General features: G+C 33.2%; 5 protein-coding genes and 3 pseudogenes across 7 annotated transcripts; 3 read left to right on the top strand and 5 right to left on the bottom strand.

The window, feature by feature from the left end:
- Nucleotides 1-5489: 5489 nt before the first annotated feature.
- Nucleotides 5490-9123, top strand: LOC130962100 (uncharacterized). Its single transcript, XM_057888194.1, has 3 exons — nt 5490-6081; nt 7560-7668; nt 8652-9123. The coding sequence occupies exons 2-3, from the start codon at nt 7575-7577 to the stop codon at nt 8870-8872; spliced, it is 315 nt and encodes a 104-aa protein (XP_057744177.1). The 5' UTR covers nt 5490-6081; nt 7560-7574; the 3' UTR covers nt 8873-9123.
- Nucleotides 9124-33843: 24720 nt separating this feature from the next.
- On the top strand, nt 33844-66770 carry LOC130960509 (uncharacterized). 2 transcript variants are annotated; one of them, XM_057885923.1, is made up of 13 exons: nt 33844-34060; nt 35871-35939; nt 41743-41807; nt 49346-50106; nt 50515-52754; nt 53170-53418; nt 54109-54837; nt 56122-56943; nt 57676-58410; nt 60360-61214; nt 64170-65111; nt 65433-66193; nt 66314-66770. In XM_057885923.1, coding segments are annotated over exons 4-13 (8052 nt in total). In that variant the 5' UTR covers nt 33844-34060; nt 35871-35939; nt 41743-41807; nt 49346-49388; the 3' UTR covers nt 66315-66770. The 2 variants fall into 2 exon arrangements, with proteins under 2 accessions (XP_057741906.1, XP_057741905.1); XM_057885922.1 differs by lacking the exon at nt 41743-41807.
- Nucleotides 66771-70992: 4222 nt separating this feature from the next.
- On the bottom strand, nt 70993-75654 carry LOC130960851 (zinc finger CCCH domain-containing protein 48-like; annotated as a pseudogene).
- A 1052-nt stretch (nt 75655-76706) lies between these two features.
- LOC130962529 (uncharacterized) lies at nt 76707-83172 on the top strand. Its single transcript, XM_057888734.1, has 8 exons — nt 76707-76799; nt 76932-77845; nt 78035-78116; nt 78266-78454; nt 78764-79579; nt 80749-81468; nt 82433-83030; nt 83120-83172. The coding sequence occupies exons 1-8, from the start codon at nt 76707-76709 to the stop codon at nt 83170-83172; spliced, it is 3465 nt and encodes a 1154-aa protein (XP_057744717.1).
- A 9460-nt stretch (nt 83173-92632) lies between these two features.
- LOC130962530 (zinc finger CCCH domain-containing protein 48-like) lies at nt 92633-95704 on the bottom strand (annotated as a pseudogene).
- Nucleotides 95705-114149: 18445 nt separating this feature from the next.
- Nucleotides 114150-117247, bottom strand: LOC130960811 (zinc finger CCCH domain-containing protein 48-like). Of its 2 annotated transcripts, none has more exons than XM_057886285.1 (8): nt 117113-117247; nt 116180-116900; nt 115771-115956; nt 115570-115671; nt 115260-115418; nt 114885-115064; nt 114678-114775; nt 114150-114560 (listed from the first exon to the last, which is right to left on the bottom strand). In XM_057886285.1, exons 2-8 carry the CDS (start codon nt 116708-116710, stop codon nt 114416-114418), a joined length of 1401 nt encoding a protein of 466 aa, XP_057742268.1. In that variant the 5' UTR covers nt 116711-116900; nt 117113-117247; the 3' UTR covers nt 114150-114415. The 2 variants fall into 2 exon arrangements, with proteins under 2 accessions (XP_057742268.1, XP_057742269.1); XM_057886286.1 differs by having other exon boundaries at nt 116180-116714; nt 117113-117220.
- LOC130962532 (uncharacterized) lies at nt 116802-127221 on the bottom strand (annotated as a pseudogene).
- A 2693-nt stretch (nt 127222-129914) lies between these two features.
- LOC130960225 (uncharacterized) lies at nt 129915-135964 on the bottom strand. Its single transcript, XM_057885564.1, has 10 exons — nt 135849-135964; nt 135598-135675; nt 134784-135156; nt 133752-133811; nt 133343-133591; nt 133170-133246; nt 132466-132542; nt 131039-131171; nt 130733-130943; nt 129915-130630 (listed from the first exon to the last, which is right to left on the bottom strand). Exons 2-9 carry the CDS (start codon nt 135607-135609, stop codon nt 130788-130790), a joined length of 1137 nt encoding a protein of 378 aa, XP_057741547.1. The 5' UTR covers nt 135610-135675; nt 135849-135964; the 3' UTR covers nt 129915-130630; nt 130733-130787.
- Between the last annotated feature and the right edge of the window lie 8215 nt (nt 135965-144179).

Raw genomic sequence — 144179 nt, forward strand, 5'->3', positions numbered from 1 at the left:
TCCCTTGAGATTGTCGCGCGGAAAGATGATACAATTGACAGGACAGATAAAGAAATCGAAGAGAACAAATTTTCGAACAAACAGGATTTAAAATTGCAGGATTCAAGTCTTTGGTTCGTAAATGATAGTCAAAAGGGATAGAAGAAATCAGAAGGGGACAATACGAATCTTGGATGCTTACTACAACTTAGGATCAGTTTAGGAAGGTTTAAAAGTAATTTTTTTTTCTTATAAAAAATAATAGTATTAATGTTTGGTACACTTTTTAAAATTAAATTGCAATTTTTTAAAAAATTATTTATTTAAAAACTTATAAAAAAATAAAAAAATTGACTTCTTTTATAATATTATTACTTTTTATTATATTTCTATAAAATAAGAATTTTTAAATTTAAATATAAAATAATTTATTTTTAATATAATAATTTATTATTTAAACTATTTTTTCAAAAGGAACCGAACTAGCCCTAATTCTAGTCCAATAGCAACAAATCGCAGAGAACTCTAGCCAAGGCTTCATGAGCTTTAGCATTAATCTGGATGAGCATTGGTGTGTTAGTGGAGATTTCAATTTTACTTTCTTCTTGTGATACTAGGGGACATTGGGAGATTCTATGGTGTTGAAGGGTTGAAAATTTCTTTACATGGTGAACATATGTGTCGATCTTGAGGTGCTCCGCATAGAAGACTGATTGGTTATCGTGACTGTCTGTATGTCAGAATTTCATAGACGACGCAGAGTGAGGATCCAAAAGTTTCAATGTTTGTCTATTGTTAACTTAGAATTAATGATGCCTTTAATATCATGTAGTAAGTAAATATTAAATTTTTTTATTCGTTTTTTTTTAAGATATGTAATACTTGAAACGGACAATGGGGTGTTCGGTCTGGATTGAGGTAACTGTGGCCAAGAACATGCAAGTATATGCTGAGGCGAAAAAAAAAAGTTGCAAAGATTGGGCTGATAAGCACGGATGGTTTGAAATAATCAAAGAAAATGGTATCTTCAAAAACTTTGAACAAATCTTGCATTGAGAAATCCTTATCAGTAGCGCGAATCAAAGTCGTCGAAGAAGATGGATTAGAACTGTTTGTGTTCTCCAACAAAGAAAAGGAATCAACGGTGGAGTTTCTTGGCTTGCTATTTTGGTGCGTCGCAGTCGCCGCCGTCTATATACAGATTTCAATGCTGGCTAGGAGGAGCTTTCAACGGCTGAAGATGGTGTGTGAGAGACAAATGTACGGAGGGATTAAATTGTTTTTAGTATGTTAAAGTTAAGAATTTTTTTATATTTAAATTTCGTTAGAAATGTATTTATCAAAAATTTAAAAATGTCAAGGATTTATATATTTACTTTTTAGTTAAAATATGTTACTGTATGACCGAAAGATATTAGAAATCCAAATTGGTAATTGAACAATTTCAGCTTAAGCATTTATGGATAGAGGAGTATTACGGGGTAAATAAGTTTTATAATGGTTTAATTATAGTTTCACGAAATTTTCAATTAGGTTTTTATATTTTTTATTTTAATTGAGTTTTTGTGTCAATTTTTTTTAAATGGTCCCTACACTTTTTTTTCTTTTTATTTAGATCCCTATACCAATTTTTTTTTTTTTTAGTTTGTTCCCTATAAAATTAAGCCAATTACTATTAAGACGGACTTAATTGAAAAAAAAAATTAGTGTAGGGACCCAATTAAAAAGAAAAAAAGTATAAAGACCTAATTGAAAATTTTACGAAACTATAGGGACTAATTGAGTAATTAAACCTTTTGTAATTTATAGGAGTAAATCTCCAAAATGGTCCCCCAGATTGGGCCCGTGCACCAAAGTTGCCCCTCAGTTTCGAAATGCTCTAAATGTACCATCCAATTTGAGCTCCGTGCGAAATCCTGGTCCTTCCACCCAATTCCGGCATGACTCAGCAGCTGGAGCACTGAGCTGGCAATTTAGGGTACACGTAGGCTTCATCACCCTCCACCATCACCATCGTTCCTCTTCTTCTCCCAACATGTAGCCCTTCTTGTCCTCCTTTTCCTTTCTCCCTTCCTCATGTAGCCCTTTCCTTCTCTGAGTTCACCAGCCTTCAAAAACCTAAACTAATTAACTAAATACTAGTTATAACTGAAACACAGATGAAATTTCAAAGGAGAAGTTGAACTAAAATCTGCTTGAAGAACAGGAAAGGAGAATGCAAAAATAGGAAAAGTTGGGGTGGTCAGACAGGGAAAGAAGACAAACCAAAATGTGAGGAAGGAGAGGAGGGTTAGTCATCGTGGGTGATGAAAATGACAAGGAGAAGCAGACGAGGGGAGGACACCGACAGAGTAGTGGTTGCAGTGGCTATTGCGGTAGCAGTAGTTCGGTGATGAGGAACAAAGATGAAGGTGCCCGACTCTTTAGCTGAGAAGAGGAAATGGGGGAGGAAGATGTGGTAGCGCTGGGAAAAGGCTGGAGGTAATGGTGGTGGCGATGGAGATGCTGGAAGCTACGACAGGGCTAGGGTTCGATGCGTGGAAGAGGGTGATGAAGATGGCAGATTGGCGGTGACAGTAAGCTCGGGCTCGGCGGAGGTGGTTCGCCAAGAAGAAAACTCGACGTCTCTGGACCTGACGAGGAAGGAGAGGGTAGAGGAAGGAGGTTGGACACGATGGTTGCAGATGGTGGAGGCTATAGTGGCTCGCGGTGGTGGTTTAGCCTTAGGCCAATGGATAAAGGAGAAGAGAAAAGAAAAAGGGTTCCGACGGTGGTTCTGAGGTAGTAATCTGAAGGCTGGTGAACTGATAAAAGGAAAGGGCTACAATGCTTGAGGAATGGAGAAAGGGAAAGGAGGATAGGAAGAAGAGAGAAGGGTGATGAAGCCTACGTGGAGGGTGATGAAGCTTGTGGAACCGCCAGCTCAGCGCTCCGACTGCTGAGCCATGTCGGAATTGGGTGGAAGGACCAAGATTTCGCACGGAGCTCAAATTGGAGGGTGCATTTAGAGCATTTAAAAATTGAAAGGTAATATTGGTACACGGCCCAATCTGAGAGACTATTTTGGGGATTTTAACTAATTTATAGCATCAATTAGCAATTATTATTGGTGTTTTTAATAGTGTGAAATTTCATACAATGGTGCAAAATTATTCACTTTTCTTTTGATGGTTAAATACGAACCATATTTTAATAAAAGTGTTGACCCACTAAACTTTCTCTTACGAAAAATTAAAAAAAAGAGGTAACTCTACAATTTGTTTTATGAAAAATATTTATAGAAATTCTAGTTGACTGTAGTTAACTGTTCTCTTAGTTGATTTCTTTACAAAACTCAAAAAAAAAATATATATGTCAAGAAAAATGACAAATTGACATCGAAAGTTAATTTTAGCTAATTTTAGAGCTAGTTATCACTAATTTTAGCTAATTTTTAGCTCCTAGAAGTACTTAATGTTAGTATATATTGGTGTTTAGAATTGAGATTCAATCAAGTATATTCATGCGACTATATTAATATGTTAGTGTGTTAGTTTAATCACAAGTTATTTTTTTTTGCTCTCTCTTTCTCTCCCTCACAGTTTCGATATTGATGTACTTTTCTTTTTCTTCTTACTAGTACTAATTAGTATAATTGTTAAAAATTTTTATTCTAAATTTTTATTATTGATGTGATAAATATTGTTATTGATTATTATATTAGAATTTAAAAATTAATTAAAAATCTATTATTTTTACAAATTATTTTTTAATAATAAAATATAAATAAATTATTATGTGAAATAACAAATTTTTAAATTTTTTAATTTAAAAAAATTAAACTTAAACATTTAAAATTGTATATTAAATTTTTAATAATTTTATTATATATTTAATTAAATTAATTTAACAATCATTTCAATTGAACCATTGAATTAGTTATTTGACCGATTCGATGACATGTCAGTTCTCGCAATCTTGGTTAAAGAGTAAATTACCATTTCTACCCATAAAAGTTGAAAACGTTGACATATCTACCTATAGAAAACGAAAATTATCATTTGTACCCATAAAAAATGGTTTTTACAAGCAAAATTATTCAAATTCTAAAAAATTAAATAAAATTTCTAAACTACTATTCTCTCTACTACTACCACTATCATCTCCTCTCCCCTCCCCTCCTCTCTCTCTCAATGTTCTCCGCAACCCAATCCCAACATCAATCACATTATCGCTCAGTACCACCGTCTTACCCTCCTCCTCAGCCATCACCCTAACCCTTTCGGCTGCACACTCCCCATCGATGTCATCGCGACTCAACAGCACCACCACCACCATCACCATCAGCCATCAGCCATCACTGCCGTTAACTTCACCACTTAAATGGATTGGATTTTCTTTGCACACACATTCAAAGGCTGCGACGTTTTTAAGGGTTAATAAAAAACACTCATCAACAAAGTTAAGATCTATGACTCTAACCCTGAATCTTTCAAGCTTTCTCCAACACCGCCATTGATTTCATTGTCTCCCTCGAGAACTTCTGTGTTGCCAACATCAGCTCCGACATCTCCACTGCACACTCCTGACTCTCCATCCGCATCCTCCCCTTCCTGCCTGCCATCTCCGTCGGCAACGAGTACCTCATCACCACCATTGACATGGTATGGCGGCGTCGGCGCTAACGGAGCGTTTAAGTGGCTGTGCGAAGTGAGGATCGTCGATGGAGTCCATGGAGGCACACTTGCGTTTGAGGGTGGAGTTCCAGTGATTCTTAATGGCATTGTCGGTTCTGTCGAAAAGAAGTCAGGCTATGGTGGCCCACTTGTTGTTGAACCGAGCGTGAACTCTGATTATAGTATCGTCCTCTTCGGGGGTAAAATTCCAATGCTCCACCTGTGGGGAGAGCTGGTTGCACCATCGGAACCTGCAAGACTTGCCTTAGCGAAACATTGAGAGAGAGAGAGAAAGAGAAAGAAGAGGAGAGAGGAGATGATAATGGTAATAATAGAGTGAAGAATAGTTTAAAAATTTTATTTAATTTTTTAGGATTTGGATAATTTTACTTATAAAAAACATTATTTATGAATACAAATAGTAATTTTCGTTTTTTATGAGTAGATATGGTAACGTTTTCAATTTTTATGAATATTAAACCCTAGAGTTCTTTGCAGTTCGATATTTTCCCTCTCACTTCACAAAATCAGACTCCCCCTAACCTGCCACTAGGGGTGTTCAAATCCAAACCGATCCAAATTAAACCGCTCATCCAATCCAATCCAAACCGAAACCGATTAAAACCGCACTAATTTGGATCTGATTGGATTTTATTTTTTACAAACCGCTGGATCGGATCGGATTTTGGATCTACTTTTCAAAACCGATCCAATCCAATCCAAACCGCACAATGTACTATAATATTATTATTTTATTATTATATTTATAATTATACTTATAACATGTTTAATTTATTATATATTTTTATATTATTCATGTATTATTATTATTTAATAAATAGTTTATGTTCAAAATGTTATTTATTATTTATTTTAACTAACCTATAATTTTATTTCTATGTTATGTTATCGTTAGTTTTTTAAGATATTGTTGAGACTTATTATGTCATTGTTAATTATTTAAAATTTGATGTTAAGACTTGTTATATGTATTTAATTTTTTTAATTTACAAAACCGCAAATCCAATCCAATCCAAACCGCTTGAAATTGGATCGGATTTTTTTTAAAACATCATCCAATCCAAACCGCACCGCAAGTAAAATTAGTGTTCGGATCGGATGAGTTTTTGACTCAAAACCGATCCAAACCGCACCGCGAACACCCCTACCTGCCACCGTCCACTCCGACCTTCGTCGACGCACGTCCCTTAACACGCACCCTTTAGCAGCCCAAACCATGCGAACCCTAACCCCCTTTCCCTGAGCCTCCCTCTACTCTTCTGCTGCTGCCTCTGACGCCGACGACTTGCTCTCTGCTTCCTCTTTTCCGCCATTTCTGCTCGCCAGCTCCTCCTGCGTTGTGCGTGGTTCGAATCTGTTGCTGCAGCAGCACGAGCGTCCTGCCTCCATCACCCGTCAGCGCCGTCGCTGCCACCATTAATAGCAGGTTTTCCTCCTCCCCTCTTTCCTTTATTTGGATTTGCGTTTTCTTATTCCATTTTTTTCTTTTTTTTTTCCAGCTAGATTTTCATTTAATTATATGGTTGTACCATAGTTTTCATTACAAAAATTTTAATTATATCTTAATTAATAAGAAGTATAATGTAGAATTACTGTTTTTTGGCTGGAGTGTGGGTGCTGTTCCGGCTCTGTAATGTGTGCTTTGGAGGCTATGCTCTTTTTAAAAATTTTTTGTTCTGTCCTTTGGATGTTATGCTGTGAGATAGGTCTAATGCTTCTGCCATGGATTTGGGTGTCTCTGCCCATTGCAATTATCTGGTCTTATGAATTTTGATTAGTGTTCTAGATGTACACTTGGTTAGGATGGAGCTCTGTTGTTCTTGTAATTTAGCAGTCAAAGGTTATGTGATTCACGTTGTGTATTATCAATGGCTATGTATTCTTATTGAGAAAGTATAGGAACAAACTTTTAAGTTAGCTAACATTAGCGTATTTAGGTTTGTAATTAGGATTTAGGGTTGAAAGCTTTTGATTTAGGGTCTAGAATTGAGATAGACAAAATAATTTTAAAAAATTGGCTGATGTTGATTGAAAAAAGTTGATTATGGGTCGGGTCGAGGCACGGGTTGGCTCGCGGGTCAGGGGGAGGTGCTGCTTTTGTGACACGTGGCACACTCCGGACCATTGATTATTGCTGAAGATCAAACGGTGCTGGAGACGTCTGGAGGAGGAAAACAATGGAAGCAGGCAGCGATCTTGTGGCGGCGCGTCCGGCTGTTGCCGGCAACGGGGCTGGGCTCGTTGAACTCGCGATGACGAGACGAATACGGTAGTAACAGTGGTGAAGAACCAAAGCGTTGGAAAAGGATCAAAAAACTAGGCCAAAGAACACTGCCAGAAGAGAAAAACAACGGGGCTATGAACAAATTTTCATGGAAAAAAAAAAAAGAACTTATGCTCTGATATCATGTTAGGAACAAGAGAGTAATCTGAAAAGTATATTATTGAGTATGTCAAAAGGTATAATACATAGGGGTATATATAGGTGCTAGAAGAATCAAAGTAATAAAAGCATACATCTTACAATTAATATATAGATATTCTATATAAATATAAATGATACTAATTAATCTAAATTAATTCTAATTAGTATTACTCGTTTCCTTTAAAAGAAAAATGATGGAAAAGAGGATAAAACTTAAAAGGAAGAAAGAAAGAAGTAAATCTTCAACAAACCTTATAGTGGCTTCTTTCCGGAATTAGTGCTACTAATGTTAGTGAAGAAAAGTCAGCACATGGTAACTCTGTAAAAAACATGGAATGTATCTTAGATAAAAAATATCGTATATTGGATATGTCCTTTCTGATTCAAAATTTGCATCTTGATTTAATATTTTCTTTTCCTTCTTTTTTATTTTATTTTATTTGTATTTTACTTAATTTTTTCTTTTTCTGCTTCGTTAGGGACCAAAAGCAACAATGAGTGTGATTCAGAAGTTTTTCATTGCTTCAATGTTCATGTGTGCTGTCCCTGTTGCAATTCTATATGGTTTTAACAATAATCTGTTTCCTGGTAAGTTTTCATAGTTTTAAGTATTTTTAGTTGTTTATTTACTGATTTCTCTTTTTTTCCAAGTGGTTGTTGGTTTTACTAGATAGTTTCGTTATCTTACATTTGTTTAAGAGGATGGAGTATATCAATTTTTCAAGTATTGTAAAACCCATCTTTTTACTTATTTTATGCTTTTTTGTCGAAGAGATTTTTCTTTTTAATGTCAGCAAATGTTATTGCATCTTAAACAATGCATTAAGTTGGAATTCGCCTTTATAAAGGCATTCAAAATTTCTAGTCAGTGGCAGTTGATTTTTCACATTGGCTTCAATTTTTAGTGGTATCTGCAAATTGGAAATATGTAATAGTCACGGCAGTCTTAAACTGCAAGTCAGATGCTTTCTTGTTTCTTATTTATGTTTGACATATAGACCAACGATCATACAAGAAACAACTAATCCATTTAATGTGTTATTTCATACGGTGCTGAGTAATCAAGAAAGCCATTTATAATAACCAAAAGATGAGAGAATTGAATTATCAGAGGGCTTATTCCCCCCTTTTTTTTTCCAGGTGGCATTATAGCATCCTTTGTTCTAGCCAACCCCACCTATTGGGATAATGGATAAGGCTTTGTTGTTGCTATTGACCTATTGTTGTATTGTTAAGCACATTTGGAATTGTATTTTGTCAACATCTTTCAGTGCTTCAAATGCTGACCATATCAACTTAGTTCTCAAAACAGAACCCTTGACTCTCTTGGTACATATTTACTTGTTTATCTGAACTGTTATCTAAATGTTTCCATACTAAGACTATTCAAATATAAAGTTCCCGTTTGTGTTATTTATTGAGGGTTACATTTCCCTTGCCTTGTTGGAATGGATCTCATCAGTTTTCTTGTTTATTTCCTTTAATGTTTCTTGAATGCAATGTAGAGTAATGTCCCATAAACAAATGTGTAAGATGTAAAACTAGATTACTTTGTTCCCTTTGTGTAACAGGAACAGACAATTTGTCCCCTTACTCTGTGACACTAGTGAGTGGATTTCTTGCGGTTATATCAGTTAATGTAGTCATAGCATTTTACATATACTTGGCGATGAGAGAACCTGCCGAAAAACACAAGCCAGATCCCAAATTTCTTGCTGAGGCCAAGGCTAGTATGAAGCAGCCTACAACCAATGCTCCGCAATCTTCTGACTCTCAGAAGAAAGAACAATAGGCTGTGGGTTTAGGCAGTTAGCCCTCTTTGTTGTACTGTTCTTCTTAGGAAGGATAGGGGAGAAGGGGATGAAGGGTGAAGGTCTTGAATTGTCCATTCTTGATCGTATCTTAGTTATGAAGTTTGCATATGATCCATGTTGTGCACAATCTCTGTTGACAGTATTTTATGTATCTACTAATCAATTTGTCGCTCCGTTGCATAGGATATTGACAATTGTGATTTCTTGGTTATAACAATTTTTATAATTTAAATTGTGTTTTGTTGTTAATAATTGATATTGATGTATATAGTTAAAAGTGAAGAACTATTTTAATATTACAAAGTTCGTTAAATCTTCATATTGCCATTTTTCCAAAGATGAAGTATTTTTGTAAATGAAAACTATGTAGTGTTTCATCTGAAATAAGTATTATTTTTAAAAGTTTTTGGCTTATAATCTCAGTTACCCTCTGTTTCTATCCATTAATCCTAAGGAAGAAGTTGAAGCCAAAGAATCTTGGCTCTGTGCAGTAACAAAAGTCACGACTTTTCCTTCACCGTACTAGCAAGGAAGAAGACGTCGTCATGGGAACATTGTTAGCAGAGACATTCTTCAGGCAGGCAAAAAATGTTGATGCTTTTGCCAGTTAGTGTACCTTTTTGTTAGTTCCTTTCGTTGTGGTCCCAATGTTAAATCCAAGGCTCTAGCCATCTCCCTATACAAGGCCAATGCTTCCTCATAAATGCCATTTTGAGCATTTCCGGCAATGACAGTGGTCCAACATACAACATCCCTCACAGGTATTCTATCAAATACCTTTCTGACACAATCTATGTTCATGGCCATGGTGCTGCAGTTGGTTCTGCATCTCTCAAACAATCCATCAAGCACCTTACCGGCCAGGCACCCAAGCCATGAGACTTAGAGTACATATTTATCAAGGCATTGGCTGTGTACAAATCAAAATTGAAGCCGAGATGAAGGATGCAGGCATGAAGAGATTGGCCGAGGTAGAAGTCCTTCAGAAGGGGCGCAAGCTTTAAGGAGAGAAGGGAATATGTGGCGGTTAGGGCGAATGCCAAGTGCCCTCATTTGACTAAAGGAGGAGAATGAATGGTTGAAGAAGCCGTGGAAAGTGTAGCACTTGATGATGGAGGTCCAAGTAAGAGGAGGAGGGTTTTGCAGCAGAGTTTCAGGGTTAATAATTGGCGATTTTGCACAGTTCGGGTTTAGAAGATGTTAAAATCAAATAATATTGAAGGACCAATTTGTCCTCATCATTTGGAGTATTTCCACTGTGGTATTAACTTTAAGGAAAAGTATAGAGTACTAACATATTACCTGTCAATTTATTGTCAATAATAATTAATTATTATATTTTAAACACATATATAAAGAGACACATCTAAAAAATATATTTATAAAAACACTTCTATTAAACACAGCTATAAAAAAGACATTTTTATTAGACATATTCACAAAGACATTTTTATTAAACACTCTTATAAATAAGAGTTGGTAAAAATTGGCAAAAATGTTATTAGTAACTTAGCAGGATTGTAACTTTAACAATACACATGAGAAGCAACGTTAGTTAGTTTTTACATTAGGAACTAACATGTAACATGTCCACGTTTTTTTTAGGGATGTAATTGTTACAGTTTTTAGGGACTAAATTGTCTTAACAAAAATTATAAGTGATCTAGTGGCAACTTTACTCGTATATATATATATAAGTATAAAAAAATATTTTATGCAAGAAGTTATGAATAGATCACTTGTACAGAAAAAATGTCGCCATCTAATAAATAATCTTGGACGACTTGAGTGGCTATTGTTTTAGTTATGAATTTGGAGAGCTTGTGTTTTTGAAGAATATGGAGTTGATTTTTTTTTAAATTGAAAAATACAAATTAGAGCCTTAGTTTTACAAGGGTTCGAAAATTGAGGGTCAAATTTGAAGAATGTAAGATTTAAATTAAGGAGTGTATATATCAGTGTCTTCCATTTGGGTGGATTCAGATTTTTTTTTTTTTTTTATACGGAACAAATGGGAGGATAAATTTTGGACATAAAAAAAATTATAATGTGCAAAATTGAAATCTATGGGTCAGTTTTTTTAATTAAGAAAAATTTTAATTCATTGAAATTAAAAACTGAGGGTCAGATTTATAATTTACATATATTATGCATTCTGTTTGCATAAATTTCGTCTTCTTTAATTCATCTTTTTTTTTGTTCTCTCACCGTATTCACTTTGTTTTCTTTGTACGTTTGCAACTTTGAACTAATGCTGAGGGAAGAGACATTGTTTTAAAAAAAATGAAGGATAGAGTTATGTTAAAATTATATTATCATGGTTAGATATTATTATAAACACTTGAGAGAGTAAGTTTTGTATGCGAGAATTCATGTGATATTATTGTTCCTTTTACAATATCATTTGAAGAACTAAAAGGTGTTATTTGTGAAAGAATAGATCTGCATATACCAAAGATAATATCGAATATTTTGTACTGGTATACTGTATTAGTGTTTGGTGGGTTCGTTCATTTCCAAACGAAATATGTCACGGATAAAGAGAGCATGCAAGAGATGTGGATAGAAAAAAAAAATAGCCTCGTGTAATTGCTTATCAACCCCACCCTCCCATGTGCATGTGGTACACGTGATTATTGATCACAAAACTGAGAGAATTGTGGAGTCCTCCCTCAATGTCGATCATCGTTAATATACTCCTCTCCGTTGGATTGATAAGCAGTGAAATCTGAGACTTAGATTTTGGACATTAAGCATTTACCGTTCGATCTTCACTCATTCGCTTTTGGCCATCTGATTGCTACAAAAGCGTGTCTCAGTTACAATCAAATCTAAGAATTCGATTTGAGTAATTTTGATCTTTCGATTTGCGAAACTGTAAATCTGAACCTCAGATTTGTCTTTCCCTGTAGTCCACATTCAAGAATTACACACAATACTAATAACGGTAAAAAATACTATTTCAGTCCCAATATACAAATTAAAAAGCAGACTTGAGTTAATCATGTGAAAAAAAAAATTAAATAATATAAGACGACTTGAGCAAGTCATGTGAAGAAGAATAAAAAAAAAAGTGACAGCACATGATAATGCCAAATGATTATAAAACAATAATAAAGACAATGTCGTCTAATCTTATTATTATTTTAAGACAACTGCGAACGAAGTCATTTCCGGGTCCATTAGAGCTAGGCCAATTAAGAAAAAATATGATCCATTATTGTAAAAGAACATTATTAAAAATATTGCTAATAAAATACCCCAAAAAAATTATGTTTAAATATGAAAAAGATAAAATATTATATTAGTCTCTAACATTTGGTCAAAATTCTAAATTGGTCTCTGTTTTGGACAAAAATAGTATATCAAAAATATGAATAAATGATAAAATTATGTTATTAGCTAATGACTAAGTCATTAAGACTAATAAAGTCATTAACACATGAAACTGTCAAATCATGGTATTAAAAGCATACATTAAAGGTCGTAAATGTCTAATAACAATTACATCGGAGAGATATAATAAAAGAAAAAAAGGTAACACATAATTCATTGTATCATCTAAAATACTATTGACTTAAGTATCAGAGTATTTTGTAGGTTACTCTCCCGACGTGGTTCTAACGTTGTCAGATTAGGATCTCCAAATCTCATTAATTCGTCATATTTGCAAAAGGTATTAACATTTGGCACAATTTGTAGAGATCTTACGCTATTGGTTCCGTGACTGACCACAAAATACAATCAGTATTTAACCCAAACACTCCTTTCAAGAAACAACAAAATCAAGATGATAGACATGAGACTGATGTTACTCCATCCGCTTATCAGAAACATCATCAAGTTCTCCCGAGGTTCGAATGTCTGGAAGTTCAAAACCCTAGAGTTCTCCATTTTGCTGGCTTGGGTGAGAACTATGTCCATGCCATGCAAGAAATGTGCCATCGAGTGTAACAGTTAGAGCGACAACTCGCAGAGCGATCGCAATTAAGGTAATCCTGTTTCCAAAGTTGTACAATTAGAGGACGGGAGCACAGTCGTGAAAGGAGAACCCCAGAAAAAGCTCATGTTCAACGTCAAGAGGATGATCGTCACTGTTCTCGCTCACTTCAAAAAGTTATCTTAGTTCAACACTTTGCCTTCCATATCCATATCCTCTTTTGCTAACATCAAGACAAAGTTCTTAGCACATGTCACTACCAGAAGAACTTAGGCCAAGCACTTGATTTCCTTACTTGGTATAGAACAAAGAGTGGGTGATAGTATCCGAGATTATTTGGATAGCTTTAACAAGGCCTTGCTGGAGGTTAACATACAAACTCCTAAAGTCGTGTGCTTGTGCCTCATTGTTATTTTGTTGGAAGGTGATTCCAGGAGACACTTGACTTCCAAGGATGTGAAGTCTATGGATGAAATTCATTGGTTGCCTTGGAATATATGCGAGATGAAGATGACTCAAAGATGGTTTCGACTAAAAGAAGAAACCTAACTCTGCCACCTAATAGGGCCGAAAGTTTGGAAAAATCCTTAACCCTAAGGTCGTCAACACCACAAGTTAGGAAGAAAAATAATAAATGTGATCCTAAAGGATTCAACAGCCTACAATGCAATCCTGGAAAGAAAGACAATAAATCACCTATGAGCATTTATACAAACAAAGTTTTGGGATGAAGTTCTGACCTCTGAAGGTCGTGTAACCACTGTCCAAGGAGATTTGATAGCTGATATAAAGTGCAATAAACAAAAAGTTCCAAAGAGATATAATACCAAAGTCAAACCTAAGAGCTTCCAAGTAGGAAATCTACTACTGAAACAAGATGATGCTAGTACCTTGGTATCTCAAGAAAAGTTAACCCCCACTTGGAAAAGACCCTTTAAGATTAAAGAAAATCTAGGTAAAGTGGCGTACAAGTTAGAAAACTTAAATGGTTCTGAGGTTTCGAGAACATAGAATGCTATCCACCTCAAAAGGTATTATTCTTAGAAAGTTACTATAGTAAAGTTACTATTTTCCTATTATCTTAGATTTTTAATGAGGCCTACGTTCTATATTTATGTCAATTGCTTCGTACATCAATGTCATTATTGTCTATTTAATATACATAAATACTAATATCGGTATAACGACATCACAAATATATAAAATACAATCAATATCACTATCGATATAACAGTAATAAAGTGCAATTAATACTAATATCGAAAAAATGGTAAAAGATAAAAGCACAATCATGAAACTTAAAGGCAATAAATTTTCAAGTAAACTTAGCCTATTTGTCTAAAAAAAAGTTCAAAACAGCTAAAAGCTTTTCGAAAAAATGAAAAAAAAAACTTGTCCACAAAGACAAATAAAAAAAAACTTGTCTACAAAGGCAAATAAAAGTATTAAGTGTAGAAACTTAAAGCACAAATAACTTAGAAAAATTCACAAAGATCTTTATAATATCTCCACTACTTTCCCATCAACAACCTTCTTAAAAACACTAACATTGGAGACGTCCAAGTTGGGAGCTAAGAGTTTTACTTACTCAAGCATGTTATGCTCAACATCAAACAACCCATCCACAGCAACACGTTCAACCTTTGTGAATGACTAGTTGAGGGTTTCGACCTCCTTCATGAGCTCGACAACCTGTTCTCGATTTTGGTATAAGAAGAAGTCTTCTCTTCTTCCAAGATTTTTACTTTGCCCCGAAGAGTGGTATTTTTTCTTCGAAAAGAGGCCAAAAATGCATTTAAACTCTAAATATGAGTGTGGGCATTGTCAATGTCTTTATCCTTTATCACAAATTTAGAACGGAAATTTGAAATTCTCCTCAATATCCCTAATAAAGGTAGCTGAGCGAAGAAGCATCCTCAGAACTTGGGACAAGGTGTCTTTAACGACATCTTGGATAGCCCCAATTTGGTGGTCTCACTCATAAGATATGAGTCTATGAACTCAGGTGAATGAAAGTCTTTCTCCAGAATGTAACCAAAGGAGGTCGAGAAAATGACCCAGATGATTCAACGTGGTTTTTTACTTTGTTCTTTGACTTCTTCTTTGGTGAATTGGTAAGAGATTCTTCCTCTAGATCATGGATTTCAAGTCCTTGATCAAACTTTAGAGGAGGGGGACATTGCTCATTGTGGCTAATGAAGACACTTTATTACTTTCGTTAGGGTTAGTCGGAAGATTGGATCCAGAAGCCAATCTTCTCTTCATGGTGATGATAGCTCCAAGTCCTCCAGCCATGTTAACTACCAAATGAAGGGAAAAAGAAAAGAGAAGTGAGAAGTCGTTAAATAAAAAACAAGGAAAGAACAAGTGAAAAAGTAATAAAGTCGGAAGCTAAGCAATTAAAAAGTACCAATAGCATTTTGAGTAGTATATTCATCAATTATGATGTCCCTTAAGCTTAAAGGATGTTCTTTCCATAACCCCAAAATCATGTGAATGCTAACAAGCTCAGAAGCATTAACGTTCTGAAGTCAGATTTTCAGGGAAAAAACATTAAAGTTCCAGTAAAGGTTGAACCTTTTTTGCCATCTTCTAAAGTCTCGAAAAAAGGTGTCATACCTTCTATTATCTCAATTTTAAAAATCTTTCTTTAAATCTAGGATAATATTCCTCGAAAAGGTTAAAAATTCTTCTCTTAGAGTTACCTCAAAAAGAGATCAACCCACGACCTTGGAAACTAAAAGGCATGGTGAAAGGAAAGAAATAGAAAAAGACTCTAATGGAGATGTTAAGACCTAAGAAAGAACATAGAAGTTTGAAACCACGTATAATAGCACAGCTATTAGGATGGATTTGTGAAGGAGCAGTATGCTTTAAAATAATTTTCTGGAATTTTGTAAAAGAAAGATGGATACCACGTCATGTGAACAAAGATTCATTCATCCATAACCACTCTGGTATATTTCTAACATGCTCGTTTATGTGGCACAAGTTATCATCAAGACTTGGAGCCAGCAATACATATAAATTACCTAGATCCGAGTAAAGATAATCCCGGATCCTAAAAAATTGTCCAACTTCTCTTGAGTGATGTTGGAAGGAGTGGACCTCACTTCCTTAGAAACCGAGAAATAGATATCCACTTCATTAGCTTGTTAAACGTGGGGAGCTGGGACAAGTTAGGCTCTCAGTTATCTCGAGGAACCAATGCATTCGCGAGTGGCAATAGCCTTCCTCCTGGGCATCTCGAAAAAACCTACAGGGGTACCATCGCTACATTATAAGGGAAAACTTCGAAAATCACTAAGAAAAATTGAAGAAAACTTACCAATTTCTGAAAACCCAGGAAGGGGCAAGAAAAACCTAAATCAATACAAGTCAAATTTGGGGAAACTAAAATAGTGCTATCCCTACTACATTTACCTAATCAAAACTACGAAGGAAAATCAAGATTGTCCAAGAAATACATGCTGTAGTAACCGAAAAGCTTGGCATTCCAGAGAAAAAAAATCATAAAAAAGCAGAAACATGAAAATGAACTCCAAAGTGTCAAAGAAAATGCTTCAAAGGGAGTGCAGTAAGAAAATTCTTAATAAACAGAGATTACTGTAAGTATTTGAGGAAGAACGATTGGTAAAGTTGTTCAAACATCCAAAAGGTCTCTTCGAAGAAAGAAAGGAGAAGGGAGTTTTGAAATATTTTCATTAGTAAAAGTGAGTTTGAAGAAAAAAGTGGAGTTTTATTGATGGAAAGTTACATTGATTGATAAGATAAGTTATCATTAATATGACTGACCCTTCACTTTTTTTACAGTTCGAAAACTGAGAGAAGCAACTATTTGAAGGAAACTAAAAAGTTTTCTATGGATTTTTTTGTGCTCAAAATAAGAAGGGCAAAATTTTTTTTGGGCTCGGTCCATTAAACTTGGGTATTCTTGACAAAGTCATTAAATCAACAAACCCGAGTTGGGGCACTATTCTGGACAAGAATTGCATATCGAGAATTCAAATAAATGAAAAGTATACATTAAAGGCAGTAAATGCCTAATAATGGTTACATCAGAAAGATGTAATAAAAGAGTAAATAAAAACTCAGTAGGGTAACACGCTATTCTCTCTATCACGTAAAACACTATTGACTTAATGGAGAACCCCTATACTATGTGTGTGGTGAGGTGAGCATTGTTGATTACTATGATGAAGATAGATGGAGCAAGTTTGAGGTCGTTGAGATTCTATAAAAGAGCAAGGTTTTATGGGAGAAAACATTGCAGCGATGTGGTACAAGTCTCCAACAGAGAGCACAAAGGAAGCACTGAATATGCTTTGAATAGACAAAGATACAATGGAGATGGCCAAAATTGGAATGAAGGAGGATTACATGGAGCTGTATGTTGTCCACAAGACTGAAAATTGTAGCAAGTCCTATACCATTGAGGAATTAGAAATGCAAGAGAGTATTGGGCCAGTTGAAGAAAGTGTGAGGGTTGCTAACAATAAGGCAATTGTGGTGCATAAAACCCAAGATTCAGATTAGCAAAGCATGGTTAAAGAGGCCCAATAGGTTGGCAAGGCCCAAAGTGATGGAAAAGTCAAAAAGGTACATATAGAAACATCTCCTCTTCACGATGAAGATGTGGAATCAGAGAAGTCAGACTCAGGGAATGAGGATAACTCAAAAGATGGTGATTTTGAGCTTAAGAGTGATGGAGAGGATAATGATGATTCATAGACTGATTATCAATATAAAGATAGTGTTGCTGATATACACTTTGATGATAGTGATGATGATTGGAATAAGGATAAGGATTTGTTTGATGTAGATATAACTACATTGAATGAATCTCAAGGTTCAAAGGATAGGGAGACTGCCAACGAAGAAAATGTTGACAATGTTTAACAAGCTGCCAGTGCCAGTAAGGGTAAGAAGAAGATAGTGGTTGAGTTTAGGGATGAGGATGATGAGTATGATAGTGATGACCAGCTGGATGCTCTATTAAGTGATGAAGAAGGAGTTTCTCTATTGAAAAAAAATACCCACTACACAAACAGTTGAAGGACATGCAGGAGTACAAGTGGGAAGTGGGCACTTTGTCTGTATCCATATATGAATTTAAAGATTGTGGAACACCACAGTAATAGAGGCTTGAGTTTCTCAAAGTGTGATGGTAGAAGGTGTAAGGTTGTATATCAAGGATAGTGCAAATGATGTGTATATTGTGGAAAAATAAAAAGGAAAGACACATGGCAGCTAAAGAGTTGTTACAAGAAGCATACATACAACAAAACCACAAGGATTGGAATCATGAATTGCAAATGGTTGAATAAAGTTTTTATGAAAAAGATTGCTGAGAATTGACAAACCCCGTTTTGACGGTTTATCTTGTATTGATTTTAAGAGATTTTATCACCTTTTACCCACATTTATTCAATGAAATAGCATGGTTTTATGATTGTCTCCTTATTTGTGCTTAGATGTGAAAACATGCTTTTAGACCCTTAATTTGATGGTTTTAATCTCCCTCTGATTCCACTAGATGCCTTGATATGTTTGCTAGTGATTTCAGATTGAAAAGGGCTAGGAATGGATCAAAGGAGTAAAAAGGAAAGCATGCAAAGTGGAGAAATCATGAAAAGTCAAAGAAGTTGAACTCGCCCATGGACGCGCGCGCGCACCTGCGAATCACTCCATGGACGCGTACGCGTGCTGTGCGCGTACGCGTCGGTGTTGGTTTATGATTTTTAATGAAAACGTGGCCAACGAATTCTGAAGGGTTGTGGGGCCCAATCCCAACCAACTTTGGCGCCAAAGATGCTATTTAAAGCCAAGGATTGAAGAGAAAAGGGGATTCGAACTCATTAGTTCATACACACTCATTAGGATTAGTTTAGAGGTAGTTTCTAGAGAGAGAAGCTCTCTCTTCTCTCTAGAATTAGGATTAGGATTAGGTTTAGTTCTTAGATCTAGGTTTTAATCTTTGCTTTCTCCTACTTCTACATTTCAATTCTATGTTGCTACATTCAATCTTCTTCTATTCTTTTGTTATAATTTCCTTTATGTTGTTCTTAGATTTTGTTGTAGATCTAGAATTGCTCCTTCTACATTCTTTCAATTCAATAAAAGGTAATTCTTAATAAATGTGTTTCCTTTGATTTGTTGTTGTTAATTCCTTGTAATTGAGTAGTGTAGATTTCCTTTTCTTGCAATTTACTATGCTTTTCTTTTATGCCTTCCAAGTGTTTGATGAAATGCTTGGTTGGATTTTAGAGTAGAATTTTATACTATTGGCTTGGAAAGGTAACTTAGGAACTCTTGAGTTACTAATGTCCAAGTGATTGATGATTGGGAGCCATTGACTCTAGTTCTCACTAATTGAATTGGTGGAGAGTTAGGACTTATGGACTAGGATTGATATAGCTCATTTCACTTTCCTTTACTACTAGTTAGAGGATGATTTAATGGGATTAATCCTTGCCAATTCTCATATTGTGGTTAGTGATTAGGATAGAGATCCTTGACTACCAACCCTTGCCAAGACCTTTTTAGCCATTAGTTTACTTTCTTGCCATTTATCTTTCATGCCTCTTATCAAAACCCCAAAAATAAATCACAACCAATAACAAGACACTTTATTGTAATTCCTAGGGAGAACGACCCGAGGTTTCAATACTTCGGTTTATAAATTTAGGAGTTTGTTACTTGTGACAAACAATCTTTTGTATGAAAGGATTATTGTTTGGTTTAGAAACTATACTTTACAACGAGATTTCATTTGGAAAATTCTAAACCGTAAAAAATCCAATTCGTCAAAATGGCGCCGTTGCCGGGGAATTGCAATGGTGTTATGTTATTGGTTATTGTATATATGTGAATAGTGTAAATATCTTGCTCTTTGCTTTATTTGCTAGTTGTAGAATTTTATTTCTCTTGTTTTCTATTATCTTTTGATTTTTGTTTTCTCTTTCCACTATGAATTCTCATACTGGCTATGAGTGTAGTTACAACTATGTTGTAAGAAGTGGAGATTACAATGAAGAAATGTATCAAGGATGGGATAATCAAAGGTGGGAGGAGCCATATGCTTATGATCAATCCTCATGGCAACAACCTCCACCAATGCACTATGAAGAAGAGCCATTCTATGATGCATACCAATCCAATGGCTATGGTGAATCTCCTTGTGACTTTCAAGAACCACCACCATATGCCTATGAGTCATATCCTCAACATGAACCTCAACCACACTCTCAAGCCTATTTTCACCAAACACCTCCATATGACCATGATTCATATCCACTACACCAACCACCTTTTGAACCATATGAGCCATACATGGAACCATAATTCCAAGATTACTACTCCCAAGAACCACCTCAATACACACCACCACCTTACCAAGAAGAACCACCTTCCTATAATGAACCCTTTCTCCAAGACAATGAACCCTCTTATCCACTCCAATCTTCAATGGATGAAATCCTTAGCCTTATACTTCAAGGGCAAGGAGAAATGCAAAGGGAGACACTAGAATTTATGGCTACTTTGACCAAGGTAGTAAGCAATTTAGTCTCCCAATATTTGAGTACTCAAGGCACTCCCATGGTTACATGTGGAGAATCAATTGAAAAGCATAGCATGAAGGAGAGATTGGAAACTCCGGTGGAGAGTGAGGAATGCTACTTTGTGTTAGAACAATTGGAGGAACCTATGGCCATTGAAGAAGGGGAAGAAGTGGTTGAAGACTTAGGAGATGCGGAACCCTCTTGGGAACTTAGAATTGAAGAAAACCCCTCCAAGAAGATTGAATTTGATGTTGAGGAGGAAAGTGCACAACCTCCAAAACAATTTTTGAATGAAGACTTGGAAGAAATGAAGCAAGAATTGAGTTCCCTTGGTGATGAAGATCATGCATCCAACTTTCTTGGTGGAAAATCCTTTAAATTTGAAGAACCTTCTCCCAATAAATTTGAAAGTGATGTGGAGGTAGATTTCTCTCGTCCTCCAATTTATGATTTGAGTGATGGAGAAGAGCTAGATGAAAATGATGAACAAAGGATTGAAAATGAAGAAGTTTATGAAGAGGTGGAAATTGACAAGGAAGAATACAAGGGAGTAGAGCTCGCTAGCACATTGGAGATACCTCTTCCCAAGCCACCACCATCTATCTTTTCATTCAAGTGGGTAAATTCTTTATACTTAAGCTTTATTATTCCCCTTGAATATGGTTTGCTTAAGACGGATGGTCAACTAAGACATATTTGTGGCTTTAAGAGTAAAAAGAAGATGGTTAGTGGTTTGAAATATCATTCTAGGTTCGTCATGGTTGCATACTCAAAGCTTAATTGTAAGAGTTGGTGTAGAACTAGATTGCTTGGGTCTAGAAGGATGTTTGGTCACTCTATTGAGAATTCACCTTGCTCACCACCCACATGGATTAATGATAATCAACTTGGAGATGGGTGTGAAGACAAAATATGGGATCCGGGAACACATGAGGATCAACATTGGGAGCCCATGGTTTGTGAAGAACTCCATCAAAGCTTGGAGATATTAATCTTGAATGATGGAGCTTATTGGAAGTCCAAGCATTGGTGGAAGTTCCAAGATGAATACAAGCACAAGCCACCTTGAGAGGAGCTCCCCATAAGTCCAACTTAAGGACAATAAACAAACGTGCTAGGTGGGAGACACCCCACCATGGTAACTTCTTTTCATTTTTCTCTTTTTGTACATATTGGTAGAATTAGTTTAAATTCTTGTTTTGATTGTTTTAATGGGTCTAATTGGTAGTTTAGTATGTCAAATAAGGTTTGATGGTATTGTGGTAGCCGTTTGGAGGTCTAGAATGCTTAGATTGGTGCAAAAACATAGAAAAAAAATATTTTGAAAAACAGAGCGCCATCCACGCGTACGCGCACTGCGTGCGTACGCGTACATTGAGCATTTTTAACCACCCACGCGAGCGCGCCGTGCGCGCGTGCGCGTCGGTTGAGAAGTTCCACCTTCCATGCATTAACCCGAGAGTTAGGCCTGCACGGTGCGAAAACTGGGCCTAAGGCATAATTCAATTCGCGCGTACGCACATCTGACGCGTACGCGCCCTTTTGGCAACTTGCCGTTTGACGCGCAAGCACACTATGCGCGCGCGCGCCGATAATGCCTTCTGCTCTCCTGGTACATTTTCCAGAGAGTTACGCCCATGCTACGCCAACGTTGTGCCTTTGGCACAACCCCACCCGCGCGCCCGCGTACATGACGCGTACGCGCAACTCTCGGAATAAACCATCGACGCGGACGCACTATGTGCGCGCACGCGTCGCGTCCATTACACCACCATCCACTCCTTTTCTTCTCCTCTTTCCATTTCTTTCCTTCCCCTTTCTTCTTCCCTCCTCCTACCCCTCATCCAACACTTCCAAACACCATTGATAACCATTTATTTTAGTTAGTTAATTAGTTAATTGGCTAGTTAATTAGTTAGTTTTAGTTTAGTTTTCATTTTATTTTCTCTCTTTTCATTACAAGTGTTGGATTATTGACTTTGTTTACTACACATTGTTGCCTCCTTATTGCCTAAATGCTAATTTAGCATTAATGTTTTTAGATAATCTTTGTTGGATCCTATGATTGAGGTTATATTTTGCTACTTGGTCTTGAGTTTTTCATGCTTATTTTTTGAAAAATACCAAGTGATGAGAATTGCCTTCGAGCTTGTAACTCTTCTTGAATTACATGATTTGGCCACCATGTGATTTGAGCCTTATTTTGTGATTAGGCAACCTCTTGATGGATGATGTTGTGCATTTACCTTAATGTATTATATTTTATGATTAGAGGCATCCATATGTGTTTGGCTTGAATGCTTTCATTCTTCTTTAATGCTTGTTTTACCTTACAAGTTCACTTAAAGCATCTCAAGCATACTAGAATGAGTAAAGTGCATGCTTCTTTTGTGACATAACTTTTATGCTAATGTGTGTTCTAAACCGCGCAATTTAGAATTCACACACTTATTTGTCATTAATGTCACACTAATTCACTCACTCAATTCTAGTGATTTACCTCATTCCAACAATTATGCTTCCTTGCTTTTGTATTACCCTACCTTATGGTGTTATATTTTTGTTTTTCATGATGAATGCACCACAAGTAATAACGGAAGCAAGACTAAGAACACGTAGCAATCCGGAGAGTCGTCGTACCCCCTTGCTCATCTTTGAGTGCACCGAGGACGGTGCAAACTTTTAAGTGTGGGGAGGTCGTCCGACCGTTCGGCGATCTTGGGTGACAAGTTTCTAATCCCAACACTTTTGCATTTTATTCTAGGATTTTAGGATTTTTACTTGCATTTTCTTGTTTTTGCATACATATACACAATAAGCTTAGTCAAAATAATGAAAATTTTCAAGATTTCTATCTATAGGGCACCTTAATTGATTTGAGTGAAAACTTTTCATAGAACTTGCTTGAAATATATATATATATATTGTGGATCATATTTTTGAGCTAAGAACACAAGCAAGTGAGATTTGAGCCTAATGGTGTGGTTACATCTTATAACCACTTATTTTCCTTCTTGTGTGCATTATTCTCTTCCTATGATTGTAATCTTTGATTTGTTTGATTCTTTATGTCCATTATTTTGTGTATTCATGCATTTATATGATTGAGGCCATCATTTCCTCAGCTCACTTACCCAAATAGTCTTACCTTTTATCTTCCCTTGTTAGCCAAGTTGAGCCTACGCTTAACCCACTTGTTCTTATTTTAGCACATTACAAGCCTTAAAGCGGAAAACAATAAATGTCCTTAATTTGGATCTTTGATTAGCTTAGGCTAGAGTGTGTGAGAATCATTCAAGTGTGGGAACCTTGGGACATTGGGTGAATAAAAGGGGTAGTTTTGTATTGTTATTGAAATTATTGGGAATTTAGTACATGCTCATGTATTGATAAATTATATAGACCTTATGCATTGATGTTCTTGTATATAATTTGAAAGAAAGAAAAAAAATGAAAAGAAAAAAAGAAAAGAAAAATAATATGGAAAAGAAAAAAATAGAAAAAGAAAGAGAAAAGAAGAAAAAGAAAGAATAAAAAGGGGACAAAATACCCCAAAGTAAAGTTTAATAAAATCAATGCATAAGTGTTGTGAAATGAAAAGAAAATACATGAGTATGTGAAAAAGTGAAAAATGGGTAGTTAGGTTAGAACTTAATTGTATAGGATGTCATAGGTTAGGTGGGAAGTTTAAGCTTATCAAAGATTCAAATTCCAAGCTCACTTAACCATATATGCATCCTACCTTGACCCTAGCCCCATTACAACCAAAGAAAAGACCTCATGATACTTGTATGCATGCATGAAATATATGTCGATTGTTAGAAGAAAAACAAATCTTAGAAAGAATGATTAGGAGAGAATTGAGTGAATCAACCCTAAACACTTGAGCAAATAGAGTGCAAACACTACCGGTGAGGGTTTGATGCTCAATTACATGTTTCCACCTATGATCATCTTTTCATGCAAGTTTGTAAAAATATTTAATAACTCAATTCAATTGTGGATTAGACTTGCTAGTCCTTAGCCCTTGTGCATATATGCTTCTTGAGAATTGATTTATTTTGACCAAGCAATTACATTCATTTAGATAGTTGCATGTAAGTAGATTGCATTTAGTTAGTTCCATTGAATAAATGCCATACCCTTTACTTCATTCTTGGTTTAAGCATGAGGACATGCTTGGTTTAAGTGTGGGGAGGTTGACAAACCCCGTTTTGACGGTTTATCTTGTATTGATTTTAAGAGATTTTTATCACCTTTTACCCACATTTATTCAATGAAATAGCATGGTTTTATGATTGTTTCCTTATTTGTGCTTAGATGTGAAAACATGCTTTTAGACCCTTAATTTGATGGTTTTAATCTCCCTCTAATTCCACTAGATGCCTTGATATGTTTGCTAGTGATTTCAGATTGAAAAGGGCTAGGAATGGATCAAAGGAGTAAAAAGGAAAGCATGCAAAGTGGAGAAATCATGAAAAGTCAAAGAAGTTGAACTCGCCCATGGACGCGCGCGCGCACCTGGCGCTTGCGCGCACCTGCGAATCACTCCATGGACGCGTACGCGTGCTGTGCGCGTACGCGTCAGTGTTGGTTTATGATTTTTAATGAAAACGTGGCCAACGAATTCTGAAGGGTTGTGGGGCCCAATCCCAACCAACTTTGGCGCCAAAGATGCTATTTAAAGCCAAGGATTGAAGAGAAAAGGGGATTCGAACTCATTAGTTCATACACACTCATTAGGATTAGTTTAGAGGTAGTTTCTAGAGAGAGAAGCTCTCTCTTCTCTCTAGAATTAGGATTAGGATTAGGTTTAGTTCTTAGATCTAGGTTTTAATCTTTGCTTTCTCCTACTTCTACATTTCAATTCTATGTTGCTACAGTCAATCTTCTTCTATTCTTTGGTTATAATTTCCTTTATGTTGTTCGTAGATTTTGTTGTAGATCTAGAATTGCTCCTTCTACATTCTTTCAATTCAATAAAAGGTAATTCTTAATAAATGTGTTTCCTTTGATTTGTTGTTGTTAATTCCTTGTAATTGAGTAGTGTAGATTTACTTTTCTTGCAATTTACTATGCTTTCCTTTTATGCCTTCCAAGTGTTTGATGAAATGCTTGGTTGGATTTTAGAGTAGAATTTTATACTATTGGCTTGGAAAGGTAACTTAGGAACTCTTGAGTTACTAATGTCCAAGTGATTGATGATTGGGAGCCATTGACTCTAGTTCTCACTAATTGAATTGGTGGAGAGTTAGGACTTATGGACTAGGATTGATATAGCTCATTTGACTTTCCTTTACTACTAGTTAGAGGATGATTTAATGGGATTAATCCTTGCCAATTCTCATATTGTGGTTAGTGATTAGGATAGAGATCCTTGACTACCAACCCTTGCCAAGACCTTTTTAGCCATTAGTTTACTTTCTTGCCATTTATCTTTCATGCCTCTTATCAAAACCCCAAAAATAAATCACAACCAATAACAAGACACTTTATTGTAATTCCTAGGGAGAACGACCCGAGGTTTCAATACTTCGGTTTATAAATTTAGGGGTTTGTTACTTGTGACAAACAATCTTTTGTATGAAAGGATTATTGTTTGGTTTAGAAACTATACTTTACAACGAGATTTCATTTGGAAAATTCTAAACCGTCAAAAATCCAATTCGTCAAAATGGCGCCGTTGCCGGGGAATTGCAATGGTGTTATGTTATTGGTTATTGTATATATGCGAATAGTGTAAATATCTTGCTCTTTGCTTTATTTGCTAGTTGTAGAATTTTATTTCTCTTGTTTTCTATTATCTTTTGATTTTTGTTTTCTCTTTCCACTATGAATTCTCATACTGGCTATGAGTGTAGTTACAACTATATTGTAAGAAGTGGAGATTACAATGAAGAAATGTATCAAGGATGGGATAATCAAAGGTGGGAGGAGCCATATGCTTATGATCAATCCTCATGGCAACAACCTCCACCAATGCACTATGAAGAAGAGCCATTCTATGATGCATACCAATCCAATGGCTATGGTGAATCTCCTTGTGACTTTCAAGAACCACGACCATATTCCTATGAGTCATATCCTCAACATGAACCTCAACCACACTCTCAAGCCTATTTTCACCAAACACCTCCATATGACCATGATTCATATCCACTACACCAACCACCTTTTGAACCATATGAGCCATACATGGAACCATAATTCCAAGATTACTACTCCCAAGAACCACCTCAATACACACCACCACCTTACCAAGAAGAACCACCTTCCTATAATGAACCCTTTCTCCAAGACAATGAACCCTCTTATCCACTCCAATCTTCAATGGATGAAATCCTTAGCCTTATACTTCAAAGGCAAGGAGAAATGCAAAGGGAGACACTAGAATTTATGGCTACTTTGACCAAGGTAGTAAGCAATTTAGTCTCCCAATATTTGAGTACTCAAGGCACTCCCATGGTTACATGTGGAGAATCAATTGAAAAGCATAGCATGAAGGAGAGATTGGAAACTCCGGTGGAGAGTGAGGAATGCTACTTTGTGTTAGAACAATTGGAGGAACCTATGGCCATTGAAGAAGGGGAAGAAGTGGTTGAAGACTTAGGAGATGCGGAACCCTCTTGGGAACTTAGAATTGAAGAAAACCCCTCCAAGAAGATTGAATTTGATGTTGAGGAGGAAAGTGCACAACCTCCAAAACAATTTTTGAATGAAGACTTGGAAGGAATGAAGCAAGAATTGAGTTCCCTTGGTGATGAAGATCATGCATCCAACTTTCTTGGTGGAAAATCCTTTAAATTTGAAGAACCTTCTCCCAATAAATTTGAAAGTGATGTGGAGGTAGATTTCTCTCGTCCTCCAATTTATGATTTGAGTGATGGAGAAGAGCTAGATGAAAATGATGAACAAAGGATTGAAAATGAAGAAGTTTATGAAGAGGTGGAAATTGACAAGGAAGAATACAAGGGAGTAGAGCTCGCTAGCACATTGGAGATACCTCTCCCCAAGCCACCACCATCTATCTTTTCATTCAAGTGGGTAAATTCTGTATACTTAAGCTTTATTATTCCCCTTGAATATGGTTTGCTTAAGACGGATGGTCAACTAAGACATATTTGTGGCTTTAAGAGTAAAAAGAAGATGGTTAGTGGTTTGAAATATCATTCTAGGTTCGTTATGGTTGCATACTCAAAGCTTAATTGTAAGAGTTGGTGTAGAACTAGATTGCTTGGGTCTAGAAGGATGTTTGGTCACTCTATTGAGAATTCACCTTGCTCACCACCCACATGGATTAATGATAATCAACTTGGAGATGGGTGTGAAGACAAAATATGGGATCCGGGAACACATGAGGATCAACATTGGGAGCCCATGGTTTGTGAAGAACTCCATCAAAGCTTGGAGATATTAATCTTGAATGATGGAGCTTATTGGAAGTCCAAGCATTGGTGGAAGTTCCAAGATGAATACAAGCACAAGCCACCTTGAGAGGAGCTCCCCATAAGTCCAACTTAAGGACAATAAACAAAAGTGCTAGGTAGGAGACACCCCACCATGGTAACTTCTTTTCATTTTTCTCTTTTTGTACATATTGGTAGAATTAGTTTAAATTCTTGTTTTGATTGTTTTAATGGGTCTAATTGGTAGTTTAGTATGTCAAATAAGGTTTGATGGTATTGTGGTAGCCGTTTGGAGGTCTAGAATGCTTAGATTGGTGCAAAAATATAGAAAAAAAATATTTTGAAAAACAGAGCGCCATCCACGCGTACGCGCACTGCGTGCGTACGCGTACATTGAGCATTTTTAACCACCCACGCGAGCGCGCCGTGCGCGCGTGCGCGTCGGTTGAGAAGTTCCACCTTCCATGCATTAACCCGAGAGTTAGGCCTGCACGGTGCGAAAACTGGGCCTAAGGCATAATTCAATTCGCGCGTACGCACATCTGACGCGTACGCGCCCTTTTGGCAACTTGCGGTTTGACGCGCAAGCACACTATGCGCGCGCGCGCCGATAATGCCTTCTGCTCTCCTGGTACATTTTCCAGAGAGTTACGCCCATGCTACGCCAACGTTGTGCCTTTGGCACAACCCCACCCGCGCGCCCGCGTACATGACGCGTACGCGCAACTCTCGGGTTTAGGGTTTAAAGCCACGGATTGAAGAGAAAAGGGGATTCGAACTCATTAGTTCATACACACTCATTAGGATTAGTTTAGAGGTAGTTTCTAGAGAGAGAAGCTCTCTCTTCTCTCTAGAATTAGGATTAGGATTAGGTAATTAGTTCTTAGATCTAGGTTTTAATCTTTGCTTTCTCCTACTTCTACATTTCAATTCTATGTTGCTACATTCAATCTTCTTCTATTCTTTTGTTATAATTTCCTTTATGTTGTTCTTAGATTTTGTTGTAGATCTAGAATTGCTCCTTCTACATTCTTTCAATTCAATAAAAGGTAATTCTTAATAAATGTGTTTCCTTTGATTTGTTGTTGTTAATTCCTTGTAATTGAGTAGTGTTGATTTACTTTTCTTGCAATTTACTATGCTTTCCTTTTATGCCTTCCAAGTGTTTGATGAAATGCTTGGTTGGATTTTAGAGTAGAATTTTATACTATTGGCTTGGAAAGGTAACTTAGGAACTCTTGAGTTACTAATGTCCAAGTGATTGATGATTGGGAGCCATTGACTCTAGTTCTCACTAATTGAATTGGTGGAGAGTTAGGACTTATGGACTAGGATTGATATAGCTCATTTGACTTTCCTTTACTACTAGTTAGAGGATGATTTAATGGGATTAATCCTTGCCAATTCTCATATTGTGGTTAGTGATTAGGATAGAGATCCTTGACTACCAACCCTTGCCAAGACCTTTTTAGCCATTAGTTTACTTTCTTACCATTTATCTTTCATGCCTCTTATCAAAACCCCATAAATAAATCACAACCAATAACAAGACACTTTATTGTAATTCCTAGGGAGAACGACCCGAGGTTTCAATACTTCGGTTTATAAATTTAGGGGTTTGTTACTTGTGACAAACAATCTTTTGTATGAAAGGATTATTGTTTGGTTTAGAAACTATACTTTACAACGAGATTTCATTTGGAAAATTCTAAACCGTCAAAAATCCAATTCGTCAAAAATCCAAGATCAAGTTGACAACCTTGGTGAAGAAATGTCACTGCAAATGGAATGTTGATCTCACTAAATCCAATGCTACTAGAGTGAGGCAGTTAACACTAGATGAGATAAATGGTACATATGTTGTATAGTATAAGAGGCTGCATAACCACTATCATGAATTGTTGAGGTGTAATTATGATCTTTTGTTCATCTTCAAGTTTACAGACCACTAGAGTTTGCACTAGAAAGACCACCATCGGGAAGGATATGAGACCAACTTTTGAGACTATACATCAGTTTGGATGCTTGCAAGAGGAGCTTCTTGGTGTGTAGGAGCATAGTTGGTCTTAATGGATGCTTCATCAAGACTCATTTTGGTGGACAACTACTGACAACTATGGATGGGATCTAAATGACCAAATATTACCAATTGCCTATGGTGTTGTAGAGGTAGAGACAAAGAATTCTTGGACTTGCTTTCTGACTCGCCTCTATGATGACTTGGAGTTGACAGAATAAGACAATGTATCTTCACATGTGACCAACAAAAAGTATTGTATCCTGGACTTTATTATATTCTTGGTCTGTGTCCTGTGTACTAATTGAATGATATTTTGTTTAACATTGTATTCTATTTAGGATCTAATACCAACATTTGATCAATTACTGCCTAGAATAGAGCACAAATTTTGTGTTAGGTATTTGTATAACAATTTCAGAAAAAGATTTCCAAGAATTCAGCTGAAGCTTATGATGTGGAGAGCTTCTAAAGCAACATATGTTCAATAATGGGAAAGGAGAATGAGTGACATTCACAAGCATGATCAGCAAGCCTATAATCACCTGGCAAAATTTTCCGCAAAATATTGGAGCAAGTCCAGGCTCTCTATTATCCCTAAATGTGATGCCCTGGTTAATAACTTGTGTGAATTCTTTAATTCTGTGATAGTAGAGGCTAGGAAAAAATCCATTGTATCTATGTTAAAAGACATTAGGGTGTACTTAATGAATACATGGACAGATAACAAGGAAAGCATAAACACTTACACAGATTCTGTTTTGCTAAAAATAAGAAGAAAATTGAAAAGGAATTAGATAAAGGTGATGAGTGGATAGTTGTATATACTCCGAGAGATAAGTATGAGGTGTATAGCACTCATGGCAATAGAGATAAATTTGTGGTAAATTTGAAAAATCATGAATACTCTTGTAGAAAGTTTCAACTGACAGGATACCCATTTGAACATGCAATGATTTGTATAAGTAAAATGTGTTTTCAAGTAAATGACTATGTGAATAAATGTTATCTTGAAGACACATATGTTAGTTGTTATTACCAACATGTGATATATTGTGTGAATGGTCCTAATCTCTGGGAAATGAACACAATATGATGATGTGCTGGCCCTAGTGTTTAAAAAACCTATTAGAAGGCCTAAGAAAAGTAGGAACAAGAGTGGTAATGAGATCTCAAGTAATGGACCACAATTAACATTGTCTAGAGAGGAGCAACAACAAAAGTGTTCATATTGTTTTCGTTTAGGCCATAACAAGAGAACACGTCCAAAGAAAAGAAAAGTTGAAGTTGCAGCTGAAAAGGTATCTCAATTACTCTTTCATGTATATAATTTGATTTTAGGTTAAGTATGATTTTGGTCATTAATGTAGAGGCCGAAATTTTATTTTGTCTCTGGCCTTTTTTTCGCTAAAAAATTGTCCCGAAGGTTTAACTTAGTTTTAAAACCATCTTTTGGACCAAAATACTCCTTCCCCTTCTTCCCCAAAATCAAGCACAAGTACAAGCAGTAGCAGAACCAGAACTAGAACCAGAAGCAACAACAACAATGAATCAACAATGTAATCAAGCAGAAGTAGGAGCAGAACAACAACAACAATAACAATGAATCAACAATGTAATCAAGCAGAAGCAGGAACAGGAGCAGAAACAGAAGCAGGAGCAGAACAACAACAACAACAATAATGAAACAATGTAATCAATCAGAAGTAAAAGCAACCAGAAGCAACAATAATTAGAAATCAATAACATAATAGAAGCAGAAACAGAAGCCAGCGAGCCACCCGAAATTGCCATCATAGCGCCACAACCCTTTTCTTCTTCTCTCTTCGTGCTACCGTAGCGCCACCATCATAGCGCGACCTTTTCTCCTCCCTCGACTCACCACTGAAGCCTTCCCTTGTTCTCGCCTCGAACCAGAACCCACCGCCATCGAGCACCTTCACCGAGCCTAGAGGAGTGGCGGTGAGATCCAGTGACCGGACGACGACGAGTAGCGGCAGTGGTGGCTCTTCACCCTTCCCCCCTCTTCTTCCTGAACCAACCCCCCAAATTCGTTCCCCCTTATTCAACGTTTTTATTTTTTTTTTTAGTTAGGGGTATTTTTGGAATAAAAATAAAAAATTTGATAAAAATGACAATTTTAAAACAAACTGGAACCTTCGAGACTATTTTGTGGCCAAAAAAAGGTCAGAGACGAAATAAATTTTCGGCCTCTATGTTAGGGTCCAAAATCATATTTAACCCTTTGATCTTCTATGATTGTATGATAGAAAGCTACTGCTAATGTTGTTTCTTCTTCTTTGATCTTGTTTGTTTGTATGATAGATATGCAAAGACTCAGCTACTAGGGCAATTCTGAAATCAATCGGGAGGACAGATGTCACAAAGGCATTGCAAAAGGGAGAGATATCAACTCAGAAAAAAACTTCAACACAGCCTCCTAAGAGGAAGAGCACAACACAAGAACCTTGCTCCCAACAGTCACAAACCTCCTCAAAGAAGTCCAAGTGTGCAACAAGTATCCGTCAGTCCTAAACATCTTCCCTATCTCAGCAAAACCCATCCAAGAGAGTGCTCAAGTATATGACAAAAACACTTCCGAGGACTTAGAAGAATGTTGCATGATATACATAGGAACTCTATCTTTTAGTTTACTTTATTGTTTTCTATTCTAAAGAGCTACATATGAAACTTTGTATTTTGGTTTAGAAACTATGTTTGTTTCTCTATTGTCAAGAGCCACATATGAAATCCTATGTTTTTTTTAGATTCTCTGTGTCATTTTGGTAAATGTAAGGACCAACTGAATTAGTACTCTATGTTTTGGTTTCAAATGGTTATGAAATGGAAAATTGATACATTGTCAGTTTGTAGGTAAATTGCCAAATTTTGTTTCATATGTTGGTCTTGTGTTAATTAATCCTGACATTCTATTTTACAATATGAATCACAAATTGATATAAAAAAGGATCACATCATTTCTCAGTTCTTCATCAAAAGGGTGTACAAATTCATGTTGCTAAACCACATAGCCCTTGTGCTATACATTACACTTTTCCAAAATAAAATCCCAAATCCCGTAGACCTAAACATTCTGTCCTTCAAAGCCATTAGTTCACATGTATGGTAGCCTCATGTGCCTAACACTTGTGACTCTTTTGTATAGTAAGAAAAATGTCATCATTCACCCAACAATCTCCAAATAAAGCAAATGCTACCATGAATTTCTTCTTAGCATAGTACACTTTCTCCTTCAAAACAGAGACTGTGCTCTTCATTCTTGTAGTGTGTAGGTCTTCTCCAGCATCAACGACGTTTGGAGCACAGGTCTTTCACCACAAAACCATGTCATCCTTCTCCTTCGACCCTTGTTGCTGCATGAAGATTGGAAAGTCATTTTCGTTGATAACAACACAAATACCAAATGAAGGTGGTGATAGGTTTAAACCCTACCTGTGCAGCAATTAGGACCGTCTATGGTGAAGAAGATAACGGCAGCCACCCCTCTTTTATTTTCCTGTACATTTTTTATTTTTATTTAATCTTTTTACTTTTTTGTCTCCATGATAGTGTTAAACAGTTGTGTCACGTTGGCTTCTTAACAGTCAAGTAGGATGCTCTGTTAACTATTGACTGTTAAAGTTAACAGTAGAACTATATTGAATTATTGATACCATTTTAAACTATTTGGAACTAAAATAATAATACGTTTAAAACGTTAGAAAATAATTTATGACTTTGATCAAATATTGGGGAACAATATAATATTTCATACTATGAAACAATTAGTTTAATTTTTTTTAAAAAATTAATTGATTCATTTAAAAATTTAATTGGGACCCTCACCTTACTCTCTTTCATTTTTCTATATAATATTTGACAGATATACTCCACTACTCCTCATCCATATAGTACTTACTTAAATAGTTAAATACTACATTTTACAGCGATAGCCCAACAAAAACAATAATATAATACAGCACATATATTTTAATCTTTTGATTTGGCTGCAATATATACAATATCACTTCAAGGGAAAATGGGAAATGCTCACCAACTCCGCACATCCCCGTGCTCTGTGCTTTGAAGTGATTACAGATAGGATTAGGATATATTTAGCCTTTCTTACACTCCTACTCACAAAAAAAATAAAAAAATGTTTGGTTGTCTTCGTAATGATGAAGCATAGATTAACTTCATGACGTGATCGTCATCCATCTACAGATCTACCTGAAGTGGAGGTTTGTTCCAGCAGCCTACTCTATATTCATATAATTTGTCTATACATACTCTTATATTGTTTAGCAAGTGAAAGTTTACTCTCTGATGATCAATTTAAACATACTGCCTGTAGTTTCATTTTCCCATAGTTTTGATTATTTAAACATACTAAGCAAGCATGCTAAGTGGGGAGATTATAGCTAGGATGACCACACATAATAATTAAAGTGACAGATAAAAGCAGAAATGAAAGAAATAATTCTTAATATTACTATATATTTTGAAATTATAAATAAATATGGTGGAAATTCAGGTGCAGTCGACTTTACGCGAAGTTGGTACCTGAAAATTGTTAGATGATTTGACTGATTTGACTAAATTTTTATCTAACCGCTCTCAAGTATCAACTTCACATGAAGTTGACTTCACCTGAATTTTTACCAATAAATATTTAGTTTGAAACTTGAACTTGTTAAAGATAATTACTTTGGTATCATTGGAAAATTAGAAAGTAAATCATCCTTTCTTATATATTATTGTATAGGAAGTCTAATTGTATATATATCTAACACATAAAATAATTTTTTGCATATTTTATTTAAATATAAAATATTATATTTAAATTAAACTTAAATAAATAACTTATTCTATCATTTCTGTTCTTAATAGAATTATAAAACTTGTGAAATATTTGATTGAAAAATAAGTAGCAAGTCATTGTTATCAAATCTGGATCCAAGACTGAAAAATCAATAAACCATACCTCTGGTGGATTATAGCATTGTTTTAAGTCACCGGTCTGAACCGGCCTGAGCTACTATGGTCGAACCGAACAGATCACTGCATGTAAGAATAAGACTCGTTTACTGATGTTATGCTGATATGATAGTGTGAGTGTGGCCAATTAAGTGAAATGTATTTGCTGTCGTGTCTAAAAGTTATTATCTAATTATCAAAAAAATTAAATAATTAATTTTAAATTAAAAAGTTTAAAAGTTGACAAATTTTAAATATTTAAAAATTATAAAAAATAAAGTGAATATCCCTTCCGACTCTTGATAATTACTTCGAAAGGACAACGAGATCTCCAAGAAAAAAAATACCCAATCCGGCTCTTGATATTTTTTTTTGGAATTGATTATTTCATGTGCCAAAAAAAATAACTTAAATTTTTTTTTTTGCACAAGGACCTCGTTATCTTTTTAAAATAATTATCAAGAACCGAGCTGGATTTTTTTTTTTGTTAAGGGACTCGTTATCTTTCGAGATAATTATTGATTTTAGATTTTATTCTAAATAACTTAAGTAAAAATTAGACAATAAATAAAAAAGACACTATAAAATTAGCCTTAACTACAAATTAGACATGATAGGATTCAAACTTAGTTCTCAAAGGCGGAATTTTAGTATGCACATACTTATAGTAATTACGATGAATATGTAAGTATTATTAAAATTAAAATAATATTTTTTTATATTTTAGTAATACTTATCTTTAACAATATTTTTTTAAAAAAATATTATTAAATAATAAAAAATTATTTTAATTTTAACAATAATTTTTAAAATACTATAACAAATAATTATTGTAACATAAATATACTAGAATAATTCTTCTTATTATATATGCTAGTTTTTTTTTAAAATATATTGTCTAAGTTAAATTTAAATATCTTTCAAATGGTTAATTAATTAATTAATTTGATATTATCAGTTTAACTATTAATTTATTTATTGAACCATTAATTCAGTAATTTAGTATTTTAATCGGTTCGATTGAAGAGTCAGTACTTGTCTCGCTCATGGGGCTTCTTTGTTTTTCTTTTTCAGGGTCAACTCTCTTGTTTAAGGGTTGTTTGTGAGTTTAAAGTGTGGATTAGCGGGCTTCTATATTCAACGGTAAGATTTATCTTTGATTTTGAGTTGTATTATATGTTTTGTTATTGGTGGAAATTCAGGTGTAATCAACTTTACGTAAAGTTAATAGCTGAGAGCCGTTAGATGAAAATTTAGTCAAATCAGTCAAATCATCTAACAATTTTCATCTATCAACTTCACGTGAAGTCGATTGCACTTGAGTTTTCACTTTCATTGTTACTTATTACATCATACGTACCATTACACCCTATTCTTTTTTATAATAAAAATTATTAACATGATTTTAATATAAGGAAACAAATTTAATACTAGGATGTACTATATATTACTTTTTTATTTTTATGTTTGTGACCATATTTAATACTAGGATGTACTATATATTACTTTTTTATTTTTATGTTTGTGACCATATTAAATGTTCATTTTCTTTTAAGGAATGATAACATATTAACATTGTGTGTACAAAATAACAAAGGATGAAAAAGAAATAAACAAACAAAAAGGAAGAAAGATAAGATACCGGTATTTTAGGTACATTTAAAACTTTCCAGCATATGTTGATTGATGAACTATATTCGTGTTTCAACAAATACTAAAATAATTATTATTTGTATGTTGGATCAAATGCTTGTTATTAGAGTGAATACCCAATTTGATCCCTAACAATTATTTTGAAAGGACTATGAAACCCTTGATAAAAAAAAATACCTAACCCGGTTCCTGATTTTTTTTTTTTGGAGTAAACTACCATTTCTATCTACCAAAGTTGAAAATGCTGACATATCTACCCATAAAAAAAGAAAATTACCATTTGTACCCATGAAATATGGGTTCTGCACAGCAAAATTATCCAAATACTAAAAAATTACCTACAATTCCTAAATTATCTTTATCTTCACCACCACTTTTCTAATTTCCAATCCCACCACCACACTCTTCACCCAGCCACCTTTCTAACTCTAATCCTCTTCACTCAAGCCATCCCCCTTTCTCTTTCTAATCTCAAATCCCATTACCACCCCATTCACCCAGTCACTTTTCTAACCCTAACCCTCTTCACCCAGCCACCACCTCCTTTCCCTCCAAAACTCACACATAAAGACATTACACACACCCCCACCCGAGGAAGAAGAAGAGAAGAAGAAGGAGAGGGAAACTACACTGGCAATGTGGGAACTTGCCGCCGCTATCCATCATCATCGCCGTTGTTGAGGGAGCTCGAAGAGGAGATGCGAGCCAAAACCAAGGAAGGGGGAGCTGTCGCCGCCGTCGCGCCTTGCTGCTGCTGGCTCCGTCCCGTCTGTCGCCGCCATTGATTGAGTCCGTAACAACTCGTGAAAGCAGTTTCACTAATGGCCGAAGTCCTTCTTCGCGCACAGTCAGGCCTTCTGCTTGATTGTTTGTTGTGGAAGAAGGCTGGAATCTCTCTCTCCCTAGCCCTAGGATAGAATGTGATCTCTTTCTCTCCACTCCTGGTAGTCGAGTAGCTTATAGCTTATGGGATAAAAGAAAGACAGTCAATTTCTCTTCTCTCCTTTCTTGACTCTGCTGACATTCTGCCTTCATCTTTCTTAGGGTTGAAAGAAGAAAGGAGATGTCCTGGTTCTCTTTTCTATTGTTGTTGCTATTGTTGCTTTATGTGAAGAAGATGATGATGGAGGTATAATGGTGGTGGTGGTGATGGTAGTGATGAAAAAAATGAGGTGGTGGTGCCTTTGAACTCAGAGTTTGGCTCAGGCGAGGACGAGACAGGGAAGGAGAAAAGGAGGGGTGGATGAAGCGGATGATGATAAGGGTAATTTGAGGATTTTATGTGATATTTTAGTGTTTGGATAATTTTGTTATATGGAACTCATGTTTTATGGATACAAATGGTAATTTTCTTTTTTTATGGGTAGATATGTCAACGTTTTCAACTTTCGTGGGTAGAAATGGTAGTTTACTCTTTTTTTTGGGACTGATTAGCCCCTGTGCCAAAAAACAATATTGACTTTTTTTGGCACAGGGGCTAATCAGTCCCATAAAAGTAAAGCTCAAGGGCCGGATTGGGTATTTTTTTTTGTTAAGGGCCTCGTTGTCTCTCGAGATAATTGTCAGAGACCGTTTATGATTTTTTTTTCTTGTTATTACACTACAGCGGGAACAATTTGTTCTGATGGCCGTACTGATGATGATCAGGCCATCGCTATTCAACCTTTTCGAAGGTCAAAACGTCGATAAAAATGCGTGCAAATCATGTATTAGTAATTCTAGACTAATATTACCAACAAAGTGTAACAGCAATAATAAAATAATAATGACGCTCATGCCGTCGATAATTAAATACGTGGTGAAAATAATTAATTTAATATTTTCAACGGTTATTCAATCGATAAATTAGGATGTTGTAAATATACAAATAAAAATAAATATAAAAATGTCATCAAAATTGAAAATACAAAAAAAAAATTCTACTACAAGTACTCATCTAAGATGAAACCATTGCCATCACCACCCCCTAGTGATTTGTCATCTTGCTGATGGGAGCTGGTGGCGGCAACATTGATGACCAAGGATGTGAACGAGGGGGTGGAGGTGAAGGAGGCATGGGTGGCATACTATTGAATGAGTTGTTCGATATCTGCTACATGTAGGAGTACATGTCAGTAACTGTGCCTTTCTATTGGTTGAGATTGGAGAGTTGAGTGTGAACGGTAGATTGGAGGCAGCTGATCTCTCCCTCATACCTCTGATGAGCACACAACTCCTCCTGCTTTGGCTGGTAATGTGCCTCCAGCTCCACATATCTTGTCCTGTGCTACTGCATCTCTTACTCCAAGACCTACGTAGTTCCGTATTGACCAGAGTAACCTCCCTAATGTCCACAGATTCACTAGCAGTGGACTCAAGTACTTAACACCTACCAGTGGACTCTTACAACGGTCTCCTGAGAGGTGCTTGTCGACCCATTACGAATGATCACATTTCCTTTTGTGCATTCTCTTAAATAACAATAAGAAGATAATAAACTAGAACAAAAACAACCTAACTGGGATAATTAATCATTATCATTACAAGAAAATGATGAATACCATCGGAAAAACGAAAAAAATTCGATCCTAAGTTAACTACCATCGGAAATAATTAGACAGTAAAAATTTTGCCGGTAAATATTTACCGTCGGAATTTTTTCATCGGATGGTAATTACCGTTGGATTCTGCGACGGATTACCAACTCGGAAACCAACTGATTACCGGCTAACTTTTCCAATGATATTGTTGGCGCAAAAAAAATATTGTTTCGCGCACTATTACCATCGGATTATTCCTACGGTAAATCCGACGGTAATGCCAATTTTTTTTGAAATAAATGGTCAATTTTAGTTTTAAATTTAAATTTAATTTTCACACAATTAATGGTCAATTTATAAATAATGAAAACCTATTATTTAAAATAAATAATACAATGTTCAAATAAATTAAAAGTCAAGTACATTAATACAATGAAACAATAAAATGAAAAACTAATCACTAAAGATTTAGGTAGTCCTCGTCGTCGTCGTTGTCGTAGGTCTCGTGGCCCTAAGTCAGTGGCGCAAAAGTCGGTAATGTCCATGTGCCACCACGAGAGTTGATGCCAGCGATAACCATAATCATTGAAACAGGAAACAATAATCAGGGAACCAAATCAACCTAAGTCCACTAAACAGTAATCAATTTTCAGAAACTTTTAGCAATAACCATAATCATTGAAACAGGAAACAATAACCAGGCAACCAAATCAACCTAAATCCACTAAACAGGAATCAATTTTCAGGAACTTTCAGCAATAATCATAATCAGAAAATATATAAAACTCAAAGTGATACTTATCTCGTGCCGCTATAAAAAAAATGGTCAACCGTACGATGGGAGGTGGTAGAGGGGCATCAACTGCCTCACTTCCGTGAAAAGACTCCAGGGCCGCAGCTTCCGTCGCTAGAGGAGGCGTTGCCGTGGCAATGGGCTACTGAGCGGGAGGAGGCGGTGGTATCGCCGTAGACGGAGGCATGTAGTTGGAGTTAAGGACTATGATGAACGGTTGATTCACTAAACCCGTGACCCATGACGTCACCGGAGTGGTCAGAGTAAAGGGAGAGAATCCAAAAGTCCCAAGGGTATCGGAAGAAACTTTTCCTCTACCCTGACCACGACTACAACCACGACCAGCAACCTGATCCAAAATACCTCTACCAGTCGGCATGTATGCAAATAGCATACCAATTAACAGAAATTCAGAACAACAAATCAAATAGTTCAACAAATAAAACAAATAATAATTGAACTCATCTGTCAAATACAAAAAAGCTTCCATAACAGAATTGTCTTGCATGTCTATTAGTATCAAAATGTCATGTGTTTTCTTTTTCTATAATAAATTTTAGAATATTTATTGTTATTTGTTGAAGTTTCAAAAGTTTTAATTATCATGAAACAAAAATATTTTTAAATTTTTAATATATATAATACATTAACTTTAACATATGTTAAGTTATTTCAATAACCTAACCAACATTTCTTGCAAGTCACATTCATGAACCATAACCAAATGAAAAAGAAGTTAAGTGAAAGTGACTAAGTGATTTTTTAAACAACACAATAACAAATTCAACCAAATTTTAACAATTGTTTAACACAACAAATAATCTTTTAATATCAACTCACACAAATTCAACATATTCAATACAAAATCTGCAGCATTATCCAATAATTCAATTAATTTTCAATACTTTCAGCAACATAACAAACTAATAATTCTAAAACTAATTTATTCTAACCACCTAAAATTCACTAAAATAAAAAAAATTAACTCTAACTAAAATACCTATCTAAAATTAGAATAATGAAACAACCTAACCAAAACATAAATTGAAGAAGAAAGAGAAACATATTTTAAAGAAACCCGGAATGCAGAACGGCGGAACGGTGGTTGCCGAAGCTAGAGGTAGCGGAAGGGCGATCGCCAAAGGATAGGGAACTCGCCAAAGGCTAGGCAGCGGCAGCACGATGATGGCGGGGGTGACGGACATATCACTGCACGAGGAAAGAGAAGAAGAGGGGAAGAAGGAGAAGAATGAGGGGTCAACAGTGGGTTGACGGCCACAGATATGAGCTATGATGGTGGTGGTCTCGTCGGTGGCAACAGATGGTGGAGACGGGAGACATTGGAGAGAGAGAGAGAGAGAGAGAGAGAGAGAGAGAGAGAGATGGTGGTGATGGATTTGAATAAGGCGGAAGAGGGTTCGTGATTTGAATTTACGCCCCTTTACTATTGGAAAAATTCGACAATTAACCATTGTGGGTCACCAAAACGCAGCGTTTCACTAAATCTAACGATAAACCCGACAGTAAAGGATGCACTAATTTAATTTATTTTTCCTCCAAATATTACCGACGGATTTACCGTCGAAAAATGGAATTCACCGGTAATGACTTTTCGTTACGAAATCGACATCGTTACTGCCGGTAAATCCGCAACTACTTTGTGACGCTAAATCTGACGGTACTCATCGTTTTTCTTGTAGTGTATGTCTGTAAAAAAATAGCAAGTACATGAAATGTCTCCGCTCTCAGCCTCCAAATGTCACAATAAACCTGCAACAAATTGAGTTAGATCCAAACTTAGAGTAAAAAAACAAGAATCATCAAAGCGATCGAAAAAATTTAATTAACCGAAAAAACTAAACCAATTAAGGGTGTGTTAGGTTTACGTTGGGAAAGAGAGAAGCCTGTTTGAGTGTCTTGAATGCTTTATTTTTATGTTTAGCAACTTTTGAAATCTTTGAACACAGAAGTGCTTGTTCAGGTGAAACTAAAAATTGTACATTCTGCGTTCACGTTGATGGTTGCTGGTTACCATTGAAAAATCAGGTGAGAAATTTATTTCTTTTCTACTAACCCTATCCTTCATTTTCTTCTATGAAAAGGATACAAGTAACCATATACTTTCATATTAGTTATGGTAAATTACAAATATAAATCAAATGGAGGCATATATTACATAATTCTACCAAATTTAAAAACGTTACAAGGATATACCAGAAGGACAATTTCATGTAATTCGAATGAGGCTCATTCGAATTACACAAACCAAGAGTAATTCGAAGCAATCAAATTCGAATTACAATCGAATTGGACCAATTCGGTCCAATTCGAATTATGGATGCATGAATTCGAGAAGTAATTCGAATCACCTTAATTCGAACTACACACACGTTTTGTGGTATAATTTGCAATACTTTCCTACCCATTCTTTTATTGAAAAATTAATAATTTAAAAATTTAAAAATATATATATTTATTCCATACATTGAAAAAAAGCTAACAAAATATTTAATTATGAAACTTCTTCAAAATATTATGAGTTATCAATTCGAATTCCATACAATACTCTTCTGCCTATTCTTGATAGCTCATGAATATTTTTTAATAAACTTGTTTAAATTATATCACAAAAAATATTTTATTCTATGCAAAACAATTAAAAAAATGGCTTAAAAGATGTTAACAGTACTATAAAAGTTTGTAATATTCTAGTGACTTAAGTAAATACATGCATGTACTCAAATTTTAAAAAAAATACTCTACATAGTCAATAATAATCTAGAAATTAAAGAAAATATATTTTTATCATGTATTTATCAAAGTGACTAGGACACTACAAATTTTTATAGTACTCCTAACATCTTTTAAGCCAATTTTTAAAATTATTTTAAATGGAATAAAATATATTTTTTAATTATTTTGCATGGAATAAAATATTTTTTTTTAATTTCTAAATTATTATTGACTATGTAGAGTATTTTATTTAAAATTTGAGTACATGCATGTATTTACCTAAGTCACTAGAACATTACAAATTTTTATAGTACTCCTAACATCTTTTAAGCCATTTTTTTTAAATTGTTTTGTATAGAATAAATATTTTTTATGGTATAATTTAAATAATTTATTAAAAAATATTTATGAGCTATCGAAAATGGACAGAAGAATATTGTATGAAATTCGAATTGATAGCTCATAAATATTTTGAAGAAGTCTCATAATTAAATATTTTGTTAGTTTTTTTTAATGCATGGAATAAAATATATATTTTTTAATTTTTTAAATAATTTTTTTAATAAATTATTAATTTTTTAATAAAAGAATGGACAAAAGAGTATTGCAAATTATATCACAGAACGTGTGTGTAGTTGAAATCAAGGTGATTCCAATTATCCCTAGAATTCATGCATGCATAATTCAAATTGGTCCAATTCGATTTATGTTGATAACTTATAATTTGAATTTGATTGATTCGAATTATATGAAATTGTCCTTCTAGTAGATCTTTGTAACATTTTTGAATTTGGTAGAATTGTGTAATATATGCCTCCATTTAGTTTATATCTGTGATTTACCCTATTAGTTCTTTGCGGTTCTTCATTCCAATTTTTTTTTGGGCAAAAAATAAAAATAAGCCTAGGGAAGCTAGAATTTACGTGAATAAGCCAATTTGAAAATTGCTTCATCAATCAACCAAAAGACATTTATATATAATTCGAACTAACTTAGTTCGATTTAAGTTTGTACATAACTCGAACCGATTTGGTTCGAACTCTTATTCTATAGTTCGAACTAAATAAGTTCGAATTACAATTAACAAGTAATTCGAACCAAGGTGGTTCGAATTACCTCCATGCACGTAATCAAACGTAATTCGAACCAAGCAGGTTCGAATTACACTAAATGTATTTCGAACCAAACTGGTTCGAATTATTGAGGACCAGACCTGAATGCTATGTACTGTGCATGGAGTCGTAAATAACAAATATATTTTGTTTCCGGAGTTTTAAATGAAATGTTTGTTGAATGCACACGGGAATAAATAAATCTACAAATTAAATTAAGACATGATGCAAAAATTAAATTACATCAAAACGCAAAGTACAGATGTTTTCATAGTAACTGATAGACAATAAAGCAGTAAGTAACACACACATACATCAACTGATAAAGTAAAGGTGCCTACGAAGTGACACTGATAACAAAATACATAGACGAAGATAGGTTACATACAACACAGCACACAAATCATCTAAATAGGTGCGATCCCGTGAAGCAACGACGTGGAACCCGTGTCCTTTGACCTCTCCGAATAAGCGGCTCCTCATCCTCAATCTCATCCTCCTCGTCCTGCGGGTCTAGCTGTGCAGGCGTCCTAGGCTGGATATGTAACGGTCGGGATGAAGACGGCCTGGCAACTGAATGTGACCCAGCAGTATGTGTCGAAGCTGGGGTATCACCCAAAGCGAAATAGTCAGGAGGAGGCACGGAGGGAGGCTCATTCAGATCGACATGTAACGGTGGCTGTGTCCCCATCGTCTGACCCCGCCTACGGGCAGCCTCATCATCCTGCATGAATGCACTGATATCATCGAGGAAGGGTGATCCACCAAAAATCTGCATCAAGACCAACACCGGCAAGGAAGTCTGAAAACGTGCTGCCCGGACTCACCCATGGCGTACTCTCCTGAAGAGTGTTGTCGTCACCGGGAACACCAACGAAGTAATCTCGGAGCTGCCCCTCCCCAAGTCCAGCCTCACCATGGGCAGAGGGATTTCCAATAGCGTACCCCTCCCCACCAAGCCCGCCATGATGGGGACTAACAACCTCGATTGCAGCCCCTCCCCCACCGGCCACGTCACCAAGATCACCATCGTCGTGCCCCGCTACAGGTGCCCTCCGTCTGCCTCCACGCCCTCGTCCTCGACCACCACCCATACCTGCCTCATCAGCCTCCCCCATAGCCTGCTCTAGCCACCTCCACTCACGCTGGCTCCGTCGTGTCCCGACTCGAGCTCTCCTCTCAACCCGACGCCTATCAAGGACGTTGTCAACTCGATCCATGTCAGGAACTCGCTCAAGACCCCTATGTGATGCCTCCACAGGAATAGGAACGCCCCTCAGATCCCCCAAATAAGTCTTTGGTGACAACAACCTCTTCCCATGCTGACTCCACCAATCTAGGAAGGCGTGCGACGGTCCAGGGTCCGCAACGACATCGAACCGGAGGACGTGGTCCGCATGGCTCTCCCAATGAAGATGCCAATGCTGCAAAGCGGAAGGGAACCAACGTTCACCGCCTCTCCCGTCCTTCAAAATCAGAAAGTCGATGTTCAGGGCGGGACGCGGACGGGGCTGGACACCGCCGAAATTGTGGTAGAACCCTATCTATTTGATGCCACTCTATAACGGCAAAGTATATCAATGACGTGACAGACCACCACACCGCCGTGTGTCGAGGCTCTAACGCCTCAGGATGCACAACCTGTAGTACCTCAAGGGAGCTATACGTCATCCAGATAAACTGCACAAGAATTACAACATTGTCATGCCAACTCTTTTTACCAAAATCACAAAGTCTACTTATTTAAATAAAAGTAACCGGAAGTATACTCACATCCCTGGGCTGTAACATGTCTATCTTCAGTCTCCACATCTGCACTCTAGGACCCTTCTCGCTATAGGAAGGGTTGTAACCTGACCACCTGCATCGCACATGGGTGTTATGTCTAATTAAAAGTATGACAGATTTGTAATATAGTACAAGCGTACATGAACATTAGCTATTTTAACTTGAAATAGAAAAGTCTGAATTGGGTACCTTGATGCCAAAGGCCAGTTGCACGTATCATACCCAGCAGGCCTAAACCTGGGAAAGCGCCAAAAGATCCAGGACTGAAGTAGCTGAAGTGGGCCCGCTAACTTCACCACATGTCTGTTTGCCACTCGGCACATGCACCGGTACAACCATGCCAACGCTGCAGATCCCCAACTGTAGGAACCCATCTCCTCAAGCCTAGCTACGTAGGGAAGCCATCTGATGTGAATGCGGTTGCCGGACTTGTCGGCAAACAGCTGAGTGCCCAACAACATCATGATATAGGCACGTGCAAAGCGCCTCACAGTCTCCTCATCGGCTCCCTCGGGGCACTCTCCAAAAGTCTCCTGGAACCAGGTGCAGTTTACTGCGAACTTCTGAACCTGGCTCGGAGGAGGAATCACTCCAAGCAACTCCTCAAACCACACCCAAGCTGGACGTCCACCCTCGATATATATATATATATATATATATATATGGAAATCTGTAAGGCAACTGTTGACATAACGCCCGTCCACTGCCAACCCAACTGGTACGCCACGTCCTGAAGCGTGATCGTGCACTCTCCGAAGAGCATATGGAAGGTATGCGTTTCAGGACGCCACCGCTCCACGAAGGCACTGACAAGGGGCTTATCTAACCGGAATCATCTATCGTTCAGCCTCGCTAGATGGTATAACCCGGCCATCTGCAAGTACGGCACATACCGGTTATCGAGTCGCCTGCCCTGTTGCCGCCGCATGCTCTTGATGCATCTCTGTGGCTGGGCATTACATGGACCGCATTATTAGAATCACATAGAAAACCAGTAACAAAAATAACTAATAACATAAACTACTTATCGAAACCACTAATAAAACCTACTAAACTTAACCGCCAACAAAACCACGTGCTTAAACCGCTAACATTAACTGAAACCTAATCCACTTACGAAAACCACATGCAAATCCACTATCATAAACCGCACATAAAACCACATGATAAACCACTTCCAATACCACCAAAAGTAATCCGCCAACATAAACCATCAACAAAACCACTAAAAAAAACCACTAACATAAACCACTAACTAAAACCACATATAAAACCTCTAAAATAAACCACTTGCAATACCACTACTATAAACCACTAACATAAACCGCCACTAAAATCACATGCAAAACCACTAACTCAGATAAACTGATCGCAAAAATGTGTTCTATCCACTAACCTCGTCATTGATGACCCCGGCTATATGAACAACTCCGTCCAACCGATACAGCCTTGCCGGATCGTCCTCCATCGGCTGAGTCTTCTGTTTGAGTCTTTGTCGGATCGAATCTGGGTCGTTTTCTCTGAAATTTGGTGGGGTATGAAAATGGAAAAGTGTTTTGAATGAGCTTGATTCGAACTCCTTATATAGCCTAAAACTTAGTAATTCGAACCAGCACCGTTCGAATTAGTTATTGCATCAACTACTGAGTAATTCGAACCAATAAGGTTCGAATTACTTGGGGAAGCGTTCTAATGTGTAATTCGAACCAATCCAGTTCGAATTATAGTCTTCCTAGTTCGAACCAATAAGGTTCGAATTATGTGCATGTGGTCTTCGTTAATAATTCGGGTTAGGTTGGTTCGAATTACATGTAAATCTAGTTCGAACTAAGCTAGTTCGAATTACATAAGAACATGCTTTGGCTGATTGGTGAAACAATTTTCAGTTTGGCTTATTCATGTAACTAGTTTCCTCCATTGGTTTAATTGTGTTTTTTGCCCTTTTTTCCTTCAAAATCTTTTAGATTTGTTTCAATCACTTGCAAGACAAATATATTAATTTTTTAATTATTTTTAGTACTCTCTTTTATATTTTAAATTTTATGTTTTTTTATTGTATTTTTTTATTTATATGATAAATATTTTTTATATTATTTTTTTAGTGTTCTAATATTATATTTTTAAAGTTTATATTACTTCTTAATTCATGAGTTTTTTTTATCATTTACTATATTATTTTTTATATGTATATTTTTTATGAAGTCTTTTATTTTATTTTTATTTAGTTTTGTTCATATAATTTTTATTTATTTTTTTATTCATATGATAAATATTATTGATATAAATTCTTATTTTTATTAATTTTTATAATATTTTCATTATTTTTTGTTAATATAAAATTTTTTATTTTTTATTATATTATATTTATATTGTCTATACAACTTTTTATTTTTTATTTGGTTTTATTCATATGAATTATATTTACCTTTTATTATAATTTTTCTGTTTATATAACATATGTTGTTGGTTTTATAAAATTTTTATTATTTTTTATTTATATAAAATTTTTTTCCTATTTTCTACTGTATTTTATTTTTGTTTTATATGAAATTTTTTATTTTTTATTAGATTTTGTAAAATTTATAAATAAAATCTATTTAAATATCTAATGTAAATTAATAAAATAATATAAAAATTATTTTAAATTATAAAATTTAAATAGTATTTATTTTAATATAATCTATTTTAATATAAAAATTATCAAATATAAATTATATTAATACAAACTTAATTTTTATCAAAATCTAAGTTTGCAAAATTGAAGAAAAACTCGCCATAAATACAAAGGCGGTGCTAGAATCTTAATCGGAGCTTTAACGAGGGAGGAAAACTAGAGATTGTGGGAGGAGGTGAGAGAATGAGAGGGTTAGAGAGAGAATGGATTTTCATAAATGGAGGAGGGAGAGAGGCTACGCCGATTTAAATTTGGACGTGCCTTAAACAGTAAACACTATCCCAAGAGATACTGTTAGCATAACCACCTTTCAAACACCAAACTCCTTTTAAGCTTATGAACAATGGGTGTGTGGCTTACATGTTTTCACAATTGGGTTTCTATGTGGTTATATCACCTTACCTCCCTTAAACCATAGCCGTTTCACCTTCACGAATACACTTCTACCACTTTTTCCCGAGAAAACAGTTGCCCTATTTTCTCTTTAATCAAGTCCTACTTGGCACCAGGTTCAACCATCTGAACACTTTTCCGCCTCTGCTCCGATCCTCAGCATTTCCAGAAACCACATTATGCTTCTCCCTCATATTCTCATTCCCGTTCACTCCACTCTCTCCTTTCCACTCTTCATCCTCTCAGTAGATGAAAATAACGGGATTCCATTAGCAGCTCAGTGTTGATGATGGAGGAAGTAGGCAATAGTGCAATACAAGGTCAAAAGCAGCATAGAAGCAAACAACTTTGTGAGTTGAAGCACAAACCTCCAAATAGAACTGATCCTCCATGTTCGCTTCGATCCAAGGGATGCAAGGTACAAAGTGACTGGTAGCAATTTGATTCAGCTACATATGAAGTAGATCGTCAAGGAGAAGGGGAAGCTAAGGTGCGAGTTTGGAAGTGGTGCGAAGACCACCACCACCGAATCACAAAACCGTGGGATAGGAAGCCTTGGTGGTGATATGATTTAGATCCGGTGTGAAGCCACTCCGACTAAGCAGTCTAACAAGGAGTAGCAACAGTGACACCTCAAATAGGGAGCAGCAGCGAGAAACAGAAACCTCTAATAGAGAGCAGAGACGCTAAATATTTTATTTCATTTCAATTTTATATATTCCAAGCATTTCAATTTTTCCCTTTTGAAAAACAACTTCTGCTAACCAAATATTAGAATACCCTATATAATATAATTAATTTATCTATCCGGTATCGCGCCCATCTGGCTCTAGTTGCAATTTATTTCATTTATGTTCTCTTTTACTAACTACTAGTTATTGCAGAGAGAAAATGTAGAGCAACAAGATCGTGAAGGATGAATGAAGTATGGCTGCTTTTATACCGATACCTGATTTTTTGCAACAACGTTTGATCGACGCAGCAATTGACTTTGTAAAGAATCAATGTGATTACGTGTGGGATTATGAGACAAGATTCGAGGAGCTAAGCAATGCTGCAGAGACTCTCAAGAAAGATAAAACATGGGTGCAGGATAAAGCCGAGGAAGAAGAAGGGCGATATGGAAGAGCAATATATGATTATGTTCATAAGTGGTTGGCCCAGGTGGATGACGTTGTTGCTGAATATGACAAGTTCCAACGAGAACACGATAGCAATGATGGGTATCCCCTTGCTATTCCTAACGTGCAGAAAAGGCATCATCGCAGCAAAATAGCAGAGGAAATGAAAGTCAAGGTTGAAGAAGTGCAAAAGGACAAGCCTGATGGTATATCTCACTGGCAGGGCCCACTTTCCATGGGGTTTGCGCTTCCTACTGTTGACTATGAAGAGCTCCAATCGAGAGTAGAAACTATGAATGAAATCACTAAAGCACTGGAAGACTCGAGTGCCACAATGATCGGTATTCACGGGCTAGCTGGTATGGGGAAGACCACTTTAGTCATAGAAGCCGCTAACAGAGTTCAAAATCGAGAATCTAAAGTATTCGATGTGGTGATTATGGCAAAACTGGGCAAAATTCTAGACATCAGAAAGACCCAAGGGCAGATAGCTGACATGTTGGGGATTACATTACAGGAGGAGAGTGAGTATCGTTAATGCTTAAGTACTTCTTTTTTGAGTGAATGTCCGTTTATTTGTTCGAAGTACAAAGTGCTCCTCTACAATTCGAAAATTTCTAATCAGTCCCAATAATCCAAGTAATTAGTTTAAGCGGCTTTGTAAACGGTGACCTGTCCATGTGTCAGGGTCGCTTAGTCTAGTAACAAGGCCACTTAGACCAATTAATTGGATGGTTAAGGACCGGTTAAAAAATTTCGAATTGTAGAGAGATATTTTGTTTTTTATGTAAATGATCAGCAATTGGAAAGGATATTTACTCTTTTTTTTTTATTATATTTATATTATGTGTATCTGCATAAGTATTGTTATACCTTTAAACTTCTTTAATCTGGGTCGTACTTTTGTATGTAATTCTATTTGTTCAACATAGGTGAGTATGCAAGAGCAATCCGCATAAAAGAGAAATTGAAGAAAGAGAAGAATGCTCTTATAATCCTTGATGACGTGTATGCAAAAATTGACTTGGATATGTTGGGGATTCCATCACAGAGTGCTGATGACAAGCAAAAGAATCTACTTCTCAAAGAAGGAAAATCTTTTGGCAATGTGGATCAAACTAAGGCGGAGACAAACCAAACCGATGGACCCTCTTTTATGAAACAGAATACATTATCAGAGGATGCCAAAACAGAAGACACCTCCATTGGTTCTAGTAAATTGAAAGCAGAAGAAAATTACAAAGGGTGCAAGGTTTTGCTGATTTCTGAGGTGAAACAAGTCTTGAGCCAAATGGATGTGAAACCAAATTACATGTTCCTCGTGAACACCATAAATGTTGATGATGCAAAGAAATTGTTCATGAAAAAAGTTAGAATAGACTACAAAAACTCTGAGCTCGAATATCTAGCAGCTGAAATCGCCAAGAAGTGTTACGGCTTGCCCATGTCAATAGTCACAACTGCAAAGGCATTGAAAAACCAAAACCACTTGGTTTGGCGGGAAACCCTTAAAACGCTTGAAAGGCAGAAGCTGACCGGAACACCCGAGTATTCTACAAAGTTGAGTTACCAACTTCTAGAAAATGAGGAGCTCAAGTTTACCTTCTTGCTTTGCGCTTGTATGGGCCAAGATGCTTTAGTTTCAGACTTGGTGAGACTATGCATTGGTCTTGGTTTTCTTGAAGGCATCTACACAGTAAGGGAAGCAAGAGATAAAGTGCAAATATTGCTTATGAAGCTAAAAGAGTCAGGTTTGTTGTCTAACAGTTATTCAATTAGTCGTTTCGCGATGCAAAATCTTGTTCGTGATGCAGCTTTGTTGACAGCATCAGAGGAGAAACAAATTTTCATGCTGACTAAATGTAAACTGGATGAATGGCCTGATGAGGATAAACTTGAAAAGTACACTGCTATCTTCTTGCGTCAGTGTGATGTCAATACTGCTGAGTTTCCTGGAAACATAAGATGTCCTAAACTAAAAGTCTTTCATTTTGATAATAATCACCATCATTTTAAAATACCAGGAAACTTTTTTCAAGAAATGAAAGAACTTAGAGTGTTAATTTTGATTGGCGTTGATATATCAGAATTGTCTTCATCAATAAAATGCCTTAGAAAACTCAGAAAGCTTTGCTTGGAGCAATGCATTAATTTAGATGATCAGTTGTGCATCAATATTGGGGAGCTAAAGAATTTGAGAATTCTTAGCTTTTCAGGATCTGATATTAAAAGCTTGCCAGTTGCATTAATGCAATTATCTAAGCTACAAATTCTTGACATAAGTAATTGCTCCAAACTAGAAGCCATTCCACCTGGTTTAATCTCAAACCTGACTAGTTTGGAGGAATTGTACATGAGCAACATCTCCACTGAATGGGAGAGTCATGACAATGCTAGTCTTTCAGAGTTAGGGAATCTGAATCTATCAAATATTGACTTACAAATCCCAAGCGTTGACCGTTTGCCAAAGGATTTGTTTTTCAATAATTTGCATAGTTATAAGATTGTCATTGGCTCTTCAAACAGACATTTAGAGCCAGAATTGAACGTGCCAGAGAAGTATGAATTGTTGAGGTATTTGGCGATACGGGAAAAAGATGGTGCCTTTGACATTCATTCTCAAAAGGGGATCAAAATGTTGTTTGAAAGAGTTGAAAACTTGTTGCTGGAAGAACTCAATGGTGTCCAAGATATTTTCTTTGAGCTGAATTTGAATGGATTTCCATTTCTTAAACAGCTATCTATTGTGAGTAATTCTAGCATTTTATCTCTGATCAACCCCAAGGAGAGGAAGCATCCTGAGAAAGCTTTTCCCAAATTAGAGTCTTTGTACCTCTACAAGCTCAAGAACATGGTGCAAATATGCTCTTGTAAATCACTTTCAGAATCCTCCTTTTGCAAACTAAAAGCCGTCAAGGTTAAGCTCTGTGATGGATTGAAGAATGTCTTCTTTGCTTCTATGGCCAAGCTTCTGGTTGCTCTTGAGACAATTGAAGTTTCAGAATGTAACTCTCTAGAAGGGGTTTTCTTTGCGGAAGCAGAAGATGCTGACACATCTAAGCCACTTGAGTTCCAAATGTTACGCTCTTTAACATTACAATCCTTGCCAAAGTTTCTTGGATTCTATCTCACTTCATCTGCAGTGGAGGAAAAAGTATTATTCAATGAAAAGGTGAGTTAGAAACTACTTTCTACTGTATAAACTATAAATTAATATTTTCTTTTGCATTTTAAAAGATTAGTTTTCTTTCATATATAATTTTAGAATCATTGTTAGATATATACTAAAATCAATTACCAAAATTAGTCACTAATATAATATATATTGAAATACAAAATATACATAAAAAATGAGTTAAATCATATATGTATATGTATTTATATGAGAAAAACTCAAAAAAATTACTTTTAGCCCACACTTTAAAACATTGCTGGCTAATTGCTAGCTAAAAATAATAAATTCTGCTAGTTTTTTAACATTTTTTATGAATAAATGCATGATGATTGATTTTAGTGTACACGTTTATTTCAAAATATCTCTTTGATTTTTGGATCGAAATAAGTATTTTGTGTGTGTTGCTTCATAGGTTAAATTTTCCAGATTGGAGAAAATCGAGTTGTTGTCGATCCAAATCCACCAAATATGGATCGGCCAAAAGCCACCTTTTGCAGAATTGGTACACTTGGAAGTGAAGGGTTGTGGGAATTTGGAATTTTTATTATCATTATCTATGGCTAGAAATATGGTGAAACTACAAAGCCTTTCTATCACGGAATGTGACAAGATGAAACTCATTTTTTCAAAAGAGCAAGGTAGTACTGATGTTAAAAAGAAGGTACGTATAAGTTGATTGATGGTATAACACTATTACCTTAAATAATAACTCATTTTTATCCACTGAACACACATATGCACAAGAATGGCTTTTCCTTCCTGTAACACATACTAATTTTATTTAATTTTTATCCAATTATACTAGGTTTATACCAAAATCAGTCACCAATATAAAATACACATAAAATACAAAATACATATTAAAAATAACTTAACATATACATGTATTTATATATAAATATACCGACAAATGATTTGGTATACACTTAACATTTTTAATTTTGATATGTAATATTGTATAATATGATTGTTTATATAATTTTGGAGTAGAAAAATTGAATTCCATGAAAATATTAAAATAAATTTTATTTGAATGATAAAAAATGACAAAATATATGATTTAACAGATTATTTTATTTTAAAATTGTCAAATTAAAATAAGTGTAACAGTAGACAAATTAAAATGCTAGCAATTTACGGACATAAATTAGTTAAAAACTAATTTTATATGAATATCTTTATTGGAAAATGCATACATTTGTATCATCTGTTTTTCTATGTAATTTGCTAAAGGAAAAGTATGTAACTTGATGTAGGGTCCAACAATTTACTACAAGAAAAGTATGTAATTGGCTTGGCTTATATGGCCATTGGTTTAATTGTTGTTCCTTCTTGTTGTGAACTAAAACAGGAAAGAATCTTTCCGAATTTGAAGAATATCAAAGTGAGTAACATGAAGAGTTTGAGTGAGATATGTGACTTTGAATTCCCCGTAAATTCCTTTGTCAAGTTGGAGACAGCAGTTGTTGATAAGTGTGATAAATTGAATCATGTTTTTACTCATGACATGGTGGGAATATTTGAACATCTATGCAGCTTAAGAGTTACTAATTGCAAGTCAATAAAAGCTATATTTAACCTGGATGGGAGAAGTAAGCTTTCTGGTACTAGTAGGTATGCAATAATCAAATTGCAAGATGTTCATTTACAAGCACTTCCAAAATTGGAGCATTTGTTTAACCGGAAGAAAGATCATCCAGAAGGGAACTTTGGCTTGAAAAATCTACAAAAGATATGGGTTCAAGAATGTGGCAAGTTGGAAAACATATTTTCTGTTCCTATAGCCAAGACTTCTGAAAATCTTGAATATCTTGTGGTCTCAGATTGTTCTCAATTGAAGGAAATTGTAGCTGACGAAGAAGTTGCCAATAACCCAAGTGATCTTCTCATTAAGTTCACCAAATTGGCAACAATCAAATTTTTGAGACTACCAGAATTGAAGAGGTTCTGCCGAAGAGATTATGACTTAGAGTTGCCAGCATTGAATGACTTGTCTATTGAACTTTGTGACAAGTTGGAACCACATTTCAAACGAGACACCACAGATGCACAAAGAAAGCCTATCTATTTTTTTGAAGAGGTAAGATAATGCCTTTAAGCACTATTATTTCTACTACGACTAAATTCCTAAAGTGACATCTAAAATTCATGCCATGCACCACTGGTTTTGTCTATGAGGTTTCAATTATACTATTGTCATTCTTGAAATTGACCTTCGGACATCAAAGTGGTTCCTCGACTCATTTCTAACAGTGACTTGGTAAACAGAATGATGAGTTGACACTGTTACCACGCTAGACAATGATAAAATGAAGTTGTTTGCTTTTGGCGGCTAATTAAAATAGAAACATCGTTTTGATAGTTGTGAATATATAAAACGGTTTGCACATACACTTTGATTGGACCTAAAAAACAAACGATGTCATTTCACTATTTTCCATGTAACAAGAGTGTTAGCTCATCACTTCGTTTGCTGAGTTACTGCTAGAAAAAAGTCGAAGAACCATTATGATACCTGAAACTCAATCTTAAGAACAACAATAGTATAATTAAAATTTTAGAGACCAAATTGATGCACGTCAAGAATTTCAAGAACCACTACAGAAATTTAGTCTTTCTACTACATAGAAAACTATAGCAAATACGATTTATACAGAAGAAAAATGAATAGGTAGTGATAAATATAACTTGTACTTTACTCTACCTTAAGGTAGTGTTTGTTTATGGCACATTTTAAAAAGTATAATAATAATAAAAAATTTATACTTTTGATATATATATATATATTGAAAAGTTAAAAATTAAATTTTGTAATAATTTTTATAAAATATTTTTTTTTTATGATATGCCCTTTTGGTTATAAGTTAGCAAAACCCAAACTTTAATAATATTTAAAAAAAATTTTATTTAACTTTTTAAATTCTAAATCTATCCCTCAATCTTTATATTTAGAGAAAAGGACAAATAGGTCCCTGACCTTTTGTCCTGCGGACATTTTCGTCCCTTACTATTGAAAAATACTTTTAAGTCCCTGACCTTCACAAAATTTGGACATATCAGTCCTTCCGTCCAAATGTCTCCGTCAGGGACTGATCCGTCCAAATGCCTCCGTCAGAGACTGATTCGTCCAAGTTTTGTGAAGGTCAGGGGCTTAAAAGTATTTTTTAATGGTCAGGGACGAAAATGTCTGCGGGGCAAAAAGTCAGGGGTCTATTTGTCCTTTTCTCTTATATTTATCTTAAACCAAATATAATACTTAGATATAATTCAACCTAATATATTTTATACCAAACACAATACTGTCTCTCAATCTCAATCTCCCTTACCAACGCAGCCTTACTTCTTTTGTTATTTATCTGTATAGGCGCTCAATGAATTGAAGTCCTTGCAAATTGGCACATGGCATGCAAAGTTGTTAAGCAACTATGATTCCCGAATGGACAAATTAGAAGAGCTTCATTTATCTGGATTGAAGAATACTAATATTCTATATGTTTTCCTTCATAACAATCCTAATCTGATCAGCCTTTGGTTGAGTGATTGTTCTTTTCAACAATTGGTGCCTCTCGAAAGGCTTCCCAATATTGAAAGACTAGGGGTTGTTCCAAAGCTGAAAAGCTTGAATTTAATTGGTTTACCAAATCTTAAGGAGATCGGCTTTGAACGAGATGCAATTCTTCAAATGATTGAGTCGTTGACTTTAAATGATTGTCCACTTTTGGAGACTCTAGCACCTTCCTCTGTATTTCTCGCTCACTTGACAAAGCTGGAAGTAGTTGGCTGTAAAGGACTAAAATATTTAATGTCACCATCTATGGCAAGAGCATTGAGTCAACTCAACACCATGAAGGTAATCAACTGTGAATCTTTAATGGAAATTGTATCAGATGAAGGACAACAACAGAAAGAAGACGGGGTTATCGTTGCTTTTAAACAATTGACAACCCTTGAGCTTGTGGCATTGAAGAACCTACAAAGTTTTTGTAGTTTCAACAAGTGTTCCTTTCAGTTCCCATCATTAGAGAAATTCGTGGTGAATGTGTGTCCCAAATTGGAAAATTTCTCTCAAGGAGTCAGTAACATGCCAATGCTGCAAAAGGTGTATGTTGCACATGAAAAAGAGCAGATGAGATGGCATTGGAAGGGGAATTTACAAGATACGATGCAGTATATATTCAAACACAAGGTACATGCATAATCTTTCCTTTGATGGTTTTCTCTTCTTTCTCTTTTTTAATTTAAAGGTTAAAAATGAATAAATCAAATTATATTTTACTTAATAAGATTTTGTTTAAAATAAGGTAAAAATTTACATGCAAGTGTCTTAATGTAAAATTTATAACTGAAAAATGAGAATTGTTAGATTATTTGACATTTACTTATGGTACACAAAGTAGGAAAAGAATAATTAGAACGGGAAACATTATTGTGAACTTGATGCCGTCTATGAAATTATATATATGTCATCCATCTTCAGCTTCAGCGAGTGGATTATTGGAAGAATATATCATATTATTAATAACAAATATGGCCCCCTAGACTTTTCCTTTTTAAAATATTATATACACACTAAAAATAATTAGTTATTAAATCAGTTACTATAATTTTGTATATAAATATATATTATTTAAATTATTTTTAGTATATATTTTATATAAATGACTAATTTAATAATTGGCTTTTTATGTAAATCTAAAATGGTTGAATTTATTTGCGTGATTATTGAGTTCATAACAGGAGTTGGTTTTCTGTATGTCTTTAAAGTCTCTCACTCTCTTATATAGAAAGATATCTGGAACCTTCTCTTAGATATCCTCAAAGAATAATTTCTAATTTTATTACTTTTGGTTAAAAAAAGAGCATTGGGCTATAAATAAACATATTACTACTAAGCTGATCATAACTTATATGTTCACAGAAGTTTTACGAGTGCATGGACGAATTAAGAGTGACTGATAAACATGATTATCGAACAATCTCGAAAATCAGCGAAGGTCTACAAGAAGATTGGTTTAACAATTTGAAAACCTTGAAGCTGCTGCAGTGTTGTGGCTCCAAGCCATATGCAATTCCATCCAATGTTCTTCTTTCTTTGAAGATCTTAGAAGAATTGGAAGTAGAAAAGTGTTCCAAGATAATAAGCATTTTTGAAGTGGATAACTCTAAGATCAAGGAAACATCATTCCAGCTGAAGAAACTAACTTTAAAATCGCTACCAAAAGTGACGCATGTGTGGCAACATAACAAACAGGGAATCCTCGGCTTTCAAAATCTGCAACAAGTGAGAATCTTTATGTGTAACAAATTGAAAACCGTGTTTCCAGTAGCATTGGCCAGAAATCTTAAAAAGCTAGAGAAACTCAATGTACTAGTATGCACAAATTTGCTGGAAATCGTTAGAAAGGAAGAGGAAGCAATTGAAATAACAGAAAATTTTTTGTTCCCCTGTTTAACCCAACTGTTACTGGGCATGTTGTCACGACTTACTCACTTTTGCTCTGGAAAATTCACGGTGGTGTGCCCCGAGTTAAATGAGTTAAGAGTGCTTGGCTGTAGCGATGAGTTGGAGCTATTTCAGAGTCATCAACTACGTCTCGAGGATCAAAGCAGTACCTCAATTATTAGCAGGCAACCCGTTTTCACCAATAAAGAGGTAACAAATACTCTTTTTCATTTTCAATTTTTCCATGAAGAAAAAGTTTAAGGGACCAATTACAGTATAAGCTAACTAAACCAACTCTATTTATTTCTGATTTTGAAGTTAAAAATTTTAGGATAGTGGAAATTTTTTGTTGTTGTTTCTGTAATGAATTTATTTTTTAACTAATTGATTACAGTTGGCTTTATCCCTAATTGATTTTCTGTGGAACCGACCATGAGAATCGCATTATAATTTAGATTTTGTTAGGACATTAATTTGTTAAGATACTAAAGAATACAAAAAAGTTAATAACTTTAGAAAGTATGAACTTACGAGTCTCGCTAGGGAGACAATGAGATATCTATACAATATATACAATTGACTGTTTATTTGGTTCATACTTTTCTTGAACTTATTATTTATATTTAACGTTTGAGTTTTTGCAAGTTAAAACTACAGTGATTCCTGATATTCATTTTTTGCACCAAAAAGATTTTCGAGAAATTAATTACACTATAAATATTTTTGAAATTAAAAAAATTACATCATATTAATCTTCCATCTCTTTTTCGTCAATTTCCTCTTGACTTCGTAAGTGACCTGAGACATAACTGATTAACGGTCATTTTGGACTAGACAACGCGTTAATTTTAGTACTAAATACTTGATGAAATGATGTCATTTAACCTTAATAAAACATAAGGCGTTGCCACCTCCAATGTTTTGATCACTTCTTCGTCTTCTTCGCTCAAACTCTTCGCATTTAAAATTTCTTCCTCTATGACTAGAAGATAAGATTTGTTTGCTGAAGCAGTTAGAACTTTTGAAAAATTTTGATACCATAGAATGTATTGTAGTTCATAAATTTTGGAGGAACGAGAAAGGTTGTTTCACCAAAACCGAGGCACTGAGAGATAAGTGTGGAAGAGCAAATATTTTTCATCCTAATACTTGGATTATAAATTTCTAGGTCGTTAATTCATCTCCAACTTTTCAATCCTCAAGAAAACAATTCACCCTCACTTGTTCATTGTTGTTTGTAGCATCTGCTCTTCCATTTATTTCTTTTTGTACATTATCAGTCTTAGACAAATAACTTACACCATTTTTTTTCACTAGTCTGCAACAAGTATAGTTACACTTTAACATTAGCAATTAATAAAATAAAAGAAATTAACAATTTTTTTTCAAACACCCACATTGTAATTGGAACATTCGAAGAAAGGTTAGGATGAGAAATAAAGAAAATCTTAGATACTATTTTAGAATTTAACTCTAATTTTGTTATGTTAACAAGTGTTTATAAGTATTTATAAGTATTTATTAAGGTGTTTATTATAAAATAGTTGTATCGAAAATATAAATTCATATTTTATATAATCTTAACAGGTATTTAAATTTCCAATTATTATCAAGACCTTTAATATTATTGAAAATTTTAAAAATTACTCTTTTATAACATTCTTTTTTTAATACTCTTAACAAATGTGTTTAACAAAATCAAAATGTAATCATTTTTAAAAATTTACTATATAATAAGGTGAATAATTCCTTCATTTTAATTAATTGTTAACTCTGAATGTTCACTTAAATTAAGAATATGATTAAATTACATCGGAATTATAAATTTTGAAAATTAATTCATAAAACTGTTCTTAATACCAATAAAAAATTATATATATTCATATATTATGTCAGTGTCATAATTTTATCTAAATAGCCTATAAATCTAATAATTTAACTAAATTTAAAAGAAGAAGTACAAGGAGACAATGAGTTTAGTGAACAATACACTTATGCATATAGTAACCTCCTTTCTCCACTTGTGATTTCCATAATTTTTGTAGAGGTGTAGTGTGCTTTTATTTTATTGGGCCAATTTTAAAGTCCATTGTTTACATTATTTACGAAAGTCATTGTCTATCTAACAAAATCGAATTTAAAATTGTTTCCTTTAACAGGCTATTTCCAACGTGAAGACGTTGTACCTCAACCAAAATCAGATTTTGGCATTAAGCTCATGGTTGGCACAGTCTGTGAATCAAGGCCTTCAGTATTTAATTGAACTTGGAGTTGTTAACTTTGCTGAAGTGAAGAACAATGACGATGGAGAGAACTCTGCTTTACTATTAGAGATACTTGACAAGACACCAAATTTAGAGAGATTTGAAATACGTAACCATCATTTTAAATCCATCAATATTCCAGAAGAAGCAGGTAAGAGGATGCTTGGCTTGAAAGAATTGAGCTTGCTCTCACTTTCTGAGCTGAACGCCATTAGTGGGGTAGAGTACTTGTTAAATCTGCAGCTGTTAAAAGTTTCTGGATGTCCAAAATTGACAACATTAGGACAAACTTGCTCCAATCTGAAAGAATTGGATATATCGATTTGTCATAGATTGGAGTGTTTATTCACATCCTTAGCTGCAAAACTGCTAATACACCTTGAGGAGTTGAAAGTTTCGAGATGCGACTTATTGAAAGAAATAGTGGGAAAAGAACAGCAGAGTGATGAAACAGCTACAGCTTCCACGGCGACGAAAGACATTGAACTTAAGCGCCTTGAGAGGATAAAACTTCACTCTTTGAAAAATCTAGAATGCTTTTATTCTGGGAGTGCCATTTTGAAGTTACCCTCTTTAATTTGGGTGAATATAGAAGACTGTCCTGCGATGAAAAGTTTCTCTCAACAAGGAGCGGTACATGTGGAAGAACGTTCTAGACCAATTCAAATTTCTTACCACTCATCAAATAATGATGATTTCTTCTTCCACGATGATCTAAATGTCGCTGTTGCGATGAAGTTTCTACAACAGGTAAACAATTTTGAATTTATCTCGATTAAAGTTTTATTCTGACTTCACTTTTTATGCTCCCTCCAAAATTATCTAGCCAATGACCATGACTTATATCATCTTCTGTTATAACGTATGAACTACGGACACTTTGTCTCGTGTTTGCGTGTCAGACACATTTCGGACACGAAACTCACAGACACTCGTTCCGACATGCGTGTCTGTGTCTAACTGTGTCTTAATAAAAAAGAAAAAATTCTTTTCCGGACACCTAAATACCATTACGTGTCAGCGTGTCCAGTCTTATTCTTAACATATATTCTTAAAATAAATTTAGACATATTATATATTATTATTATTAAAATAAAAAATATTTTAAATACTTGATATAATTAAAATAAGACATTAAAAATAATTAGAAAATTTAATTTATATTTTAATATCAATAAAATATCAAAATATCATTACGATTTATCTAAAAAATACTTTATATTTTATATGTATGTGTGTTATTTTAAAATTCGCGTGTCGGCATGTTCCGTGTGGCCGTGTCGTATCATATCCGTGTCCGTGACAGTGGCCGTGCATCATAAGTTATAACTTGAAAGGTACTTTCATTTTTTTTTCAATTTTTTGAATTAGTACACATTAATTAAACAAATGTTAAGAATAATTCTTTTTGAATAAATTATTATTTTTATCCATAAATATTCAGAATATGAAAAACAATTTCAAAAAAAATAAAAAACTAGAATTATACTATAGAAGATATTCTAGTTGACAAAATTATCAAACTCCAAAAAATACAAAAAAAAAATTCTTAAATTATTCTCTAATATAATTTAATTCTAAACTCTAATACTACCTAATTCTCAATCCTCAACCATTTCTCACCTAAACAGCATAAGAAAAAACCTACTAACTAACCTACAGCCATCTCTATTGCTAAGTCACTCCAAGTCTCCAACCTCCAACCCTTCACTAATCACTATCATCCCACCAACATTTCTCCATCACTAAGCAGGCCCTTCGACTTCTGGTCTCCAATGTCACCACACACTTAAAGTGGTACTACATCGGCTCGCATCTAGAGCCGTTAAAATAGGCTAAATTTATCGGACTAGTCCGTTTGTTCATTTAAACAAGAAAATTTTATCTTTAAATTTAGGTTTGTTTAAATTTCGGATTAAACAAGCTAATTAATGATTATTCTAAAAAAAATAGTATAAACGGGTTAGTGTCATAGGCTAAAAGACCAACTTGTTAATTTTTTTTGTATTTTTCAAAAAAAATTTAGCCAATATTTTTTTTAATCCAATTTGAATACTCAACCCATCAACTAAAAAATATTATTTATTTAAAATTTTTTACCTAAAATGACATTTTTGTCAAAATATTTTTTAAAATATAAAATAAAAAAGAACATAAATAGACAGCTCATTTTAACCGATTAGACTTGTCATAAATGGTCTGAAATAAAAAGTTATAGTCCAAGCAAATTTATCCACAATTAACATTACTTAAAAAAGAATGTTATAAAAGAGTAAATTAATAATACATGGATATAAACAAGAAATTAATCCTACAATTATTTTTTTTTTTAGTAATATTAATTGTTTTTTAAATTATTCAATTCATATTTTTTAAAACATATAATTTACATGTATATAGATACTAGAAGCAATATTTAAAGTCAAAATAATAATACAAATATTAAAAAATATTGGAATCTCTTAAGAGAGTGATGATAAAGAGGATGAGTTATAAAATCAACATTGTAAAGCATTACATATTATAAGTTACTTAAAATAAAAAAATAATTTTTTTTTATAAAATTACTAGCAAAGATATTTAAAAAATAATTCACATTTTTAAAAAAATATTAGAAGTAGTAATCACTAACTTAAAAAGCTAACTTTTGAACCGAATCAAGTAGATCAATTAATGTTATTATTTTATTTTAATTCTTATATTCTAATTCTTTTCAATAAAAATGCAATCTATTTGTACTTATCAAAATAGTTGATACTATAGATATATGAAGTTTCAATTTTTAAAATAGAAATTAATAAAGATACAACATGCTATGTGCATACGCAAAAAATAGTTACTTGCATAAGATATATAACGACTCACATTTTTTAAAATATAAATATAAATAAATTATAATTTATTTTATAAATTGGAGTTCCTTATTATTAGAAATTATTTTATTATAAGTGATTGAAAGTAAAAACTTTCCATTTTTTAATTAAAGTTTCGGTTCGTATTCGCGAAGGCTCAATCTAACATAAACATATCATATAAAGGAATAGAGGTAAGTAACGTTCGGACTTTTAGTACGATCATGAGGTGCTAAAAGTTAGGGTGTTACAAAATACATATTAAAATATAAAATACACATTGAAAATGAAATAATACAAATATGTATCTGCAAATATATAATGACTAATTTTTTATGTATATATATCATTTTTAGTAAAGATAATCTTTTTATATTATATAAATAACTACAAAATTTTTAAATTTTTATAAATTTACAATGTATATTTTTATGTGATTAAATTTTTATTATTTCACAAAATAATTTTCTATTCATATTTATAATTATGTATTTAAAATTATTTGATAATATTTATTAATTGCTGTCATCATTTATTTGAGTTCGCGTAACACACGGGTCTCATTCTAGTTATTTTTATTTTGCAAAATTATAAAATTGTTATCTATGTAAAATTGTTGATATGGCAGAATCATATAAATCAATATGGTATAAGTTTATTCTATAATAAATTTGTATCAAATTTTATATAATAAAAATAGATAAATAGATTCTTTGAAAATTTGAAAGGATTTAATTTTCTAACTACAAAATTTTCTATATTTAACATCTTAAACAAGTATTTTTAGCTGAATGCAATATCTTTGTTTATTCCGTTACCCTTATATTTATTTCTCTGATATAATGACACTCAGAAACATCTTGTTCTTGGCGATGATCACCCAGAGCTGGAAGTTTTATGGCTTGGTAAAATGCATATGCCAGAGGGCTACTACTCTGGTTTCAATTTGAAACGTTTGGTGGTGGAAGGATGTGAATTCTTAACAAGTGCAATACTTTCATCTCATTTACTTCCTTTCCTTAATAATTTGGAAGAGTTGGAGGTGAGGGGATGTAATTCTGTTGAGGCAATATTTGAAGTAAAAGATACATCAAACATGATTGTTATTCCTTTGAAGACAATGATTTTGGAGAACCTTCCAAGTCTGAGGCATGTTTGGAACAAGGATCCTGAAGGAAAACTCAGTCTTCCTGATATGGAGAAGGTTACTGTTGATAAATGTACAATGATAAAATTCTTGCTCCCAGAGTCAGTTGCCAAGGGTAATATTCAAAGGTTAGAAGTGAAGAATTGTGCTGAGTTAGTTGAAATTGTTACAGGAAATGAAGTAGCCAAAGAAGATGCAAACAAACAGGTTAATATCTTCCCTAAGCTATCCTGTCTGAATCTGTGCAATTTGCCAAATCTGAGCTACATCTGGAAAATTGGGAACAACGATCTTAAAGGAAGTCTCAGCCTTCCAAACTTGAAGGAAGTCACTGTTATTGAATGTGAAAGCATAAAGAATTTGCTCCCAACATCACTTGCCATGGGTAGCATACAAAAATTAGATGTGAGGAACTGTGTGGAGTTGGTTGAAATTGTTGCAAAAGATGAAGCAGGCACCAAAAAAGCAAATAAAGAGCTTACTATGTTCTCTATGTTAATGTCCTTGACTCTGAGGAATTTGCCAAATCTTACACACATTTATGTTGGGAAGCGAATTCTAAATTGGCCGGAGTTAAGAGAGTTGGATATTTATCATTGTAAATTGCTAAAGAATTTTGCACCTGATAGTATTCATTCAGCTGGGAAGGTATGAAAGCTCCTGTCTTGACAGTATTCATAAATTTTCTAGTCAAGTTGATTATATGCTTATTTCTCATAGAGTACATAGTTTTGAATAGACTTGAACCTTTTTATGAGTAATGCTAGATAACCAATTTTTTTTTCCGTCAATATCAGTCAACTTTTTTAAAATGATTTTGTTTATCCAAAATTCTAGACCCTAAATTCTAAATTATAAACCTAAACACTAAAATTGGCTAACTTAAAAAGTTGGTTTGCTATTATTCCTCTTATTTAATTTATCATATATAAGCATAGTCCTATTTTGAATTTAATTTGAATCCTACAGGTTGTTTCCCCTGGCTTAGAGCAACTGTCACTGGACAAGGAAGGTATCATGATGATTGAGCAAGGACTATCTAATTTGGACCTCCAAAACATAAGATGTCTCACACTGCAGGGCTTTAATGATATTGATGAGTCAGATGCATTTCCCTTTGATTTCTTTTCAAAGGTGCCACTGCCCAGAATTGAGATGCTTGCGGTGGCCAATAGTGCTTTCAAAGAGATATTCTCCTCAAAACTTGCTGACACAGAAACCTATGCTAAGATCCTTTCACAGCTTAAAAAGTTGGAGCTCAGGAATCTACAGAAACTTGAATCCACTGGGTTAGATCTTTTGCACACGTGGGTGGCCTCCTCTAATCTGACATGGCTGAAAGTAGAGTGTTGTGCAAGTTTTAAGTATTTGTTCACGTCTTCAACCGCCAAATGTCTTGTTCAACTGCAACATTTGCATGTATCCAACTGTGAAGCACTTGAAAGTGTAATAGTGGCTTATCAACCGGATGATGATGAGGTCATCACATTCGAAGGGCTCAAGGAACTGTCTCTTAGCAAGTTACCGAAACTCGAGAGCTTCTACAATGGAAAGTCAACCTTGAATTTTGCAGGGCGTGCCCAAGTTTCAATCAGTCAATGCAAGAGCATGAAAACTTTCTCACATGGTGACGTGAAAGCTCCCGACTCATGGATTGTGGAGATAGACGGAGTTCGTTTCTCGGAAGATAATCCAAATGCTATAGTCAAATCAAACTCTGGGAAAATTTAGTAAGTTTGGGCAGCAATCATTCAAATCAAACTTTGGAAAATTTCGCTTCTCTCAGTCTTAACAATATTTTTACTTTTAGCCAATATTAACATAATTCTTTATGAAATTTTATTTTCAAGGTTCTCTAGGACACCAAATGCAACATGAGGATATAAGTGGATTCCATCTTGGCAACGAATATTCAGGAGAAAAAAGAAAAGGATATTTTTCTTTTTCTTTTCTGCTTGTGTTGTGTGCTTTATATGAATAAGTTCTCTGTATTACTATGCAGAAAGAAGTGTAGAACACCTTTTAAGTGGAATAGCTCTAAGTGTGGTTTAGGAATAAAATTATATCTTGTATTTTTATACAAGATGTAATTGTAAGGTGTGTGGTTTTTTCTTTTAAGTTATTGAAAGCACTAGCGCATCTTTACTTATGAAAGTGTACTGTAATAATTTGACATGATTGAAGGAGTGTGGTTTGTGTGAAAAATTGTGAAAGATTATTGTAAGAAAAGAGTTGATAATGGCAAGTAGATACAGTTCTACATAAGACCAATTTCATGCATAAGGTTGACCCTATATTTGTATTAAATTTAATTATTTTATTGGTTCCTATAGTTTCATCAAATTTGTAATTAGATCTCTATATTTTTTTTCAATTAAATTCTTATATTATTTTTAATTTTATTATTAGGTCATTTTTGTATCATAAATATTAAAATTAACGGAATATTTTTTTTCAAAAAATATTTGGTCAAATATTCTTGTATATTTTTCTTTATTTCAAAAGTTGTTTCTTTGCTTAGGTTCCCAATTCTTATAAGACTTTTGCATCGATTTGAAAATTGCAAAAATGTGATTGATGGATCATGATTTAAAATTGGTATATATTTTTCAAGATATGAATTTACTCGGTTAATTAGTATTTATTATATCCTTCATTTTAGAAATAGCATCTACTAAAAATTTTAAATTATTTTAATTTAATTTCAGTTAAGACTTGTTAAAATAAGGTAATATATTTACTAATGCATAAATAATCCATATTTACTAATTTCTGTTTATTTTGCGACCAAAAAGCAAGCAGGAAAGCCTGCTTGTTTTGACTTAATGATCCAAATCCGCATTAAGCAAATGTGATTAACAAAATTTTAATAGTGCTTATTCGAACTTTGATCAACATAATTATCGTGTTCTTATAAATAAGTTCATGTTTGTAAGAATGAAAAAGATGCATCCTTTATAGTAGCTAACCAAAGTGTGATTAGATTAAAGGCTATAAAGGTAAATGTCATTTTGAATTCGGTGTTTTCTCATGTTTTGCTATACAAATTTTTCTGTTCTATAGAGATAATTTACCCTTGATGAAGAATAAATGGAAGTCTGTTGACAAAGAAACAAGAATTGTTTTCTAAATCCATATTCTTCTTTTCCTAGAAATATAGATCAATTTTATTTATGAAAATTTTATGTAGAAATATATCTACTTGCTGTGATAAATTTTGTTCTTGAAATACACACAACTTTAAACTCAAAAGCACCCTGCTGTCACTTTTATTTACAAAAGCATTCAATAACTTTAATACCGTACACACACCCACGAAAATAAAAATACATGATATACATCTTTTTTCATGAAACACATTTATGTCAACGGTTCCGCTACGTTACCAACAGCATTTCTGCCAACTTCTGCCAACTCTTATTTATAATTGTGTTTTATGGAAGTGTGTTCATAGATGTGTCTAATAAAAATGTCTTTTTTATAACTGTGTTTAATAGAAGTATCTTTATAGATATATTTTCTGGATGTGTCTCTTTATATATGTATTTAAAATATATTAATTATTAGACACATCTACGAACACACTTCCATAAAACACAAATATAAATAAGAGTTGGCAGAAGTTGGTAGATAATATGTTGGTAACCTATACTTTCCTTATGTCAATTAAAAGTCATTTTCACTTCTTCCTATAGGAATATTGGAAACTTATTCATCAAACAATAACATGCCAGAATTTTCAAGTGTTCAAGATTTTCAAGAAGTGGGGCCATTCAGGTTTGCTCAAAGCCTATAGATTCAAGCTCGCATAAATCCCTAAGCACCTTTGTAGGAAGATTGTAGCACTATTGTTGTCAATTTTGGTCATTCAGAAACATCTAGTAGGCGCAGCTGCTTTGACAAGTATTCTACTCCATTGATGGATTGCAACCCACATAATTTGAATAGATACAATTCTTTTAAGTTCCAAGAATCTCCTTATTATTAGCTTCATCATCATGGGAGGACAATATATTTTTGAGGGTTTCATCACAGTAATACTTTACATCCATTGTTTCCAATTTGGCTGTCTTCTCAAACATTCAATTAGATACTCTGCCTACATCCATTGTTTCCAATTTGGGTGTTTTCTCAAATATTCAATTAGATACTCTGCCCATCATCATCAAAAAGGTAAATTAGTTTATTCAAACTCTCAAGATTTTCATCCTTACATTTTCTCAACCATCTATTCTTAATATATAAAAGTAGATACATAAGCATGCACCATCTTACTTTTGAGATATTTCTTTTCTCCTACTAATGTCATGTCAGCAATATTGCTTACTTGCCACAACTTTAGAATCAACCACTCAATTTTTGCCAAATCAACTATTATTTCTAAATCAGCAAAAAAATAAAATATACAAATAAAAAAACTAAAAAATATAATCCAATAACTTTGTAACCTCCAAATACATTGAATTCATATTCCTATATTTATTATATCTTACCGTTATAAACAATACAATAAATTTATAACCGCAACAATTAATTTATAAATTAAAAGTTTAAAAAATGAAAATTATATTTTATTATTATAATTATATTTATTATAATCATTTTAATTTTTGCCAATGAATTATACCTCAAATGGCATAGTCTCCCATATTGGTCGTGAGTTCGAGTCTCTGTATCTTTGGTTAAAAAAATAATCATTTTAATTTTTAGAAGTAACACAAGGTATAAAGAACTATTATTATAGTTTTTACTTATTATTAAAAATAATTCTATTTTATTTTACCAATATAAATTTTGAAAAGAATATTTGAAAATTAAAAAAAACAAATTTATTAAAAGAGTATCAAAACGAAACAAAAAAATATGATATTAGACATACATTTTCATATTAGATACAAATAAAAAACTAAAAAATAGAATCCAATAAATTTGTGACCTCCAAATACATTAAATTCATATTTCTATATTTATTATATCTTACTGTTATAAATAATACAATAAATTTATAACCGCAATAATTAATTTATTAATTTTTATAAATAACTCACTAAAGGTAATAAACATTCATATTACAAATGTCATAATAATATTATTAATCATAATAAATTTTACGTTATAGGTATTTAAATTCTATACCATTTAAACTACATATATAAGTCTCTTATTACTATTCCTTCACATAACATCAAATTTAGCACAAAAAAATTTATTTCCGAACTACAATGAGAATCTGATGATCAGGTATGACAAAAAAAATCACAACATGCATCATACATTCATACTTACTCAAATACCATATACCTAATGATAACATAAATTGAATATTGAAATAAGAAAAGATCTTCACAATTTTAGCAACTATAAATAAAATTGATGACAAATTAGGATGGAAATATGTTAAATGTAAAAAGTGTCAGAAGAAAACATATAAAAAAAAGAAACAACTACATTTGTGGCACATGTAATCAAACACCACAATATCCAACAATAAGGTAACTCTATATATTTTTCATAATCTCATCTATCAAATTATTAGTTGCTAGCCCAATACTTATTTTAGGTTCAGAATTCAATTAAAGATTTTAAATCAAAGTGTTACAACAATTTTTGTACTATTTGATGGCGACGCAAAAAACTTATTGGGCACAACTGTTCAAATCTAATGACATTTCAGAAAAATAATGACATTGAAGCACCACCCTATCAAGAGATTAAGGAGAAAGAAAACCATACAAATTCAAGACACAACTTCGAAAGAAGAATATGCATACAAAGATGGAACCAAATAACACAATAGAAAGTGTATCAAACTCAACAATTCATAAAAAACATGTCTTTGCAAGAACCTACGACAAAAAGAAGAAAGCACCAACTCTAACAACCAACAAAAAAAAAGAGGACGAGCGCCACATAAGATGACTAAGTCCATCAACTAAAACAAATACAAAAATCAAACCACTAAATAAAAATGTCACTTTGTACAACTCCAACATCCAAATCTTTTGTACTACAAATTATTTAAAATAAAACACATTTTAAATTTAGCTTCAATTTACACATATTTAATTTATTTCTACAAAATTTAACAATTTTTAATATTTATTATATACTATCATTAATTTATTGTCCAGCGCATCACGCGGGTCTAGTGAACTTAAAGCTTGAATGTGTCTCCAATACAGAGTCAAAATTTCCATCTTGGAAATATCATATGACAGAAAGAGTTTATAAGTATAAATAACTGTTTTGAAGCTTATGATTATAAATATTAATGGTGTACACAGGTCTGGTTGAGTGAGGCTAGTACAACGAGAGAAGTTTTCATCTACAAGCCTAAAAAAGTTCCAACAGTCCAAAGTTATGTTGCCTATTATTATTTAGTTTTCAATTGGTCACTTTTTTCTTTCTTTGGCTGTAAGATATTTATGATTATAATTTAAGAAGTTAAATTAAGAATTTAAAATGATATGCACTCTTTTCAAAATTTATGATCTTATTCAAAATTGTATCATACATAGAATGTTGTTACATTATACATTGAAAGTTCCACCGAGGTTTTATTTCTGCTCGGCCTATGTTAGTGATGCCTCATTAAAACCTCAAATGGTAAAACACTAATACCTACCCAAATAAGAGGAAAAAGAGTACCCTCACCAAACATAATTTAAGTAATAATCATCACTAACAATTCACAAACATTTTCTATGTGATGCAATGCCAATGATCATGCAGTCTCTCCTCCTACAAATATCTTTTGCATCCAAGAAGTTGGCACCTTTGGCTCTTCCGACCATTTCCACACATTCAGCAAACCAGACCCATCTCCAGTGAAGAAGAGTCCACCAGGACCTATCTCGAAGGATCGAACTTCTCGTCTTGTAAATAGTCGACCTCTCTCTAAAAACCTGTAGAAGCAGGCACAGTAGGTAGCTAAAACAGCAAGAAAAAACAAGCCCCACATAACACAGACATTGCAGCAACAGTAGCAAGACAATTAGATGAAAGCTTTATGGTTACTCACGTCGGCAATTCATACATGCGAACTGAATTGTCTTTGCACGAGCAGAACAATATTGGCTTGGCGTCTGCAGCAGTCATCCCATATAGTTCAAGAATAGCCTGTAATAAAAATATAAATTGGATAAACCAATCACCTCCTTCATCAATAAAATTAAAATATCAACTTAAACATATTTGTACAGAAATGTTAGTGGTTAAACAACTTACATTTTCGTCAGTGAGTGTATGCCACTTTCAGAGTTCCCTCCTCAGTGCACACCCAAACATTGACTGTGCAATCATATGAACTCGATAATAAGTAATCTTCCCAACAAATAAGTGATGTGACTACATCGGCATGCTCGTTAAGTGTCATTGTGCACTGTAATGTATCGAGGTCCCACACCTATAGATAGCAGAGTAACAAATATCTCAGACCCACTATTAGTTTAGAAAAGAGAATGAAACAAACAATTGCATGTGTATACCATGAAGACTGATCATGACCATATTATAAATCTAAAAGCTTTGCATGAAACATATATCTCATGTTGAAATAAATAAATACACAAACTGCTAGTTTATAGCAAACAGTACCTTGATGCTATGGTCCATTGACCCAGAATAAAGCATCTTGTAGCATCCAATAGCAAGACAAACCACCGGTTTAGTATGACTACTTAGTGTTGCAACCAGTTCGAAAGGAGACTCAGGTTTGGGATTAGAGCTGTATCTCCAAGCATAAATAACACCATCCTGCAATTTAAATAAACAGATTATTTTAAAACTAATAGACAACAGAGCTAGCTGAAATGTGACAGTTCTGATCAAACAACAACAGTAGCAAATGGCTAACTATAAACAAAGGTTGAATTACAACAACCATAAGTCACGACAATGAAATTTACTTCTGCTCCAGCAAGGAGGATATCATTGCCAACATTCAAGGAAAGGACTTGCCCTTTAGGTCCATCAAGAGTAACATCTGCACCCGTCTGAATATTCCATGCCTTAACAACAACCACCATCAAATTATAAATTTGCAGTTAAAGCTCCTAGACATAAGATATCATTATTACAATAAAATTGATGAGTTTGGAAAACTCTAAGCTAACATTTTTGATGACTAAACATCATTAATTTGATTAATTGCAAAAATATTAATATGTTGATTAAATTAATTTTTGCTATGCAGGTTCTGTTTGGGCCGAAAATAAAAGAAAAATGTTGCAAGCCCAATTATATTGAAAACACATTCAGCATTGATACAAAATTAATTTGATCCTATGGCTGAATTATTATTCTTGTTATTGGGCCAGAATTGATCTTAATTAGCCCAAATCAACTTTGATGGAAAGATCCAATGCTTGGTCCGAAACTTATTGTGAAAGGAAGCAAAATTGCTTCTTGCCTCCAACGGATCCCATTCCTTCTTTTGGATGGATTTCAAAATTTAATTTGCTAGCATTGGAAACATGAGAGAGATTGTCATTGATATGATTGATGGCATTAAGGCTACACGCTACTCAGGGAAGTAAAAGCAACTCTTTCAATTAATTTGTTTAATTCATTTAATTGCTTTTCTTCCAAATTGTTTCTTCTCTCTCATCTTTTCTTTCTTCTCTTTCGGTCATTACACAGCAAACCATGGAAGCTAAGCCTAGCCACCGAAGAGAGGAAGATGCACGCTACAAGACCATCGAAATGATGGCAAGAAAAAGAAAACTAAAAGTATGCTGTGGCTAAGATTCTCATTCACTTTTGGTAAGATTTGGTGATGAGATCTTGGCTTCTCCATACCAAAAATGGTTGAAGAAGATTTCGGCCAGTAAGGAGAAGATCTTTGGAGGGATGGCTTGTTTCTGATCTTGCTCAACCACCACAGAAGGTAGCTACAGTGGCTACGTGATGGAAGAGGCAGAGATAGGAGCAGATGAAGCTATCATCATCATGAAGCATCAAGGGCCAGAAGTTCACCTTGGAGAGCAAGAAAAGATGAAGGGCTCGGATTGATGAAGATTTGTGACCAATGAAGGACTAGAGGTAATTGCATGTTGGTTTTTGTATGGGTTATCTCTTCTCTCTCTCTGGCCGAACCGGTTCTGTTTTGAAGAAGAAGAAGTTTAGCTTGGTTTGTTTGATTTCAACCTTGAAGGCTTCTCCCTATAAGTAAGGGTGAACAATCAGGGTTTGATTCAAGGAGTGAGAGTGCAAGGCACAGTGTTCTCAGAGCTACCTAAGCTAACATATGTTCTTCTCCTTCAATGTATTCTGTTTTATATTTTTCTGTTTAATTTTGTCATGTCAAAGTCTCATGGAAAAAGACAAACAGTGAGGTTTGTAAGAAAAAGCCATAGAGTGGAAAAAGGCAGAGAGTGCAAAATTAAAAGAAAAAGCCATAGATGTCCTTAGAGTTCCTTTGTACATCTATGTTGTGTTTCATGATTCTGTGGGAATTCCCTTGTAAGTTGGGTTAGCACTTTACAGTTGAAGCTTAGCAGTGACCAAGTCAAGTTCAGTTTTGGATTTAGATTCTGGACTTGTCCCGGATAGGAAGAGTAGTTCCTAGGGAGAATTGGTGTCTGGTGATGGAGACTAGATGTAGGCTACACTACACTTAGCAGCTGAACCATGATATATCTGGGTGTAATTTTATCTCTTTTCTACTCCATTTCTGTTTCTGCTGCACAGGAGATAAAACTGAAAAATATCTCGTGCCGGGTCACGAGATAAAAAAGAAAGTCTCGTGGCTGGATATGAGACAAAAATCAAAAAGTCTCCAGAAGTTGCTTCAAAGACCAGCAAATGTTATTAAGTGAAAAAGGGACTAAGATTCAACCTCCCATTCTTTTAGCCAGTGATAAACCATAAAAAATAAGAGGAAGTGTGAGCTTACCTTCACAGCATTTTTCACGCCGCCAAAAATCCATGGGCCCTCCGATATGAGCGAGGTAACTTCAGAATTAAGATGGATCATGTTAACACAATGGCCAGTGTTGCAATCCCATGCCCGAACTGTGCCATCAGTGCTACCAGAATAAAGCTTATCTGAACCAGCAGGTAGTGCAATTCAAGTGACAACCTGTCAACAAAATTTGAATATTAGCATAAATGAATCTAACTCAATGGCACTTATTAAGTAATTAGAGTAAACATCTATATCAAATAATAAAAGGTGAAATCAGACATCTATACCTTCTTGTGTTCATGAAGTTTTGCAAGTGTAGTAAACCCGTCACCATAAAACCATGAATGCAAATTCTGACACAGGTCACCATGCACACAATTGTCAGTCATCCAATATTTACAAATACTGCATGATTTCTCCATAGGAGACTTAGCAACAGTGGCCACTTCTTCCACACTTTCAGTCTTTTCAATGGATATAGCCTTTTGTTCACACTGGGTTGGCTTCTCAACAGACATAGCTTCTGATCCACACTCAACAGCCACTCGTGCACAATTTTCTGGCTACTTAAAGGCCTTGGGTGCGCAATTTGTTGGCTTCTTAACCGCGGAACTGGCCAACTTCTCAGCAGACCAATGTGGCTTCTTCGAATGCTTATATGTCATATTGGCATGATAGTATACATTGGATGGCAATGTCGGTAAGCTATGCGAAAATCTGCAAGGATTTCTGTTGCATCTCCTAGCTAGCCAGTACTTACAAAACTCAAACAACCCAATCAGAATAAGCTGCAGAATCCATTCCCTCCTCAAAACCCAAATTCTGCTTATCCCCCAATTTTCCATCAACACAATAACACCACTTGAGTATAATACAAGTTATGAACACTACAGAGAAAATAACTTTCATAACAACAATAATTTACACTCGTTTGATAAGAAATCAAACAAACCCTCTCATATAATTTAATCTTGCTCTCCAATCAGTCAAACTACTGTATCTCAGACGATAATGAAATTAAATGGAACCCTAAAATAAAAATCCTAACTTTCCTCCAGGGAATGGCGTGGAGCTTCGGCGAGGTCAATCCAATCGGAGAGAACAACTCTTCACGCACATCATCCATGGCAAAAAAGAAAGAGAAAATAGCGCAAAATTCTAAAGAAGGTAGCGTGCTAGGAAGCAAACCTGAGTTAAGAGTAGGATTGAGATCCGAAGGCCCAATAAAACTAATAAGAATTAGAATCACTGAATCAGAGTAGAGATTCAGCGAAGAAGAAAGTGTTTGTATAATAGTGTAAAGGAAAATTGGAAGCGACATGAGGTCCTTTATTTATAGGTTTGGTTGACGGTGGGAAGTTACAAATGTTAAGATTTTAGCGGTTTGGCCGTTTGGGTAAATCAGAAAAAGATTTCATAAGATCAGAAATTAAATGGCTATTTTTTTTGTTATAGAGATCTAGGATGTGTTATGTCTAGTTATGAAGCACCTATTGTTTTTTATATTGGAATAGCAATGGTGTTTTTTTGAAATGTGGACGGTTGGGGTGTTATTCTCAATTGTGGAATCGTTTAATTAGAGAAGCAGAAATTGGATCGTCTGATTTGTGGGTGGTACAGAAATTAGATTGAAATATTTCTGTTAAAAAATCGAAAAAATTTGAGATACAGAAATCGGATCTTCGGATTTGTGTATCTTCCACACTTTTAAAAAACACAAAACTAGAAGTCATTCCACCTTACTAGTTTGGAGGAATTGTACATGAGCAACATCTCCACTGAATGGGAGAGTCATGACAATGCTAGTCTTTCAGAGTTAGGGAATCTGAATCTATCAAATATTGACTTACAAATCCCAAGCGTTGACCGTTTGCCAAAGGATTTTTTTCAATAATTTGCATAGTTATAAGATTGTCATTGGCTCTTCAAACAGACATCTAGAATTAAAAGATTGATTTGTTTTTTCATATATAATTTCAGAATCAACCATATTAGGTATATACCAAAATCAGTCACCAGTGTAGCATACATATTGAAATACAAAATACATTAAAAATGAGTTAAACTATACATGTATTTATAGACAAATACACGATGGCTGATTTTGGTCTGCATGTTTGTTTCAGAATATATCTTTGATTCTTGGATCGAAATTACTAATTTTTTGTGTTGCTTCATAGGTTAAATTTTCCAAATTGGAGAAAATTGAGTTGTCCTCCATCCAAATCCACCAACTATGGATCGGCCAAAAGCCACCTTTTGCAGAATTGGTACACTTGGAAGTGAAGGGTTGTGGGAATTTGGAATTTTTATTATTATTATCTATGGCTAGAAATATGGTGAAACTACAAAGCCTTTCTGTAACGGAATGTCACAAGATGAAACTCATCTTTTCAAAAGAACAAGGCAGTACTGATGTTAAAAAGAAGGTATGTATAAGTTTATATTTGTTGTTGTTAATTTTAACCCAGATCACAATTGAAAACCTTTGATCTTAGTGCTTAGTTGCTTATATGGCCATTGGCTTAATTTTTGTTCCTTGCTGTTGTGAACTAAAACAGGAAACAATCTTTCCAAATTTGAAGAATATCGAAGTGAGTAACATGAAGAGTTTGAGTGAGATATGTGACTTTGAATTCCCTGTAGATTCCTTTGTCAAGTTGGAGACAGCAGTTATTAATGAGTGTGGTAAATTGAATCATGTTTTTACTCATGACATGGTGGGAATATTTGAACATTTAAGCAGCTTAAGAGTTACTAATTGCAAGTCAATAAAAGCTATATTTAACCTGGATGGGAAAAATAAGCTTGCTGGTACTAGTAGGTATGCAATAATCAAATTGCAAGATGTTCATTTACAAACACTCCCAAAATTGGAGCATTTGTTTAACTGGAAGAAAGATCGGCCAGAAGGGAACTTTAACTTGAAGAATCTACAAAAGATATGGGTTCAAGAATGTGGCAGGTTGGAAAACATATTTTCTTTTCCTGTAGCCAAGACTATTGAAGATAATCTTGAATACCTTGTGGTGTCAGATTGTTCTCAATTGAGGGAAATTGTAGCTGAGGAAGAAGATGCCAATAACCCAAGTAATACTATTGAGTTCACCAAACTGGCAACAGTCAAATTTTTGAGACTACCAAAATTTAAGAGATTCTGCCGAAGAGACTATGAATTAAAGTTGCCAGCATTGAATGACTTGTCTATTGAACTTTGTGACAAGTTGGAACCACATTTCCAGAGAGACACCACATATGCACAAAGAAAGCCTATGTATTATTTTGAAGAGGTAGATAATGCCTTAAAACATTTTATTATTAGTGGGCTAGCAATGGAAGTTGGTGATGGACGAAGGACACTGTTTTGGGAAGATAACTGGGTCCAGGGTGGTCCTCTGAAAGCGCGTTTTCCAAGGCTCTTCTCTGTTTCAAACAAGCAAGGATTTGTGATAGGGGATTGTGGGTTCTGGGATGGGTTAGAGTGGATTTGGAATTTCCATTGGAGGAGGGAGCTGTTTCAATAAGAGTTGGAACTAGTTCACCAACTTCATGATATGTTAAGACCAGTGGAGCTATCAGCTGACAGAGAAGATAATCTTGTTTGGAAATTTGATAATAAAGGTATTTTTTTACTAATTCTTTTCTGCAATTGTTGCAATCGGAGACTCTTTCGGAGGAGATTACGAGTTATAGCTTCACAAGTTCGATCTGGAAAGGGTTGGTTCCGCCTAGAATTGAACTGTTTGGTTGGTTTGTTTTAGTCGATAGAGTGAATACTAAAGAAAGGTTGAGTAGATTAGGCATAACTCGCCAGCATGATAGTATTTGTGTCTTCTGTTAAAAGGAGATCGAATGTGTTCATCATTTGTTTGTGTTCTGTGAGTTTACGTGACAGGTGTGGTGTGTCTGGTTGAGATGTTTTCATAGAGATTGGGCTGTCCCAAGAAGCATTGAAGGCTTGTTTGAGAGTTGGAATGGAACACCTAATAGAAAAGAGGAGCAGAAGAGGTGGCTGACTGGGTTCTTTGCGATTATTTGGAACATCTGGTTGGAACGCAATAACAGAATTTTCAACAATAAAGAGGTAACTGTTGATGTCATACAGAACAGGACGTTTTTGAGCTACAAGGAGTGGACTGGTATTGATCCTACTAGTTGTTGATGACAATGTCGGAGATGACATAGGATTGTCAATTTTGTGTTTAGATTTGCTTTTGTATTTGTCTGTTTTATGCTCCACTCTCATGTGTCGAGCTTCATTTGTTTCAAAAAAAAAAACATTTTATTATTATTTTTATTCCATAGAAAATTTGAGCACATAAAATTTATAGCTAAGATATATAAATAACTAAAACTCTACCTTAATTCTTCTTTTGGTTATTTATCTTTATAGGCGCTCAATGAGTTGAAGTCCTTGCAAATTGGGTCACGGCATGCAAAGTTGTTAAGTAACTATGACTCCCGAATGGACAAATTAGAAGAACTTTATTTTTCTCGATTGGATAGTATTAATGTCCTATATGCTTTCCTTCACAGCAATCCAAACTTGATGAGCCTTTGGTTGAATAGATGTTATTTTCAAACATTGGTTCCTCTTAAAAGGCCTCCTTATATTGAAAGATTGGGGGTTGTTCCAAAGCTGAAAGGCTTGAATTTAATGGATTTACCATATCTTGAGGGCATCGGCTTTGAACGAGACGCGATTCTTCAGATGATTGAGTCATTGACTTTAAAGGATTGTCCACGTTTGAAGACTCTAGCACCTTCCTCTGTATGTCTCTCTCACTTGACAAAGCTGGAAGTAGTTGGCTGCAAAGGACTAAAATATTTAATATCACCATCCACGGCAAGAAGATTGGGTCAACTTAACACCATGAAGATAATCAACTGTCAATCTTTAGTGGAAATTGTGTCATGTGACAGAGAAAATTTAGGTGAGGTTGACATCATTTTTGAACAACTGACAACTCTTGAGCTTGTGGCATTAGACAGCCTACAAAGTTTTTGTAGTTTCAAGAGTTGTTCCTTCCATTTTCCGATATTGGAGAAATTCATGATGAATGTCTGCCCCAAGTTAGAAAATTTCTCTCAAGGAGTCAGTAACACTCCGATTCTGCAAAAGGTGTATCTTGATGATGACAAAGAGAAGATGAGATGGTATTGGAAGGAGAATTTACAAGATACGATACAATATATATTCAAACACAAGGTACATCTATATATGGATAAACTATTTCAATTTCTTCATCATTCTTTTGATAGTTTTCTCTTCTTCTCCTCATTTACTTTAAAGATTAAAATTAACAAATTATTTACTTAATTAAGATTATGTTTGAATTTCTGTTACAAAATAATAGAAAAAAGTTCCACATAAAGAGGAAGTATTTGTAAATTTGATGTGTTTCATTTTTCTTTTTCTCCCTACTTTATTCATGGGATGGAAAATAACACAAAAGGGATAGTCTACGAAATTATATATATATATATATGTCGTGAGTCTAGAGAGTTGATTATTAGAAAAATATATTATGGTTACTTAGTATATTAGCTGATATAGTGTGCTCATCACATTGCTGAATGTAATCAATGTATGATGGTGAGTAGAAGTTAGTTTCTAACGGTTAATTTACGATAGTTAGAAAGTTGTTTTGCTTAACCAGAGTTAGTTGATAGGAGTAATTATCATAGTTAGTATAAATACTGGAATATGCAGCTTGTATCATTTGAGATTCTTCATTCTGCTTGTTGAGCAAGTTAACTTTTACTCTCATTGATCCTTTCTCTCTGCCTCTCTTCTGTCGCCAACTCTCCATTACAGCAACCTCTACATTGTTCTGTTCAAGCTTTTGTCATAGTATACCATTAATAACCATTAACCAATTTATTTAAGGTGGTTTGATAAAGTTTTTATTTTTGAAAAATAACTTTTTAAAAGTTATAACACTTTTATTTGATAAAATAAATTAAAAATTCTTTTTAATAAGTATAAACAATAATAACTATATTTGGTAAAATAATTTTTAAAGTTTAAGAAAAACATAATAGACATAAATATTAGGGTACATTTAAATATTTATTAATATACGGTAATGCTAAAGAGACAAAAAAAAAACCGAACTTGCCTTATTTAGCATTAATTAATTGTTTGCTAAATAAGACAAGTTATGACTGTTTTTGGCTAATTTTTTTTTGTTAACAAACATTTCTGATTTCTTCAATCCCTTATCTCCTTTTTAAAGTTTTTGTTTAGCTCTCTACTTCACTAAAGTCCAAAGAGTCATAATTCGTTTAGAGTCTACGCATTCAATTTTGCAGTGTAGTATAATTGTATAAATGTCATATTACTGAACTAATCATGAACTTATCATATGTTCCCAGGATTTTTTCGAATGCATGGAGGAAATAAGTGTGATTGAACATCTTGATTTTCTGGAACCATTCTGGGAAAGTAACAAAAGCCTACAAGAAGACTTGTTTGACAATTTGAAAACTTTAAAGCTGCAGCGTTGTGACTTCAAATCATATGCAATCCCATCCAATGTTCTTCTTTCTTTGAAGATCTTAGAAGAATTGGAAGTGGATCAGTGCTCCACTATACAAAGCATATTTGAAATGGACAACACTAAGATCAAGGAAACATCATTCCAGCTGAAGAAGCTGACTTTAACTGGGCTACAAAATGTGACGCATGTGTGGCAACATGAAAAACAGGGGATTCTGGGCTTTCAAAATCTGCAGCAGGTGACAATCTTAGGTTGTGGCGAATTGAAAGCTGTGTTTCCATTATCATTGGCCAGATATCTTAAAAAGCTCGAGGAACTCGCTGTAGCACAATGTGAAGAGTTGCTTGAAATAGTTAGAAAGGAAGAGGAAGCAATGGAAAGAACAGAAAATTTTGAGTTTCCGAATTTAACCACGCTAGCACTGTGTCTTTTGCCCCGATTCAGTTACTTTTACTCGGCAAATTTCATTTTGGAGTGCCCCAATTTAAATGAGTTACAGGTGTTTGGATGTAGTGACGAGTTGGAACTGTTTCACTCTCATCAACAATTTCTTGAAGATCCCAGCAGGAGACAACTCCTCTTCACCAATAAAGATGTAATAAATATTCTTTTTACCTATTATTTTCGGGTAAAATATATTTTTGTCTTTGAAGTTTGCTAAAAAATTTAAAAATATTCTTAAATTTTATTTTGTTTCAAAAATTTTCGATTTACATCAAATATATCCTTGGCAACTAAATTTAAAAAAAAAATTAGGACTAATCTAACAATAATGCATGATAAATATATTTGATTTGCTTATGTTAAATGTTGTTCTTGTGTAGTTATTCTTGAATTGGTTATAATTTTTTTTTTAAAAATTAGTCGTTAGGGATAAATTTGATGCAAATCGAAATTTCTAGGACAAAATTGAAATAAAATAAAATTTAGGGGTATTTTTAAAATTTTTAGCAAACTTTAAGGACAAAAAATATACTTTATCCTTTTTCTTTCTGTCTTAATAAATAATTATTAGAAAATTTTGAATCAAAAGTAATTTAAAAATTATATTTTTAAATAATTCTTAATTAGGTGAAGATAGAAAGTTGCATAATAATTTGGATTTTGTAAGGAGACTTTGTAAAGAAGACAAAATATTAATAATTTATAAAAAAGTTATGAGCTTATTTGTATTTAATGTTAAGAGTTTTGCTATGTTACTATAAGTGCTTAGTTTTTTCCTTAACAACATAACTTGTTAGTTATTAGTAAGACCTTTGATGTTATTGAAAATTTTAAAATTCTATTCTTGTTTTTTTTTTAATTATAAAAAATCGTTTTATTTTTGTATTCTTAAACATATTTACAGTATAAATTATGTGTATATATTATTATTATTTTAATTAATTATTTATTTTAAATGTTCACTTAAATCAAGAATTAATTAAAATATATTGAAGTCTTATCGTCGCACTATAGTATACACATTATATTTGTACTTCTTTTTCGCTCTCTGTTTCTGTTATTTTTGTCCCTCACACCCCTGACCCTTTCTTTCATATTTGTGCTTCCTTTAATAGGCTATTTCCAAGGTGGAGAAGTTAATGCTCAATCAAAATCACACTTTGGAATTAAGTTCATGGCTTGGACAATCTATGAATCAAGGCCTTCCGTGTTTAAACGAACTTAACCTTGTTGACTTTGATGAAGAGAAGAACAATGATGTCAGAGAGAACTCTACTACACCATTAGAGATACTAGACAAGACACCCAATTTAGAGATCATTGAAATATATGGCAACCATTGCAAAACCATCAATATTCCTGAAGCGGCTAAGAGGATACTTGACTTGAAAGAATTGAAGTTGTGGTCACTATCTGAGCTGAACTCCATTAGTGGTCTAGAGTACTTGTTAAAGCTGCGGCTATTACAGGTTTATGAATGTCCAAAATTGACAACGTTAGGACAATGTTGCTCCAATCTGAAGGAATTGCATATAGAGGGGTGTCATGGATTGCAGTGTTTATTCACATCCTCCTCAGCAAAAATGCTGATACAGCTTCAGGAGCTGAAAGTTTTGTACTGTGATTCATTGAAAGAAATAGTGGGAAAAGAACAGCAAAGTGATGAAACAACTACAGTTTCTGCAGTTGAATTCAAGCGGCTAGGGAGGATAAGTCTTGTATCTTTGGAAAGGCTGGAATGCTTTTATTCAGAGAATGGCATTTTGAAGTTACCTTCTTTGATTTCTGTGGAAATTGAGCAGTGTCCCAGGATGAAAATTTTCTCTCAAACAGCAATACATGTGGAACCTTCTAGACCAATTCAAGTTTCTTACCACTCATCAAATGATGATTTGCTCTTCTGCAATGATCTAAACGTCGCTGTTGCGTGGAAGTCTCTACAACAGGTAAACACTTTTGAATTTATCTTCTGGCTTCAATGTTGCTTCCAAATTTGTGTAGCCAAATAATACTTTTATCATCTTATAATAGTATTGTCTTTTTCTGAATATAACAAAACTCAGGAATATCATCTTACTCTCCGCAATCACCCGGAGTTGAAAGATTTATGGCTTGGTAAAATGCATTTCCCAGAGGTCTCATACTCTAGTTTCGATTATTTGAAACTCTTGGAAGTGGAAGGCTGTGAATTCTTAACAACTGCAATACCATTTCATTTATTTCCGTTACTGGGGGGATTAGATACATTGAAGGTGCGGGAATGCAATTCTGTTGAGACAATATTTGAAGTAAAAGATACACCAAACATGATTGTTATTCCTTTGATGATAATGACTTTAGAGAAACTTCCAACCCTGAGGCATGTTTGGAACAAAGATCCTGAAGGAAAGCTCAGTCATCCAGATATAATGAAGATTATTGTTGATGAATGTAAAAGCATAAAATTCTTGCTCCCAGAGTCAGTTGCCAAGGGTGACATAGAAAGGTTAGAAGTGAAGAATTGTGCGGCGTTAGTTGAAATTGTCGCAGGAGATGAATTAGGTGTAAACAAACAGATCAGCATGAACATGTTCCCCAATCTATCCAGTCTAACTCTCTGGAATTTGCCAAATCTGAACTTCCTTTATCATGGAAGGCAAGAACGTGAATTTTCATCATCAAATGCATTACTGCCATGGCATTTGTTACCTTGCCTTCATAAATTGGAAGAGTTGGTGGTTGGGAAATGTGGTTCCTTTGAAACAATATTTGATGTGGAAGATGCACCAAAAAATGATGAAAATGCAAACATGATTACTGTTATTCCTTTGAAGAAATTGACTTTGGAGCATCTGCCAGCTCTGAGGAAAGTTTGGAACAAGGATCCTAAAGGAAGTGTCAGCCTTCCATGTCTGGAGGAAGTGGTTGTTATTGATTGTAAAAGCATAAAGAATTTGCTCCCAATATCGATTTCCATGGGTAGCATACAAAAATTAGATGTGAGGAACTGTGAGGAGTTAGTTGAAATTGTTGCAAACAATGAAGCAGCCACTGAAGAAACAAATAAAGAGTTTAGTATGTTCCCTACGTTAACATCGTTGACGCTGCGGGATTTGCCAGATCTTACACACATTTATGCTGGAATGCAAATTCTAAATTGGCCCGAGCTAAGAGAACTGGATGTTTATCATTGTAAATTGCTGAAGAAATTTGCACCAGATAGTATTGCTTCAGCTGGAAAGGTAAGAAAGCTCTTGCATTAATAATATTCATAACCTCTTATAGTCTTGTTAATGTGAAAGTCCTAGTTTGAATAGACTTGACTTTATTCATCATACATAAATATTATTTGTATGCTAAAATTAGTTATTATATATTTGTGTTTAAATATATATGTAGTTTGATTTATTTTTAATGTGTAATTTATATTTTAATGTGTATTCTAATGTACACCTAATATAATTGTATATTATCTAGAGATACTCAACGAGAATGCATGTGTCAATTAATTAATCATCCTAGTTCTGTAAACTCGTGAATGCTTCTGTTAATTTTATTATAAAGGTTTACCCATTTCATCAATTATCTTCTCATCGTAGCCTTGTCTTTCTTATTAACTTTGAATCCTAGGATGTTACCCCTCACTTGGAGCGACTGTCACTGGACATGGAAGGTGTGAAGATGCTTGAGAAAGTACTACTTCATCTGGACAACCAAAACATAAAATATCTTAAATTGCAGGGCTTTGATGAGTCAGATGCATTTCCCTTTGAATTCTTTTCAAAGGTGCCACTGCCCAATATTGAGATGCTTGCGGTGGTCGACAGTGCTTTCAAAGAGATATTCCCTTCAAAACTGCCTGGCACAGAAAACTATGCTAAGATCCTTTCACGGCTTAAGAAATTGGAACTCAGGAATCTACACAAGCTTGAATCCACTGGATTAGAACTTCTCACCTGGGTAGCCTCCTCTAATCTGACATGGCTCGAAGTAGAGTGTTGTGCAAGTTTGAAGCTTTTGTTTACTTCTTCAACCGCCAAATATGTTGTTCAACTGCAACATTTATACATTTCCAACTGTGAAGCACTGGAAAGTGTAATAGTGGCTTATCAACTACATGACGATGATGATGATGATGTCATCACATTCCAAGAGCTCAAGGAATTGTCTCTTAGCAAGTTACCAAAACTTGAGAACTTCTGTACTGGAAAGTCAACCTTGAATTTCCCAGTTCTGAAGGACGTCATGGTTACTGAATGCAACAGAATGGAGTATTTGTTCACATTCTCAACTGCCAAAAGCTTGAAACTGTTGAACAAGATGGAGATTTCCAAGTGTGAGTCATTGAAATCAATAGTAGTATTGGTAGTAGTGGCGACAGAAGAGGTAGATAAGCCACGTGAAAATCTCGCGTTCCCAAATCTCGAGAAGCTGTCTCTTAGCCAATTGCCAAAACTTGAAAGCTTTTTCGCGGGAAACTCAACTCTGAAAATCCAAAAGAATTGGGTTGAAGTTTGGATCAGTCAATGCAGCAGCATGAAAACTTTCTCACAAGGTGACGTGGAACTACCCTACCATCAAAACTTACGGAGGGTGTACATAGATGGAGTTCGTTTCTCGGAGGATAACCTAAATGCTATAGTCAGTGAAAAGTTTGAGAATCGAAGCAAGGAAGCAGCACTGATGAGTTAGCACAATCATAATTCAACATGTAAGTTTGATTCATCTTTTACTGAGAGAAGCATTATTATGCGTGTGTTTTTGTTCTGTTCGTTTCTTTTTCCTTATACCTACCTAATAAAGGGTTTGATGAACAAATTAAAGTACATACAGAATAACTGAAGAGATTAATTTTGTGAAATCCAAAGAAAATAATAATAATCATAAAAGAAAGATTGAAATGGTTATGGTTTCATTTTGATTTTGCATGGATACATTCTCATGTTTATGACAAATTAGAAAAACATAAAACTTAATCTTATGCAGTTACATATATTTCTTCTTGCTATGGGAAAGTTTTACTCAAAGTTTGGGCAGCAATCATTCAACTCAAATCCTGAAGAGTTTAGCTTCTTTCCATCTTAAAACTATTTTAACTTTTGGCGAATATCTAACATAATTGTTTACGAATTTTCCAAGGTTTTATGGGACACCGAATGCAGCAAGAGGATAGTGGAGTGATCCATCACATCACAGCAACAAATATTCAGGAGAAAACAAGGGGGATATTTTCTTTCCTGCATTATTATGCCAGAAGAAGTGTGTGATTACTTTTTAAGTGGTATAATTCTAAGTGTGTTTTATGAATAAAATTATATCTTGTATTTATATACAAGATGTAAGGTGTGTGTGGATTTGAAGTTATTGAACGTGTATTGTAATAGTTTTACATGATTGAAAGAGTGTGGTCAGTGTCGAAATTGTGAAAGATTATTGTAAGAAAAGATGCACTCCTTTATAATAGGCAACAACATTCTGATTGGATTATAGGCTACATAGACAATTGCCATTTCGAACTCTGTTTTCTCATGTTATGCTATACAAGTTTTTCTGTTCTAAAGAGATTATATATTCACCTTTGATCATGAATAAATGGAAGTTTGTTAACAAAAAAACAACCATCATTTTCTGAAACTATACACATCTTTTCACAAAAATATACATCAACTTTATTTACGAAACAATCATGTAGAAATACATCTACTTGGTGTGGTAAACTCTATTCTTACAACACTTACAACTTCAACTCAAAAGCATAACAACAACAACAAAGTTTTATCTCATTAAATGGAATCGGCTACATGAATCAAGCAACGTCATTGCATTCTATCATGTATCATGTAAACTGGTAAAATTACATATCACTTTTATTTATAAAAACATTCAATACCTTAAAAATCATACACACACTCAACGAAAAACAAATACATGATATACAGCTTTATTCATGAGACATATTTATGCTACTTGAAAGCCATTCACACTTCTTCCTGTAGGAACACAGGAAATGTATTCATCACAACACACTCTAACAGAAAAGAAATACCGCTTTATTTCTGAATATTTGTTGCCAACTTGCCATGATGTGAATATGTGGTCCACTTGTCCTCTTGCTACATTTGGAGTCCCATGAAACCTTGCAAACAAATTTCGTGAACTACTATGTTAGTCATTTGCCAAAAGTTAAAATAGCATCAAGAATGAAACATATTGTTTGTACTCATTTTTATAAGGTATGTAATTCACATGATAAGTCTCACATCCAATCCAACTATAAGGAAATATATGATAATTAACATTAACATAGCTCGTCAAGAAATACTTTCAAAAAATGTTGTCTAGTACCGAGATTCAGTGATTATTTTAATTCAAGTTTTCTTCTTCTTCTTCACCTTCTTCGTGCTTGGTTAAGTCACTGTCAACTTCGTCGCCTCTAAAATAGTGTTCGATTGCAGTATTCAGATCATCACTCTGGCAAAATTCTCCCTCTGTATCTTTCACCCCTTGTAGCTCGGGTGATCACACATTACCTTGATAGAAAGTTTGCATACCATTGCATTCAGTGATGAAAACTTCATGCAGTTGTGGAAATTTCAATTTTGACTTCCCCTTGGAAAACCTTTCAAGCTTTGGCAAGTTGCCAAGATATATAAATGAGAGCTTGGGGAACGTCATGTTTTCATTTCATTATCATCTCCATCTCTAACCATTACTGTGTCTAACAACTCACAGTTTGATATGGACATCTTTTTCAGTTCAGCAAAACCGTTAGCGGTTGAGGATGTAAACAAATACTCCAATCTTGCACAATCCTTTACGTTCAGTTGACTCAGTTTGGAGAACGAGACAGTGTATGGTGCCAAGTTCACCAAACAATTACATGCCAGAATTTTCAATTGTTCAAGATTTTCAAGCAGTGGGGACATCCAGGTTTGCTCAAAGGCTGTAGATTCTAAGCACCAGTGTAAGAAGATTATAACGCTATTGTTATCAATTGTTGGGAATAAGACACCATTCCCCCTTGAGAAAACACCTTTGACAGAGAAATAAAATAGACACAATCACAACACAAGAATTTAACGTGAAAACTCCAATTACCGGAGAAAAAACCACGGCCGTTGTCAAATGACAACCAGAGAATATCACTATGTGAAAATTGTTACAACACATAGACTTCTTTCTCTCTAACACCGGCACCCCAGTACACCCACACTCTCTCAAAGCAAATAACTAACTACACCTCACAACACTCTCTAATAAAAGAGTACAGAGGAAAAGAAAAATCAGATACAAGCTTAAAGTATTTCTGACTGGTGCAAAAACAAATGGAGAACTTAGCCTCATATTTATAACCTAGGCCACCCACTCCATTTGCTATCCTAAGTAATGTGGGACTAATTCAACCAAATTCTAACAATCTCCACCTTGATTGAAATAGTCACACATCTTCGGCTTCCATTGTCAACACCGACAATTCTTTGCTGCCATTGTCTATACCGACAATCATAGTTCAGAGAACTATCATACTCCACCATGAAAGTATACTCACTTGGAATTAGACCACTCTAAGCATTTCGCCTTGGTACAAATCGAAACCTTGCTGAAAATTCATGGTGCAACTTCCAAATTGGCTTTTCCTGGAAGTTCTTCAGCCATCGACCTAACTCCGCCACACACCTTGCATCTCAACGCCAACCAATGCCCGTGTGCAATTGTGAACCCGATTGCCACAACTTATCCTTATCCATGGCAGTGCGAAAATACCATGAGGATACTTCTTGTCTTCTAGAGAATATCATCTTCTCTCATAGAGAGAGCAACCAGAGATCTTCTCCTTCAACGCCTTGTGCAAACCTGATTGTATCAACACATCCTTGACTTGTATTTGCCACAAGGCAAAATTGATTTTTCCATCAAATTTCTCTATTTCAAGCTTCACAGCACTTGAATATCCTGACATTGTTGCAACCGTATACTGGAATAGTATAACTCAACTGTAGACCGTGCACTAGGAAGGGTCCCCAAGAAAGAGAGGTGGGTCACAATGGACACACTTAAATACCAAGTCTTTCCTTAGCCAGAACCTTTCCAAACTGCACTCTCACAGTGTCACACTGCCTTCCAGCAACAACAACAGCAACCAAAGATGAACCTCAAGCTACAGGACAAAATTCTTTTCTGATGTGGAAGGTCAGACTAGGCTGCAATCACAGAGCATACTAAGAATAAATCCCACCGAACCGAAGCTCTAATACCACTTGTTGGGAATAAGACACCATTCCCCCTTGAGAAAACACCTTTGACAGAGAAATAAAATAGACACAATCACAACACAAGAATTTAACGTGAAAACTCCAATTACCGGAGAAAAAACCACGGCCGTTGTCAAATGACAACCAGAGAATATCACTATGTGAAAATTGTTACAACACATAGACTTCTTTCTCTCTAACACCGGCACCCCAGTACACCCACACTCTCTCAAAGCAAATATCTAACTACACCTCACAACACTCTCTAATAAAAGAGTACAGAGGAAAAGAAAAATCAGATACAAGCTTAAAGTGTTTCTGACTGGTGCAAAAACAAATGGAGAACTTAGCCTCATATTTATAACCTAGGCCACCCACTCCATTTGCTATCCTAAGTAATGTGGGACTAATTCAACCAAATTCTAACAATCTCCACCTTGATTGAAATAGTCACACATCTTCGGCTTCCATTGTCAACACCGACAATTCTTTGCTGCCATTGTCTATACCGACAATCATAGTTCAGAGAACTATCATACTCCACCATGAAAGTATACTCACTTGGAATTAGACCACTCTAAGCATTTCGCCTTGGTACAAATCGAAACCTTGCTGAAAATTCATGGTGCAACTTCCAAATTGGCTTTTCCTGGAAGTTCTTTAGCCATCGACCTAACTCCGCCACACACCTTGCATCTCAACGCCAACCAATGCCCGTGTGCAATTGTGAACCCGATTGCCACAACTTATCCTTATCCATGGCAGTGCGAAAATACCATGAGGATACTTCTTGTCTTCTAGAGAATATCATCTTCTCTCATAGAGAGAGCAACCAGAGATCTTCTCCTTCAACGCCTTGTGCAAACCTGATTGTATCAACACATCCTTGACTTGTATTTGTCACAAGGCAAAATTGATTTTTCCATCAAATTTCTCTATTTCAAGCTTCACAGCACTTGAATATCCTGACATTGTTGCAACCGTATACTGGAATAGTATAACTCAACTGTAGACCGTGCACTAGGAAGGGTCCCCAAGAAAGAGAGGTGGGTCACAATGGACACACTTAAATACCAAGTCTTTCCTTAGCCAGAACCTTTCCAAACTGCACTCTCACAGTGTCACACTGCCTTCCAGCAACAACAACAGCAACCAAAGATGAACCTCAAGCTACAGGACAAAATTCTTTTCTGATGTGGAAGGTCAGACTAGGCTGCAATCACAGAGCATACTAAGAATAAATCCCACCGAACCGAAGCTCTAATACCACTTGTTGGGAATAAGACACCATTCCCCCTTGAGAAAACACCTTTGACAGAGAAATAAAATAGACACAATCACAACACAAGAATTTAACGTGGAAACTCCAATTACCGGAGAAAAAACCACGGCTGTTGTCAAATGACAACCAGAGAATATCACTATGTGAAAATTGTTACAACACATAGACTTCTTTCTCTCTAACACCGGCACCCCAGTACACCCACACTCTCTCAAAGCAAATAACTAACTACACCTCACAACACTCTCTAATAAAAGAGTACAGAGGAAAAGAAAAATCAGATACAAGCTTAAAGTATTTCTGACTGGTGCAAAAACAAATGGAGAACTTAGCCTCATATTTATAGCCTAGGCCACCCACTCCATTTGCTATCCCAAGCAATGTGGGACTAATTCAACAAAATTCTAACAATTTTGGACAATCATAAACATCTAATAGACGCAGCTGCTGCTTTGACAAGTATTCTACCCCACTGATGGATTGCAATTCACATAATTTGAATAGGTCCAATTCTTTTTAAGTTTCCAAGAATCTCCTCATTATTAGCTTCATCGAGACCTGCTACACATACAAGTCTTTTTGGCTTACAAGTCTTACAAGTCCAATAAAACACACGCATTACACTTAATTAACGCATTACACACTTCCACATTCAAGAGTAAATAAAACGCACGTTATTCAACAACTTCCTGTTTCCAAAGCGCGCTACTCACCATGCATTATGAACGACTCTTCTTCTTCTTCCTCCATGAAAACAATTTTCTTGCCAAATTTGAAGATAATAGAACTTCAGAAATACACCCCAACGATTACAGAAATACACCCAAACAGGTACAGGAATTCACCCAAACGATTATAGAAATACACCTAAAGGATTACAGAAATACACCCAAAGGATTACAAAAATACACCCAAAGGATTTAAGAAATACACCCAAAATTCGTTGAAGTACACCTTATGCATATTTCAGAACTCTTTCTCTTTCTCCTTCTCATCTTCTGCTGCTTCTTCTTCTTCAAAAACGATTTCAGAGATTGATGTAAAAAGAAAAAGGAAATCGAGAATAACGAAGAAAGAAAACAGAGAGAAAAGCACGTAAATGAAGAAGAAGAACAGACAGAGGAAGAAGAACGTGCAGCAAGAAGAAGAAGAAGAAGAAGAAAGAGAAAGCAAGAAACGAAAGAAAAGAAGAAGAAGAGGAAGAGGAAGAAGAACGTGCAAGAAAAAGAAGAATGAGAAAGAGAAAACAAGAAACGAAAGAAAAGAAGAAGAATAAAAGGAAGAGGAATAAGAAGAAGAACGTAGACCTTGCATCACGTTTTTGGGGTTTATTCGTTAATTAACTTGTAAAGCATACAAGCCCTAATGACTTGTATGCAGAGCTTTTCTCAGCTTCATCATGGGAGGGCAACATATTTTTTGAGTGTTTCATCATAGTAATAGCATCGTTTCCAATTTGGATGTCTTCTCAAATAATTCAAACAGTTACTCTGCCCATCATCATCAAAAAGGTAAAGTAGTTTATTCAAACTCTCAAAAAGAGTTTGAGTATAAATAACTTTTTTGAAGCTTATGATCATAAACAGTAAGGGTGCACAGGTCGGGTTGGGGCTAGTACAGAGAGAGAAGTTTTCATCTACAAGCCTAAAAAAGTTCCAACAGTCCAAAGTTATTTTGCCTATTATTATTTAGTTTTCAATTGGTCACTTTTTTCTTTCTTTGGCTGTAACATATTTATGATTATAATTTAAGAAGTTAAATTAAGAATTTAAAATGATATGCACTCGTATCAAAATTTATGATCTTATTCAGAATTGTATCATACATAGAATGTTGTTACATTATACATTGAAAGCTCCACCGAGTTTTTATTTCTGCTCGGCCTATGTTAGTGATGCCTCGTTAAAACCTAAATGGTAAAACACTAATACCTACCCAAGTAAGAGGAAAAATAGTACCCTCACCAAACATAGTTTAAGGAATAATCATCACTGACAGTTGACAAACATTTTCTATGTGATGCAGTGCCAATAATCATGCAGTCTCTCCTCCTACAAAGATCTTTTGCTGTAGTTCAAGAAGTTGGCACCTTTGGCTCTTCCAACCATCTCCACACATTCAGCAAACCAGTCCCATCTCCAGTGAAGAAGAGTCCACCGGGACCTATCTCGAAAGATCGAACTTCTCGTCTTGTAAATAGTCTACCTCTCTCTAAAAACCTGTAGAAGCAGGCACAGTAGGTAGCTAAAACAGCAAGAAAAAAACAAGCCCCACATAACACAGACATTGCAGCAACAGTAGCAAGACAATTAGATGAAAGCTTGATAGTTACTCACGTCGGCAATTCATACATGCGAACCGATTTGTCTTTGCATGAGCAGAACAATATTGGCTTGGCGTCTGCATCAGTCATCCCATATAGTCCAAGAATAGCCTGTAATAAAAAAATAAATTGGATAAACCAATCACCTCCTTCATCAATAAAATTAAAATATCAACTTAAACATATTTGTACAAAAATGTCACTGGTTAAACAACTTACATTTTCGTCAGTGTGAGTGTATGCCACTTTCAGAGTTCCCTCCTCAGTGCGCACCCAAACATTGACTGTGCAATCATGAACTCGATAATAAGTAATCTTCCCAACAAATAAGTGACGTGACTACATCGGTATGCCCGTTAAGTGTCATTGTGCACTGTAATGTATCGAGGTCCCACACCTATAGATAGCAGAGTAACAAATATCTCAGACCCGCTATTAGTTTAGAAAAGAGAATGAAACAAACAATTGCATGTGTATACCATGAAGACTGATCATGACCAAATTATAAATTTAAAAGCTTTGCATGAAACATATATCTCATATTGAAATAAATAAATAAATGAACAAACTGCTAGTTGACAGAAAACACTACCTTGATGCTATGGTCCATTGACCCAGAATAAAGCATCTTGTAGCATCCAATAGCAAGACAAACCACCGGTTTAGTATGACCACTTAGTGTTGCAACCAGTTCGAAAGGAGACTCAGGTTTGGGATCAGAGCTGTATCTCCAAGCATAAATAACACCATCCTGCAATGTAAATAAACAGATTATTTTAAAACTATAAACAACAGAGCTAGCTGAAATGTGACGGTTCTGATCAAACAACAACAGTATCAAATGGCTAACTTTTAACAAAGGTTGAATTACAACAACCATAAGTCACGACAATAAAATTTACCTCTGCTCCAGCAAGGAGGATATCATTGCCAACATTCAAGGAAAGGACTTGCCCTTTAGGTCCATCAAGAGTAACATCTGCACCCGTCTGAATATTCCATGCCTTAACAACAACCACAATCAAATTATAAATTTGCAGTTAAAGCTCCTATACATAAGATATCATTATTACAATAAAATAAAAGCGAAAGTGTGAGCTTACCTTCACAGCATCTTCACACCGGCAAATATCCATGGGCCCTCAGATATGAGCGAGGTAACTTCAGAATTAAGATGGATCATGTTAACACAATGGCCAGTGTTGCAATCCCATGCCCGAACTGTGCCATCAGTGCTACCAGAATAAAGTTTATCTGAACCAGCAGGTAATGCAATTCCAGTGACAACCTGTCAACAAATTTGAATATTAGCATTAATGAATCTAACTCAATGGCACTTATTAAGTAATTAGAGTAAACATCTTAGAATAAAGTTCCTAGCCAATATTCACCTAACATCCAAATTAAACCAAGACAATTCACTAGAGAATTAGTTTACCGAAAACACTAAGCATAATATCCTTTCATGTATTCATATCAAATAATAAAGGGTAAACACTGCACCCGTCTGAATATTCCATGCCTTAACAACAACCACAATCAAATTATAAATTTGCAGTTAAAGCTCCTATACATAGATATCATTATTACAATAATAATAAAGCGAAAGTGTGAGCTTACCTTCACAGCATTCTTCACACCGGCAAATATCCATGGCCCCTCAGATATGAGCGAGGGTAAACTTCAGAATTAAGATGGATCATTAACACATGGCCAGTGTTGCAATCCCATGCCCGAACTGTGCCATCAGTGCTACCAGAATAAAGTTTATCTGAACCAGCAGGTAATGCAATTCCAGTGACAACCTGTCAACAAAATTTGATTAGCATTAATGAATCTAACTCAATGGCACTATTAAGTAATTAGAGTAAACATCTTAGAATAAAGTTCCTAGCCAATATTCACCTAACATCCAAATTAAACCAAGACAATTCACTAGAGAATTAGTTTACCGAAAACACTAAGCATATATCCTTTCATGTATTCATATCAAATAATAAAGGGTGGAATCAGACATCTATACCTTCTTGTGTTCATGAAGCTTTGCAAGTGTAGTAAAACCCATCACCATAAAACCATGAATGCAAATTCCGACACAGGTCACCATGCAACACAATTGTCAGTCATCCAATATTTACAAATACTGCGTGATTTCTCCATAGGAGACTTAGCAACAGTGGCCCACTTCTTCCACACTTTCATCTTTTCAATGGATATATCCATTTGTTCACACTGGGTTGGCTTCTCAACAGACATAGCTTCTGATCCACACTCAACAGCCTTTCGTGCACAATTTGCTGGCTTCTTGAAGGCCTTGGGTTGACAATTTGTTGGCTTCTTAACAGAGGAACTGGCCATCTTCTCAGCAGAATGTGGATTCTTCAAATGCATATATGTCATATTGGCATTATGTACATTGGATGGCAATGTCGATAAGCTATGCAAAATTTGCAAGGATTCCTGTTGCATCTCCCAGCTAGCCAGTACTTACATGTTGGTGGTGTTGTACGACTGAACCTTTCAGTCTCCTTGTTGTTGTTATAACAGCCATAGTACTATGAAAAAACAGAGTCCAAATAATCAGGCACACGGTATTCCCATCAATAAAGACCCTTCATTGTTCAGAGACCTCTTCCAAAACTCAAACAAAATCCAATCAGAATAAGCTGCAGAATCCATTCCCTTGTCAAAACCCAAATTCTGCTTATCCCCAATTTTCCAGCAACACAGTAACACCACTGGAGTATAATACAAGTTATGAACATTACAGAAAAAAGAAATTTCAATGGAACCCTAAAATAAAAAATCCTAACTTTCCTCCAAGGAATGGCGGAGTTTGGGCGAGGTCAATCCAATCGGAGAGAACTCTTCACGCATATATCCATCGCAAAACAGAAAGAGAAAATAGAGCAAAATTCCAAAGAAGGTAGCGTGCTAGGAAGCAAACCTGAGTTAAAGAGTAGAATTGAGATCGGAAAGCCCAATAAAACTAATATGAATTAGAATCACTGAATCAGAGTCAGATAGATTCAGCGGAGAAGAAAGTGTTTGTATAATAGTGTAAAGGAAAATTGGAAGGGATACGAGGTCCTTTATTTATAGGTTTTGTTGACGGTGGACAGTTACAAATGTTAAAGATTTTAGTGGGTTGGCCGTTTGGGTAAATCAGAAAAAGATTTCATAAAGATCAGAAATTAAATGGCTAATTTTTTTAGCAGTACGATTAAGTTTTGTTACAATAATTTAAAAAAATTTAAACAAATACATCTAAATTGATTTAGTGTATTTTTAAAATTAAATACATATCTAAAATACAAGTTAAATAAAACTGAAATTTAAAATTTAAATTATAAAATTTTTAATTTTAGTTTCAATTTTAATATTTTTAATTATTAACAGATTATCATTTAAATACTCATTCAAAAATTAAATTCAATAAAATTAAAGATTTTAATTTTAAAATTCAAAAAATAAATTTTAAGGGTTTTAATTATTAAAAAACATCATATTTTGAATAAATATATTAGATATATTTTTATTGAATAAGATGTAAAAAACTTAGCTTAATTATTCATTTTAATAATTTTAAAAATAGTAATAAAAAATAAAAAATATTAGATACGTTTTTAACGAATAAGATATAAAAAAAAATAGTTTTATTTTTAATGTTTAAATTTAAATTTTAAATTTATGATTTTGGATGTGTTTCAAACATATTTTGTTTATAAGTCAATAATTTTAGATGAGTAATAATTGAAAAAATAACCAATTTTTACAAAAATACATTATAATAATTTTAAAAGTATTAATATTCAAATAAGTAACGATAAAATCTAACAAATAATAAAAAATAAGAAATATTAGATGAATTTTTATTGAATAAGATATAAAAAAATTAATTTTATATTTAACATTTAAATTTAAATTTTTAATTTATGATTTTGGATATGTTTTAAAAATATTTTGTGTATCACTTAATAATTTTAGATGTGTTACAATTAAAAACAAAGACGAATTTTTACGAACATACATTTTAATAATGAAAAATTTTAACTATTAAAAAAAGAGAAATATTAGATGACTTTTTATCAAATAAGATATAAAAAAATAATTTTATTTTTAATGTTTAAATTTAAATTTTAGATTTATGATTTTGGATGTGTTTCAAAAATATTTTCTATATAACTTAATAAGTTTAGAAATGTTACAATTGAAAAAAAAAATAATTTTTACGAACATACATTTTAATAATTTTAAAAGCGTTCATGTTCAAATAAATAATGAAAAAATTCAACTAATAATAAAAAAAATTGTTGAAAACTATAAACCTTTATTAAATTTTTATTTGTTATCTTTTTTTTTTCGAATACCTGCAATTGCTCCTTTATTTATCTTTAATTCGGTCTAATTATTTTATATTGGTGATCTTCTCTAATCATTCTAGAGATAAAAATTACAAAAATAAAAGAAAGAAAAGAATATTGATGCATAGACTGATAATTCATTTATTGTTTAATTCAAATATTGATATAATCTTTTTAAAATTTTATTCGACAATAATGATGAATGAGTTTTGAATTAGCATGCAAGTCACTCGAAATAGGAACAAAATAGCACGACTCATCTAATAATAATAATAATAATAATAATAATAATAATAATAATAATAATAATAATAAAAATATGAAATAGTAAATTTACCTGTAGATGAGTAATACTCTTCTATAAAAAATTTTGTGAAGAACGTAAAAGAGAGAAGAAAAAAAGGAACGTACGAGAGAGAAGAAAACGTACAAAGAAAATTAAAAAAATGATAAAATAACTACTTTATGAAATTGATATATAAAATATTAGAGAAATTCTAGTATTTAAAATTTAAATTAATTTTAATTACCAACATATTTAACTACAAACTAAGAATGTGTTTTAATTAAAATTTAATTAAATAATATTATTTGAATTAAAAAATTTATTGAAAGCTGAATTTTAAAAGACACATAGCATTTTTCTTTTTTTAGTTATGGAGATTCAAGATATGTTATGTCTAGTTAAGAAGAGTTAATGTGTTTTTTATAAATATGGAGATGAATATTTTTTTTAAATCAAAATTCATAATTCGGATGTTTATATTTTTTTCGTTAAATAGGTCTGTCGCTAGTTAATATGTATGTACAAAGTGAGATTCGAACTCCTAACACTTACTTAAACGGACGAATAAGTTGACTACTCGATAAACCTAAGTTGGTTAACGAGTGGTATATCACTATATCTTGATAGATTAGGAAGACTTGGATTAAAAAGATCTGGCTAGTCTTGAACTCATCTTCTATGTTAGGTAGTTATAAAATATAATTAAAATTGAATTCATAGTTGAAATAACGTATTGAAGGTCGAACTATTGTGATTACACTACATAAATTAACTAAAATAATTTCATGATTTTAATAAATAAAAAAAATTAAAATATCAAGTCTTCAGGATTAGCTAGTTATAAAGCATAATTAAAATTGAATTCATAGCTCAAATAATGTAATGAGGGAGAATATAGGCCAACATAAAAATAGAAAAATAATTGGACTATAGATTTAAACATTTTTGTTTTTAAATCTAACCAAACAGGTCCAACATAAAAAAAAAATTCACTTTCATTAATAAAACGTGTGTTACACACACCAGAAATCCTCAAATGTTACTAGTTTACTTTATGCTTGAATATGAAAAAATGTTCTTTTTTTAATTCGAAACTGCAACCAACGAATTTTAACTCTCTCTCTCAAAATCTCTCAAAACTCATTCATATTCTCTGCAAAAATTACTGTAGAATCGGGTGAAGCATTTGAATTCATCAACAAAAAACACACAAAAACAAGAACAATGATTCCACAAGGTATTGAGAAAACTATTGTTATTATGTTCAATTAATTTCTCGCAAATCTCGCGTTTCTTCTAATTCGATTTAAGATTTAGTGGATTGAGTTTGTTCATTTAGTAGATCGAGTTTCTCTGATTCTATTTTTATTTGTTTTCTCCGTAATTAGGGCATCGAATGAAACTGTGTTGTTAGTTTATTGGTTCTAATAAATAATTTGGTTCATCTCTTAGTTTAATTGAGTTTATTTGCATGCAGAAATGAATTGAAATGTGATTTTTTTGCTGATTGAATGTTTACCACGTTTTGTTCGAATCTGAATCGAATTCGGTTCATTTGTGAATTGAGTTAGGTTCACTTGATACTACTGTTAAGTATTCACCAAATCTGTTATTCCTTAAGAAATTCAGTTCTTCTCTTAGTTTAATGGACTTCATTTACATGCAAAAATAAACTGAAATGTGCTTTTCTTGCTGATTAAATATTTATCACGTTTTGTTCAAATCTGAATCAAATTTGGTTCATTTTTCAATTGAGTTAGGTTCACTTGATACTACTGTTAAGTATTCACCAAATCTGCTATTCCTTGAGAAATTTGGTTCATTTCTTAGTTTAATTGAGTTTATTTGCATGCAGAAATAAATTGAAATGTGCTTTTCTTGCGAATTGAATGTTTATCACTTTTTGTTCAAATCTAAACCGAATTCGGTTCATTTGTGAATTGAGTTAGGTTCATTTGATACTATTGTTAAGTATTCACCAAATCTGAACCAAATTCAATTCATTTCTGAATTGAGTGAGATTCACCTGTTAAGTATTGACCAAATCTTTGTTCCTTACAGCAAAAATGAAAAAGATGAACGTCTCAAAAAGGGAAAGGCAGCATTATAATGTAAGCATATACACATTAAATTAACTCTATTTTTGTATTATAAATATATCATAACATAATGTTTCAAATTCTTGCAGAAAATTCACGATTGGAGATGCTCAACAAAATCAATAGCTAGGGTGTCAAAGAATTGCGTGTAGAAAAGAAAACTATTGTTGAACAAATGGGATTTGGTGCACTAGGACATATCCCAGAATTGAACATCTCTCACAAGATCTTGAGCGAATTGATTCGTTGCGTTGATGTCTATCATGGATCCTTGGACACTCTCTATGGCAAAATCTACATAACCCCTGTCAAGATAAGAGATGCATTGGGCATAAATTTCAGCGGTGTTATACTTTCCATCTTTTATATTTGTATTTTTTTTAAAGTTATTTCGGTTCGTTTCTTAGTTTATTTGAGGTTCATTTGAATACAAAAAATGAACTAAGCCTTTTTGACTAATTTGTTTATATTAAAATATTATAGGAGATCATTTTCCTGAAAAAGTTACATACAACAAACTGAGTGAGGAATAGAAGGAGATTGTTAACAACTTCAAAGATGCTACTTTGGCATCTTTGACAAAATCTGTGATTGATATGAGTGTTGAAGGGAAGGAGAACTTGCTAAATTTCAAGAGGACTTTCGTCGTCTTCGTATAGAAATACTTCTTGCTGCCGACAACAGTAAACACAGTCTCACCGTCCATAAGCCGCCTCCCCTTCATGTGGAGACAATCCGACAATGGAATTGGGCGTCTCGTGTGCTGAGCTTCCTGATCAAGGGGATCAAAACCCAGAGAACAGGAAAGAAACTTTCGGTTGATGGTTGCGTGTTTGTTTTAATGTTAATATATTTCCATGAAACGAAGTTCCCTCAACCAAAAGCAGATGACGCTCCTGGGCCACCATGGGTAGCATACTGGACACGAAGGAGGCTGGCCGAGCGACTTGCTTTTGAAATAACTAATAAAATGGTAAATAAAAAAACCTCTTGAAATTACGGTTCACATGCTTTTAAAATATTGTGCTAACTAAATAAGTTTATGTTTTAGGGACTTGTGGAAAGAGCAGAATTGAGAGAAGGAGAGATAGAAGAAAAGAAGGGGGAAAGAAGAAAAAGGAAAAGAAAGAAAAAAAAAGAAAAGAAAATTATCATCTTGCATTCGTCTACGAAAGAAGAAAGTTTTTCTGAATCTGAGTATACTTCTCACCATCGCTTATCGAAAACTATCTATTTATTTAAAGTTTTATGTTGTTATTTTAAAAAAAATTGTATGTGTTGTAGAAAAGAAAAGAAAATTGAGAAAATACTGCCAAAGAAAAGAAAATAACCACAAAGGGTGGCAAAAAAACAAACCAAAAAAGGAAAGATTGTTCTGACGGAATCGGAAAGCAAAACTGAATGCGAAGACGAGTAAGATTTGGAAATGATTATTTTCGGTTCATTTCTACGTTTTTTTGAGGTCCATTTAGTTTAGTCTCACTTGGAAATTTGTTTAGTTATTAGTAGTACAACACCTGATCCTCAACAACAAATCATTGCGGTTTAAGAAGAAACTCAGTCTCAACCTTTGGATATGTGAGTTTTTAAACTTACTTTCCTATTCTAATAAATGTGCAGCTTTCAATTTTTCTGTTCCTATTCTAATCATTCAACATTAACTTCTTTCTTATTTACCTTCCTTAGAGTTTCTATTGCAGTGATTTTTCCAAGTTCACTTGTGGAAGAAATAATAAAACATTGAGTTAATAGTCAAATTCGTCCCTAAAAGATCACCCATTTTTTAAATTATTCTTCAAAAGATTTTTTTAGTCATATTAGTCCTTAAAAGATAATACGTAAGTCAAATTGGTCATTCCGTTAGTTAGATGATGACGTGGTAGGTTAATGCCACGTGTGACAATATGATTGCTTGACGTGTCAGGTCAATGACACCTAGCATGCTACATGTCACTTGACGTGTAAAAAAATTATTTATAATCAAAAGAGTCCCTAAAAGTTTAGACGTAAGTCATTTTTGATGAGTTTGGAAAACTCTAAATTAATATTAGTGATGACTAAGCATTATTAATATGATCAGTTGCAAGATTATTAACTTGATATCAATTCACATATGTTAATTAAAATAATTTTATTGTGCAGGATTTACTGATGGGCCAAAAAGAAAAAAAAGAAAACTATAGCAAGCTCAATTGTGTTAAAAATACATTCAGCATTGATACAAAAATTGTTTTGATCCTTATGACTGAATTGTTATGTTATTTGGGACAGAATTTGTGATACAGGCCCAATTGAAATTCTTGTCTCAAGACCAAAGTATTTGGTCCGAAATGAAGAAAAGAGAGAAAGCAAATGTTACTTGCTTCCAACGGATCTCTCTATCCCATGTGATGGATTCCAAATTTAATTCAACTATCATTAACTTGCATTGGGAATCATGAGAGAGAAATTAGCATCTGATTTGATTGTGGTCATCAATGCTACACGCTACCTAAAGCAAAAAAAGGAAAGAAAATTAATTTAGTTTAATTCATTTGTTCAAATCCATTGAATGCTTTTCTTCCTTTTCTTTCTTCTCTCTCTACTATCTCTTCTCACTCTCGGTCATTTCAACAAAGAAGGCATGGAAGCTATGGCAAGCTACCATAGGGAAGAAGAAGCAAGTTACAAGACCATTGTAATAATGGCAAGAAAAAGAAAACAAAAAGTATGTGTGGCTGAGATCTTCACCATGAATGGTAAGATTTGGTGAAGCAACCTCAAGCTCTTTATACCAAAAATAGATGAAGAAGATTTCGGTCAGCAAGGAGAAGATCCTTGGAGGGATGGCTTATCTCTGATTTTGTTCAACCACCACAGGAGGTAGCTACAGTAACTACGTGATGGAAGAGGCAGAAGCTAGAACAGATGAAGCTGTCATCATCATAACTCATTAAGGGCTAGAAATTCGTCTTGGAGTGCAAGGCAAGATAGATGGCTCAGATTGATGAAGATTGGTGACCAAGGAAGACCTAGAGGTAATTGCATGTTGGTTATTGCATTCAGTTACCTCTCCTCTCTCTCTGGTCGAACCGGTTTGCTTGAAGAAGAAGAAGTTTGGCTTGGTTCAACACTTCAACCGTGGAGGCTTTTCCTTCTATAAATAAGGGTGAACAGCCAGGGCTTGAAGTAAGGAGCAAAGAAAGTGAGTGAGTACAGAGTTCTCATAGCTACCCAAGCTAACAGAAGTTCTTCTCCTTCAATGTATTTCATTGTGTATTTTTCTGTTTAATTTTGTCTGTCTTGAGTCTCATGGTAAAAGGCAAACAAGTGTAAGGTTTGTAAGAAAAAGCCATAGAGCGAAAAAAGGCAGAGAGTGCAAAATTAAAAAAAAAAGCCATAGATGTCCTTAGAGGTCCTTTGTACATCTGTGTTGTGTTTCATGATTCTGTGAAAATCTCCTTACAAGTTGGGTTAGCACTTTGCAGTTAGAAAGCTTGGCAGTTGACCAAGTCAAGTTCAGGATTGAGCTTAGAATTCTGGACTTGTCCCGGATAGGAAGGGTAGTTCCTAGGAAGAATTGGTGTATGTAATCAATGAAGATTATAGTGAAATTCCATCATTGTTATGATGGAGACTAGATGTAGGCTGCATTACACTTGGCAGCTGAACCAGGATACTTCGTGGTGTGATTTTCTCTCTCTTCTACTCCATTTCTGTTTCTGCTACTCAGGAGATAAAACTGAAACTATCTCTTGCCTGGTTGCGAGATAAAAAGAAAAAGTCTCGTGGATGGGTACGAGACAAAAAGGCAAAAAGTCTCCAGAAAGAGTTTCAAAGGGCAGCAAGTATTACTAAGCGAAAAAGGGGCTAAGATTCAACCCCCCTCTCTTAGCCACTGATAACCATCTGACGATTTTTGTGCAGTGGATTTTTGTGATGCAGATTATCCGGGTGATCGGGTGGATAGGAGGAGCACATCCGGCATGTGTTGCTTCCTTGGAAGCTCACTCAATATGTGGTCAAGCAAAAAACAAGCCACCGTAGCTCTATCCACAGCCGAAGCTGAATATATTTCCGCATCTGCATGTTGTTCACAATTAATTTGGTTGAAAACTCAATTGGAAGATTACAAATTAAAAATCAATAGTATACCCTTATTTTGTGATAATATGAGTGCTATAAATATTTCAAAAAATCATGTTTTGCACTCAAGAACCAAGCACATTGAGATTAAATATCATTTCATTAGAGAACATATGCAAAAGAAAACTATTGATATTCAATTTGTAAAATCCGAAGAACAACTTGCGGATATTTTCACTAAGCCCTTGTGTGAAGACAGATTCTGCACTCTGAGAAATAGTTTGTGAATGATTGAATTAAGTTCTGTTGAGAATTTGTGAACTTTTTTATTCTGTTTTATTTTATCTCGTAGGTAAGTAGGAGATAAAATTCTGGAAGTAGAGAATAAGGCATTGAAACAGGGAGAGACTACGCTGATATTAATTATCTTGGGCCCCACTAAATCTCTTTGACCTTACTCTGACCAGTTTTGAGTTTCCCAATCCATTAATCATGATTTTGGGAAGTTGTCATATCAAATCCTATTGAAAAAGTGGTTGTCAAATTAAATCTTTATTCTTCCCTCATCCCTTGATTCTATGAGCTAACTTTTCAGTTTTCAAATCCTTCCTTGGTTAATAACTGTGCCTTTAATGGGTAATAACTCCCTTCATTCTCTCTCCACTCAACATTAAATGCTTCCCTAACCTCCCTCCTCTCACCACTCTCTTCGGTCTCTTCCTCTCCCTCTCACCTCTTCATATTTCATAAAATGAAAAAGAAGGTTGCTCCAAGAAAGAGTGACCGAATCAAGAAACCCCTAGCCACTTCTACTTCACAAACTCATACACATATCCATATACACTCTTCATCCTCTTCATCTCCCTCCTCTCATTCAACTGAAACAATGAGGAAGAAAGTCATCCATCCTCGATCATCATCAAGAAAGAAGAAGGACTCCATTGTTGAGGAAGAACAAGAGTCGCACACATCCTTACCGCCCTCCCCTCCAAAGAAGACTACCCCTGGCCGAAGCTCACAAAAGAAGAAAAGCTTCGAGTTACACAACACAAGAGAACCGGCCAACTTGGAATCACTGGAATTCAAAAACAAATTCAACAAACCTCATTCTCACTATGATCCATTTAGATTCAACTCGTGTGCCTCCTATGAGTTCCACAAGGAGGTGTTGGAAAAGCGTCATCTTTGTGCTTCACACTTAGTGAATCTAGACTCACTGGCCGTTAAAAGAATCAAGCTCACTCCTCTGTTTAAAAACCTAAAGTGGACCCTCTGCTCCACATTCAGAAACTGGTTTACCCAGGGTTGGTGCGAGAATTCTATGCGAATATGAGACTGATCGATGGCACCATTTATTCCTATGTGAAGCGTGTGTATATGACTTTGAACTCTAAGACCATAAGCGCTACCTTAGGGTACACGGATGAGAGACCAAGAGCATACATGTCTGACAAATGGGACTCTCAGGTTGGAGTTACTCACCAGATTGCCCTTCAACACATTTGTGCGAACTTATCTGGCTTGGATGGTTCCATCCTCACTCGTAAGGCCCTCGGCCACGAGAACTCACTGCTGCATCAGATCATCACACATATCCTGACTTCACAGAGTGGCTCACATAACAGAGTAACAGTTTTTGATTCACTTATTCTTTTTACTCTTGTTACTTCTTCTCAAATTTCATTTGCATACCTTATGATACGACACATGTGGGAATCTGTTAAGAGTACTAAAAAGGCTAATCTCCCATATGGCATGTTTCTCACCAGCATTTTTGAGTATTTTAAAATTGATTTAACAAATGAAGCTGTTGAGAATAAGGTTTCAGTCATTAAGGGAGGAGGAGCTACAGGCAAAAGCATGAAAGGCAAGCGTTCTATGCCATCTGAACCGTTAGACAGCGACCTTGAAAGTCGCCTAGCCAAACCTTCCAAGATGGCTGATTCAATTAGGGAAGTTCTCAATGAATTCCTAAATGTGTCCAAAATCATGGTTCAATCGAACAAGGCTGCTCGAAAACTAGCATATGAAAATGAGAAGGCTTGAACAAAATGCAAAGAATGAGTAGGCTTGATGCTTCAAAACTTTGAAGATGAGATGGGGGCTGATGACAAGGACGCTGATTCTGGCTCGGAGTACAATCTCTCGGATGATTAATGTGTTTTCTGGACTCTGGTTTCATTTGGTTCTTTTTTGAACTTTTGTTAGCTGTTTTGGTACTTTTTGTGATACTCTGTCACACACATGGTTACTTTGGATGTTGGTTATATTTTGGGATATTTTGTTTCCAATATTTTTCTGCAGGTGAGCCCCTTTGATGACAAAAGGGGGTGAAAGCTGTTTGAAGAATTGAAATTGACAGGGGAAGAAATCCTTTTATGATTCATGATTGCCTTGTTGCAAATTGGTGATTGATGATTTGCTTTGATTGATGATTTGCTTGCTGCTTGATGCACATGAGTTAATTTTTATAGATATTGATTACTGCCTTCTAGTTTAAATAATTATTTTTGCCAGTTCCTTTAAGCTTTGGTCTAAGAATAAATCCTGATGTTTGCTATGTTTTGAGATGATCACGTTTGATTAAAAATATTTTGCTTACCATAAATATTTTGCTCTGATATGTTGACTGAAAAATATTTTAAAACTAATTGAACAACATTTTTTGAAACATCAAAAATATTTTTTGTGTGCTTGAGCGAAAAATCAAATTATTGATAACAAATGAGTTTTGGTTGTCATTCAAATTCTGCTCATAAATCAAGTCATTCAACATCTTACACTGAATATGTTGAATAACATTGTTGCCTTAGGCTTGATAAAAATTGTTACAGGTATAAAGCTTCCCTTGGTAAAAATAGCACATATTAAGGGGGAGCCATGTAATAATTGGAAAGGAAGGAATCTAAGTATTCAAAAGGGAGTACTCTAATCCTTAATTTCTTTCCATTTCAATTTTTAATAATGTTTGTCATCAAGGGGGAGATTGATGAGTTTGGAAAACTCTAAATTAATATTAGTGATGACTAAACATTATTAATATGATCAATTGCAAGATTATTAACTTGATATCAATTCACATATGTTAATTAAAATAATTTTGCTGTGCAGGATTTACTAATGGGCCGAAAAGAAAAAAAGAAAACTGTAGCAAGCCCAATTGTGTTAAAAATACATTCAGCATTGATACAAAAATTGTTTTGATCCTAATGGCTGAATTGTTGTTATGTTATTTCGGCCAGAATTTGTGATACAGGCCCAATTGAAATTCTTGTCTCAAGACCAAAGTATTTGGTCCGAAATGAAGAAAAGAGAGAAAGCAAATGTTACTTGCTTCCAACGGATCTCTCTATCCCATGTGATGGATTCCAAATTTAATTCAACTATCATTAACTTGCATTGGGAATCATAAAAGAGAAATTAGCATCTGATTTGATTGTGGTCATCAATGCTACACGCTACCTAAAGCAAAAAAAGGAAAGAAAATTAATTTAGTTTAATTCATTTGTTCAAATCCATTGAATGCTTTTCTTCCTTTTCTTTCTTCTCTCTCTACTATCTCTTCTCACTCTCGGTCATTTCAACAAAGAAGGCATGGAAGCTATGGCAAGCTACTGTAGGGAAGAAGAAGCAAGTTACAAGACCATTGTAATGATGGCAAGAAAAAAAAACAAAAGGTATGTTGTGGCTGAGATCTTCACCATGAATGGTAAGATTTGGTGAAGTAATCTCAAGCTCTTCATACCAAAAATAGATGAAGAAGATTTCGGTCAGCAAGGAGAAGATCCTTGGAGGGATGGCTTGTCTCTGATTTTGCTCAACCACCACAGAGGTAGCTACAGTAGCTACGTGATGGAAGAGGCAGAAGCTAGAACAGATGAAGCTGTCATCATCATAACTCATCAAGGGCTAGAAATTCGTCTTGGAGTGCAAGGCAAGATAGATGGTTCAGATTGATGAAGATTGGTGACCAAAGAAGACCTAGAGGTAATTGCATGTTGGTTATTGCATTCGGTTACCTCTCCTCTCTCTCTGGTCGAACCGGTTTACTTGAAGAAGAAGAAGTTTGGCTTGGTTCAACACTTTAACCGTGGAGGCTTTCCCTTCTATAAATAAGGGTGAACAGCCAGGGCTTGAAGTAAGGAGCAAAGAAAGTGAGTGAGTATAGAGTTCTCATAGCTACCCAAGCTAACAGAAGTTCTTCTCCTTCAATGTATTTCATTGTGTATTTTTCTGTTTAATTTTGTCTGTCTTGAGTCTCATTGTAAAAGGCAAACAAGTGTAAGGTTTGTAAGAAAAAGCCATAGAGCGAAAAAAGGCAGAGTGTGCAAAATTAAAAGAAAAAGCTATAGATGTCCTTAGATGTCCTTTGTACATCTGTATTATGTTTCATGATTCTGTGGGAATCCCTTTGCAAGTTGAGTTAGCACTTTGCAGTTAGAAAGCTTGGCAGTTGACCAAGTCAAGTTCAGGATTGGGCTTAGAATTCTACTGGACTTGTCCCGGATAGGAAGGGTAGTTCCTAGGGAGAATTGGTGTATGTAATTAATGAAGATTATAGTGAAATTCCATCATTGTTGTGATGGAGACTGGATGTTGGCTGCATTGCACTTGGCAGCTGATCCAGGATACTTTGTGGTGTGATTTTCTCTCTCTTCTACTCCATTTCTGTTTCTGCTGCTCAGGAGATAAAACTGAAACTATCTCTTGCCTAGTTACAAGATAAAAAGAAAAAGTCTCGTGGCTGGGTACGAGACAAAAAGGCAAAAAGTCTCCAGAAAGAGTTTCAAAGGCCAGCAAGTATTACTAAGCGAAAAAGGGGCTAAGATTCAACCCCCCTTCTCTTAGCCACTGATAACCATCAATTTTTATTCTTAAAATTTTAAAAATTAATCAAATTAGTTCTTATATAAGTTTCTTTTATTTTTTCTTATAATATTAAATTTGAAGTATTTTTTTATAGTACTAATTTTAATATTATTTTTTAGACCTTAATAAATGAAATTTTTTTATATAAAATAATAAAAATAATTAAATTATTATAAATTTATTTTGTCATTTGTATTTTAAATTTTATATTTTCAAATTATAATTTTTTATAGTGATATATTTTTTTTATTTAAACGAGTTTATCAAATTATTGTTGATTATATATTTAAAAATTTAATATTTTAAATTTATAATTTTTTTTAAATAACTACTATATTTATTTAGTGAGATATAAAAGATTAAAATATTTAAAATAACTACTATATTTATTTAGTGAAATTTAAAATATTAAAACTATAGTTTTTTAATATTTTAAAATAACTATTATATTTATTTAGTGAAATTCAAAATATTAAAACTTTAATTTTTTAATATTTTAAAATAATTACTATATTTTGGATTTCACTAAATAAATATAGTAGTTATTTTAAATATTTTAATCTTTTATATCTCACTCTATAAATATAGTAGCTATTTTAAAAATATATATTAAAATATTAAGATTCAACAACTGATCTCACAAATTAGTTTTTTAATTATTGAGTTCTACTATATATATTAAACAATAATAAAAATTATAATTTGAAAAAATTTAAAGATTCAAATTTTAAAATAAATATTATATTATGTAGTAAGATTAAAATATTAAATTTTTAAATATATAATCAACAATAATTTGATAAATTCGTTTAAATAAAAAAAATTAATATAAAAAATTACAATTTGAAAATATAAAATGTAAAATACAAATGACAAAATAATTTTATAATAATTTAATTATTTTTATTATTTTATGTAAAAAAATTATTTATTAAGGTCTAAAAAATAATATTAAAACTAGTATTATAAAAAATACTTCAAATTTAATATTATGAAAAAAAATAAAAAAATTATATAAGGACTAATTTGATTAATTTTTAAAATTTTAAGGATGAAAATGACTTACATCTAAACTTTCAGGGACTATTTTGATTATAAATAACTTTTTTACACGTCAAGTGACACGTGGCATGCTAGGTGTCACTGACCTGACACGTCAACCAAACATATTGTGACACGTGGCATTAACCTAATGCCGTCATCATCTAACTAACGGAAGGACCAATTTGACTTATGTTTTATCTTTTAAAGACTAATAAGACTAAAAAAATCTTTTGAGGACTAATTTAAAGAATAGGTGATCTTTCATGGACAAATTTAACGATTAACTCATAAAACATCAAAAGACATTTACCTTTGTCCCTTCGAAAACTCAAATAGAAGAAGCTTTAATAAACAAGTTGTACTTAAAATTATTTTTATTAGTTTTGATGGTATATAATAATAATTTCAGTTTATTATTGAGCTCTTTTCTGTTTAATACAACTGCTCTCCGAAACCCCAACACCAAGCCTACGAAAAAGTTTTCGCAAGACAATCGGAGCAAGAAGCTCCTTTTAATGTGTAAGTTCTACTTATAGTTCTCTTTATTAGTTTTGATAGTATATGATAATAATTTTGGTTCATTATTGAACACTTTTTTATTTGATCCAATTACCCTCCGAAACTCCAACACCAGGCCTGCGAAGAAACTTCGACAAGCCAATCGGAGCAATAAGCTCCTCTCCATGTGTAAGTTTCACTTAAAATCCTTCTTACTAGTTTTGATATTATATAAATATAATTTCGGTTCATTATTGAATTCTTTTCTGTTTAATCTAGCTGCCCTCCGGAACCCCAACAGCAAGCCTGCGAAGAAGCTCCGATAAGACAATCGGAGCAAGAACCTCATCTTAATGTGTAAGTTTTACTTAAAATTCTTTTTATTAGTTTTGATGGTATATAATAGTAATTTCAGTTTATTTTTTAGTTTATTTGAGATTCATTTGAATCTAGAAATGAATTTGATGTGTTTTTGTTGATGATTGAGCTTTTTTGACTACTAGTTCAAATCTGATGTAATTTCAGTTAATTTCTTAGTTTAATTTAGGTTCATCTGAATCTAAAAATGAATTCGATGTGTTCTTATTGATGATTGAAATTTTTTGACTACTCGTTCAAATCTGAAGTAATTTCTGTTCATTATTGCACTCTTTTCTGTTTATACAGCTGTCCTCCAAAATCCCAACACTGGGCCTGTGAAAAATCTTTCGCAAGGCAAATGGAGCAAGAAGCTCTTCTTAATGTGTAAGTTATACTTAAAATCGTTTTTATTAGTTTTGATGTTATATCATAATACTTTTTTTATTATTACTTAAAACTTTCCTCTGTCATCTTGCAGTTCTCCCCGTCCTCGACATTGAGAAGATGATGCACCTTTCTTCAGCCTTGACATAACTCCCCCGACTTCTTAACCAACAATAACACAACTGGAAATGTTGGCAGAAGCGGTGATGGATGCTGGGGTGATAGCAGCATTGCAATTCGTTGAGGAAACAAGTGTAGAGTCAAGTTTGAGCATCCCTGAAGAATACAAGACTCCGATGAAAGAAAAAGAAATAACAGAGAAGCTAAAGAAGAAATGTTATCAGTGGATGACACAAGTAAAGGTTTACAAAGATTATTCAACCAATAATTATGAACCGATATTCATGTTGGACCACAAAGCGTATTTGGAGGGGGATAGATTCCACTTCTTGTCTCTAATACCTGAACAAGATGTATAAAATATGGTAAATTCTTCTTTGGCTATTACATTAACATTAATAATTTTTTTGAAAAGTTTTATTCTCATATATCTAATAAATTTTCGTCCTGTAGGTGGTTTCTGCAATGTGTATGCTTCTCAACAACAGAAAATATCGCAGATTTGATAAAAAAAAATACTGTGTGCCGATAGATATTGTGGTAAGCCAAAATTTTTATTTCTTAAATATCTTTTTGTTGAAGAATTTCATTTGTTTGTGTTGATGATTGAACTTTTTTTACTGCTAGTTCAAATCTGATGTAATTTCGATTTATCTCTTAGTTTAATTGAGTTCATTTGCAGAAATGAAATGAAATGTGCTTTTCTTACTGATTGAATGTTTATGATATTTTGTTCAAATCTGAACCAAATTCGATTCATTTGTGAATTGAGTTAGGTTTACTTGATCCTATTGTTAAGTATTCACCAAATCTGTTACTCCTTAAGAAATTCGGTTCATCTATTACTTTAATTAAGTTCATTTGCATGCAGAATGCATTAAAATGTGCTTACTTGCTTATTGAATGTATGACTGCTAGTTCAAATTGGATATAATTTTGGTTCATTTTTTAATTTAGTTGAGATTTATTTGAATTCAGAGATGAATTTGATGTGTTCTTGTTGGTGATTGAGCTTTTTTTACTACTAGTTCAAATCTGATGTAATCTCGGTGCATTTGTGATTTAACTGAGCTTCAGTTTGCAAAATTTAATGTTGGAGAAGCATAAGGTCGACTACATTGATCCGAACACTAAGAAGGACTACCAGATCAGTTAATTTAAGGACTTCCTGCCTTTTCTGGACAAAAGAAAACTAGAATCACATCCATTTGTAAGTTGTGATTTCTAAAACTTATTTAATAATTCTGTCGTTTGCTATCATTTAAATTGAAATATTTTATACTTTTTTCAAACTTCAACTGTTTGCACCAGTTTGCCATGGAGGCTATTGGTGGTTGTGAATTACTGATGTTAAAAAGAAGGCTTTTCATGTGCTTGACTCCATAAAAAAAAAAGATATACCTGAAAAAAGAATAGTTTTGAACAAATTTATTGTAAGTTATTTATATAATACATATTTTTGTTATAAATTATCTCTTATTTCTAGTCATTATCAATCACTGCTTGTGCCTGATTGAGCATTTGTGGGCTTGGTTTTCTTTAATTATTATTAAATTGAAGTACACTTTTTGTATCTTTTTTAGGGTTTAATAATATCCCGGATGAGGGTCTATGCTAGGGCAGAACTTTTGATGGTCTCTCTCCTATTAATCATATTTTAGTATTTTATTTTCTTATTTCTTTCTTAGTTATGATTGCGGGATATATGTGATGAAATAGTTAGAAACAATTGATCTTGAAAAGATAAAAAATGAGAAATATAAATGTAAAAACTGAAAACAGGTAAGTAACTTTTAAATTAATAAAATTTTGGTTCATTTCTTATTTCATTTGGATTTAAATTAAGTAATTTCTTTCACTTGAATTGTAGGAGGAAATAGATGCTTTCAGGCGGGAATATGATCCAACCATTCTTTTGCGCAAGATAAATAAATTGAGAAACAAAATTATTGAGGCATCTGAAGCAATAAGACTCCTAAAGCCATTCTCTACCCTCTCAAACCCTTTTTATAAATTCTCATATGAGGATATAGAAAGTAAATAGATTATAAGTTCAATCTTTGATTTGTTGTAAGAAATTGTAATTAACACTAATGTGTAAAGAATTGTAAAAAAGCAAACACTTTTTCTTTGACTTATCGTAAATGTTAATGTATATATTTAAAAATCTTTTCTTTAATTTGATTTATTTGTTGAAACTGTTTGGACAATATTGAATGAATCTAAGTTCACAATGAATGAATTCAGTTCAGCAAAACTGTTAGCAGTTGAGGATGTAAACAAATACTCCAATCTTGCACAATCCTTTACGTTCAGTTGACTCAGTTTGGAGAATGAGACAGTGTATGGTGCTAAGTTCATCAAACATGCTAGAATTTTCAAGTGTTCAAGATTTTCAAGAAGTGGGCAATATATTTTTTTGAGAGTTTCATCATAGTAATAGCATTGTTTCCAATTTGGATGTCTTCTCAAATAATTCAAGTAGTTACTCTGCCCATCATCATCAAAAAGGTAAAGTAGTTTATTCAAACTCTCAAGATTTTCATCCTTACATTTTCTCAACCATGAACTTAAAGGTTGAGTGTGTCTCCAATACAAAGTCAAATTTTCCATCTTGGAAATATCATAACGACAGAAAGAGTTTGAGTATAAATAACTTTTTTTAAGCTTATGATTATAAATAGTAAGGGTGCACAGGTCGGGTTGGGGCTAGTACAGAGAGAGAAGTTTTCATCTACAAGCCTAGAAAAGTTCCAACAGTCCAAAGTTATGTTGCCTATTATTATTTAGTTTTCAATTGGTCACTTTTTTCTTTCTTTGGCTGTAAGATATTTATGATTATAATTTAAGAAGTTAAAATAAGAATTTAAAATGATATGCACTCTTTTCAAAATTTATGATCTTATTGAGAATTGTATCATACATAGAATGTTGTTACATTATACATTGAAAGTTTCACCGAGGTTTTATTTCTGCTCGGCCTATGTTAGTGATGCCTCATTAAAACCTCAAATGCTAAAACACTAATACCTACCCAAATAAGAGGAAAAAGAGTACCCTCACCAAACATAGTTTAAGGAATAATCATCACTGACAGTTGACAAACATTTTCTATGTGATGCAGTGCCAATAATCATGCAGTCTCTCCTCCTACAAAGATCTTTTGCTGTAGTTCAAGAAGTTGGCACCTTTGGCTCTTCCAACCATCTCCACACATTCAGCAAACCAGTCCCATCTCCAGTGAAGAAGAGTCCACCGGGACCTATCTCGAAAGATCGAACTTCTCGTCTTGTAAATAGTCTACCTCTCTCTAAAAACCTGTAGAAGCAGGCACAGTAGGTAGCTAAAACAGCAAGAAAAAAACAAGCCCCACATAACACAGACATTGCAGCAACAGTAGCAAGACAATTAGATGAAAGCTTGATGGTTACTCACGTCGGCAATTCATACATGCGAACCGATTTGTCTTTGCATGAGCAGAACAATATTGGCTTGGCGTCTGCATCAGTCATCCCATATAGTCCAAGAATAGCCTGTAATAAAAAATATAAATTGGATAAACCAATCACCTCCTTCATCAATAAAATTAAAATATCAACTTAAACATATTTGTACAAAAATGTCACTGGTTAAACAACTTACATTTTCGTCAGTGTGAGTGTATGCCACTTTCAGAGTTCCCTCCTCAGTGCGCACCCAAACATTGACTGTGCAATCATATGAACTCGATAATAAGTAATCTTCCCAACAAATAAGTGACGTGACTACATCGGTATGCCCGTTAAGTGTCATTGTGCACTGTAATGTATCGAGGTCCCACACCTATAGATAGCAGAGTAACAAATATCTCAGACCCGCTATTAGTTTAGAAAAGAGAATGAAACAAACAATTGCATGTGTATACCATGAAGACTGATCATGACCAAATTATAAATTTAAAAGCTTTGCATGAAACATATATCTCATATTGAAATAAATAAATAAATGAACAAACTGCTAGTTGACAGAAAACACTACCTTGATGCTATGGTCCATTGACCCAGAATAAAGCATCTTGTAGCATCCAATAGCAAGACAAACCACCGGTTTAGTATGACCACTTAGTGTTGCAACCAGTTCGAAAGGAGACTCAGGTTTGGGATCAGAGCTGTATCTCCAAGCATAAATAACACCATCCTGCAATGTAAATAAACAGATTATTTTAAAACTATAAACAACAGAGCTAGCTGAAATGTGACGGTTCTGATCAAACAACAACAGTATCAAATGGCTAACTTTTAACAAAGGTTGAATTACAACAACCATAAGTCACGACAATAAAATTTACCTCTGCTCCAGCAAGGAGGATATCATTGCCAACATTCAAGGAAAGGACTTGCCCTTTAGGTCCATCAAGAGTAACATCTGCACCCGTCTGAATATTCCATGCCTTAACAACAACCACAATCAAATTATAAATTTGCAGTTAAAGCTCCTATACATAAGATATCATTATTACAATAAAATAAAAGCGAAAGTGTGAGCTTACCTTCACAGCATTCTTCACACCGGCAAATATCCATGGGCCCTCAGATATGAGCGAGGTAACTTCAGAATTAAGATGGATCATGTTAACACAATGGCCAGTGTTGCAATCCCATGCCCGAACTGTGCCATCAGTGCTACCAGAATAAAGTTTATCTGAACCAGCAGGTAATGCAATTCCAGTGACAACCTGTCAACAAAATTTGAATATTAGCATTAATGAATCTAACTCAATGGCACTTATTAAGTAATTAGAGTAAACATCTTAGAATAAAGTTCCTAGCCAATATTCACCTAACATCCAAATTAAACCAAGACAATTCACTAGAGAATTAGTTTACCGAAAACACTAAGCATAATATCCTTTCATGTATTCATATCAAATAATAAAGGGTGGAATCAGACATCTATACCTTCTTGTGTTCATGAAGCTTTGCAAGTGTAGTAAACCCATCACCATAAAACCATGAATGCAAATTCCGACACAGGTCACCATGCACACAATTGTCAGTCATCCAATATTTACAAATACTGCGTGATTTCTCCATAGGAGACTTAGCAACAGTGGCCACTTCTTCCACACTTTCAGTCTTTTCAATGGATATATCCATTTGTTCACACTGGGTTGGCTTCTCAACAGACATAGCTTCTGATCCACACTCAACAGCCTTTCGTGCACAATTTGCTGGCTTCTTGAAGGCCTTGGGTGCACAATTTGTTGGCTTCTTAACAGAGGAACTGGCCATCTTCTCAGCAGACAAATGTGGATTCTTCAAATGCATATATGTCATATTGGCATTATGTACATTGGATGGCAATGTCGATAAGCTATGCAAAAATTTGCAAGGATTCCTGTTGCATCTCCCAGCTAGCCAGTACTTACATGTTGGTGGTGTTGTACGACTGAACCTTTCAGTCCTCCTTGTTGTTGTTATAACAGCCATAGTACTATGAAAAAAACAGAGTCCAAATAATCAGGCACACGGTATTCCCATCAATAAAGACCCTTCATTGTTCAGAGACCTCTTCCAAAACTCAAACAAAAATCCAATCAGAATAAGCTGCAGAATCCATTCCCTTGTCAAAACCCAAATTCTGCTTATCCCCCAATTTTCCAGCAACACAGTAACACCACTGGAGTATAATACAAGTTATGAACATTACAGAAAAAAGAAATTTCAAATGGAACCCTAAAATAAAAATCCTAACTTTCCTCCAAGGAATGGCGTGGAGTTTGGGCGAGGTCAATCCAATCGGAGAGAACTCTTCACGCATATCATCCATCGCAAAACAGAAAGAGAAAATAGAGCAAAATTCCAAAGAAGGTAGCGTGCTAGGAAGCAAACCTGAGTTAAAGAGTAGAATTGAGATCGGAAAGCCCAATAAAACTAATATGAATTAGAATCACTGAATCAGAGTCAGATAGATTCAGCGGAGAAGAAAGTGTTTGTATAATAGTGTAAAGGAAAATTGGAAGGGATACGAGGTCCTTTATTTATAGGTTTTGTTGACGGTGGACAGTTACAAATGTTAAAGATTTTAGTGGGTTGGCCGTTTGGGTAAATCAGAAAAAGATTTCATAAAGATCAGAAATTAAATGGCTAATTTTTGTGTTATAAACATCCAGGATGTGTTATGTTTAATTATAGAAAATTGGTGTATTTTTTATAAATCTATTCTATTATATAAAAATCGGATTTCTGCACTTAATGATGGAGCTGACGTGGCATGCTTCTAAGAGTGTTTCCCGATTTATTTCTTTTAACTCATTAAATACAAGTTATTACGATAAATTAAATATATCAACTAATTGATTTGATTAGATATTTAAATATCATATAATTTATTATAATTTATATCAATTTAATTTGGTAATATTTTCTAATTCATTTATTTTAATATTCTGTTAGTATTTTTTAATTTAATTCTTTTAATTTATTAAACCAAATTTATTGTGTGTACTAATTAATTAATTTGATTAATTTATTATTCATTAAATAATAAATTTATGAATAAAATAGACAACTGAGATATTTTTAACTAATAAATAAATTAAATCAAATCAAATAATATATATTAAGCTAAATTCAAATCATGTGAATTAAAGACTAAATTAAAATAAGATAATTTCTTACTTATTTAAATTGAGTGCAATAAATACAAATTAATTTTGTTAGATAATCATAGTTGTCTGGTCTGCTATATATAGATGGCCACACAAAATTATAAGAATCATAATTTTTATTATTCTTGCTATTTCAACTCTTCTTTTCTTATTTTTTTTCTTTATGTATAATTTCTTTTATGTATAAATGTACCCAAAATGAAAAAGTACGGATGAGTATTTATTGATTGTTTGTTTGATGAATATATCTCAATTTAGACATTCTACTAATGTGGATGGAAGTTGACCTGTAGCAATTTAAAGTGGCTAATGTATTTTTTTATAATATTAGATAGAAGAATATTTGTTAAAATGAATACACCCATTGTAATGAATTTTTTTTTCAATTGTTATATTTTTATGTTAGTCGTGTAAATTCTTTGAAGGCACAAGATAATAAAATAGGTTGACTTTAATATCATTAGAAGCTAAATTTAATGGTTCAAATAAGCACCACTAATTATGTTTAAAAGTAGTTTGTAATAATAATGTGATTTACATATTAATTTTTTTGAGTAAATTCATTTCAAAATGTAGAAATTAGATTCAATTATGCTAAAATTTTAAAGGTAATATAAAATTTGACAATAAATTTAACACTCATTAAGGAAATAAATTTATTTATGGCTATTTCCTAAATATAAATAATAACAAGACTTATGAAAAAATATTAATATCATTATTCTTATTAATTAAATCATAATATTAGGTAGTTGATAGTTTTATAGGCGAAAATTATTAAGTAATTACGTAAAAATTAGCAACGAACAAGCAATAAGGATTTAGAAAAAATATATTATATAATACCAATTTCATAATTAAAATATGTCCCATATCATATTCTCATATATTTTATTTATTATCTATTTTATTATATAAAGATCAGGTTTCTTCACTTAATGATAGAGTTGAAGTGACATGCATGCTTATGAGAGTGTTTAGCGATTTGTTTCTTTTAACTCATTAAATACAATTTATTATGATAAATCAACTATATCAACTAATTGATTTGATTAGATATTTAAATATCATATAATTTATTATCATTTATATCAAATTGATTTGGTAGTATTTTTTAATTTATTTCTTTTAATATTTTGTTAGTATTTTTTAATTTATTAAATTAAATTAATTATACTAATTATCTGTATTAATTAATTAATTAGATTAATCTAATTAATCATTAAAATAATAAATCTATGCATAAAATAGGTTCTCAATATATTTTTCACTAATAATTAAATCAAAATTTTCACTAATAATTAAATCAAATCAAATCATATATATTGATCTAAATTTAAATCATGTGAATTAAGGACTAAAATAAAATAAGATATTTTTTACTTATTCAAATTAAATGCAATAAATAAAATTAATTTTGTTAGATAATCATAGTCTTCTGGTCTTCTATATATAGATAGCTACACAAAATGATAAAAATCATCATTTTTATTACTTTTGCTATTTCAACTCTTTTTTTTATGTATAAATATACTCAAAATGAGAAGGTATGGATGAGTGTTTCATTAATTGTTTGTTTGACAAATATTATAGTCTGAAAATATCTCAATTTAGGCATTCTATTGCTGTCGATGGAAGTTGAACCTGTAGTAATTTAGGGTGACCATGATATTTTTTATAGTATTATATAAAAAATATTTTTTTAAAATGAATATACCCATTGTAATTAATTTTCTTTGTCAATTTGTTATCTTTTAAGTTTTACCTAACAAACAATATCCATGTTGAATCTATTATTTTCATCAAAAGCCATACATACTTGATTGATAATTCTATATATAAAAATACTCATGTGGTAACTAAATACCATATTATTATCTCACTAAAGTTAATTCTCCTATGATTATGTGAATGTGATTCTCCTACGATTATGCGAATGTATAGCATTATCAGATGAAAATTGATTGGATTATATTTATGTCCAACGAGGTAGGTGATCTTTTAGGCCTAATCACGATCAAAGTTGAGAAAGGTTTGAAAAATGCTAACAATGCAAATACTTTTATTTTTAATACCCAATAATAAATATATAAATTAAAATTAATATTATTCCATACAAAATCATAAAATATATAGCATACTCAAAATATATCAAATCCGTATTAACTGTCATTGTTTATCAGTTACATTATGACAAATCTGATTATTAAAAAAAGATTAAAATTAACTTAAACGTACACAATATTATTTTATGCTTTTCATTTTTATTTTATTATCATAAAAAATCATATATATTATAAGAGAACCTCATCTTTTTACTAACGGTTCTTCCATTCAATGGTTTCTATTAAAAAAAAGAGACATAATAATATTGTGGTTGGCAAGAATATATAGACTTTTAAAAAGTTGAAACATAGGTTTAGTCCTTAACATATTCGTAGATGAAGTGCAGAGTAGATAAAAAAATAGCTAATAAAAAGAATAAATTACTATTTGTATCCATGAAAGATACGAACGCTGACAACCCTAACGGACCAATTGTGTAACCAACATCTGGGTACTCTTGGCACACGGAAGCCATTTTCCGTGATTATAATTGTCGTTTTATACTTATATGGTACATTTGTCAGCATCTATATCTTTTATAGGTACAAATGATAATTTATTCAATAAAAAAATAAATGGTTAGAGCTTTCTCAATACTAACCGTCTTTATATAAATTAACCTAATATGTGGTATTAGTTATTGTTATATATATATGAAAAATGTGACTCATTTATGTATTGTTTTGATTAAAAGAATTTTAGAAAAATAAAATGCTGAAGAAGAAAATAGATAAAAAATCAATTTTTTATTGTTTGGATCAACAAAAAAATTAAATGAAAAACATAAAAATGTATGTGGAGCTCATATAAATTTTTTTCTTTAAAGTTGTGAAGAAAACTTATGCATAAGTGCAAACATGGGTTAAAATACAGAGTTATTATTTGAATTATAATTTATATATAATATATAAAAACATTAATATAATTTACTATATTATAATTTTTTCGCTTCTTACTTTTTCTTCCATCCAAGCAAAAAAAAATATTTTCCTCTATTTTCTTTCCATTAATTTTTTCTTCATCTAAACACACATACAAAAATATACTTTTCTTTCCATTTTGTTTCCTCTCATTTTCTTTCTTTCTATTTTCTTTCCTCTTATTTTTTTATCTTATATTCAAACAATAGCTTAGTGTTTATCTATTTATCTTCTATTAATATTGTTATAATAAGAATACATGTGATTGTATAAAAATAATATAACCTAAACTTTGATTATATGAGAATTTATTGAGTGGCTAGAATAACTCCACGTCACAAACCAATGAATGCTAGCAATAGGGATGATTACAAAAACAGTCAAAAAAGATATTTGCAGAGATTACTCGCATTTTGGGGCTAGATAGGGACTCGTGAAATCCTCACAACCTGCCACCCGAAAATGGATAGGGACTTGGAGTGGCAAATGAGCTAAAATCCATCGGGCTGACCCGCATAACCCAACAAAAAAAGAGGGTTGGGGTGAAAATTTGAAACTGCCAAACTTAAAAAGTCCGCCTACCCCGCACCGCCTAATCCATGAGTTTTGGCAGGCTTCGGTGGGACGGTGCAGGTTTTTCCGCTGGGCCAAGCTTTTATTTTGTCAAGACCATTTTTTTACAAATTTCTATGACGTTATTAATCTACAAGAGGATGAAGATGATAATTGAAGACATTCTAAGTTATATTTTGGATTATGTTTTTATGTTTGATTGATTATAAACTTGAAGATGTTTAATTATATATTTTGGACAATATTTGTTTTGCTTTAGACAATATTGATTTTATTATTTTATTTCAAAAAATTTGGTTTATAATTATGTTTATTACATATTTATAATTATATTTTTTTATATTTTTAGAAATTATAAATTTATTGAAATTATTGTGAAATTATATATATTGTTTAATATTTAATGACTTATATAAAAAAAAGAGCCCGCCAACCCGCCAGTCTACCATTAGGCGGAGCGGAGCAGGCTAGCCCACCAAATCACGGACTTTTGGCAAGACAAGGCGGACTTTCCTATTTGTCACTCCTAATGGGGACACAGACATAAGTACCCGCCACATGAAATAAAATTATTAATTTATCATAATTTATATATACATAAATTCATTTCTTGATTTTAGTAACCCTAATTTTGCCTCCTATTTGAATTCTTCTTTTTTCTTTCAGACTCATTCTTAGCCTCGATCCCCTCTCTCTCTCTAACTTACTTTCTCTGTCTCTTAAATCTGTCACTACGTCGTTCAGTATCGTCTGAAAAAATTATGTTATGTTACTATGTTGGAATATGTTTTTATGTTTTCTCTTTTTGAAATGTTATTTTTCATAACGAATATGTTATAAATTGTGTTGAATTATATTGAACTGAGTATTTTATTATTATTATATTATATCTTTTTGTGTTAATTTTTTTCAAAAGTTTACCAAGGAAATCTGCATTCCCTAAGGGAGTAATTAAACAAGAACTTGCAATGACGGAGAAGGAACGAGAGCATTTTTTTTAAATAGGAGTGAGGGATGGGAAGGGGGCTTCTCACGCTTCTCTGAGTACTCATTACCATATCTAACTAGCAACTGAGATCCAATCTGAGTCGATTTAAGAGTGTGGACTTCATCTGCATTGGGCCTTTATGGTAATGAACCTAAGTCGAATTTCGGACCCTAACAATGAATTTTAGTTGATCTTGCTTGCATTGAGGTCTTACTAGACCCAAATATATCTTGAATTAATATTTTGAGTCATTGTTGTAGTAAATACTATACTATTTAATAGTATAACACTTAGTATCTGTAAAAGTTGAATATATTTACAAGACATTTTTTTAATTCAAATTAAAAAAATTAATTATTTTTTTTAGTTTTAAATATTATTTTTTAATATAACAAAAAAATAAAAATAGCAATAATAACTCACATAAATAAATAATTTTAATATATACATGACACTATATATATCAAGGATTATTATATATGATATATAATTTTTTTCTGTAATGACTATTTATATAATTTATTAAACTATTTTTTCATCTTAATATTTAATAAATTAACATACAAAATATTATTTAACATACAAAATAAGTAACTTAAGTCATCATCTAGGATAATAAATATAATAGTACAAATATTTATTTATTTATTTATTTATTAGTAGTGAAAAATATATAAATAGTATAAATTGATATTTTTTAGTATAAAAGCAATAATAAAAATTATTAACTAAGTTAATTAGTTAATTAAAAAATTATGAAATTTTGTTTAAATAATAATAACAAATAAGATCACTACTTTTATATATTACAAAGTTTATGAAAAAAAAATGGATAATAAATCAATTCTCAATAGATTATACATTAATTCTGTCAAAAAAAATAAATAATTAATACATTGGATATTATTATTTACGTACTAATATAATATATATTATCGATTATTAAGTTTATAATTAATTTTTAATCCAATTTTTTATAATTAAAATTTAAATAATTGAAATGATTAAATACTAAATATTTTACATCTAACCAATTTATTTTTTATTAAAATTAAAAAGAATGAGTCATTAATCAATTCTAAATTTTATCTCACTAACCAGAATTAATTTTAAGATAAGAAATTATTTTGCACATCATACATATATATTGTGGGATAGTATGATCATTTGTTATTTTTTAATGGTAAATATTGTCAAATAAAATGGTATAAGAAATTAGAAGAAAATGTATTTATAAATTTAGAAAATATTAATTTATTTTTTAATAGAATAAATTATATATTGAATAACAAAAGTTATTATTGGTTTCTCTTCATACTAACTAATACTCAACATGATATTTCAGTACACCATATTATCAAGAAATATTAATCGATCTAATAACTTTTGTAATGACATAAGTTTATGAATTTGAAAATTTAAAAATTATTTCATAAAATGTGAAGTTTTAACAAGTAACAATGTTGATCATATTGTTTTGACTTTAAGAATGAATATGATACCAACAAATAAAATTGTCCTAAGTAAATTTCAACAAAAATAAAAGTCCATAAGTATTGCTATTAATAAAAAATTAATCTATTTTAAAGATAAATACAATTTTTTTCTACGGATTTTCTAACTCAGTAAGTCGAAAATTAATCCACTACATATTAATGCTCTATTTATTAAGGGTGAGATTTGAACTCCAAATACTTGCTTAAGTAGACAAATGAGATAACCATTCAACCAATCCAAATTTAATAAAATAAATATTATTTATTTTTAATATTTTTAAATTGTAAAATATTATAATAATAATAATAATTACTATATATATTTTTCATTTAAATTTTAATAAAATTTTTTATATAATTTTATATATTACCCCGTGCAAGGCACGGGAACATACACTAGTATTTTTTAAAATCAAAATTTGTAAATTGGAGGTTTAAATTTGTTTGGAATATAAAACTTAAGATCCAATTTATAGTAAAAAAGAAAACTGAATTTCAAATTTGTGGGTAGAAATATTTTTTTTTTGGTTATATGGCAAAACAAACGATGTAGAAAGATTTAATTTGTATGTTTAAAATATTTTTTAATAGAGGGTTAGATTTATATATTTAAAAATTTTAAAATAATAAAAATTAATCATCAGATTTTTATATTTAAAAAAAATTAAAAATAAAAAGTCTAACCCTTATATTTGTGATATCTACAAAAAAAAAAAAATACATTTTACATTGTTAAAAAACATCATTAAAATCACAATACTAAAATTAAAAAGAGAAATTAAATTAAACAAAAAAAATCAATTATCAATAAAGATCAAATAGTATCATTATGAAATTCGTTTATAGCTTGAAGTTAGTTTTGATACCGTTTTTCTTTAACTGTTTTTTTAAACATAGTGCGACATACACGTTTGATTATATACAATTAATAAAAGTATCTTTATTCAATCATTCACTATATAATTTTCTTGCAATACTTTAACACCTTTTTCTCTCTGTGGGTCATTTATTAACCAATAAAACTTAGTTTACATTGAAAAAAAAAATAAATCTGAAACTAAAAATTCAATCAGTAATGTATCTTGATGAATTAGGAAGACTTAGACCGTCTCCAGCAAGCAACTCATCTCAGTCTTTATTTATGATTCATTTGTCATAAAAAATAACTTCACATCAAATTTTATATCATAAATAGTAAATAAGAATTCAAAGTACCTCTCTCTTCTCTATTAGAAAGAACTAACTTTAATTCCTGTTGTGGTTCTATTTAATTAATTAATTAATTAAAATACTTAAAATTAATATAATTAACTTTTTCAATAATATTTTAAATTTATAAATTTAAAAAAAATTCACTATTAAAAGATATTAATATTAAATAAATTCATACATAACAATAATACACAATATATAATTCGAAATTATACTAATTTGTAAAATTACTTAATACAAAGAAAAACATAATTAAGCTCTATAGTTGATGACAAGCATTGTGAAATTGTTATATGTGTTCAATCAAGTCCTCTTTCAGTTGTCTATGCTACTGCTTATTTCGAAATTTGGCATTTTTTTGGAGAAATTGATGGTATGGTACAAAATCTTCCTCTCCCAGCTGAGATTGTGATAAGCCATTTTCGACATCATCATACTCTAAGCCTTGAACAAAATTTCCTGCATAAGTGTCTCTTTCATCCTCAACAGTCATATTATGCAATATAATCAAGCTCTCATTATGTTGGCAAGCTTCTTCTTTTTCCAAAAGCGAGCTGGACCACGTATAATTGCAAAGCGTGCTTGCAACATTTCGAATGCTCGCTCTACATCTTTATTTTGCCCTTTTTGGTATTGTGCAAATAACTTGCGTTTCTCCCCTTATGGCTTTGAGATTGATTTGACAAATGTGGTCCATTCAGGATAAATACCATCTGCTAAATAGTATCTCATAGTATAATTATTACCATTAATAGTATAATTTACCTCTGGAGCACGGTCATTTAGAATATCATCGAACACTAGAGAACGATCTAACATGTTGATATTGTTATTTGAACCAGAAACTCCAAAGAACGCATGTCATATCCAAAGGTCTGAAGATGCTACAACCTCAAGTACTATGGTTGCAACCCCACGATAACCACTCATGTACATACCTTTCCATGCCTTTGGACAATTTTTTCATTACCAATGTATGCAGTCAATGCTACCCAACATGCCAGGAAAGCCACGACCCTCCGCTATTTGTAGCAGGCGTCGTACATCATTTGGATTTGATTTTCGCAAATATTCATCCTCGAACACCGAAATGACACCTTCAACAAATTTTTCCAAGCATTCAATTGTAGTGCTCTCGCCTATGCGCACATAATCATCAACAACATCAGCTGCTATGCCATATGCTAACATCCGTATCGCAGCGGTACATTTTTGGAGTGGTGACAAGCCTCTTCTTCCAACTGCATCAACCCTCTGTTGGAAATACGGACAGACGTTTGAGAGAGCGTCTACTATCCGAAGGAACACATGTCTTCTCATTCGAAATCTCCGTCGAAAAATGTCAGCATTATACACCGGTTCATCTGCAAAGTAATCTTGAAAAAGGCGATCATGTCCTGCTTCTCGATCTCTGTTGATCCATCTACGAGGAGTTGGAATAGAGCTTCTGAATCTTTGAATAAACACTCATCGATCCAATTATCTATGAGTGTGTTATCTTGCCGTCTTCTTTTGCCATATCATCAAAATTTCTAGCCTTATCTTGAAATGTAATTTTTAGTACTCTTTCGAGGTGAAAAATAAGAGTTGAAATGGAGTTGCAGAGTTATTGATAGTTGATATTTATAAGTGTGTCTGCAACAAGTACCTACTTTTCAACGGCTACTTAACGGATAGTTTTGCAACGGCTACTTAACGGCTAGTTTTGCAACGGCTACTTAACGGTCACTTTCATGAACAATAACGGCACAATAATATTGGCTAATTTAAAAAGTTACATAAAAAATAAATAAAATAGATTACATCACATACCAATAATACGCAATAAAAATAAGAACATACTACGTAACTCTACGAACACAAGGAACTATTAAGTAAACAACTTCGCGATTATTTTTTCACATGCAATCTCATGAAGAGCTCGTCGTTTTTCACTCATTGTAGATGTGTCAGCATTAAGTATTTGCATATCCATTTCCCTTTTCCTTTCCTTAGCCATCCTTTCCATTTCCCTTTCTTTTGCATTTATCTCCATTGCTTTAATTATAGTTACAAAAATCGAACCGGTGATCAAACCGGTCAACCTACTGGTTTACTGGTTTATTGGTTCAACCGATAAATTACTGGTTGAACCGATAAAACCGGTCTCATATAAATAAAAAATATAAAATAATCAAAAACTTAAAATTAAAATTTGAAATACATATCTACATTAACATTTTATGAAAAATCAAGTCTCAAATTCTAAACATAACTAATAGAAAAACGTAGAATTTATCAATACTACTACAATAGTATCTTAATTTGACACAATAAAAGTAACAATTCATTCATAAAGCTTGTCATCTAACTATAATATCAGTAGATTTTAACACTAGCATCAAAACAAATAATTTTAATCACAATACTAGCATTTAAATAGATCAAGCAAATTAATAAATTTTTAGTAAACTTTATATTTATATTAATAATGGTACATAATTAAAATATAATTAATACAAAAAATTAAAAATTAAAAATTAAATTAAATTAGTTATTTATAATATTATATAATTGAATGTATACTATATAATTATTATTTGACATACGTAAGAGCAAGGAACATGGTAGCTCAGTGGCAAGGGAAAGAGGTTGCATTCCTAAGGTTCTAGGTTTGAATTCTTGTTTTTTATCATTGCCGCTTGAGTTTTTAATTCTTGTTTTTTCATTACCGCTTGAATTTGTAACTCCTTTTCCTTCATTGCCATAACTTTTGCTCTATGTGCCCTCTCCTCTTCTCTTTCTTTTTTCCTATCCATTAGTTCCTTTTCTCTAACATTTTTAATATCTTCTATGAGAGATAGTTTTTTAACAATCGATGATTTTTTTTTGCTAAGATCTTCAGACATTTGTGCCTTTTCCTTACCTTTTTGCTTACTCTTCTTTGATCCTTGTGGACGAATGGGAGAGTCCACATTGGGTTCGTCTGTCAACGGTGTATCTGGATTTGATGAGGATGAGTATGCACTGAATTGAATTGGAAACGGCAGAAATGTTGGAGTAACATTTCTGACAGAGGGGGTTAAATATGGATGAAAATGGAAAATATGGTGTTTGTGAATTTTGATTTTGTGGTTGGAATATAGGAAATTAATTATTGTAAGGAGCTTGAAAATTGAAATTAGGAAGATTTTGTGAATTTGGATTTTGAAACATATTTGGTAGTGTGAAGTTTTGATTTGGAACTTGAGAGTTTGAGGTTTGAGATTGTTGGATATTTGGAGTTTGAGAAAAGTTTTGTAAATAATTGAAAAAAGAGTTGAGTTGGTTTGGATCCATTTTTTCGAACAAAAAATAATATCAGCAGAACTTTGATTTCGTAAACTTGGAAGAAGATGAAGAAGAGTAGAAGAAAGTGTGAGAATAGAAGTGTATGTAAGTGGTATATATAGAGTAATAAAATATTAATTTATTAATAATAATGGTAACATAGTAACGGCTAGTTTCCAGCGGCTAATTTTGCAACGGCTAATTTTACAACGACTAATTTTAATAATGTAGTTAGTATTTTAAATTTTAAAAATAAAAATTATTTAATAAATTAATTATGATTTAATTATTTAATTATGTAAGTATTAGCATTTTAATTATTTAATCTAACTAATTATTATAATTATTAACAAATTAATTATATTTAATTATTTAATTAATTAATATAAATTATTAATTAAATAGAGATATAATTATTTAATATAATTATTTAATTATTTCAAATTTCATATAATTATTTATTTTTAATAATAACTTACCAAATAGCAAGTTATTATTGGTTACAATGAGTGTCTTTAAACATAGACTTTCTCTTCTTGAATAATGTGTTGAGACTTAATAATGATATGCTCCAACGGTAAATCCCCAAAGTGTAAGAAAAAGTTGAATGAACCAGCCGTTGGAGGTGCTCTTAGATTAAGAGGGTCTGGCTGATCTTGTTCTTTTGTGTTTTTCGCTGTTTCTTTGTCTTGTTAGTTGTCTGATTTCTCTTGTTCATTGGGTCGGTCCTTGACCCCGCTCTCTTCACTAAATTTTTTTTTTCTCTTTTTCAAATTTAAACTATGCAATCTAACTATACATACCAGATATAAATAATATGGTTTGAATTTGCTAGATTTCATGTCCAAAACTAAATCAAAACCCAAACTCAAATTACAGTTGATAGTAGTCTAATACACTATCATTATCATGATCATTCATTAGATGTTTCCAATACGGTTTAAAACAAATTTAAAGACATCATTCTAACCAAAATTATATGATTTATTATATTTATACCAGATCTTTTATTTAATTATTAAATTTGGTCTAAATTTAGGATTAGATTGAATTAGATTCCTTCAATATCCAATCAATTCCAAATAATTTATACTATCTTCACCATATGAAAAAATAAAAACTCATCTTCTGTGTTAGATAGTTATAAAACATAATTAAAATTAAATTCATAGTTGGAATAACGTATTGAAAGTTGAACTATTGTGATTACACTACATAAATTAACTAAAATAATTTCATGATCTTAAATAATTAAATTAAAATATCAAATCTTCAGGATTAGTTAGTTATGAAACATAATTAAAATTGAATTCATAGCTCAAATAATGTAATGAGAGAGAATATAGGCCAACATAAAAATAAAAAAATTAGTCTAGCTCAATTTAGGTTTGAACATGACCAATTGTCTAGCTTAAATATAATATACAAACTCCATATCAATATGACAATATGGGAATTACAATATGACAATATGGGAATTACAGGTTGTTTGCCTCGAACAAAAAGTTACTTTGTTTCAATGACTTCAATACATGCCATCCATCTCAATTCTAATTTCTGAACTTCAACCTAAGACATCAAAGTCCCAGACCCAACATTTAACAATTATAACGACCACCATGTGCTAATAATGCAAAAAAAAATTGCATAAAGATAATGAGTGTTTGAAGAGAAAATTAATTCAGGGCAAATGGAATGTTCTAATTAGGGGTAAAAAGATTCACATACCTATGTCCACAATCTTATGAAATACCAACTGATATAAATAGTTGCCCTAAATAGTTATTTACAAACAAACTCGAGATTGATTTCAACCACGGCCAATATTGCTGGTGAAATAAAATAAACCTTAAGCACTGCTCCAAATTATTCAACTACAGACTATTGGTTACTTTTCCGTATGTATCAAATATAGTTCCAAGTATTATTTAGCCAAGCGGGGTGCAACTTTTGTAATGGCTCATGTCTCAGTGTGAACACTGAAGTGAACAAAGAGGTCACTTGCTGAAGCTGAAATACTTCAGTTGTTTGCAGCATAGCACTCTTTCATCCTATACAAGGTCCAATAGAGGGGCATCTGAAAACTATACGCAGACCAGTAAAACCAGCTGCACTTCAGATCGGTTGTGACAACCCTGCACGAAAAAATAAACAAAGCAAAGTACTTGTAAGACTAAGAAATAAAGCCATTGTGAATGCACACTCAAGATTGATGACAAAGACGAGGAGATGCTAACCTTGTAAGTAAGTTGAACATAAATGTTTTTGTCTATAATTCTGAATTTCTGAGGATCATTTGTTGGAATACAAAGTTTCCTCAATCCTCCTAATTACTACACTCAGACTGGCACCACTTTCCAATGCTTTAACGGCAGCTCGGTGCGCAGCTCTGTGCCACTTTAGCAAATTATAAGATTGCAAAACCGACCATCTTGCTTGATTAGACATCTGCTCAAGGCAAGAACGTTAAGGCTAAAATTTCAGTATCACGTATGAACATATACCATCAGAACAGGGGTGTCAATTGTGCACTGTGGAGATACCTCAGCTATAGATAATGGGGGCTCCAAAAGAAGACAGATGTTTCTGAATAGGTTTTCATCATTTTCTCCCCCCTCTGCCTCACCATAAACAAGAGCTTCAGCTGCAATGCCAGCAAAAAGTACCATGCAGTACCTAAACCATGAGTTGCATACTACATTAGTAACACATGAATCCTCAGTGAAAAAGAGAAAGTCGAGAAAACAGAAAATGTGCATGATGGGAAAGGATCAGCTCAAAAGTTTACAGACAATCAAATTTTTCTGCTTAATATCTTATTATCTTGTCAAATTAGAGCCAGTTCTTGCGAAGGAAAATTTGTTCTTCAACACACAGATATTGACCAGAACTGGAATCATAAGAGTGAACATTTTAGCAACTATGTGTATATGTCTATAAGATATATAACAGGTTGATAACTAAATCCAGAGTTACTAACAAAATCAACTTAACTTTCTTATTACAGTTTGTGGAACAAAAATGCTCTTTGAACACCAAAAACCAGTCATCATATAATATAGGCTCTGTATTTTCTATTTCAACACATATATATAGGCTCTGCATTTCATGAAGGATGGAATATTCTAAGAAAATCTTCTTCGTTTTTCTTTTTTCTTTTTCCTTTTAGCGACAACTGTTGGTAGGGATAAATTGAAAATTTGTATCCAATATAGAAAAATCTTCCAAACTTTTCATTTTAAGAACAAAAATTGAAAATTTGGTGAAGTTATAGGAATTTATACAGTAATTAAACCTAGCTTGGAGGATTAACAGAATCAGACACCTCCCACTCGTATCAAAAAGAGATATCAACCTTTAAAGCGAAAGATAAAAGAAAATATGTTTTATAGATTCATGGGCAAATATAACAATACCAAATTTGTTTAATGTTATGTAACTCAATGAAAAACAGACAAAGTAAATCCTTCCTAACTTATACACCATTAAATCATACGAATAACTCATCAGCAAGTACTTACTGCTTAGGACAGCCTCACAAACATAACAGAGACACAAGGGACACTAAATATTAAAATTTAATAAAGAAAATGGATACAGAAAACATTCATGGTATCATAAATTAATTCTTAGTATAGTATCATGTATACACTCCAACCTTACCAACTTTCCATTTCTCATAATAAAAAAATATTACGTAAATTTTAATATAGACCAACACTTTTTGAGATTTTTCTTTTAAATTTTCATAGAACAAAAATAAAAAGAGCTTTGTTCATGCTATTCCCCACTATATTAGAAACAAAATAAAATACTTGTCAAATTGAATACTTAAATAAGTGTCATTAGGATCTGGTATAAGGTCCAAGATGGGTACGTGTTTGACATGTGGAGCCATACCAAAATAGTATAGCTATACTTTATTTCAATAATGTTTACTATATATATATATATATAATGGTATATTCACCTGTCAAAAGCTGTGCCCTCAAGTCGGCCTTCAGCAAGATCGCTGGCAACCTTCTCATCCCAAAACTGAGTCCCTGCCTAAAAGAATACGAATTTACTGCAACTAAACCTATGTTAATACTTAACGGAAAAACTATTATATGGAAAGCATATTGATATGAGGGGGAAAAAAAGAAAGAACAAGAATCAATAGAATCTATATTTGTATCAAATCAGTCGGAAAAGCCTTTGTTGTTGTTGTAAGTATACAAGTGCAACCTACTATAAATAATCCATTATTGTCTTACTGATGACACTGCTATATGACCACTGAACATCATTTTACTTACAAAACAAGTATACACTCTAACATGAAGTGGTTATCCTTCATTTTTTTACAAACTTTGTTCAAAAGTGTATTTTGTATCACGAGAAGTGGTTAACAAGGAATTTCATTCTACGTCAAAGCGCATTTAAGGCAGTTAAAATTTATATCATCAAATTGATCAAGGGCAGACGGACAGTAATGAGGGGAAGGAGAAAATAACATAGAAGAAGAAAGGAATATATAGAGGGGGGATGAGAGACAGGAAAACAAAGATAGCACCAAGTATTTTACTCAAAAACAAGAACACATCAGACATAAATAATATACTATGATGCCACAAAAATAAACTGTTAGAAGCAACAAAATGTTGCATGATGAATAAAGGAGGAAAAAGATACCTGTCCTTGAATGCCCATTTGCATTGCAACTATTGGATCTAAAATTACTCCTCGAATTGGGCAACCCATCAGATATGCTTAAATTTCATTAGAGATGAACCTTGTAAGACGTCATGCACAAAGATATGTGCAGTATTTAACATCTAAAGCCCATGTAAAACAACAGAATCTACCTGTTAGGAGATGTCCTGCTTCATGAATGAGAATACGCCGTCGATATGGTGGCCAGTAACTTGAGATTTGAGCTAAACAAGTACCACCAAGGAATGCAGAATCTGCAAAGGCTAGACCTAATATAACTGCAAGGTTGGGCCTGAGGTCAATACCTTGTGAAATGAGAAAGGACACTCCACCAAGAAAAGCAACCAAGGCAGTGCTTGAACTAGGCGAAAGACCCCACTTCTTTGGAGCAAGTTTAGTCACTGTACAAAAAACAAAGCAAGGGAGAACTAAATCGTATAGCCATTTTTTTCCAGCTGTATATAACTGTGAATAAGTAATCTTCATTTCTCTATAACATGACTGAAACAGGACATCGAGCAATTTACATCTGTGAGGAACTTATCCTGTTCATATGCACACCTTCCAAGCCAGTTGAAGAGCTCAAGACATCTGGTGTTATGTTCCTTGAACCCTCCAAAACTGTAGAAGATGAAAACCGAAAAGGAGGTTAAGGAAAAGTCTGAGAAATTCTAACAACTCTAAGCATAAGCTTCCAAAGTTTACACCATCATCATAACAATAGTGATTATGAAACAACTAACAATAGAACAAACCATGTAAAATAAACATCAAACTTGGTAAAATTAAAAAAAATGCATGTGTAGCAGGAAAAGCTTGCTTTGATTCATTTATAGAATAAGAATTCCAGTCTCATTAGAAGCGAAAGTTTGAATACATCATATATGTGAAAGAGTTAGCACACTCTACAGAACAATGCTGAGGAAATCCAAAAATGTACAACTTCTGAATGGCGATTCATAATTTCCGATAATCTAAAATTTGACAAATAAAAGGAAAAATCTATGGTGGTACCAAATAACAGCATTAGTTACTGTACACACATCAAACCGATTTAAGGTTTCGCACTTCAAACTCCCAAAAGCCTTCTACTACCAAACTCTTGATGCACATATTTTAAAGGTGAATAAATAAATGAGATTAATTTTGATGCACTTTATGTAATTAGATTCATGCCTTTAGGCAAATATTCAAAAAGTGAGTTTGAAAATAGTTACTTTTAATGATAAAACAATACACAATTAGATATCTATCTAGAACTCATCTGCACTTACACTTTCAGTATAAAATCCTAACAAACTATTCATTTGTTTAGGATACATAATCTATAAGAAAAAGGAAAAGATGTCATTAATGCTATGATTCAAATGCAAAGCTAACAGAGTTGCTTATGTACTGCATGTTTTCTGTACATAATATAAATATATATATAATTATAAAATCAGCTTAAAGTGTAGCCTAAGAGCCTATTAATTTTGAACAACTCAAATGATTAAAAGAACAAAACTACTTTTTCCCCCTTTTCAAATATGATATTATCATATATGAAGAACTGTAAATAAAAATGAATCTTAAAGAAATATAAAAACTTACCAATGTTCCTGCATTTTCCAAAATTGGGCAAGAAACCCCGATCCTTGAGGAACCTGTATGCATTGGCAACAAGCTTCATGTCATCAGCATTCAAGCATGTGTCAAGCACCTCCCAATCCTTTTGCGGCCCAAACAGCTCCAACTCGCGGAACCGGGACCGAGTAGACTCAGTGATTGAAGCATCGGTTGATGGCTCAATTGGGTTTTGAGTTTCGAGAGTTTTGAGGAACTTGAGGGCTCCGGCAAGGTCCTTCCGCTTCACGGCCTCCTCGTACTCCCCCCATTCTCGGAAGGCCCCTCGTGGCCAGCAAGTGCGGGAGCGTTCACGAGTTGGTGGAGGGAAAGTGAGGGAAAATGGAAGGAGAGTGGAAAACTAAGGAAGCAAGTCAAGGAGAGGATGAAAACATGATTTAAGGGGAAATTTTTTATACTTGATTTCAGGAAAATTTAATATCTATTGAATATGGTTCATCTAGGATAATTTTTAAGTAATATCAGTTTGTATTCTTACTAATGACTCTCCTGGACATAAAAACCCATGTACTTCTGTACCTACTTAATGATGATCAGAGCATAAAGGATGGTTAACAATACAACCAAAGGTTATTATCTTACTAAGTACAACTTGATCAAACAAATTAGAAGCATTTATATATAAATATAAATTAAAGCTTTAATTTCAAAAAGTAGAAAATAACAGCTGCATAGTTCGCACAGTTGAAAATCCATAATCATGAATTCTGGAAATTTACATAATCATAACATAATTCAACCAAATAATAAACAAAAAACACCAAAAAACAATAGAAGATACCTGCAGAGGCATATCCAATGGGGACTCGGTGCAGGAGCAGGGAAGTCGACAAGCAGAGAATAAAGAGGAATAGGAGATCTGTGGAGGCCGGCGGAGAGCGAATATTGCATATGGCAGATTAAATTCAATAATTTGGAATGAAAATAAAGCAAAGGCAGAAAAAATAGGAAACAATAAAACGAAAATGGAAGCTGACAAAACAGAAACAAAAAGAGAATTGGAAAAAAATGGCTGCGGAACATGTTGGTTACCTCTATAGAACGGTACGAAGAGAGGGTAGGGATGGCGGTACGAAGGGAGAAGAGGCCACCGTGCGGGTGTAGAAGTGTGAGGGTCAGAGTGGGTCTTGAGGACGCGCTGAGTGAATCCTATGCCATGGCTAAGGGACTCGGGGAAAAAGAATCTACTACGCTGGTAAAGCGATAAAGATATACGGTAATGCATGCTTATTTGAAGGGCAAATGACAATAATAAGCCAACTAAGCCAACTGGAGCCAAATATTATAGGAATAAGCTAAATCAAAAATTGCTTCATGAATTTATCAATGTAGATTTATATGTAGTTCGAATAAGTTAAATTCGAATTTATTTTTACATAATTCAAATCAGTTGGGTTCGAATTATATACAAACACACGCGCACACTCATTCGAATCAGCTGGATATTTTTTAATAAATTTATTAAAATTATACTACAAAAAAAATTATTCTATGCAAAATAATTTAAAAAATAGCTCAAAAGATGTTAGAAATATTATAAAAATTTGTAATGTCCTAATGACTTAGGACATTAAAGAAATACTCTACATAGTCAATAATAATTTAGAAGTTAAAGAAAATATATTTTTATCATGTATTTACCTAAATCACTAGAATATTACAAACTTTTATAGTACTTATAACATCTTTTAAGTCATTTTTTTTAAATTATTTTGTATAGAATAAAATATATTTTTTAATTCGAATTAGTGTGTGCGTGTGTTTGTGTATAATTCGAACCAGCGGATTCGAATTATGTAGAAATGGAGTTCGAATTTAGCTGATTCGAACTACATATAAACGTGCATTGGTGGATTCATAAAATAATTTTTGGTTTGGCTGATTCCTGTAATATTTGGCTCCCCTTGGCCTATTATTGTCATTTGCCCTTATTTAAAAGTAATTAAAATATTATTTTTTTATTTTACTAACCTTTTCATTGTATAAGACTATAAGAGTTTGATTTATATTATAAATCAATGAATAATAACTCAAATGGTATAATCTCTTTATACTTACTTAAGAGGTGGTAGATTTGAGTCTCTCTATTTTCGATAAAAAAAAGTTTGATTTATAAGGAGTAATTCAGCAAAAATTATCATTGAATTATAAAATTGGTAAATTAAATATTTTCTAAACTTGATACGATACAGAATATACAAACACACAAATTTAAAATTTTTATAAGACATGGGACACGACATATATGTAAAATATAAAATATTTTTTAGATAAATTGTATTTTGATGTTTTATTGATATTAAAATATAAATTAATTTTTTAATTATTTTTAATGTATTTTTTAAATTATATTTAGGTGTGTCTAAACGTGTCCAAAAAATAATTTTTTACTTTTTGTTAAGACACGGTTAGATACAGACAGAGACGGATCCAGAAATATTATCATGCGGGGCCAATAATATATATAATATAAAAATATATATGCAAATAAATTATAATGTAAGATGCATTATAAAAATATACTGATAGATAATATATATTTAAAGTACAAAAAAATGTATACTTTTTTACTAACGAAGTGGTACACGTCGATTCTTCATATCATAAAATTCATCGATAATAGAATCTATGTCAAATCTTTCAGCAATTTTCTTCTCAATGTAAATCAAAAGGCAATTAGCAAGCAATTCATCTTCCATTTTCTTTCTGAGTCTATTCTTCACAATATTCATAGCTGAAAAAGATCTCTCAATTGTAGCAGTTGAAACAAGGAGAGTTAATATCAAGCGAATCAAATGATCAATGAAAGGATATGTTAAAGACTTTTTTGTCTTCGTTAATCCTTGACATAACTCCGAAATTGTGCACAAGTTAGTTAATTCAACATGGTTTGGAATATTAAATTCATAATGTTGAGCTTGCATTCTAATGTGAAATTTCTCTTGGTCACTGAAGTCACTTGGATAAAACCGTTCCTAATTCACATACTTTGTTGACACTGAAAAACTTATAATTATCTCTAGGATCTAAAGTTGAATTTAAAGTAAGTAATTCCACCATATTATCATTGAATCTTCCATTAAGCTCTTGCAATTGTGTATCAATTACAGCTAGAAATAAATTAACACGGTAATGATGCTCCACTGAAATTTGATCAACAATTTTGCGAGTTCGGCCTTTTCTAGGAATATGCAATGCATTCATATGAGGAACTTCAACTTCATGTTTCTCACAAAATAATATAACTTCTTTTATAAAAGCCTCCCAACTTGATTCTCTCATTCTTTGGATTAAAGTCTTGGTACTAGAAATCAGAGTTAAAGCATTCAATATGTCTTGATTTTTTTGTTGCAAAGCTTGACAAAAAATCATGACTAACTTCCAAAATATTTTTCATCAAATGCAAAACAAAGACAAATTCAAAGGATGTGATAGCATCATAAGCAGTACTAGCATCACCACGAGTGGAGAAATTACCTTTTTCGGTGCTTTTTTCAAGAACTTCACAAGTAGCATCAAACATACATAACAAGCTACGTATAGAATTCAAATGAGACCCCCATCTAGTATCTCCAACTCTTTGTAAAGTACCAATTTGATTAAGTCCACTACCTGTCACAATTTGATCATTGGCAATTAAGTTTGCAATATTATTTGCTTGAGCGACCTTTAACTGATCATGACATTTAGGAGAAACAGTCACAACATTCATAATTAGTGTAAGTTTTGAAAAGAATTGATGAACATAACAAACTTCTTTGGCTGCAGAAATAAGTGCTAATTGTAATCGATGAGCAAGACAATGAATGTAATAAGTAAAAGGGCAATCTTTCAAAAATAGAGCTTGCAATCCATTCCATTCACCACGCATATTACTAGTTCCATCGTACCCTTGTCCCCTAAGATTTTGGATATCAAGATTATGACGAGAAAGAACTTATGAAATTTCTGTTTTCAATGTCAAAGAACATGTATCAGAAACATGTATAAGATCAAAAAATCTTTTTTGAACACAACCGTGCTTGTCTACAAATCTCAAAATCACAGACATTTATTCTCGCTTTGACTCATCTCTTGCTTCATCAATAATTATACAAAATTTAGAATCACCAATTTCTTCTCGAATTGTTGCACGCACTTTTCTAGCAAAGATATGCAATATATCTTTCTGAACACCGGGAGATATATATATTAAGCATTTTTAGGAGCATTTTCAAGGACAACATTATTAACATTCTGATTACACAAAGCTAAAAGCTTAATTAACTCAATAAAATTTTTCCTAATCAAAGATCCAGGACTTTCATCATCGCCTCTAAATGTACGTACTTGAAATGCAAGCCATTGAATAACATTAATAGATGTCTTCAACCTTAAACGGTTATTTGCAATAGTTTCATCATTATGCCTATCAAGAACTTTGTTTATATGCTTAGATTGAGCTATTAAATCATCACAAGATTTCACACATAAATTACAGGGAGAATTAGGAATAGAACCCTCGTGATATACAAATGCACAATTTACCCCCAATGTTTACTTTCTTCCAATTACTAAATCCTAACTCTAAAAATGCATTTTTTCCATCATTGCGAGCACCATAATGTTTACCAAACAAGTAGCAAGGCAAATAATAAGCAGCATCTTTTTCTGGTGAATATTCTAACTAACTTGAAATTTTCTTAAACCAAGAAGATTGAAAATATCGACAGTGATTGTTATTACCAGAAGTTGGATAGCTAATATTTGTTGGTTGGTATGACCCAGCTATTATGTATGCTCTACGAATCTTATCACGTTCATTGGCATTATACTGCCAAATTGGACGTCACTTTTCTGGATCTCTTTCTAGTAAAGAGATATTAACATCTCTTTCTAATCTTGGTACTTTGGTTTCATGTTGATGTGTATTTTGAGTAAGATTAGAGAGCTCACTTACTTGAACTTCTTGTGAAATAAAATTAGAGGGTTGACTTGTTTGAACTCCAACATTATCAGTAACTTTTCTCTTAAAAATTACATCAATTTTACTTTACTTTTTCACCATAAAATATTCTAGGTTCTTTTTACCTGAAAAAAAGAACCCAAATAACTATATACTTACATGAATAAACAAAATTTAAGTATTTTTTATTAATTAAACATCAATAATAATAATTTTTTCACTAAATTACTATCAATTTCATTAAAAAATAAAATAAAAAAATAAAAAAGAATAAATCTTAAAAATAAAATGAATACCTTGCTTTAATTAATATGATTGAAAATTTCACTAGACACTTACCTTGGGCAATAGCAGTAACAGTGACTTAATGAGGGCGCCGCATGACTCGTGAGGAAACAAGAGGATTAGAAAATCTATACATACTAGAATTCAAGAGGAAACATCACTGAGGTGGAATTTTCATAGAATTTAGAATTTTCTTAAAAAAATTCTCTTCTTTATCTTTTTGTTTTTATAGTCTATCCATAGAATAGGTTTATTAGATTTTAAAATCTATAGTCAAAGGGATTAAGTAATTGTAATAAGTATGTATCACAGCAGGAGAGTTATTTCCAACCCACTTTTTCTTTTTTTGATTTTTTTTTGGATAAAGTTCAAGCCCAAGGGCCCAAAAGGAAATAAAGAAATGAGGTTAGGAAGAAAAAGAGGTAAGGAAGACAGAAAAACAGCTATGGCTTCTGATTCTTCACCCATCAACAACGGTAGGTAGCTCTCTTCTTCTTCTTCTCTTTGGTCTTCTTTCTATTTTGTAATTTTTTATTTTATTTTTTATTTAAACCTTTTTGGTTTCAGGTCCTTCATCTCCAATAATTTCCCTTCAAGCTTAACCGGCAACACCTTCTCCTCCCTTGGCGATGCTTCTCGCCGCAATCATCGTCGTTGAACTCTTCCATGCCGTCCGCCTTCGATACCCCACCAGTGCATTGTTCCCAGTTTGCCGCAGCCACTGATGCTCCACCTACTCCAATGTGATTCAGAGGCTCCTGAAGGATTATTCTCCGGTAGAGAAATTTTCGATTCCGACACAAAATTTCATGAGTTTTGTGAGGAGTTCTATCAGTCTGTGAAGAACAGGGGAGTGGCAAATTCGGGGATTGATGAGGCTAAAAGTTGAAGACCAGGGTATGGTGGGTTAATTCTATCATTGATTTTCTTTTATGATCTTTTCCTTTTATTCAAAATCAATATCTCTGGAGCTTTATATTTCTATACAAAAAATTAACAGAAAATAGCTAACAATTTTTTCTGGGTTAACTGCATTTTCTTTTCTCTACCAATTGAATATAATTTGCTATGGTTATTGTAGCTTGTGTTTTGCTTTTACATAAATATTAGGAATTATGTTGAATTATTTATCAGATGTATTACTATATTAATCATTCTTGCATGACTTTATATCAAGAATTATGAGGAATCTATTAGTTTTCTTTCAAATGCCTTCTCTGACATCGATATCAATGTATCAATATCTATTATTAGATACTAGAGATTACAGATTAAATACAGTTGGATATAAGTTTTGTGTCTTGGAAGACAATTTTCTTTTATTTAGGTGAAAGAGCTAAATCAGATCATGGGTTAAAGGTCATTTCATTTATTTAAAAATGCTAATATATCACATGAATTGAGATAAGTATATATGAATAGTGTACTTTTCTCTTGAATGAGAATGAGAATATCATACCCAGTATCTCATCAGCTATGGCTAAGTGAATAGCCTTTGAATTTTTTAGTGGTTGATTGCTGTGAAATTTAGGATAAAGTCATTCTTAGGGTAACTGTTTATTCTCAGTGCTCAGAAGTGTTTATGTAGAGTTGTCAACTATAGTCTAGGAAGTTAGGACAGTCAAGGTAGGTAGTTTTTCTCTATAGATACAAGTTCATTTTGATAGAAAGTAACCTTGGAAATTGTGTAGTTGATGTGATTGGTTAGGTATACGTTTGTTTAATTTTATTATTGTTATGGTCTTTGGTGTGAGAGAGGATTCTGTTCATGTGATTTCAAGCATGTATGCTATTTATTAAGTTATGCAAAGTTGTTTTAGATGCATTAGGAGAATGTCTTCATTCATTCTTTTCATATTGTACTTCACTTTTCCTCTCTCTGTTTGACTGAGAAAAGAGTTTCATCCTTGTCTTCTCCTCATTTTTATAAAAATATTAAAGAAGAATGTAATATGGTTCTGTCATATTCTCCTATTATTTTCTTTAATTTCAGCTCCCTCTTTGTAATTTTATTCAATTTCTTGAAATTTCATCATGTTTTTGTGCTTCGGGATCTGTATTCGGGAGCCATGCATAGATGACTTTGTGATTCCCACAATTTCATTGATTTATTACTAGAATCATGTGATTTTGATATGAATGTGGTTTATATGTTCATTTTCATTTATGAATAATGTAGTTCCTTCATATCATCATATGTTCTACTATCTATCTGTTCAAAATCAGTTCTTTTATATATCCTATGTTTTTCTTGATAATTGTGGTTGGATTAGGATTATTGTTATAAGGTTGTTGGTTTTGCACATTGTCATGCTGATATCATTAGTATATATGTATTGTGGTGTTTAGGGTATAAGCTTCTTAGTTAATTCAGTTTCTCATTTTATAGTTCATTGGTCAGTTTTGAGTGGTAATTAGACAAATTTGGTGTTCTTTTATTCTTAGTAATTTGGAACTAATAGCTGTGATGGGAGTTGATTTTTGTCAAAGTGCTCATCAAATTATAGTTAATTCAATTTCTCATTTTATACTTCATTGATCAGTTTTGAGTGGTAATTAGACAAATTTAATGGTTCTTTTTTAGTAATTTAGATCTAATAGTTGTGATGGGAGTTGGTTTTTGTTAAAGTGCTCATCAAATCATAGTATGTATAGATTGTTTCTCAATCAGTTCTAGGGAGGTGAGGTTGTATTTTTATTATTATATGCTTCAAATTGTTGAAAATATAATGTGAATTCTATTCTTCTGAAGTTATGATGGGATGTTAGTTTGAATGATGTTATTTGTGATCTCATCTCATTCTTTTATACATGATTCTGATGTCAGTCAAAGTTGTTGCTTCCTCATTTTATTTTGTCAGTTTCGAAGTTATGATGGGATGTTGGTTTTTGAATTTTTCTTCAAAAACAAAAAATGGATTGGATGTGGTTAGGTGGGGAAAGTGATTATCTTCCCTGTTTTTCAGTGTACCCTCACATGAAAAATCAAATTTTGGTGGTTTGGTGGGAGAAATGACATCATCTTCTATAACAAATAGTACTATCTTCTATTATTCTATCAAAAAAGTTATTTGGTTAATGAGAGTAGGTATCGTTACTTGTGACTAACTCCCCTTTGTCATTTGTTGCAAATCAATCCCATCAGCAAGTACTTTCATGGCCTATCTGGTTATAGGTTTTCTTCCAAAAAGGAAAAACATTCCCCTTCTACAAATCACGTCAGATCTCCTGCTCTTCATTCTTCGGATGGATGATTATCTGCCTTCTGCACATTTGATTGGTAGGTGTTGATTGCTGTCAAATTTTCGATGATGTGATGGTCATTCATACTGTTTTACCTCATAATCAGTGCTCATCCTTCTTTCCAGCGTAGTCCTTATATGTATGTATTTCCTTAAGAAATATACTCTCGAATGAATATATCAACTCCACTTTTGATTGGTTTCAAAGTGAGTGTTATATACACAATGATCTTTTATTTTTTTTTCCCTCCATGGTTCAAATTTTTTATTTTAAATCCTGAATTAGTTTCATTTTTCTGTCTATAAATTGGATTCTAAGTTTCACAAGTCTGCTGCATTACTTTCATGCTTTAAGAGTATTCTGAAAAGCCTTTCTACTTATTCTGATTTTATTTTCTGATTTTTGGGTTATATATAACTAAAGTGGTGTCTAAGAAGGAAGTACTACTTTATTCGAAATACCATTATAGTGAACATTAGTTGGTTCTAAATTTCTTTAACTTGGTTAAAATTTCATAAAATGTCTCAATCTTATGCTACTGCAAGATTATATAAAAAAAATTATTTAAAGAGAAAGAGAGGGCAACAAGTTGAAGATAGAAGAGGTCAGTTTTGCTATATTCACTTTTGGATTTTTTTGAAAGAAATTAAAATTTATATCTTTTCATTACAAATGTTTTTTACTATTATAAAATCGGTGTTTAATTAATATTATTGGTTGGATTTCTATGCTTTATTGTTTGATGTTGTTCCTACTTCTAATATTTCTCTTATTTTAAGTTCAAATATATTGGTATGTGGTATTTATTAAACTCCCTATTTAATTTTTTTGATCTTCCCATAGTTTTAATTTTACATTTAAAGTTCTTTTTTTTCTTTAGGGGGATCAAT

This window comes from Arachis stenosperma, chromosome 2 (assembly GCF_014773155.1).
Source record: "Arachis stenosperma cultivar V10309 chromosome 2, arast.V10309.gnm1.PFL2, whole genome shotgun sequence".
Lineage (NCBI taxonomy): Eukaryota > Viridiplantae > Streptophyta > Magnoliopsida > Fabales > Fabaceae > Arachis > Arachis stenosperma.

Coding starts and splice junctions, on each gene's coding strand:
- LOC130962100 (XM_057888194.1), top strand. CDS start 7,575: ATGAGTGTGATTCAGAAGTTTTTCATTGCTTCAATGTTCATGTGTGCT. Junction 7,669..8,651: donor TAACAATAATCTGTTTCCTG/GTAAGTTTTCAT, acceptor TTTGTGTAACAG/GAACAGACAATTTGTCCCCT.
- LOC130960509 (XM_057885923.1), top strand. CDS start 49,389: ATGGCTGCTTTTATACCGATACCTGATTTTTTGCAACAACGTTTGATC. Junction 54,838..56,121: donor CTATCTATTTTTTTGAAGAG/GTAAGATAATGC, acceptor TTATCTGTATAG/GCGCTCAATGAATTGAAGTC. Junction 65,112..65,432: donor GTATTCATTCAGCTGGGAAG/GTATGAAAGCTC, acceptor TGAATCCTACAG/GTTGTTTCCCCTGGCTTAGA.
- LOC130962529 (XM_057888734.1), top strand. CDS start 76,707: ATGGTGAAACTACAAAGCCTTTCTGTAACGGAATGTCACAAGATGAAA. Junction 76,800..76,931: donor GTACTGATGTTAAAAAGAAG/GTATGTATAAGT, acceptor GAACTAAAACAG/GAAACAATCTTTCCAAATTT. Junction 77,846..78,034: donor GATTGTGGGTTCTGGGATGG/GTTAGAGTGGAT, acceptor TTGCAATCGGAG/ACTCTTTCGGAGGAGATTAC.
- LOC130960811 (XM_057886285.1), bottom strand. CDS start 116,710: ATGGCTGTTATAACAACAACAAGGAGGACTGAAAGGTTCAGTCGTACA. Junction 115,419..115,569: donor TCCTCCTTGCTGGAGCAGAG/GTAAATTTTATT, acceptor TTTACATTGCAG/GATGGTGTTATTTATGCTTG. Junction 114,561..114,677: donor CGCATGTATGAATTGCCGAC/GTGAGTAACCAT, acceptor CTGCTTCTACAG/GTTTTTAGAGAGAGGTAGAC.
- LOC130960225 (XM_057885564.1), bottom strand. Junction 133,812..134,783: donor TGGAAAATGCAGGAACATTG/GTAAGTTTTTAT, acceptor CATCTTCTACAG/TTTTGGAGGGTTCAAGGAAC. Junction 130,944..131,038: donor CCCCATTATCTATAGCTGAG/GTATCTCCACAG, acceptor TGCCTTGAGCAG/ATGTCTAATCAAGCAAGATG.